Genomic DNA, 143,793 nt, shown 5'->3' with positions numbered 1-143,793 from the left:
GCAAAACTCTGCACTGATACATCTCCTCTGACACCTGCTCCAGCTGATCCTTCGCAATTTGACAGGGCTGGAGGGCTGAGGGCTAAAGAGGAGGTGGGCCAGGTCCTGAGAACAAGCGTAACATTTCATGTGTCTGATCTGGCTCTTGGCTTTTGTGAAGGCTGAAAATGAAAAAAATCAAATACTTGGGCACCCATTCTGTTATGTTTCCAAGGCTATGCAACCTATTCTCTGATGTTCATCTCCTACGTGAAGTTCATTTCACAGTACAGTATTGTTAGACAGTTTTTTATTTTGCCTTTTTAACATTTTACCTTACAAATCAATCCTTTCAGCTACCTATTCCTTATTCTTCTCGAACTTTTATCTGTGCAGGACAGCACTGCATCATTTATCCCTCTCTAGTCCTCTGGGGACTTCACTGAAATCCTCACCTTGAGAACATGAAAACATTAACTGCCTCTGGCTGGAGTGCACAGCCAAAAAGCCTTGGAGGTTGCAAGAGACCTGAGGCAACGTTCCAGATGTGTAACACATCTTTCTCAACTTACATGAAACATATTCACTTGCAAATACTGACAACACACAAACTCCTGATAATCTACGTGCCACACATCACAGACACACTTGCCACAGCATGACACCATCAGCTATCATAGCTTTTAGAGAGTCTTAGGGAAGAGCTTTCTCTCACAAGTCTAGCTTTGTAGCTTTGTCTCCAGAGCTTTTCCATGAACATTATTGTTTGAGGCTATGATTTATCTCAGTTATTGACTGGGAGGAGAACAATGTAATGGTCTGAACCTCACAGAATTTTTCAATTCCATGTACTGCCACTGCTTTTCTTTGTGGAGTGAAATAGTGTTAAGTCCATTTAGCCTTCGTAATTCATGACAAAATAAACAAACAGGCACTGGCTATGTTGTTCTTTCCTCCCCTTATAAATACATCATCCTGAAATGTGTTACCTGCTTAAAACCTAGCCAGTTTGCTCTTTGCTTTACAGATAAGATGAAGCATCTTTTCCCAGAGATGAATAATTGAGTCAGACCACATTACCTGCAGTCAGGTTGCAGGTGCCGCCCAGCTGCACATCTCCAGCCCCCTTCCCCTGCTGCTGAGGTTTGCCTTTCTGTGACCTGCTCCCAGGGAGGGCACAGAAAGCAGGAGGGGGAGGCTGGATGCACTGCTTCCACTCATAGAAAGCATAAACCTTGCACAGCAGTGGCTCCTTTGTGCCTCTCTGCCTGAAGAAGGATTCTGTGTTTGGCCTCCAGAACTGAGCATGGGCAGAGCTTTATTCCCCAGAAATGGTGTGAAATTTCCCCATGTTATAATTCAATTCTCACAAAGGGCTACTATCACAGCAACAAAATTTGCTGCTGTCCTTTCATTCTCTGTCAGTCCATCTGTGTTTACAGTCCATTCTGTAACTGCTGAACTTCAGTTTCCTCTGGTAAAAAATCAGTAAGAACAAAAATCAGGAAGGATTACACAGCAACAAACTAGTTTAAAAACCCACTCTGGTGGCATTTCTTAAAATCCATGCCAGATGGAAGATTTTCAGCTAAGAGTAAAACTTGGAAAAGTCCCACGTCTTCTGGCTGAACTATGAGAAACTAAGTTCCATTGCACTGACATGAAAGGCAGTTAGAGGCAGTTCATAAATTACTCTGCTGCTGCCATCATGAGTTACCAATTTGTAATTTTGTAGAGATTACACCAAAGCCATGGGCAACATCAACCTGTCCTGAGTTCTCAAACCCTCATTAAGACAGGACAGTGTCACTCCTAGTGGCACAGGTAAAGCTATAGTGCATATCCCCTCTTAAGGAAGCACGGTCAGAGCAACACCAGCCACACTCTGAAACCCAGAGCTCCCCTGTGCACAGAGCAGTGTGAGGTTTATGAGCTCACACATCATAAGACCCATCAATTCACATGATTGCAAAGTGGATTTTCACCTATTTTGCAAAGTGAATCAAAAAAAGCAGAAATTTTTAACACTTTAGTTAAGTTTGATTCAACCCCAATTTTGGTTTTTTGTTTTTTTGTTTTTTTTGAGTAGTTGGTGACTTGCCAAATGAGCAAACATGGAACAGCTCCACAAACACAGAGCAGCTCACTGGAATTCAGAGGGAGCTTGGAGAAACTGCAAAACCCAAAGCTACAAGGCCCAGCCCATCCATTCCTCCCTTTTTAGGCAGTATAGAGCCTTCCCATACTGAATTTTCCTCATGAAGGAAAGGAGAGAAGGGAGAGAGCTGGTGTCAGGTGAGGATTTCAGGGTCTGGCTCATCAGATTCCAGCAGAATGACCACCCTCGTAACCCAAAACAGCTGCTGTGTTTATAGTAAACATAAATGATAACTGGGTGGCCTTTGAAGCCACCATGTCCAGTCCTGGTAATTATGGACAAGTGGATACAGCAGTGATGATCCAGAGCATTTGTTTAACATTCAGACATAATTAAGGCCATTATCAAATTTCTGCCCCTTCAGCAAAAAGGGGGAATGGGGTCAATGGTCTGATACCACTGGCAGAAAAGCAAGGGAGGAGTTTCTTCCCAGGGTAACTCACACTGGATAAAATTCCTGAGCACCACCTGGTGCAGCAGAGGCCTTTGCTGGGACGGAGGCAGGTGATGATGGAAGGCCCCCTGGGCACACCAGAAAATGGATTCAACACCAGGGCCTCCCACAGAGCTGTCCCAGCCCCTGTCCCTTGAGTCCAGGAGACAGGGTAGTTCAAACACCAAATGCATGGCTTGGAATGTCACTTCTTGAGAGAGGGGAGGGGGCAGTGGCAGCATTACTAATTGCTAGGAGGGATTGCTTGCAATACCCCCCAGTGCCACCCCCATCCTGACCATGGTGATTGGTTTGTGAAGGATGCTTTCCTTTCCCAGACGCTCCAGCTCTATGGCAGAGGGAAATACCTAGTTTGCAAAGGGTTATCCCAAACACCAGAGCTGATGAAAAGGTGGGAACACAAGGCCTTTATGGTGGGAAATTGAAATGACCCATAGTGAGAATTATCAAACAAAATCTAACCAAGTATGACAGTGAGAAAGGCTGGAGGGATGGGGAATGAATTTTACCTTTTCAAAGTAGGAGACCTTGTGCTAGGATTCATGTAGCATGTTTATTCCCTAAAATAAAATCATATGATTATAGTGCATCCAAAAATTCCCCAGAAGCTTGCAGGAGCTGCAAATGCCCAAACTGTCACAACCACACTTCAGCCACACTTCAGTGAGATCAAAAGCACCATCCACAGATCCCTGGGCATCCCAAAGGCTTTTTCTATTGTGACCTCGCAGGATTTGCTTTCTTTCCCTCCTCAGAGGGAGGAGACCACAGGTTGGGAAGGGAACTGAGACATCAAAATGTGGCATGGAGGACCTGGAGTAACACCCCTGCAGAGCTGCTCTGCACAAACACAACTTGTTGCTGAGCAGTCTAGGTGTGGAACATCACCCATCTCCTCACTTGCAGGAGTCCCTGGCACAGACTATACTGCCAGCAGCACCTCTTGCTCCATCTGAGGGGATGTGGTTGCAGTAGGCCAGAGGGGCTGGAGGGATGGGGTAGCTCTTCCCTTGGGAGCTGCTCCTTAAGGTCAGGGCTGGGGCACAGTGCCAGAGCAGCACTGAGAATGCTCAGAGCTCTCTGCTCAGAGGATAAACAGAGGGTTGAAATCTCTAGGGTTGTTAATCTGTCACCTTTCCCCAGCACTGAATTAATTTTTTTAATGTGTTTTTAAAAGGAAAGTAAATAAAAAGAAAAAATAGAAGAGATGATAAATGGAGCCCTTTCTATTCCCTTCATCACTGGGCAATACCACCCAGATGTCTGGCAGGGACAAAATATTAAAAGGTTTTTTTTCCTTGCCATCCCCAAGAATCATCTGGATTCACAGAAGTTCTAATAATCAGTCTATCCCAGATTTACTCTCCTCTCCCTGCTGCTACAGAAGCTACAATGAAGTGACCCTGCTTTTTCCAATTCATAAAACTCTGGACTGCATGAACAGTGCTGCTCAAGTACAAACTGATTTAACACCAGGCTAAGCTAGTCCAAAAAAGATCCTGAGTTTCCATTGTGCTGCCTGGATTTTCTTACTAAGAAGCTGGAAGAACACATCACATAACCTGAATCAATTCTGTGCAAAGCTTGCAGCTGTTAAAACAGCAAACAGTTTCCCAGAGCGTGTCTGTCTGTGCTGCAGAAGGGAGTGTGTGAGGCTGCCGGCCGCACCGGGCACCGAATGGGCCTGGGACCCGCGGGACCCGGCCCAGCTCTGACCTGCTGGGTGACCTTGGCCCTGTTACTGCACCTCTCTGTGCCTCTGCTCCCTCTGCAGTGCTTTATCTGGCCTCCCTGTTTACCCTGTCAGCTCTGTGTGCTGGGTTTGTCTGCTGCAGCCTCATACACATGACACAGGCAGGGGCTGATACCACAATGTTAACACTTGCTAGCCAGGTTCTGCACAGCTCTTCATCATGGAGCAAGGGACTTCTTTCCACAGCAGTGAAACATGGTAAGAGCCAGTGCAGATTCTGCCATCACCCATAAACACAGGCTGAATGACACACAAATCCTGACAATTGTTATCATCTATCTCTAAGAATCACTGCTTCCACCTCAGGGAAGGCTTTCTCCTGAAACCCAGTGCCTTGCAGCCAGGTGCTGCTGGCCTTCTAGATGAAAGGTGCTTGAGGAAGCATATTGCCACAGGGAAATCTTACAGAGTTTCATTTCATTCATCTTCCTTGAAAATCTAACTGAAGTAAAGCAAGCACTTGGCAGCATGTAACAGGAGAGGAATATGCTCCAGAGACTGCTGGAGTACACACAGTCCTGGAGACACCAGTGGTCTTTGGAACACAGGTCATCTCAGCTGGATTGTCTGCTTTCTTCCCAACACAGCTGCCATTAAGGAGCAGAGATAGACACAACTTCAGCCCCTGCAAAGAGCACTTTTATGTGTGCACCATCTCTCCGACTGTCAGAGCCAAATGTTTACTTGAGGCTCGAGCCAATTACTACTGAAGACACACCAAGAAGAGCTGGTTCAGTGGGAGACATGCAAATGCATGCTGGGGCTCCCATGAGGGTGTGAAAGCTGCAGACCATGTGCTGCTCCTCTGAACACACCTGTAATTGCTTCTAGCCCAATATTTACCTTCCTGAAGAGAGCAGTGACCAACCACCCAACAGCACCTGGCGACTGCACAAAGCCCCAGTGGAGCTGCTTCCTCTGTTTTGTGTGAAGGAGGAAGTGGGAGCAGCTAATAATTTCTTCTCTGTAGCTGCACCACACAAGTAATCAAACAACTGTTGACAGCTGGGAAGGGAGGTGTTGGGGGAAGGGGGGACAGGGAAGGACCATGTGTTAACCTAACTGATAAGCTTTGCCCAGCCACAGCTCAGCCTGTCCTGAAGGTGGGGTGATGGGCATGTGGGTTTGTTCTTAGCAGTTCACCTGCTGCTGGCTTTCAGCACTTTTTATTCCGTTGTTTTGTTTACCTTACAGGCCCATTGTCATCACCTCGGCGCTGCCAGGGCGGGCCTCAGGTGCGAGCGGTCCACGAGCGCTCGAGGTGCAGCCACCACAGGATCCTGCTGGTTGTGAAAATTGCTTCCTTTGCTTATGGTGATAACATCAGGCAAACAAACTTGTGTGTGGACTATTGAGCTTGTCTTTCTCCTCGGGACTTGAATTGCGTGGAGCACTGAAAGCAGTACAAATACACCTAATGTCCAGTAATGAAGCTGGAGCAGACACGAGCAGGTCTGAGTACCACTTGATGACAGGTTCTGTTGTGGGATTATTGCATGAATGGAGGTGCTAAGCATGGTTATTGTTTTCAAGTAAGATTCAAAAAGACTGCTTCCCATCTTTTGAGCTCCCATTTTCAGATGTAAAAATCCTGCCCAATAAAGTCCAATATATTTGCATGGGATTTTTGGCCCACTGTCCCAATTACACACACAACACAGGCCCAGGGAAAGGCATCCTGCCTAACTCAATTTTGTAAATTTTCTGCAGATTGGGTGTGGATGGGTGTGTAATTGGGAAGAACCAATGGATGTGCCAGATTGTTACAAAAGTGCCCAAGAGGATAAAAAAAACAACCATTCAGGGGTCTGTGTCCAACTCACTTGGGTGTCTTTAAGAAGGCTTTCACTAAAATACAGCCCACCAGCCTTCAGTATTAAGGAATCACCTGCTTCCCTTGAATTTCCTCCCACTGTACTGGCAGAGCACAGCCACATCCCCCTGTTATTTATTCTGCTAGACAAAATCAGCCAAATTTTCTATATAAAATCCACAAAATAAAATCCATTTTCCTGAGCCTTTTAGGAGGTCTTCTCTGTACTTCCTCCAGGATCAATCTACCTCTTCTGATTATGAGTAAGCCAATACAAACACAGCACTAAAGATGGGATTTCCCAGATCTCCTAGATGGCATTGACAGAGAGACAGTGCATCACCAAGCACGGGCATTCAGCACTGCAGTCATAACCAGTATCTTTAATGGTATCTCCATCACCATTTGAGCTCTTCTGCCCCCAGGCACTTTCCCTATTCTCCTCACACAGCACAAGGGTGGCTGGCTCTCAGGCCTCCTGCTCGGAATCCTGCAGCAGCCTAGTCCACAGCTGCTCAGCCACCCAGGGATAGTGGTGTGCAGCTGCTGAGCCTCAGAGCCAGCCTCCAAGAGTCCTGACATGGATTTTAGTGGGATTTACTGCACTGAAATGCAGAAAATCTTGTTGCCTTTAGGATTAGCCCCTTCATTTGCACATACAGTAGTGCATGCTGCCTGGGTCCACTTCCTTGCACATGGTGCTCAGTCCTTCCATTACCACCAAAAGAACTGCTCACAGGACACCCACAATTTTAATTCCTTCTATCAGCAGTCATTGCAGCTGGGAAGCTTCTAACTGTTACAGGAGCAAGGACCATCAGGAATTTTATCACAGTCAACCTAACTTAGGTTAATTTATACTCATTATGAATGATCTCAGGTCATCAAATACAGATTAGTGATACTACAGTACAGGAGTTTTACAGTGCTCTTGGAACTAAAATGTAGTTATTTAATTAGAAATGTTCTAAGTTTCCATTACAAATGGTAAATAACAAGGTTGGAGCAAGGTGGCTGAGGAAAGGCTGCCTGGGCAGGAGCAGTGCAGCCCTCAGCCTCCATGGCCCCCAGAGCCTGCTCAGGGAGCACAGCTGCACTGCAGGGTAGCATCCCACAAGAATAACAGATAAACACACTCACTTCACAAGCCACTGGGCAGTATATTTCTTCTGATGGGAACCATCCATTATTCTTCCATCCTCCTCTCAGTGTCACACTAGTGAGCAGTTCTACAAAGCAAGTCAGGGACAGCTTTATTTACTCCCAGCCGCGCCGCACGGCCCCAGCTCCATCGGCATTGGTTCCACATGACCTCGGGTCTGCCATTACGGGCTAATGTCTGCAGCCCTCTGACCTCCGGAAGTGCTCGAGGAAGAGCTGCAGTAAATCAGAGCAGCACTTAGTTGTGGAGGAAGAAATTCCCTCCTTATCAATCTGCCAGTGGCAGAGGAAGGACTCTGGCTGGGCTGCTGAAGGGTGATGTGCTCTCAGCTGCTCAGAAAACTGCACAGACAGAAGCAGCCCTTGCCTTACACTCCATGCCACCATGGAGCGTGAGAGGATGAACCTGGCTGTGTTCTTCTCTCAGCCTGGGCTGGCAGGGGAATCCCAGCCACTCACATCACAGGGCAGGTCCTGTCTATGAACGCCTCTGCTTGGCAAGCACTGACTCCTCTGCTGCTTTCCCTTGGAGAATGCCTGCTCTCACACACTGACTCCATGGCAAAGTGAGGGCCAACCCAACACTAACCCTAACCCTGCACTAAGGTCTATAATCAATCCTTACCACTCAGCTTCTTGCCAGAGGACATGAGCAGTCTGTACAGCCTCAGCAAATTCATCATCATGGAGTTAACCCAAGGATGCTATTAAACACCCTGTGTGGCACAGCATGAGAAATTACAGGTGGAAGCAATAATTTAACCACAAAACACCACACTTGCAAATCATCATCAGTACAAGCAGTTCTTCCCGTGGGGGTGGAAACAATCAAATTTGCCACATCCTGTGCCGACAGGTGGAGCCCCAGAAGGACACAGAGCAGGGAGAGCATTAGGGAACGAAGCTCCAACCTCTGCTGGTCTTGCCATTAGAAGGGGATTTCAAAACTAGTAACAAGTAGCTATCAGAGAGGCCCAAAGAACATTGGGATGGGAGCAGATACTTCTCTGTTCTGGATGGGCCCTGAAGGGGAGAGGATGAAGATCTGCCAATGAAATGCATGACTTATCCCTTACAATCAAGGCAAGAGGACCTTGGAGAACAAAACAATCAACTTTCCTTCCCCATTTATCTCCTACACAGTTCTAGTCTTCTAGTCTTTCTCAGAGTGCCTGGCTCAGTCAGGTCACAGGAACTCCTTATCCCAAAGACAATCCTATACTTCATACAGTATTTTTCTTCAAATTTTCATTTTGCTGTCCAAGAAACGAAAAAGCAGCTGATCACCTTGATCCGGTCTGGAAAAGGCTTGAAGATCCAACATCCCATCTCCATCCTTCACCCCTAGAGCAAGAATACTACCCAACATAAAAAGCAAGGGAAGAAAAGGGAACAAAAGGATTTTTAATGTAATCAAACGTGTCATATGCCTAAAAAGTATTCTGCTATGTCATATGCATGCATACACAGATTGCTTTATATGTGATTTTTCCTTCTTGCCTGTCTCCAGAACAAACACTGCAATTTTACTCTCCCATAACTGTTTCTTGGCTCCTTCTACACATTCCAGCAGAGCAGCATCACAGATTCTCTATAGGAAGGAGTTACTCCCTCAGCTGACGTAGCTCACTGCCAGAGCAGCATTATCCTCTTTGGATGAGGACTGCTTCTCTGGGGAAAGGCAGGGTGTAACATCCAGCAAAAGGAGAGGCTCCACCCTTAGGATATAGGACATGCTATCAGAAAGAATACTTTATTTCTGGCTGGGTTGAAGATTCTCCAAGGGTGGGGAATCACCTCCTAATAACAACTCATTAGGTCACCTGGAGGGGTTTCATGGTTTATGTGCTTTGAGGTTTTTCTTTCTATTGCAAAAAGAAGTTTACAGTGGGGAGGTTTTTACTCAGCTGTAGCTACAGACAGGCCCAGACCAAAACCTCCTAATTACAGAATCCCAGATCTTGGAAATGCCCACACATGTATTCACACATCCAAGTTCAGACCAAATTTTCCACTACATAAGGAATTAAGCAGTAATTGGGGTTTTTTTAACATGTAAATATTAAAACCAAACAGCAACACAAACACAGAAAGCACAGAAGGAACAGCGTGTTTCCACACAACAATGCAGAAAAGATTTTTTAAAGAATCAGCAGCAGCCATTGGGATCCTGGGAGCCTGGATTCCTGAAAACAGCAAATGTGACACCCCTTTTTTCCTCACCTCAGTAACTATCTGCTTTCTGTTTACTTGGTATTTCAGAAGTACCAAGCCACAAGATCCTGTCCTATCAATTCTGTCCCATTTCATGTGACAGCTGTCCCTCTTCCACATGATGATAACGACTTTGAAATTCACTTGGCATTTCAGCTCCCTTCCTGCTTCTCTCAACAGCTACACAAATGATGTCAACACATACAGAACAATAGTGAATCATGGGCTGATAAGCACAAAGTGCACTGGAGCCTGTTTCCACAGGGTGATCCCCAAAAAGATTTTCATGCACACATTAAAAAATTTATAGAATCATCATATCTCATGGAAATAAGGGAGCCAGAATTTATTGCTCTGTTCATGTTGAAGGTCCCAGGTGTTGTTAAGCACTGATGCAGATGGATCTTGCAAAACAGAAAGCTAAGTTAGGTAGACCTGAGGTGTCTCAAGGACAAAAGTGAACGGTCCCACATGTGTGTCTCAGTTGTCACAGTCACCAGGGCTGTTACCTGCTGCTATGCCTGAAGGAAGGAGCAGGACCCCAGCCCAGGTCCCCACACCAAATACACGACGTGACATTTACACTACAAGCCAGAGTTTCTCAAAGGCACACAGCACCTAATTAATGCATATTGATAGCTTATCACAGTCCTATACTTTCCCTACAAATATAGCCTAAGATAAAACACAACATATGGTGTTCTTCAGAGGTTTCTTGTTTTGTAGCTACTTCATCTTTTCCAGTGCAAAAATTGACTCAAATATTTCTCTAACAAAAAACCAAAAAAAAAAAGCACAAATAGAAATCCAATGTTATTTTTTGTGGGGCAGGGGCATTTAATGTCATTTTCATATTATGGCAGCTAAAAATCCTGTGACTGCCACCTAAGATGCTACCTGAAATAAAATAAAAGTTGTGGCAAGTCTGTGGCCAAAGAAAAGTATCACCAAGGCAATAAACTCCTGACACACTGTCTTTAGCAGTGGAGATATCCTTGCCTTTCACTGCTTCAGCCTATTCCCAGAGTGCGTTTATAGAGCATTGTTTTAAAATCAGAATCATTCAATGACCAGATTTAAAGCACAAGTGGAAAAATCATGCCAAGGGTTCCTTCAGTCCTGCTGCATAAGCACTGCTTAAAGCTCGTCCCCTCTTTATTTTTTAACTTTTCCTTTTTTTAACAAGCAGTCTTCTGTCATGAACACACCTATCTGTCAGCCATTAACAGAGAATGGTGGACAGTTAACAGGGGTGCTTCAAACACCAGGGCCACATCAGCTCGTGCTTCAATTTTACAAGTCTCTAAAATAGGAATAAATGCAACTCAAGTGTGCAAGGAAACTTTAAATAAATATGAATAAACTGAATTTGAGAGCTTTGAAAATTTGATAGTGTCAGTGAAATCCTGCTACTATGAAGACAACCAGACTTTGCTCCTTCCATACTAAATCATTTTGAAACCTGTTTGCTGACTGTTTTTATAGTTACTGTAAAGTGAGAGAACTTCCAAATTCACACTGCCTCAAGTATTTTTCACCACAGAGAATCTTACTGCAATTAGCCTGGTTTGTAATGGAAAACAGATGAAAGGAGAAATTAAATCAAAACCTTGCCTCATATCTAAGGTGTTTTCATGCCACGCATCCCAAGAAGTTTTCCCAAAACCAACAACATTAAATTAAAAGCTCAAATATTTCTACCAGACCCAACAAATGCAGATTAAGCTGAAATTTAAATGGAAAGTGAAAAGATTTTTCCTTCTCCTCACCTGCCAAGTCTTCAAAGTTTAGGGCTCTGTGTTTCTCTTTCAACACTTACCAGCAGAAACACCTAGGGTTGAGTGGAGAGATTTCCTCCTCACACTGGCATTATTCATTATTTCTGAAGTGTCGACAAATGTCTTCAACACTACACAAGGCACACAAACAGGAGTCCCTGCTCCAATGAATTTACAGTCTGAGGTGTTATCTTTGTTCTGTTTTGGTGTATCACCACAAATTTCAACAGGGTACCAAGTGAGCCCAATCCACCTTCCACCAGCAGTTTTCCACTGCTTTTAACAGGAGCTGGAACAGCCCCAGTCAGACTAAGTTATAGAATTAGCTGTTGCAGGAGAGAGCAGAGTTCTTGTCATGTATGCAAACAGCAAAAAACCTGATTCTCAACAGTTTTGTTTGAAATTGAGTGTATATTTGAATGTTTTCACACATAATACATTTTGAGAACTTAAAGAGCTCCCTTTTCACTCTGTCTTTCAACCCCAGCAGTGCTACAGATCAAGCAGCAGCAGGCAATTTCTGAACCAAGGCAGGCTGGCAGCTACAGTAACAGCTCCAGCTGGTGGAAGTTGGTGAAAGTTTTGGTTTATTTTGTGCTGAGCTTTCTGCCAGGACATTTCACACACTGGAAGTGTGTATTTTCTCTGACATTTCTGAGAGCCTCCAAGTGTTCCTGCAAATAGCCCCACAAATTTATTTCACGTTCAAAATGGGGCAATTTCTGCTTATGCAAACCTTTGCATTGAGTTGTCATCCATGCCTTTTCTCCAGCTGTACCCTGTGGAAGAGAATGCAGTCACACAGCCCTGAGCACTAACACACAAGGCACATACACCTTTTACATCCTGAAGGCTGTACAAGGATAGCACCAGCTGGAGATGTTGCCCTTCTGGCTCATGCTCTAGCTGGGGCATGGATCCTTGTCAACATTCCTGTGTAAACCAGACTTGATTTTAAATATTGTCATAATTAATTATTGCAGTTCAAGCAGCATTTCAAACCAGAAGTGAAACACATTCCAGCTAAAGGCAGAAGGGACAATTACTGGGAAAAGACTGGGAAAAAAAGCATCTTAAACCCACACCCACCACATGTCCCAGTTACTACTGATTCACATCATGCCAAAGCTCAGCTCAGCACAGCTCACACCAGCCTGACCCCACCACCCCATAAACCATGCTGAGTTCAGACAAAGACAATGTGGAATGACTGACAAAACTTCACAGTTCACAGAGCATCTTCAAAATCACATGCCAGCACTGTCCCCACCCAAAGCTCTCTCCAGCCTACCTGGTGCTGTCTTCTGGTAGAGAGGGATCTGAAAGGGCTTTCCTGCTTCTCCCTTCCAAACAGGACATGGCCAGGAACTGCTGTGAACATCCAGGCAGGATGCCAAGTGTTCTTCTCCTTCTGTCCTCCAGCTTACAAGCACTTCTGGCAGTTGTCCTTGCTGACAACCAGTATTTTCCTGATTTGCTCAGATGTCCTCCTCCCTCTGAGATGAGAAGTCCAAGGGGTTTCCATCCTTTTCCTCTACTGCTTTGCCCACTCAGTCACTGTGGAAAGCAAAAATCAAGATCAAGAGACTTGTGTGCAACAGAACAGACAACTTGTTTGCCATAACATGTGAAAGTACACCACAAAAGTTTGCTCCAACAATTCTTACATTCAGCTCAAACAAATTCCTCTCCGATCCTTTTTAATGGCATTTTTTTCTTCTACTTCACTGATATTTCCAAAAGCTCCAAAACAAGCATAGGCATAAACAGCTTTCATCAGAAAGTATTCAGTCTGCTAATCTAGAAACACTGCTTGGGGATTTAATAAGGTAACTACTTGTCTACAGTGCATCAAAATATTTAATTTCCTGAACAAAGCTTTTTAATACTTATTAAAGTTTTAGCTTGTATTTAACTTCCTTCTTTTGAAAAGCTTTCTCAGTTTCTTCCTCTGAGGTAGCATCACCCCACTGATTACACACCTCATGAAGAGCTGGCAGGACCAGACACACTGCCCAGCTCTGTTCAGTGTATAATTCAGATCATCTCTTTCCAGCCTAAACTGCTCTGTTTGTTGTGGAACCACTCTGGGATACAAACCTGGTATCAGATTGGTTATTTGGATAAGAAGGGGTTTTTGCCACATCTATCAGATGGAAATGGAGCATTCCAAGATGCATTAGGTTTAGGCTGTTGTGAAAATGGGATGCACTGTGAAGGTCACATGCAAGCTTAATTTCTGAATGATTATAAAATTTTGGATACCCAGTCTGAAAGCACACATCCAAGTTTTATATAGAAGCTTCCTTCAGGTTGAAGAAAATAAGAACTCCCAGGGAATGAAAGACTAGCTGACTTTATAAACCCTGAAAAGTCTTTGGGGAGAAAAGACTTGCACCACACTTCTGACCTCTAGAAATAACCTCCTCTTGCTCCCTGTCTCCTGCCTTCCACTTGCCCATTTCCCATAAGGTCACTTCCAAACACAATTGATTTGAAAACTCAGATTATTCTGTTAAAATTGCTGACTGTGTACTTGGCACCCTGTGCCAGATTGGGACAATCCCCTCAGGTCCTTTTTCCAGCTAATTTATAGCAATTTTTGTTGAGACAAGGAGTTATGGTCTGTAAAAGCCTTGCTGTCAGCCTCTCACAACACCCCAGCACCCTGTCAGAGGAGGGACAGAGCCTGGGAAGAAAGTTTCAGCAGTGATCAGCTGGTTTCCAGATGGGTGGCCTTCTACACACTGTCCAACCCCATGGGTCCAATAAACCAGCCCTGATTTTGCACTTTAAAAAAACAAAGATACAAACCCTCCTCTACTCTCCAATAGGGTTTTATAAACATGGTCCCAGTCTCTGTGTCAAATTTATTAGGAAGAAATTCATTCTGCTGTCTCTCTCTTTGCATGCATGTGGCCAGCCCCTTTTGCTCCAGTTTCTCATTTTTACATGGGTGGAGAGATTTGCATCATGATTTACACCCTTCTGGGTTGTTTTCCCATCAGAAATAAAGAAGGGGCTAAACAAGTCAGAAAGTTGAGGAATTGGCCTCCAAGGTATAAAACCTCCACATGAGGCAATGTTTGTTCTCAGTCTGGCATAAATTCTCCTCTTGTCTGTCCTGTCCACCTTAGCAAACCAGAAGAGCACATGATTCAAGAGGTACAAGGCTGATCAGCAGTGCCAGGAGTGAGAAAATGGCCCAGTTCAGAGCAGGAGAGCCTCCTGCCCTGGAACAGCACTGCCACTGTACCAGTGTGTGACCGTGTTCACAAGGTTCTTGGATGAGGGAAGAGATGAGGATCTGACTCCATGTTTCAGAAGGCTGATTTATTATTTTATGGTATATATTACATTAAAACTATACTAAAAGAATAGAAGAAAAGGTTTCATCAGAAGGTTAGCTAAGCTAAGAATAGAAAAGAATGATAACAAAGATTTGTGGCTGGGACAGAGAGCCCGAGCCAGCTGACTGTGATTGGCCATTAATTACAAACAACTCTATGAGACAAATCACAGATGCACCTGTTCTATTCCACAGCAGCAGACAGTCATTGTTTACATTTTGTTCCTGAGGCCTCTTAGCTTCTCAGGAGGAAAAATCCTAAGGAAAGGATTTTTTCTGAAAGATGTCTGCAACACCAGTGCTGCTGCTCAGGGCCTGGGTCTGCCTCAGCATCAAATCACAGCTCACAGCAAACCACATCTCACACCAAACCACAGATAACACCAAACCACAGCTCACACCAACCACAGATAACACCAAACCACAGATAACACCAACCACAGATAACACCAAACCACAGATAACACCAACCACAGCTCACACCAACCACAGATAACACCAACCACAGATAACACCAACCACAGCTCACACCAACCACAGATAACACCAAACCACAGCTCACACCAACCACATCTCACACCAAACCACAGATAACACCAAACCACAGCTCACACCAACCACAGATAACACCAAACCACAGATAACACCAACCACAGATAACACCAACCACAGCTCACACCAAATCACAGCTCACACCAACCACAGGTAACACCAACCACAGCTCACACCAACCACAGATAACACCAACCACAGCTCACACCAAACCACAGCTCACACCAACCACAGCTCACACCAAACCTCAGCTCACACCAACCACAGCTCACACCAACCACAGCTCACACCAAACCTCAGCTCACACCAACCACAGATAACACCAACCACAGCTCACACCAACCACAGCTCACACCAACCACAGCTCACACCAACCACAGCTCACACCAACCACAGCTCACACCAAACCACAGCTCACACCAACCACAGATAACACCAAACCACAGCTCACACCAACCACAGCTCACACCAACCACAGCTCACACCAAACCACAGCTCACACCAAACCTGCACCTACAGATCTTCAGTTCCCTTCTAATACAGAAATCTGTACCACCCTCTAAACAGCTATTTATTCAGCTAACATATCTGTCTGTTTACATTAATTGTTGCATGCATAATTTTCCCTGTATTTAGCCAATTTCCCCTTTTACTTTCAGCTTATTACTCTTGCTGGCATCACTCACTTCAGCAGGGCAAAGATTTCTCACTTGGCATTACCCTGAAGAGAGCCAGAAATGGCTGTTGTCACTCTTTTTCCTGGTAGGTTTCTCAGAGCCAATATTCAGGCTTTGGACTTTCCTCATAAAGCTGCAACTTCAAAGCCAATTTTATTCTTCTCTAAACTCAGTCCCAGAAACATTAGCACTTCTACACAGGAACCATTAGGCTGTTCTCTCAACTGTCCCATCAAGATGATGACCCTGATTATAACATGCTCAGAGACTCCAAAAAGTGCAAAATAGAAAACATAATTGTAGGGGGAGACTGATTGTCTTCACAAAGAGTGAGTAAATGTCACATTTAATAAAGACGTCAAACTAAATTTTTAGGCATCATAAATGTCTGCTCACTAAAACTCCTAATTATGGATGGTCCTGGAACTTGAGTATGTAGGCTCTGTACTGAAATAATTAGTAGAAACTATGTAAAGGAACAGAATTAATTGTAAATACGTGAGAATGATAGCACTGATCCCTTAGAGCTCTCTGAAGGATTCCCTGTGTGTATGGGTAAGAATGAGTCAGCTGATACTGTGTAAATAAATTCTTTTTTAAAATATATTATTTAAAAAAAAAAAAAACCTTTTATGAAGGTCCCTTATGAAAGCTTCATAATGGTGTAAGAAGGAGACAATTGATAATCCCCATCATTTCTCTGATATATCTAATAGAAGAAAAATCCAGATTTGCTTGCTGTGACTTGCAACCCCTGAAGGCTATGACCAGCTTGCCATGGACTTCACCATGGCCAGGATTTCAGTCTCAGGTATGACTAAACCTTAAAGAAAAATATGTACCATAAACAATTACAGCATTTTTCATCAACACAAATCTCATCAACCTCAGCAGCACAGACAATCTTTGTTAGAACAATGAATTTTCAGTGGGAGCCTACAAAATTCATGGTGTAGGATCAGGGTTATTATTATTTTTTTAGAGATAAAGTTCTCTCACTACGTGCACTGAAAACCAGAGCTCCTTCACAAAGAAAGAATGCTTCACATCCACTATTAATAAGCTTTCACTGCTGAGGTTCAGGACAGCCACAAATAGTCAATATCAATCTTTCCTGTGAAGCTGTGCCCATCTGCAGCATTTGGCACAGATTTTAAAGTACAGTAGACTGGAGTTTTCCAGGGAGCAGCCATCATTCCTGTGCTCCCTCTAGAGTGACTACTGGAAGCCAAAAGCATTTAAGCAAAGCTAGATAAAATCAGCAGCGCCCAATGTGGGTTCCTTCTGGTTTCCTGCAAGTAAACAGACATGTTTACAAGGGGCTGTACATTCACATCAATCATAAGGTGACTTTGTTTACAGTACAGGAATTTCCTGCAGGCTTTTGCTGTCCTGGTTTCTTTCTCTTTGTATTTACTTTTGTTCAAATGCAATTTAAAAAAGCCATAGGTACTCCAGCTCAATTCAGAACATGACACACTGAAATCTGAAGCAGGCTATAATTCATGCCCAGATTTAGTTGTTCTTTTTCTTGTTTGTTTGTTTAAGCTAACACACGCCTCTGCATTAAAAGCCACTTTTCTCTACGCATCCAATTCATCTATACCTGGGAAAAGGCAGATTTAATTTATCACTCAATTAAGAACTACTTTTCTCATCAAACCTACAAAACAGCAGAAGGCCACCTTATATAGGGATCAGGTTTATAATTCAGGCATTTAGGAGACAGATTCCTCTGGAGGAATTAAAGTAAAAATGTTAGTGAATGCAACTGAAAGACTGGTATTAATAGCACCTGAGCCATCAGGATTAAGGACTTGTGCTGCCATGAATCAGAGTGAACTATTTCTCCACCGCTTCACTGAAGAAAAATTTATTTCAATGGGGATTGAATTTGAAGAAACACTACAGAATTTGGCTGCAAAGTTCAGAACTTGGACAGGGAACCATATTGGTTGTTGTGAGATACACAGACACTTCGATAAAAAGTCATGGACCCAAAGTTCACTCTGCTTAAGCTACTGGATCCAGATAGGAAAAGACCACAGCAGCCATCACTGCTACCATGAGGGCACAGATGCCACAGCTGCTCCAGCAGCACCTGAAGGGATGAGCTCACTCTGCCTGAGCTGTTTGCTCTCCATTCTGCTGCACGGCTCAGCCTCACTTTAGGTCACTCTGAGTTATTACCCCTGAGTGCAAGTGTGCACTAGGAGGTCAAACACAGGAGGGGCCAGGAGAGGACATTCCTTTAACACACAGGTTTTAGGAAGCAAAGCACATCTAACCCCCAAAGGCTACAACAGAGAGATGCACAAGAATATGAAGAGCAGAGGCAGAGATTGCCAAGGAAGGAGATTGGTGTTTATGAGTGGCAGGAGAGAGAAGTAGCCCCCGTGCCACTGAGAGGCTCAGTTGCACAAGTGGGAGCAGGGCCCACATGAGTACAAGACTTCTGGAATTTCTTTTCAGTAGTTTCCAATTCACAAGCCATGATTCAGTAAAAAATCAGCCTAGTACAGGCTCTCTTTGTTAGCATCTGTTAGCAAGAATGTCAGCTAATCAATATATTTTTATTGCCAGATACCTACAGGGCTGGAACAGACACTATTTCTGACATTATGTTCAGTGTTCTTCTTACACCTCATTTTCCTGGAAGCTGTTTTCTTTCACCTTGTGTGGCATCATCATTCATCTTCACTGATGCTTATCTACCTCCATAAATTTGCAGAAGGCCATCCAGGGAGCTGAGTCCCTCTGGACAGGCTACCAAACTGAGGCAGGTAACTGCCTCTTCCTCAGCACCTCATGCTTTCAGACTGTCACCTGCACTTGGGTTGGGCTTTGGCTCTTCATGGTGCTGGGGACCCTTGTAGTTGACTTGCAATGTCCCCACAGAGCAGTTTCCCTGCTGTAGGTGACAAGAGGGAACAGCCAGGACTTGGCAATACACAATAAAAAAATCTTCCCAAAGCTGTAATCCAATTTACAAGCAGCTCCTCGTACCACATTTGTGTGTCACAGGTGAATAGAGCCATGAGCTATATCTGTTAGCAGCTCCTGCTGCAACCAGACTTCTGCAGAACTATTTGGCACCCTGGAGAATACATTAGCAAGCCTGGAACTGCCTCCTGGAAACTTCCCAGCCTCTCTGTTTGCTTCTCCAGACAGACACCTCTTCTCCCATTCCAGATAGCTGCATTTTTCTCTCCCATACACTGGCAGAGCCCTGGGTTCCTCAGTGCTTTGTGCTTTTGAGGAATCCTGGCTCCCAGAGCAGAGATAAACTGGCACGTGGTGCTTTTCTGTTCCACAAGTGCTGTGTCCCAGGAGGATGAGCAGCATGAAGGGCAGGACACTGAACCATCTGGGGAGCTCTGTAATGGCTTCCTGCTGACCTCCTGGCAGGTCACTCACCTCTCAGGGTCCCATCCTGCACCTCAGCTTTGGAACTGTCTGAAACAGCTCCTCAAAGGCACAAGCTCCAAGCTTTATGCCTCTGCTCTGCTTTTCGTGTTTCCTTTGATATTATGGCCAAGTCACAGCCTTTGTGAAACTGTGTCCCAGCCTGGATGGAGGGCTTCTCCTTCAGCAAGGAAAACACAAAGTCTTGTGACACCACAGAGGCACAGAAGGACACAACACCAAAATTTTTCAAAGATGCCCATTGCCATCATAGAAGCTACAGAGGCAAGATCTGTCTGTTGTCACACTGGTGGAACCAAGCTCCCACCATACTGTGTCACTTTGCACTAATGCTCCTGACTCTACAAATAACAGTTATTGGTGTGTGGGCCATAGTCAGTAGAATAAGTACCAAGCATATAGGATATACCACCTCTAAGTGTCTGAAGGGAGTAAAATTAAGGTAAAATTCAACAACTCTCATTTCAAATGAAGTGCATTATCAAGCATCATTAAAAGGAAGGGGAACACAGACAACTGTGCCATGCACACTTTGGGAAATACATCAGTATCAATGGTATCTTGGAATAATATATTTAAGAGAATTATTTTAATTCTGAATACTGTCTTGCCTCAGGATCAGTTTCTATTTGTCCCAAGACATGTTGAAACAATAAAGAACATTTTCTCACCAAGCCCCTGCAAAAAATTTTCTCTTAAGGGTTTAAAAAATTGGCAAAAAGCCTTCTGCAAGAAAAGTGGAAATACTCCTTATTGCAAAATCATCACACTCCCTCAAAATGTGCACACAGATTTTGGCAACTTAAAAAACCTCACATTTAAAACATGGTCCTTTTCTGGTAAATACAATGACCACTCTGCCTTTAGTTTTAGAAAGGGACAACATCAAGCAAAACTTCCCAGCATAGTACAGAAATAGATGATTTCTGTAAATATACTGATGAAGCATGTGCTGTGTTTGACAGGTAGGTTGTGATATGTTTGCTTAGCTGCAGGACAAGACATTCTGGAACTTCTATGTGCTAATACAATCCAAAGGATCATCAGGTATTTTGAAAGTTTAGAAATAACCAGGATAACACAATGAACACCCAAGTGTTTGGCATTTGCCTTACATTAATAAGTCATCTGAATAAACCTGCATGTACATAAAACAGGTAAATGATCAAAATGAGGAGCTACTTTGCATCATGTCTGGCTGCAGCTATAAATTCTTTGAAGTAAACTGGCTGAAGTATAAGAAAAGAGGATTACTTCTTCTGTGACCTCTTTCGAGCAGCATCTGCCACACAGAATTTACCGAGGGAGAAGAAACACATCCCTAGCATCCCATGTCCTGATATTTTGGATGGAAACACTAGGTGGTAGCCTGAAATTCATCAGGCCTCAGAAGGAAAAATGTGAGTTACATCAAGTTCTTTTTTAAATTACTCTTGCTGTAGAGAAGACCATAGTGGCTGTTGAGCAATAGACAGAGGCTCTATGGAATAGCAATGGGGACAAGGACTTGCTGTGGGTCTCTTTGGCAGTGCTGTCACCATAGCTCAGAGCTAGCCAGCAATGGGAGGAGGAAACAAATGAATTTCAGTGTAACAAAGAAAAGACCCTGCAGTTCTTACCATCCTGGGGCAACCCTGCCACAGAGGGGGCTCACTGCAGGAAAAGAACAGCACAGTGACTCCCTTTGCACCATGTACTCAAACCTACACAGGAAATACAGACAAAGCCTTGGAAGTTTGCAGGCTCCCAGAGGCACCCTGCATGTCAAGAGGAGGGGTTTCATCTGTCCTATGGACAGGTACAATGTGCACTAGGAACAGGAGTAACAAGGAGGAAAACTTACTGAACTGAAAGCAATGAAGTCACCGAGGAATGGCTTCCTTGTCCTTGCACCAGTGTGAGGATAAACAAAGTCTCTTCCTCTCTTTATTCACAAGTACCACAGCGAGCCTGGGTTACTTATTTCATCAGAAAAAGCACAATCTATGCCATGAAGATAAATGAGCTACAACTGGAGGTGTTTTTCATGTTTAAAGCACAGTGGGCAGCAGTAGACACCTCAGTACTTGGTATTTCTCTTCCCTGTAAGAAAAAGGTTTCTACAACTTTATAAGAAAAGCAGAGGAATCCTCAGCATTCCAATCTCCCTGTCACTGTTCAGGGTGAATATTTGTGTTACAAATCCTGCAGACCTGGATTTCCTTACCCAGGCTGGGTGCTCACACCTGGCAGCAGCTCTGTATTTGCTGCCATAAAGATTGCTTGGCAAACATCAGAGATACAGCAGCAAACTCAGCTATCATTCTAAGGAATACAATAAATTCTAATGTAAAAATTAGTTAAGTGCTCTTCCCTTCCCCATTTTGCTACTGATTAAAAGTTGTAATGAACTTCACAGACCTCCCAGCCCTCCCCATCTAATGAAACCATTTGTCTGATGCACTGGGGATGTGGCATAACCATTTACACTGTCCTGCAGCATCAATTTAGAAAAGTGTTTCAGCAAATGATTAAGGTCCTCTGAGTACAACACCAAAGGTAAGCAAATGCCCAAGGACACTGCTGGCCTGGCTGTACCAGTGAATGCAGATTTTTAGCTGTCAGGCTTGGGGTGAGCATCTTGCTGGTGCACCCTGGTCTCAGGGCATGGGCAGCAGACAGAAAGCAGCACTAGGGCAAAGCAGTGCTGATGAGCATTAAAGAATAGCATTAAAGCTAGGAAGGAAACACTTGAAGATTCAAATCACAGGATGAAATGTAGGTAGCAAAAGACATCACAGCTAACAGGAAATGTTTTAAAGCCTCCTCAGTATCAAGACAATTGGATCAGACCCACTATGGTCCCTTCCAACTCAAATAATTCTGTGATTCTGAGAAAGTGAGAAAAGAAAGTGCTGGTGGCTTGCTCACCTTCTCTCAGGTCTGTGATCCCTGAGCTCAGAAGGAAAACTGGAGTGGAGCAGGGAACAACCAGCCCAGGCTGCTCCTAACCCTCCCATCCAGCTGTCCTGCTGCACACAGACAAGCTGATGTGGCACAAGGGCCCAGTGGAGCACACTTTGGAGGCAGTGTGTGTTGGACTCCTGGGGGCAGAAGATGATCACTTGTGCTGTGCTGCCAACCACTCCTGGGATCCCCTCCAGAGCTCTGCTTGCCCTGTGGAACTGAGAAACTGATGGCTCTGGGCACCCCACACAATTCTCTGTGTGTTTTGGGGTGCTTTGCCCTAGGAGGGCACTCACCTGTAAATACACTCCTCCAGGAGGCAAACAGAACAGGAAAATGGATCTCCACTAGAAAGCAAAAAACCTCCTGATAATAAGCTGTGACTGAAGTGAAATTCTCTTTATGCAAAGCCATGTGATATCCAAAACCAACCCAACTGTCCTTCATTTTGATCTTTACCAGGAATTATTAGCACCCCTCCAGGAGAAAATCCACCTCCTGTATTCTGTTTCCAGCTGGCTCCAATTCACTCGTGTTCTAAATGTCCCACTGGATTCTTCTAACATTTTATAAGGTGTCAGCTTAAATTCCTGTAATTCGTGGCCCCAACTATGGCTATTAGCATACAGTATGAAAAACAATATTTGGGAACAGGAGAGCCAAACTGTGAAAGTGCAGTCTCTAAATATGGCTGCAGCTTCAGAAAGGAGTTTGCAAATGTCCAGAGATTGGGCTGCTCTCATGAAAACCAGGTCACTGAGACATCAGATCTCCTGATCTGATCACATGGGTTGGAGCTTGAAAGAAGCAGGGAGAAAGGGAATGTGTGGAGCTATAAAGCCTCCATTTGCAACAACTGCCAGTGTACATTTTATCTTGAATATGTCTCCAACAGGAGAAAATAAAAATAAATAATCCCCTGTGTCTGCTTGGCTCAGGACATAAGAAAAAGTGGCAAAATTTCTCTCTATTAATGCAGACTATTGTGTTTTTTGTCCCAAGAAAATGGAGGATTCCCTGCTATGTAAATGCTTGTTTCTGAAAGCAATTGGTCAGCTAAAAGATGGAGGACTGACTGAAGAATTATTTGTGCCTCTTTTCTGCTGGGTGCAGCCGAGGCCCAGTTGGCTGGTAACTCTTAACAAATGGGTTTTTGAACAGCTCTAGTCCCTCTGGAAGGGGATTTTCTACAAGAACAGGCAGTGATAGAACAAGAGGGAATGGCTCTAAACTGAGAGGGCATGTGTAGATTAGATATTAGAAAGAAATTCTTCCTCAGGAGCATGATGAGGCACTGGCACAGGCTGCCCAGAAGTTGTGGCTGTCTCATCCCTGGAAATGGTCAAAGTTAAGTAGGATGGGGCTTGGAGCAACCTGGTCCAGTGAAAGGTGTCCCTGCCCACGGCAGGAGCATTAGAACCAGGTCATCTTCCAGGCCCAGTCCAACCCAAGCCCTTCCATGACTCTGTGATAATTAATCAGGAAACCTTGTCTCAATTAGTATCTCTCCAAATTGGAGGGGAGTGAGAATAGAGAGGAAGTTTAAGTCTTGGAGAAGATCCAGGTATTATACACTCAACAGAGTGAGAACTAGATAAAGCTAATAATGAAGTAATCATTAATAACAAATCTGTCGTACCCTAAGCAACAACATATCATCTGCTAGCAGCCTCAGCTAAAATGCTGTATGTACAAGCCCCTTCTGCATGTCAGATTTTGATTTCTTCTTTCAGCCACATTCAAATACAGTGGTCCCTGAAACAACCTTATCCCAAAGGAAACCACAACTTTAAAGTGCAAGCTATGAATATTGCCGTGGCTACAATGATTCTCAGCAGCATTTGGCATTACAGCCAAGGTCATTTATTCACCACTAAAGGATCATTAGTGACCTACAAGAGCAAGTCTATTACAAACATGTAGGTCTTAAATGAGCTAACAGCACATACCGTCTCCAGCCTTTTAGGGTAAGTGTGAAGATGCCTCTTAGATCAGATCCTCAAGATAGCCTGGGGATACTGATGCATTCAGGTCTGAAATTCATGCCAAAACAACCCCAAATAAAAATGCTGTGAAAAAAATCCAGTGTCAGTATGTCTAGTTGGGAAACTAGAGTGCCAAAACCAATTATTTTGCTGGGAACACAGCTTTCAGAAACTGCAGGTCTATTTAGGGGTGTATGTGGGACACTGTACAGAAACACTCTTATTACCAAACAGTAGAGAATTACTAAATGTTTCAAGTAGGATGAACTTAAACTTATCTCCATTTTTTGTTGTTGCTGGGAGTAACATGATTCAGTGACATTAATGGACACATTTCCCATGAGTGTCCTGGATTGCACCTTTGTACTCCAGTGTATGGCTATTGATGAGCATTATTGTTTGTGCAGCTCTTCCCATCTGGGTACAAAATCTGCACTTGCTATATTTGGGAGCTGAGTAGAAAGCCAGTGGCCATCTCCCCTCCTTGCCCTCACAGGATGTCCCTTTATAGCCAAGCAATCACCAAGTACTAGGCTTTACCTTTAACCAGTCACTCATCTCGACTCAAATGTTTGTAAAGTTTGTCATTAGCCCATTTTCCTCTGTTTCCCACCACCAGTATTTGAGCTCCCAATAAACTGAACCAAGGAGACATTCAAACATGACAGATCATCTCAGGATACTTTATATTTAGAAATCAGCCTCAGGCTACAACAGTTCCTGAGATTCCCACCTCCCTTCAGACCCAAGTTTATAATGTATGCCCTATGAATCTAATTTCAAATTATCACTGCATAGTCCCCAAAAGCCACAGAGAAGAATGAGGCTTTCACTGAGCCAAAACCCCCACAAATGTCAGGAAAACATGGCCCTAACCATATGTAAAATCAGAGTTGGAAAGTCGTTCTCACAAATACTTTGGTCTTCTCCCCACCCCATACATTTTATAATTAGTTGCTTGCTTTTATTTAACAAAATACTTTTCTCACACACTGCCTTCAAGGTTACCCTACTCTGGTCCAACGTGAGCTGGCAGAAGATAAACACGAGCTGCTTACAAGATAAATCTAGAGAGGAACACAGTCCATAGTAAAATCCTCCACTGCATCTGTTCCCTTCACATGAACAACTGCTGCAATCTGGTATTTGTGTTCCAAGATATTTCCGTGTTTCACCCAGCAGTGGGAAGCGATCAGGGGAGGGCGCTGCACAGGGCTCACCAGCTGAGCCTGCGTGTGTGGGACGATCAGCTGTCAGGCTGAATCCACAGCGATTCTGTTACCTGTTGCCCCTGTGCAACACAGTAATCAATATTAAGGGATTACACTCTAAGAACATGAGTGGGGTTCAGTTTTCTCTAAGTGACCCAAGCACATGCTCAACGTGTTTGTATGAGGAGATCAAGTGAAAGATCCATTAGACAATAAAGCAGCACAAGCCCACGTTCCTGTGGGCTGAAATCAAGGGCACATTTTCAAGCACTGAGTAGGCTAAAGAAACTTGATGCCATCTGAAACACCCCTCAGCCAGTGTGTGCTGGCTGGATAGAAAATTCTTATTATCTTCTTATCCTGCTTTGTTCCTTGCTAGGTTTTTGTGGTCTCAATAATAAAACAGCAAAGTAACATCCCAGTCAGAAAAACTAAAGTGCCACCCCATGTTTTCTTTATGAAGTGCTTCATGTATTTGCCTCCAGTAGCTTTTTCATAGAAGCTAAGGATATTCATGGGGAGAGGCACAGCGAAACCAATCTGTGTCTGGAAAAGTTGATATGCTCCTTACTTGTTGTAACCTGAAGCCATTGCCTTCTTTTTTCTCCCTTTTTTTTTTTTTTTTTTTTTTTTTTTTTTTTAAATTACTGGTACATATTTGAGACCTGAGCCAAAATGATATAAGAAGGAATCCTGCTGTGGCTTTGCTGATTACTTGAACGGGTCCTTTGATGGCAATAAACACCCGTGCTGATAGCAGAGTATAAGACAATTTCAAATCAGGCCATAAAGCAGGAAAAACAGATGACTGCTGAAAAAAAAATCCTAATGTAGGTGCATGTGGTGATCTACTACTGCTGTGTAACCCCAGGCGCTCTGGTAGCTCCTTCTTGTCAAGGAGGTTGCAGTGCTTTAAAAACTTTCATGAGCCAAACACTGCAACATCCCATGGAAACAGGGAGGTGTCCTTCACTCTGCAATCTGGCAGAGAGCTGATGTCTGCTCCCACCCCTGGGGACTCTGATCCCAGCAGGACCACACAATGCTCCTCCAGGAAGCCACTGACAGCACTGGGACTTCTAACTTCTTCCCTAACCAGGAATACAGTCCTTCCTCCAAGATGAAGGAAGGAAATGGACAAAGTTAGGTTGATAGGCTAATCTGATGGCAGATGCTGTGCTGAATTTCCACATTAGACAGTGATAACAACAATAATTCTCTATTGAATGCACAAAAAGATTAATAATGCATTTCTTTTAGTAAATATTTAAAGCATAGTCACATAGTGTCATACTGAGCACTCAGTTTTATGATTTTGTCTCCAAACCCATGACATGAATATTAAGATATCACAACTTGTTGGGTCATTGTTTCTTTTAAATTTGCCCCTATTTCTGAGCCTTCAGTCTTGTTTTCCAGCTATTACTTTTTTCCTATGACAAGGAGGTTAGAAACTGCCTTGGTTTTCGAAGGCTGAGATTCCCCATTAATTAAATGCATGGCTGTAGGAAATACACCAAATATCACATAACTTGGCATTCTTACCATGCTTCATGTTCAAAGCACATAGCAAATTCAGTTAATGGGTCCTGCCAGCACTGCTGTATTTGGAGTTAGTGCAAAATGATTGCTCTGAGCAGGACTTGGGACCCTGACAAGGCTCTTTGGAGGATCAGGCCCTGAGCAAGATTTCTCAGGGTCATTGGAGAACTCATAACTGGGATTACAGTTTTGGATTCCTCCTGTCCTGAAAGCACACTTCTCTTATTTAAGATTTTAGCACTCAAACAGAGCCTCATCCACTCCTGAGCATCTGTTTATACAGTCTAGGTAATTTTTGCTTAGTTTGTTACTGACACACACCTCTAGCCAATCCCACAGTAATAAAGCAGTACACAACCTCAATAAAAACAATGCACAAAAAAGGTTTTTAAATTGAAATACCACACACCTCTGTAATATCTGGGAAGTAACAAAGTACAAAATGGCAGATCTGGTTTCCACACCTGCCTTTCTTTCCCATCCACTCACCCAAAATTTTAACAGAAGTGTTTATCTGGAGAGAGAAAAATTAGAAGCTAATAGGTAAGAGATGCACACAGGGGATTCAGAGGGTCCTGATCTAGGAACAGGGAAGGTCTCATTCTACCTGGAGAGCCCTTTTTCCTTTCACTGCTAAATCCCACTCTTGGACATCCCTTCTGGAAGGCTTTCTGAGGTTGGTGGTGTTTGCACTGCTTTGAAATGCAAGTCTCCCTGCTTTGTTTGTTTTTGAAATGGCTTGAAAGGGAGGAGCAGACGTCCTTGGCTACTAAAGCTGAGCTTTCCCAAAACACAAGCTGCTGCTCTTTGTTTGCTTCTCGTTAATTAGCTGTGTGTCTAATTAGTGACAGGTTCCCTTTGGCTTTCCTGAAACCGAAGCCGCTCCATGTCAGTAGAGGTCCATCAGGGGACTTGTCAGTGACCGAATGGTTTCCAGCTGCTCTGGGCTCTCCTCAGGAGCACGGTGCACACACACTGCCACTTACCCTGAGGGACTGCTGATAGCCCTGACAAAGGAGATACCAGTCGCTTTATCAGCACTGAACCCCTGATTTCAGGCAGGTCTAATCTGTAATATCCTAATCCACATCGCACCCTAATTCACATCACATCCTAATTCACCGTGGAGACAGTTTCACAGCAGGATAGGAAACAGGGGCTCATTTTCTAACCCTCTGCTGTAATCCACTTTCCCTTCCCAGCGTTTTGCTCTGACACTTTGGTCAAGATTCACCTCAGTTACTGCAGTCCAATAACACTAAGTTCACGCAAGGGTGAAAACTACTTTTCAGCTGCATAGTGCATCACTCAGCTTTCAGGGCACTCACCATAGGATACTGTTATTGCAGTTTGTTTATTTAAACTGAGGTGAGCTTGGCCTATTACCAGCTTTAAATGCACCTTTTTGGGGACTCAATGAAAAATCCCTTCAGTTGTACATGCTGGTGTGAGAAAAGGGGAGGACACAGACTTGCACCATCCCAGGGGAGCGCTGAGACTGTTTCTCCCCCACAAACACACTTCCTGCTCTTCTCTGCTCACTTCCCCCCTACGGGTTTCCATCAGCAGATCCCTAAAGAGAGAGGAGTTTATTTAATTCCCCACTGATGTCAGATCCTGTTGGTGCCAGAATGATTGATGGCCAAGCACCATGACTGACGGGAAGATGCGCTTTCAATTAGCGCTGGGTGGGCCCCTTCCCTCTCCTGCTCTCTCTCCCCAAAGTCCCTCTGGGGCAGTGCCCTCATTGCAGGGCTTCTCTTTGTACCAGAATTCTGTATTCCCTACCTCTCTTATATCAACAGCACCATTTTAAAAAACATGGCTTATTTTAAACTGGGCAAAGCTGAACGTGAAGTTGTCTTGGGCATTAAACAACCCCCAAACCCATCAACCCCAGGACACCAGAGAAGACATTTCTCCCCAAAGCCACAGAGTTCATAGCGTTTTATTCAAAATCTCTCTGAAACCCAAGGTCTGTGAAATACAGCACATGATAGCTCCAGGGAATCATGGAGCCAGGAGAAAAAGCATAAACTTTACATGGTTTTGACTCCTATTTTGCAATAACCACTCTAAGAATGAACTACATACAAAAACTGGGATTACTTCAATGAAACACTGGCAAATGCAAGAGAGGTGAGAATTCATCCTATTCACTTTCTTCTTTCTGCAGAACTTAATATCTTAGCTCTTGCTCTCATTCTTGGTTAACAAATCCAACCCCTGGCACGGCCATTTGTGCAAATACGATGGCATAAGAACATCAAAAGAGCATTTTCTTTTCACTTTTTCAGAGGTGATTTATTTGTGTTTCTTTCCAGGTTGCACAAGAAATAATACAGCTTCTTAGAAATATTTTCCTGCACCAAGATTTTCCCTGAAGAACAAACAGTACAATCTAAACACTGACTGCAGCTCAGAAGACTGAAACCATGTTCCTGTGTCAGAGTTTTAGCAATAGCCAGATGTTGATGAACAGCAGGTGCCAACAGAAAACATCAGCTCTGAGCTCACAGGCTCTTCACCAGCCAAGTCCAAAGCATGCAGCAAGGTTATTATTTCACTTCTCAGAGTAAAGGTGAACTAGTCAGTAACAATGGTGTGGAGATGAGAGAAATCAGGGCACTAATGAAGAACTACAGTGTTCTTGGACAATCAACTCCAGAAACAAAAGCACCAGGCTTTTGAAGATGAAGAGATATGTAGAGAGACTTTGCTGGTGATGTACTGGAGATATGAACATCTAAGACCTCCTCTACTGATCAAATAAAGCTGTTCTGAGGAATTTATATAACATTAAATCATGGCCAGATAAACTTATCTTAACCTAAATCCCCTGTAATTGGTTCTGTGTGCCCCATCCCTCCATCTGCAAACAGGGTTTGATAGTTTCCAGTAGATCTACACATTACAGAGCTCACTGCTCCCAGCCCACTGGCTTTATATATTTCCAGAAGCACTGCTGTCTTCTGGAGTTTACAAAGCATCATGAATTCAATTCTGGAAACACACATCTAGAGCTTGCCTAGAATATACAGGTAATCGACAAATTTGAGACAAACACTTCTGTACTGGCTGGTACAAAGATTCCTTACTTACACAAACTAAACAGTGTGCCAGTATCAATAGCAATTAAGTACAGTAACAAAATCATCATTTCCAGCAATGAACCAAATCTTCCTTGTTTTAGACAGGCAACATAACTCAAAGTCAGTAACATTATGCTGGTACTGCTTGAGGAAAAACACTCCAAAAGACTGGAAAGAAATAGCTTCTACTAGAGATCCTTTCCTACATTTCCACATGGAAAAAGCACCCCCAAAGTATGTCTCTACTGCAGCCTTACAGCTTCTGTTGCTTTTCTAGTTCAAGTTAAAATTCCACAGTCCACAGAAATGCATGAAAAAGAAATCAAGCACCTGACACACTTTGTTTAGGATTTAAGTGACCTGTATAAGCAGATGTGTGAGACTTTCCTGTATGACTCATTGCTCATCCTTGGTCAACTACAATTAGGAAAACAACAGGGGGAATGAAAATGGGACATAAAACCATGAAGGAACAAAAGCTGAGTCATCAGTCAGCCTAACCCCAACCTCAGTCACAGCATGTGAACCTGGAATAAGTCTGCTAAAATTGGTGCTATTCTTCCAGACTTACATACAGAGATTAGGAGGTAGTTCTGACCATATCAGAAGATATGCAGTATCACCACTAGTTTACTGCAGCTGGTGCACTGCAACACATCCTCTGGCAGGAGGATGCTATAAACAGTTGAAGCCTGACATTCAGAACTGGTTTGGACTCCAAAGGTTGAACTGCTTCCTATGGGTTGCAGAGTGAGGGATGGCAGGGTTCTCTACACACTGCCTGCTAAGCAGTCTGAAATGAACAGGGAATCTGCCTTCAGTCTCCACTGTTCATCTGCTGGGAAAAGAATTTCCAGGAAAAAAAGAAAATCTATTTCTTCTTCCCTTTCTATCAACTTCCCCTGCAATTACACATGGCTTAACTGTAGTGTAAAGGAGGGAGCAGGGAACAGGGAAATAGGGTTGTCTTTGGAGAAGCAACTTAACTGTGTGCAATGTGGAGCCAGATCATACATTAAAAAGGCCATACTACAAGGAGTTCAGCAGGCCATGAGGGAAAAAAGAATTTGAGTTGTAATAAAAACAAGGAAAAATGAATGTCTTTTTAGATATCCCATGCTTTCAAAACCAGGGCACAAAGCCTACAATGAATGCCATTAGTGCCAGCCACGGCAGCACGTCCAGCTTCAAAGCTGCCCCTGTGACACTACATGTGTTTTTTCATCTGTGTCAGTAGAAATGAGCAGTAAACAGTTCTAGCAGAGCTGTGTTTTGGTCAGATTTGGGATAGAGTTAGAAAAAGCTAAGTGCAGACTAAGTAGGGAGTGCTCACAGAGCGCCAGTACTAACTCCTAAATAGCTTGTCTCTTGATCTAACAGAAATTCACACTGGGAAATGCTGTACCCTGATCCAGAGATGTGTTCTCTGTGAAACACCTCCAAGATCGCCTGTAACACGAAGCAAAGGCAGAAAGATCCGATCCAGCCACTGACCCTGCCAACAACATTTGTTTCAGCCGCGGCAGCAGAGATGAGCAGGGCACAGCTCTTCTGTGTGTATGAGCCCCGTGGGCAGGAAATGGGGTTCAGAGAATCCTTCTGTAAAGCAGTCTCTTGACCCATTCCCCCAGTCTAGCCGGCTGGAATGAGCAACCGAGTGGATGTTCCGGCGGGGGACATTTCTATCCAAATGTCGCAGAAATCTGCCCCAGAGCAGGACATCCCTTTTCCTCGCCCGCTGCCCGGTGCTGGGCAGAACCAGCGCATGCCAAGAACCGTCTCCAGGGTACTGGTGCCCTCTGCCGACCAGCGGGAGGAGGAAGAGCCTGCTGGGACAGCGAGGGGGAAAAGGCCTCAAACACAACGCACAGACCACACTTTGCTGTAAGAAGCTCCTCCCCTTTCCCCAGTCTGACTGGGTACCCCACGCAGCAATACGTCTGCCAAGGGATGACACGGTCCCTGTAAATCACGTGCATGAGATGACTGGGGTTCATTCTGAACCTCAGCCCTCCAGCCAGCGAAGGTATTAAAAAAATCACCAGCATCTGCAGGAACAGCCCCCTGAGCACACACTGAAGTGCATCAGCCACTGCAGTCCTGCACCACAATGGGGCAGGGGAAGGCAGTGTGGCCCAGGAGCCCTTTGTTTGTTCTGAGTGAAAGAGGGGATTATCTGAGCGGGGCTAGACAAGTGCCCTGAAGATTCAAGCGATGTCCAGAGACAGCTAAAAACAAGCTGTACTGCAGCCACTCTGATGGCAAAGATAAAGGGGCTGATGGCTTAAAGAAAAGGGCTCATTGCACAGGAGAAATGGAGGGTAAATTGGTCTTTTTATTTCCTGCTCATGTCAGCTGGTGATGAATTAGGAAGAGAAGAACAACCCTGACAAAGAGCTCCAATCAGCAGGCTGAGAATTTGGGAGGTTCAGGTCTGCAGGGACCCCATGGCTGCCTTGGCACACGTGCCCAGCTGTCTGTGGGCTTGGAGTTTGACTGCAGGGAGGGTGAAGAGGCCAGAGCTGCCTGGGGATTGCTGCTGTGACTGGCAGAACAGCTTCCCTCCCCAGGCTGATCCAGGGGCTGAGGAGAGAGGAAGAGGAGCTCTTTGCTGAAGTGTTCCAGCTTCTTGTGGCAGGGCCAGCCACAAGAACACTGCCCTCTTAGCACAGCTTCAGGAGGGGCAGCACACAGCTTTCACACCCCACCAGCTCTGAAGAACAAGCAACCCTTCAGCTGGCAACCTGGCAACCCTTCAGCTCCAGCCTGTCCCTGTACCCAACAGCTCAGGAGCAGATGGAGCAGGCTCAGAGCACCTGCACTAGAGGGTTGTACAAAGCCCCAAAGGCACTTTACTGTCTGCCACACAGAAAAGGGTGAATCAGCCCTTCCAGATCGATCTGCCACCCTCCAGCTTATGACAGATTCAGCCCTTGGCCACCCACAGCAATTTTATATCCACTTTGTTTGTTAGGGTGTCACTGGGCTGAAGAAGCCTTTACCATGACCTGTCTTGAAGCCAGCCAACCTCAGCAGGAGCCCTGCTTCCTCACCTGCCTCAGTGCATGTAAGTGTGCATCCCACACTTAGGGTGCCAAAGTGTGCCACACTGGCCTTGGCATCTGCTCTGCAGGCCCAGGAGGCAGCACTGAAAGACACCACAGCTTTCAGGCTGTGGGAACAACCCTCTCAGGTCTCCATTAGAGAAGGTGATGACAGTTGCACTTATACAGGTGACCAGGTTTCACCCATGAGAGACAGGCAGAAGGATGCTTTAATGAAGGGCACACCAAAGAAATGAACCTTCTCTGGGATAACCACTGCCCTCCTGGTCCTTGCCACCCACAGTGAGCTAAGGGTGTTCCTTGAGGATGAGGAACCAGTTCTGGTGGCAAAAGCTGGCTCAGAGCAAGAGCCAGAACTTGGAATAAACTGTTCTTTAAAGCCTGTTTTCCCTTTGGTGGCACTGCAGCACCTCCCCTTCCCAGGTGCCCTCTCCTGGACTGAATCTCAATTAACTCACAGCCTCAGGCTATAAATCAAGTCAATAAAAGGGGCTGTAAAATAAACATGAACAGATCTTCCCCTTTCCATTCAAATGTAGTGAAGTGGCAAAGCCTTTTTCCAAGCAGAGCTTAGACACCCTCTACTTCACTGGCTTCACAAGAGGGAATCCAATGTGCTCATACATTAATAGAGGTGACCTGGTCACTGGGATGCAGGCAGTGCTAGGAAGTGCCCCATGGCTTGGAGGTCAGCCTCAGGTCGCTTATTCAGAATTTCCATGGGGTGGACAGTTCTAATTTACAGCTCACAAGAGTTGGAAAATATTTTAGAGAGGGAGGTTAAATAAGCAATGTTGTTGGGGTTTATTAAAAGGCCTGGCCTACCAGAACATAAAAGTATACATTTCATCCAGCAGACCTACCTGACACCTCAAATAAGGAAGAAAAGTAGATCTTCAGCACTGGAGCCAAAATCTGCTCTGAGGGATGCCCAGGAGGTCAGTAAAGTTGGCTGCATGACACTGTAAACACAAAGGACTAAATTCTGCTGTCAAAGCAGCAGCCATGAGAAGTGAGACCTTCTCTAATAATTTGCACGGGAAGGGATCAGAGGGTATATAAACTATTGTTATTTGTAGTGCTCCAGTGTCTAAAGCTTCCAATTGAAAGCAGGGCCACAGCATGCCAGGTGCTGTAAGCCAAAGTGAGAGAAACACCCTGCTTGGAAGTGGTGGAGTCCCTGCAGGCATGAGGGGGCAAGAAGATAAAGCAAGGAGAACACAGCTCTGGCCTGGTTCTCCTGATCACCCAGGGCCCTGTATACCCTCCCTGGGCAATACAGCAGGATAACTCTTTCAAAGGCTGTTGGGAACAGTCTTTTAAAGTAAGATGACCCAATTTAGGGAAAGTTCTGCCTTTCAACCAACTCTCCACACTGTCCAGCAGCACAGCAGCCTCACTCATCTGGTCTACAGAAAAGAAACCAGCTTTATTACTCCAAATCATTGCCAGTTCCCTCCATGCTCCAGAGCCTACATCAAACATTTTTATAGCCTTAAAAGCCATATGGAACCTTGAAATACATTATCCACCTTCCTGGGTCAAAAACAGCAAAGTAACAGTAACTCCCCAAATCTATGCACTACCACACCCTTTGGAAATCATCCATCTCCCTCGTAGCTCACAATCCAGCCCCAGGGAGTGTCTAACTCATAACGAGACTGTTTGCTTGGAGCTAAATCCTCTGCATATTATCGTTAAGAAATGGATGAGGCAACTGTAGCCTGTTTTCATTAGCAGAGGGTCCAAAGCCTGTTCAGAACTGAGCTGCTCCCTGCATTAGGGAGTGAGTTACCATATGTGCACACACCCAGAGTGGAATGAGAAGGGTTAAAATCCTCACGTCTATCCTTTTGTGGCCACTCTTTCTGTTATTGTTGGTTCCAAAAGAAGTGCTCATTCAAAGAAGCAGGTGAGACATCTTTAGAGTCAGGAGATGGATCAGAGGATACAGAAAAAAAGAGTTCAAGAGAGGAAGAAAAAGCTGAAGGGGACTGAAATCTTCATTCAGGTCTTTGTCCCTCCTCTATAAATGGGCAACTATGACAATGCTCCTGTAGTTTGTCCAGTTAATTATAGAACAATACGAGGACCCCGGCTGTGATGGATTGGTGATTTACAAGATAGGAGTGTGAGAGCAGAGAATGGCAATTACACCAGTGCTTCCACCCTGCCTAAATGACAGTGTTTGACTAAGGAACTGCCTGCCTTCCCCTGGTGATAAGAGCCAATGCCTCACAGGCCAGGTAAACAACAGAGTTGGGCTTCACTCAGGCTGGATGGGATGCCCTTATCCTTCCCCCCACCCATCCTGGAGAGGCACCTAGGGAGAAGGTGCAGCACTGGCAACTGCTCACCCTCCCTGCAGGGACTGGATGCCCAGGACCAAGATAAGAATCACTGAAGTAAGGCCACAGGAGGGGACAATGGCCGGGCTTGGGCCACAAAGCCATCCATCACTGGGAAACAAAGCTGTTGTCAGCAGGGGTGGCTGCATCCTCCAGGCATGTCAGCTGCCGAGTGAGGTGGATGACAGGCACGTCAAGGACTGAGGAGGCCTCCAGGGAGATGCCAGGAGGAGAAGAAAGACCATACAGTGACTGTCACTACTCTGCACCAGTGCCAGGAAAGGCCACACTGCTTCACTGATTCCTTCCAGGTGAAGAAAGCATAAATCTCTTGGTATCAGGTTTGATTTTTCTTAACTGGAGTATTTCTATAGTAGCTGAGGATGCAGCACTTTTCCTTGGCAAAAGGGAGTACTGTAACTGCACAATAAAGGCCCTTCGTATTTTCTGACCAAAAAATCCAGGCTCAGAGTATTCAGGGATTTTTTCCTCTTTTTGAATGGTGTGAACCTTTCCCTACATACAAGAATCCCCACCTGCCTCCAGCTTTGATACAAGTTTGCTCCAGTTACCCCATCATAAAACAGAGGAACATTGGACAGCACTGATGGCTGCACAGAGGGGTTGCAAGGGAAGGGAGCTGTAAGGTGGTGTACAAATCTCCTTCACACTTCACACATATCCCACACCACTACTTAGGGCTTGCCTGAGGAACAGTTTATCTGATAAACCCCTTCAATGATTACTCTTATTTCAGACTAACAAAGCAGCTCACTTTGACTTCCTAACCCACTCATGTCTAATTGCCCCATGTGGACAAGCCCTTGCACAATAGCTTGGCACATCTGTAGTTCCACCAAATGATCCAACTTGAAGGAACAAGGAAATTTCCAGCAGGTCTGGCTTCCACATGAAAGTGACACAAGAAGAGTCTTTCCGAGTTCAGTACTGGCCAGAAGACAAGAATGAAACACATGTTTCTGATCATTTCAGAAGCTCCAAAAGAAGTCTGGTTCAAAGAATGGGCAAGAGTTTGAAGGGGAATAGGGGAAACACATGTCCTGTTTGAATTGTAAGGTCTCATTTTATTATGAAGCCATCTTAGCCACTCTTAACACATGCACGTGAAGTGTCAACCCAGGGCAATATGCAGAGTAGTTCATGATGCACATATTGGAGGTTAAGACATCTCAGAGTTTGGAAACTGCTGAATTCAGCAATGTGTTTGGAGCTCATTGTAAATAAAGATTAAAATGGAAATGAGAGTCTGAACCTGGACTCACAAGTACCAGGGCTTAGAGCAGGGTATATCTCGAATTATAGGCTGGTCTCTCTCCTTCCTTTCTCCCTGTTGCAGCTCCTGGGACTTGCCTTCTCTGTGTCATGTTCGGTGACTTTTTGCTTATTTTTCTGCCGTCGGGAGAGATGCCACAAACCTGGAGCTGGGCCCTTCCACCCATTAATCAAAAGCTACAAGTGCTCTGCAGGGAGACAAAACCTCTGTGTGTTTTCTCTGATATTTCTGGAGCAAGGCATGGAGGGCAGGGGGGCTGGGCCAAGGACCCCTAGTTAGATTAACATTTTATTCAGAGACCTATTAATCAAAGTCAGAAGTGGCGTGAAGCAGCACCAAGGGAGAAAAATAGCTGGACAATCAAGGCCCTTTCAAAAAAAAAAAAAAAAATCCCAACCAACCAACCAACCAACCAACCAACAAAAAAAAAACCCTCAGCTTGTCCTGATTTGCTGCAACTCACTCACAGAACTAGGTGGGGAAGGGGGGATTTGGAGCCTCTATCCAAACAGGACTGGACCATGCAGGTAAATTCTGGCTTTTTTCACTTTAAGCAAACAACTCTCTGTATCCTGCCCTCAGCACCAGTCAAAAAGGTCCCTATCTTTCTTTCTCCAGAGCATAACGCACTTTCATGCAAGCTTATACTTTTTAATTATTATTTTTGGAAGACTGCACAATTACACTCCTTTTTCTTACAAGGAAAGACAGGCACAGTTAACAGGAACAGGCCTGGCCAGCGTTCTGCAGGGCCTTTTGGGGAGGAGATAAATGACCCTAACAGCACAACGTGGACAGGAGTCAGGCCTGTATGTGCTGGGAGCCTGAACAACCCCCTGTTTGTTCCCTCTGGCACCAGCACTAACTCACCATGAGACGAAGCACAGGGACACAGGTGGTGTGAGCCTGAAAACACAGAGATGCACTGGGCACAGGGCAAAAGGGGGACTTTGTTTTAAGACAGAGATCAGCCAGGGAAGATTTCAACCCTCAACTCTACAGTTTGCCTCAAGAACACAGCCACTGAAGCTCTGCATGTCTCAGTAAGAGTCCAGTCCCTCCCTGACTTCTGTCTCCTCAGGCTGTTGGAGGATGGTACCTCAAGGACCTCTGAAATCTCAAGGCACAGAAGGGAATTGAGCCCCATGATCCCAAAGGGTGATGGCATTAAGAACATTATTCTGTAGGGGCTCAGCCAGTAGAACCACATAAATTAAATAGTCCTCAGAGGAAAACCTTGTGCTTTCCTCTGCAAGTGGGGCAAGCCTTGTGGAAGACAGAAGGTAAGGACTAAGCTGGATGTAACATTATGACCAGTCATATCAAGCAGTTTGTGGGAAACTACAGATGCTGCCTTATACAAAGACAACTTTGCCACAAGGAAGAGGAGATGGGGAAAACTATGAATGCATTCTCTGCCCAGAAAAAAACAAGGCATCTCCAGCAGCTTTGGGTTGGTTTTCTCCCATGGCAAGTTCCTGGCAGCTGATGACAGCAAGGAAATTTAGGGAACTTGATCCCTTCTCTCTTCCTCAGGCTTCTGCCCCCTCCAATCCCAAAACACAAGTATATGGAGGAAGAAACAGATTTTTCCTGTACAGATACACAAGACGCCAGGCAAAGAGAGGCTTGTGGAATGCACAGTCCAATGGATTTAGTTTCCCAGAAAGACTGGCCTGGCCTTAGCAGAGGGTTAATTAACTCTGGCAGCTCAGGGCTGGAAAACGTCCACTTCGTGCACTGGAGTGCCTGGCCACGGGTGAAGAGAGGGCCAGGCAAACCAGAGGGGCAAAGGTCCATCTGCAGACACGAATAAAAAGCTTGGCTGGGCTTGTGCCTGGGTCCTGAGGGAGGAACACAAGAAAGATTTAGCAAATTGCTATAGCCAGTGCAGGGTCTTGTGGGTGCAAGGGGAGAACAACAAAACCACAAAAGAGCTAGAAAAACACAGCCATGCCAGGCGTAGGTGGAGATGCATTACCATAGGAGGCAGGCGTGCACCCTGCCCTCCCTCTCCAGGCATCACAAGTGTCTTTGTGCCTCAGCCTCCAGTAGAAATGGCTGAGGGCCTGCTGGGGCTTAGAGACACATTCCTCAGTGGGTGCTGGGGTTCACAAGTAGGGAAGCCAAGTGCATCACTGCGGCATAACAAAGAAATGAAGTTACTCTAAGGCCATGCAGACCTGATGAAAGCAGAATTTGGCTTCCCTTGCACACTGAAAAAGGACACTGTCCCATATCTCTGTGCACGCTTGAGTGAAGTGTGTTCAAGACAGGAGACCTCTGTTCCCATTGCCAGTTTTGCACATTGCCAGACTGCAGGATACATTTCATGGTCAACAAGAGCAAAGTCAGAGAGATCTTTTCCCAGTAGAGCAGCTCCCAGCTGCATCACACATGAAAAAAAGCCCTTGTTCCCCATTATTCCTCAAGCACCTAGGATCTGAGTACTTTGAGAAGGCTCCTGGCAGCGTTTTACAGACTTCTGTGAGGTGGCAGCAGCTGCCCATGTAAGCCCAGGGTCTGGAGACAGACACTGCTTCCCAGCCCCTGATGTCAACCAGTAACACCAACTCTTCCATCCTCTGACTTACTGAAACCTAGAGGGAGCTTGGCAGTTAGCTTACCCATGAAGAACAGGAGAGCATGGTGCCTCTTCTCCAGTGTGCCAGTTACTGAGAAGGAAGCAAGGAAGAGCTACGTGCAGAAAATGCACCTTGGGCTGCACATCCTTCCCTCTCACTTCTGGGGAAGGTGGTGCAAAATGCAGGGGTGTTAGTCCCAGCTTTGCTGCTGTTGTGTTCTGGGAGAGCAGGCTCTCTTCCCCAGCTTCAGTTTCTCCATCTTTGCAATAGGTGCAACAACTGGTATCCAGCTTGGCAAAGCCCTCCAAGATCCATTGATGAGAAGGACCTATGAGACAGCTGGTATTGTTTTACTGATTATGTTCCTCACACTTCTTAAAACAGCAGGTTCATCACAAGGTAGTAAAAAGGAGGAACAGTGCCTGGAACTATTTTAGTGTCCCACCATCCAAAAGATAAAAGACCAAATTCTTTATGCTGTGTTAGGATAGAACAAGAAGCAAGTTGGGAGCTTACCTTTCTGCCTGGGAAAGCCACTGTGTAGCAAAAGGAGGGTGAGAAATTAACACAGAATTTCTATGATTCCTTGGCTCGCCACTCAAGATGAGTATCACAGCCATAAATATTTGAGGGAAATACTACACCTAAACAAAGGAAAGTAAGGTTCAAATGGAATTGTTTGCAAAGAATAGGGAAGAAAAAGAGAAGGAAAACAGGCCAGGAGGTATTGGACAAGCCAAGGAAAACATTTTGAGAACACCATGCCACTTAGTGCAGTCAAATGTATTTCAAAAGCAAAGAAATAGTTTTTCAGAAGTTACTGCACAGCCCAGCTGTAGCAGGAGGCATTCTGTTGCCCCTGCTTTGAACCAGACATATCCTCTCCTTCTGCCCAGCATTTTTCACTCAGAAATTTCAAAGCACTTACAGATGTTCAAACTTAGCATACTTCCGAGATTAACTTTCTAGATTAAGTTTCTTGATAACTCTACTCCATAAAATAGACTTCAGCTTTTTCCTTCTGCTCACAAAGGTCCTGCAAATGCTGCTTTGCTATGAAGTATTAATGGCAGCTCCCAAGTTCTACTGTTTTCCTCTCCATTGCAAGTGCAGCAGCTCAAATATGTTTTATGTACAACTTGGCATAGACTGACTTGGGTACAGTGCATCCAACAAAAGAGCCTTCCTGTCCTGTGCTCTGCAATAGGGCTGGAGTAGAAAGGTAGGAGGGCAGGGCAAGAGGAGAGAAATGAGTGCCAAGGCAGGCAAGGGAGTCCTGGCATTCCTCTCTGAGCCTGTAACCAGAGCCTCCCTCCTCTGTTATTCTTGCCACTCATTTTCAATCTGTAGGAATTGCTGAGGAGACAACTAGGCCAGCTCAGTAGGCACTGATTCAGCGTTTGTAAATACTCAGTAATCAGCCCAGATCAAGCTCTTGTTGCTGGGAAACTGCCCATCAGGTCCTCTCCTTTATTCTGCTCACCCCTGGTCTTTTCTTGGTTGTGTGCACAGACTTCATCCTGAGGCTGTTTGCTGTCAGCTCTGCAGTGAGGTTCTTCCTTAGCTGAGTGAGGAAACCTTTTCCAGGCAGCTGACAGCAGCAAATGAACAGCCAGCAGGGAATGCTTCCATACACCTGCCAGGGACCTCTTCATCTTTGCAGAGCTCAGGTCAGACCTTCCTGGCTCAGGAAATCCAAGGGGACACTGCCAGGTGGAGAGCAGCCATTTCATCCCATATGAGGATCACGGGGGAATCCACTCGTGGCCCAGGCATTCTGGGGAATTGCTCTGGAGAAGACAGCACCCCATGGCATACAGCACCTCCCCTCAGCAGCAGGCCATGAGGTCACTGGGCACTGCACTACCAAGGGCCACTTACCCCAGACTGAGCCTCTGGCTGTGCAGATACAAAGCTGGTGGAAATCATTCTGTGAACTATTTATGTATATATGAAACCCCCCTTGGCACAGCCAAGGAACAGTTGGTGTATGCATTTATTTTTAAGACACAGATTAAAAAATATATAAATCAGTGGACTTGTTTAGCTGCCTGTTTTCCAGTTAACAAATACTGAGGCTCCAATTTTTAGATTAGAGTTATTTTTCACTTAGAGAGTCAAGTGTGTTACTAGTAGGCAGGCAGTGAGTGTGAAGATGAATGCACCAGTTGTATGCTCTGGGTTTCAGCTGAATTGCTTCCAAGATAGATTTTTTTTTCCTCTAAGATGGGAAACATCCGAGATAATTTCCCATCCCACATGGATTTCACAATTTCCCATCCCTGGGAACACAGAGTACCTAGTACATGGGGCCCTACAGACATCTACAGATAAAGGCAAGGCAAGGTAGGAATGCTGGAAACTCACAGACAAATGGGGATTGAAATTACATGCTAATTTTTCCACAGCTAATTAATCACTGGAACAAGTTTAGGGAATACAGTGCCCAACCTTCATCCCAATTTTCTTTCATTTTGACAGGACTCAGATGCTTTCTGTGGTTTTAGAAATACTTGCTTTACTGTACATAACTAATATTACACTACCAAGACATGCATAATCCAGTGCTCTTGCCCCAGAGCTGGGCCTCCCTGCACTGGATCTTCTGAAAGAGATTCCTCTTGGCAGTTTGTGTGCACAGCCCTGCACATGCTCCAAAGGCTGAACCCTGAGCTGTACTGAAGTCAATGGCACAATAGAGCAGGGCCAGGATTTCACTCCTCTCCCTTCAGGTTTCACATGCTTTCAGCAGATGCATCCCCAAATTATTTTTTTCCTGCACATCTGGAACACAAAGTAGGGCACTGGATTATTGCAACACAGAGCAACTTACCCACAGCTGACTTCTTCCAGAGAGTGAACACCACAGAGGTCTGCACTTACCGAGGAGCTTCCTTTCAGATATACACACAGGAAAATACATCTCATTATATATTTTCAAATTACTCTCTCCATCTCTACCTGATGCAAGTATATCTCTTTATTCCTCTCAACACAGGAACAGAAACCAATACAATATTCTTTTTTTCTTCTCAAATCCAGCAATGGACAGAATACAAAACACTGCTGATGTGCAGTAGGAAACTGCATGGGAATTTGCACACTGAAATTCACACGCAGCACTTGGAGAGTTTCCCTTCATTTAGGCAGCACAGAAATGACAATGCTGCTTCTTGTGCTCTTTGAAGTCTCGGGAAAAAAGGAAAAGAAGCAAAGGGATCATTAAAATGCCGTTCTTGATGGATAGTGGCAAGAGGGGATGACAGGAGAGGAAGTAATCAAGAACACCAAGGTCTTGCTTTCAAAGCCTCCTGCACTGGATGATCAAATTAATAAGTTTGGTGGTTTTGCTGCAGCTCAGCTATCAGAGAGCCAAACATGGGAAAGCAGCAATCTGTATTTTATGTACAGCTTGGGAAATGCTGACAGCAGTGGGAAGGGTGTGGAAGAGCAGGTACAGACAGAATAGGCAGCAGCTCCCAGCAGAGCTGAGGACAAGGCAAGAAGGACAAGAGCAATTTGGCTGGAAATGAGCAGCCAGCCCAGGCAAGAGGATTTGGGCTGGACCCGGAGAGAAGTGTCTGAAGGCAGAACACAAAACTGCACAGGGAACTTGCCCTTCACTTCGTAGGTGTTAATGGGTACAAATCCCCTGCAGCACATGGGGATTTATGGAATCTAAATATAAAGCCCAAGTCCCACTGACTCTCATTTTGTCTCAGTCCCCACAGAACAAAGACTCCATGATTAACTTCCCTTCTCTCTCCCTGCAGGAATCAGGGCAGCTGAGCCAATATGAAGATTCACCTGTGAGAGGTACAAAACAGCCCAGAGAAAAGCCTTCATTTCACCAGCAGGTTCATTCAGAGAGATCAGGACACAGCACATAAGGGGGCCATTGTTTCTGGAATAAAATCTCCATTTGAGCTCTCTTCTTTGGCCATGATCAATGGGAGGGAATTAAAGTCTCATCCTGGGAAAAAAACCGGATTGCTAACATTGTGTTGAAAGATCAGGTAATGGAGATACAGAGCAAGTGTGGGCACCCACATAATCCTTTGGTGAGCTTGAGAATGCTGGAGGTAAAAGCTCCCCAAACACAGGCACATCCCTTATCATACCCTATGAGACACAACCAAGTCAAGGGCTGGGAGTCCTAACAGGAGCTGCTGGTATTTCACAGTCCTTTGATCCAGATTTCAGCTCCCCACAGCTCCTGCCAGTGCAAGGGCACTTAAATTCCATGGCTGCTTACACAGCTGCCTGTTCAAGCCTCTGCATTTTCTGTCCCACAGATGCACAGAGCCAACCCCAACAATTTTGAGTCCTCTGTCCTACACAGCCCTGGGGCATTCTGAGAGCACCTACCTCCCAGCCATCCTCCTGACCCAACGTGAAGATTCACCTGTGAGAGGTACAAACAGCCCTGGCACCTTCCCATCTCCAACAGGCATATCAGTGAAAACCCACTGTTCTCACCACTCAGTGACCATGGCAAGAGCTTTTCCTACCATCTGCCAAAGGATGGATTGCCACCCTCCAAAACTCATCAGACTAAACACACACAGAGAGCCAGCCCTATTTACATCATGGCCACAACATCATAATGACCACCTCCTCTCCCTCTCTGTTTCAGGCTGATACTTTGAAACAACAACAAGAAAAGAAGCTTTTTACTTAGTAGGTACTAAGTAAACTAAGTTACTACCCAGAAGAAAAAATAGTAGTTACTGGTTCAAGAAGCAAAGTCTGCTGCTTGGGCAGCTAAGTCTGGAGCATCCCTGTCAGCCTCTGGCTCACATCACACTTGCCCTCACCCTCTCCCAGGCCCAAATCTCAAGTGTATTTACTATTCAAAGCAAACAGGAGTTTAACAGCGATTTGCTGCCCTCTCCTGAGCGAGCCCCAGTGCCTGTCAGTGCTGCAGTGGCTCTGCAGACAGACAGACAGACAGACTTTCCTTCAGCTGCTCCCATGCAGAAGGAATGGCAGTGCTGTGAACCAGAGAGCTGTGACAGGGCAGGGTAGGAGTGATCATCAGCTGTGACAGACCAGGACATCAGATCAGCTACACAGCCTGAACCTTTTGGTATCCACAGAGGGCATTCCTGGCATTTTGGTTTTGTAACTCTCAGGTTAATTTTTCTCTGTGGAAATACATAGAAATACCTCCCAGCATATTCTATTCTCAATAGTCACAAACAATTCAGAGCAGAAGCAGACCATAAGATATATAAAGAAATAGAAAAAAAATTACTTGTAGATTTAATTTCTAGGGTAATTTGATGAGGTTTTTTTTTTTTTACTAAACCCACTTAAATCTTTTATATCCTCCAGTAGTGCTCCATCCTGTCCTTCCAGGGAGCATGGAACTTTACCTAGACATACAGTATGTACACACACACAATCTCAGAATAAAACACTGTAACCTGCTGCTTTCAATGCACTTCCCCATGATAACTAATCTTTTGCAGAAACCTGTTAAATTAAATTGTGCTCTCCATTAAAGCCCTCCAAATAAGCCCTATGAACCTGATGGAGCCTTTGTTTTCATATGCAAATATAGACATAAAACAAGTAAAAGTCACTTCTAAACATTTCTCAAATCTTTGTTTTGCCATGTACCCTAGGACAGAGAAGATGTCCCATGATGTGGAATCAACACTGTTTTCTTGGAACTCTCTCTGGGCTGCCCTTCATGCTTCAATCCTGAAGGGAAATGAGAGGTTTAGAGAAGGCCAGGCAGCCTCATATTCATGAGCAAGAAAAATGCCTCTTACCATTTGTAAACAATGCAACAAATGCCAGATCAGGCTGCCACCAAGGCATCCACCGAAAGTTCTCACTCAGGCACACACCCAGCACCCAGCCCTGACTGCACGAGAGGGATGTGCCACCTCCACACTATCTCCAAGCACTGCCTAATCTGCAAGTGCTGCATGGAAGTGCCTGTCCCAGTGACCAAGCCCTGCAGAGGGTGATAACGAGCTGTTGCCTGTGTGTACAGATGTGATATTTTCACTGCACGCCTGAGGGTGCAGAACCCATGAAAGTGTAAATAAAAGAACAGGGGCAGGTTCCCAAGGGTCACATGGACCCAGGCAATCTGTAAACAAGGGCCTGCAGCAGTCTTGAAGCAAAACAGAACCGCTATCACCATATGGTACAGGGACTGTGGGGTTATGGGTTAAAATTCTCTGGGCTCCAAAATCAGCTTGCTTTGCTTTCAAGCCTTCTTTTTCTCTATAAAACATGCAGAAGTCACAATAAAAATAACCGAGAAACAAGGAAGAACAAAGCAGTGTGCCTTCCTCAATATCATCTACCAACCATTTGGTCCTTCACTTAGGAAATGCTGACCTGCTTTTTAGACACCTCAGCTTTGGAGCTCTGCATCATGGAGGCTGCAAACACCTTGGTCTGGTCTCCCAGGTTTCTTTAACATGGTAACTTTCAGAGAAAGGAGCTGCTTGGAAGCATCTGAACCTTTGGCAAAGCATTAGACTGTCCAGCAGGCCTGGCAGCCCAACCCTGCATGGCATGGGCTTGGATTGGCCTCGATACCAGAAAATTATTTGCAAAGCAGTTTAATAGCTTGCACTTATTATGTTTGCCATATTTCACCCCTGCTTCCCTTTCAAAGCATCTGTGCATTCTTGGACAGTGTCCCTTCAGAATGAAAGCCAGTTCTCCTATCAACGACATCCCAGCAGATCCTCCACTGGGTAGCAGAGCAAGAAAGCATCTGTGACATGCAGATTCCTGAGCCAGGAGAAGGCAAGGTATGCAGGCTCTGGATTTATGGATTAGACATGCTGCCATGGCACACAAATCACTCTGCACTCAGTGCAATTCATTATCACAGTGCCATGGCTGGTCAAATTTTTCACAGGTGCAAATAATGCCAAAAAGGCTTTTAAACTTCCATGTGCCAAGACTTAGTGATGCAGAGTCAGGAGCGCTCCTGCCTGCTTAGGGAAGCAAACCCAAAGTCAGCAGTTGTTCTGTCTCTCTGGACACACTGAGCCATGAAGGATTTTCAGCACCCCATGGCAGTGTCAATAGACTAAGCTGTCAAGGGCTGGGACTGTGCCTGCTCCCAGTTCAGTCTCTCCCAGCAACTGAACCTGTTGAACTGCCCACATGCACCAGCAGCACCTTCTAACCCAGGCAAATTAAGCTAAAAACCTGCAGGCACCAAACGCAGCAGGTGTTGCAGTGAGAAGCCCCAGGTGCCCGGGTCGGCGGTGCCGATGGAGCTGAGGCGGGAAGATGGAGGCCTCTGGGTCCCCTCACGGGGCCTCATGGAGCACCAATCTGGAGCTCTCCACAGAAGAGGCTCCTTGGTGGACCTGTGTCCCTCCTTGGAGGTTGTGGTCATAGTGATATTGCAGGGGATACTGGTGCAAGAGGTGCAGTCTCCAGAAGAAAAAATAAATGTGAGTTGGACCCCCATTTCCTTGGGTGCCTTGCTGCCACATCCAGTCAGGCCAATGCCACAGGGGCACTGGAGGGACACGGGGCACAGCAAGGAAATGGCAGAAGGAGACACCCAGGGCAGAGCCCCACGTTACTCACCTCAGTCAGGCTGGCCCCGGCACACACAGCATGGGGAACGTCCTTCTGAGCCATCGACTCCACCCGCGCGCTGCCCGTGAGGGGCCCCACAGGCCTCCATCTTCCCGCCTCAGCTCCATCGCACCGCCTACCCGAGCACCTGCGGCTTTTCACTGCAACTCCTGGCGCGTTTGGGGCTAGCGCGGCCCCCTGGGCTGAGCTGAGCCGAGGTGGAGCAGCCTGAGGCAGAGAAATCCGGCAGAACTCCCTTCTTCTCCTCAGGAGGCGCCGGAATGCCCGGACCGGCTCCTTCCGCTCCTTCGCCCGTCACGGGCTCCCTCAGCGGCCTGGGGCAGCGGCCAGCGGGCCGCCAGGGGGTGCTCGGCGGCCGCGGGGCAGCGCCCCCTGGCGGTGCTCGGTCACTGCCCCGGGTGCCTCCCTGCCCCGTGTCTCCCCACTGTCCCTGTTCGGTCACTGCCCTCCCTGGCCCGTGTCCTGTCACTGCTCTGTTACTGCCCTCACCTGTCCCAAGTCCCATCCCCTTCCCCCGCCTGTTCGGTCACTGCCCCAGCCTGCCCCATCCCCTGCCACCGGCTGTCCTGTCCCCACCGCTGCCAGCAGCCCCTGGGCAGAGCTGTTCTCGTGGCCGAGCTGCATTCAGTGTGAGCTGAGCGAGGAATGGACCCCCATGACTTGGGTTTGGGGGTGAAGGGCACAGGTCGTTCACCTGCTGGTCACCCCAGAGCCCGCTGCCCCCACAAACACCCTCCACATTCCAGCTGCATCACAAAACAAGCAGCCACAAAGCGGCTTTGGAAGAAACTCCCTGCTTCTCCTGGCCCATGGTAGAAGCCAGCAGCTGCCAAAGTTTAACTCTACGGTGCACTCCAGTAATTTCTCCACCTGCCCTCAGGATTTGTTTTGCTTGGCCCAAAGTCTGAGGGTTAGGAACAGTCTCAGGGAGCACAACAGCATGCAAGATACCCAGTGCTGAATAGAAAAATAAGCTCTTTACATCGTCGTGCATAATTTTATTTAAATTTTGCTTTATTTCAAAAATAATTAAGGGACACCATAAACAGCAGTAGGCACATCAGTGGGGTTTGTAGTCTGAGCCTCTCAAGACCAGATCTCTTGTGCCAAGCACCATAAAGGCACAGTCAAACAATTCTTGTCTTCGGGATGAATTTCTCATAAAGATTCAGGGCCCCAGTTTCACTCAATTAAGTCAGTATTAAAACTAAAGTAGACTGAAAGGAATGCAGATAAGGTAAAGTGAGTGGGCTTCTAGACATGCCCTCCCTCCCCCAGAAGAACACTGAAAAAGATGCATCAAGCAAGAAGACATTTCCTTTCCCCTTTCCTTGGGAAACCAAGGCAGGAGAAGACTAAATCCCTAGTCAAAAGCTCTTAATGCTGTCTGTGGTAGCAGAAGGAAATTATTTCTCCATTTTCCTAGCTCAGTACTCAAACAGTTTGCTGTCCACCTCTGTCCCCACCTGACCCAGCACAATCAGAAGCATCCTGGGAAATATGGCTGGAATGCTGTAGGAGGGGAGAGATCGAGCACTGGAGCCCCTATGACCTGTTTGAGTCAGTTCTGCTCACTGTAGTTTATGATTTCCTTAGTCTAACAAACCACTTCCAGCTCAGACAAGCAGCCAAGATCATGCTAAAGAATTTAAAGCATTGAAAAAACACAAGATTGATCCTTTAAGAACACAGAAAATGTCTGATCAGTTCAAGTCCTGCTTCAGATTGCAGTCAGGATTAGATGCTGTACTAAATTGTCCCCTCTGGGTGTCACAAACCACAGGACTTTGGCACAGCGTCCCCCAAAGGAAGGAGGGTCTTCTGTCTCGTGATGTTAATCATTGTTGGAGGGGTTTGTTGAAGAAGATACCCAAGGGTCTCACTGGTGGCCGAGTTCTTGGGTGGTGCTCCGGACTTCAGCGGTCATTCTCCGGAATTTCCGCAGGTAGACGATGATGAGGATAACCAAGATGGTCTGGAGGATAAGGAGGATGAAGAGGGAGAGCTGAGAGAGCAGAGCCAGGCTGCAGTACCAGTGCTGGCACGTGGAGACGATCTCATCCTCGGTCAGGTAGGCGATGATGCGGCCCTGCAGGTGCTCTGGGGAGCTGCACCTCACATCCCTGTACAGGCTGCGGTTCTGCTGCCACTGCAGCCAGGAGCGCAGGTAGAGGATGTCACAGGTGCATTCCCAAGGGTTGCCCTGCAGGTAGACTGCCTGGAGGCTCCTCAGGTTGTCAAAGAGCCCGTTGGGAATAGAGGTGAGCCTGTTGGAAGCGAGGTGGATGATTTCAGCCGAGGGACGGAAGGCAGTGGGCAGGTTTTCTACAGTCAGGTTTTTCAGTGAGCAGTCAGTGATCCTGGTGGTGCACCTGCATGGCACCGGGCATGTGGGTGTCACGAGTGGGAGGAAGCCAAGGAGGGACAAGAGAATTCCACTGTTCATTTTCACCTGCAAACACTTCCCTGGTGAGATTGGATGAGGTGGAGACCAGACACCACGCACTTTAGGGCTGACACCACAGCCAAGGTCTTCTGTTGTTTTGTTCTGAGGATAAGCTTCTAAAGTTGGGTGAATTTGGTGTCCTCCACTGGAGGCACGAGAGCTCTGAAAAGAACAGAGTTAAAAGAGAGAAAATTCCGGTCTCTCAGTATAGGTGAAGGAATTTTCATGGTCTTCCAACCCTGGATTTGAGGAAGGATATGAATACATGGTACTGGAAGGCTTAGCTGCAGCCATCAAATACATTTTCACTAGTCCTCAGAAGTGTAGAAGAGCTGCTTATGTTTTCACCATTACTGAAGGTGAATTTTATCAGGGTAGCCAAGAAAATTTCTATCAAGGAATCAAAAACTAGGATATGAACTTCCTCATGCCTTATCATAGCTCTGGATTACATCTGTAAGCAAAGCTTTGTTCATGCCAACTGCAAGAGGAGATTCAGAAATAAATCTACTGTTACCATGAGTAAAAAAAATAGCCTTTCCAGCCTTGAAAAGAAGTGATAAACAGTCTTTGGCTGCAGTGAAGGTGCTGACCGCTGGGGATGGAGGCCAGTGGAGTTTTTCATGCTAGACACTGCCCCAGCAGGTGAATAATCACCTGTGCTCAGAGACATGGGTCAACGAGCTTTTTATATGTTACAGTCTCATGCACTGCTGAACAGGAGCTGCTGTAACTTCTCCAGGAGAACAACTACACATACCTGCAACAAGGCAGCATTTTTCTGTGCTTGACAAATTGTAATAGTCAATCAATTAAATAAAATTTTTTAAAAGAGTAGAAGGTAGCATTATTGACTTACCAGAGTAGTTCAATCCTTGCTTTCTTGCTGTCTTTACAGCACCAGAGAAAGGTCTTGAGGCAGCCCAGCCAGTGCAGTGTGTGTGCAGAGCTCTGCTCCCGGATAATCCCCTTGCAGCTGGCTGGCAAGATAAGACTCAGCCTCATCCCAGGGACACCTCCCACATGGGGCCTTCCTGCAAGCCTGCTGCATGTCACCGGAAGCTGAGGCTTCATTGAGCAAGTCTTCCAAGAAAGGGGAGCTGACACTGCTCACAAGAACACATTGCTGGGTGGTAACTGTGATTCTGGGCCTCAACAGCCCAGGAACTCAAAATACACTTCAGACTGGAGGTGATGTTACTGCTTTGTACCATACTCCCTCAGCACTTTGGTTTCTCATCTCATCAGGAAAACTTGGCAGAGTGGTGACACCTAGAACTTTCTGGGTGCACACCCTCAGGTTTCCCTTGAAACAGGGACACAAATCCAGTTCTTATTAGTGAAAGATCTGCTGATAGACATGGTCTGCCAGTCCATCCATCTTTCCAGAGAAAGACTCTTCAGACTCTTGCATCCTCTCATGATTGTTATAGGGGTAAAATATAACTCTTGGCATTTCACTGTCAACATCAAAATAAAACTAATTGGATTTACAGGAAAGCCAACAGACTGGGAAAGGCAGTGCTCTGAGGAGCTACTCTTCAGGCAGCCAAGTGAGCCCAAAGCCCCTGACAAGTGCAGTTACTGAGAAAGACTGAGCACATGCTTTATTTAGAAGTTGCATTACACAAATACTTCAACAGGTAAGTCCAAGGACCAAAACTGCATTCAGGCAGAATCACATCTTCTCATGGCCATTGCATCTTCACAGACACTTCTCTGCCATCAGCCTGACCAGGCACACACTGCACTCCTTAGCCTAAGGCCACCAGAATCACATTATGGAACTGTTGCCCCATTGAACTGAATTCTGTTACATTGTGCTTTGGACATCCTAGAGACCAGAAATTATGAATGCCCTGAATGTCAAGAGAATTGAGGGTGCAAAAAAATTGCAGAATGTGGCCCTAACAAAGGGAAATCTTTTATGCTCTGAAGAAAACAATAAAACTTTAAATTTCTACAAAATTGGAGCAGATAATTCCAGTTGTTTCACTGTGGTGGCCAGGCAGAGTGGGGAAGATATCTTAGGCTAACAAACGAACCCAGTTTTTCCTGCAGAGTCTGCTTTCCACTTGGGAGCAGCTCAACTACAGCAGGGTAAGTTTGTTCAGCAAACTTACCTCACCTCATGTGTTCAGTGCTGTGTTTATTCACAGGCAGGTGTTCAGGCCAGGTGTGCCATGGAGCTGACCTGTGGCTCTGCCTGCAGCATGGACTTGGCAATGCTCTCCTGGCTACTTACAAACTGGATTTCCTGGGACTGGATCTTGCCCAGCTGACCATTGATGATTTAGATACCAATCCTAGGGAAGCTTGGATATAGAAGAACTTTCAAGATCATCCTGCTAGCTTCTGCAATAAACAGGCCAGAAATCCCATGCAGGAAACCTGCCTGAAACCTGCTCTGACTGAATTAGATAAAAGGAGAAACAGGGTCAGTTTTGCTCCCTCCTGCTCATAATGTATCACCAGTGCTGCTCAAGGGGGCTGAAAATGAAACAGAAAGAGGTTGGATTTTTGAATGTATTTATTTCACTGATCAATTCAGGTAGTAAACATTAATAATAATAACAATAATCATTTAATAAAATGGATATGTTTAAAAGGTTTCATTTTCTTTGTTCACAATGACAAAATGTTCAAACAGAAATTTACAAAAAAAAATATATCATTATAATAACCCAACAGATGGACAGGAAACATAGAGCCTAGGAATGGAGCAGGGGGTGAGGAAGGTGCATGGCAGGAGCAAGCCAGCATTGAAGCATAGCAGAGTTTGTGAGGAAGAGCAGGGAATGCCATTGCAGAGCACGAGTGGGAGCCCCTCCTGTGAGGGGAGGCATGCAAGGAGGCAGCAAGGACTGCACAGGCAGGACCAGCACAGCAGTGGCACACAAGGAGTTCATGCCATGGATCCATCCTGTCAGGCACAGGGGCCAAGATGTACCAACAGCCCCAGCTGCAGCCTGGATAGCTGTGGGTGGGACACCATCCCTGCAGCCACTCACTCAGCAGGGCAAAGCTTGGCAGAGGCATGGGAATGTGCCAGGGGTGCAGGGATTGTATGTGAGGCTGTGCAGGTTGCATGAGGGAAGGTGTTAAATTGCTTTTCTATCCACACTCCTCACTGCCAGAGCCACATAAGCCCCTTGTGTTCAGGGGTCTCTTCTCCACTTACTGTGAGAATTGATGCCACAGTACAACATACTCCTTAAATAAACAGATTCCACCTTCTGGGCCAGAATCTGAACCCCTGATGTCCCCAAAAATCAGTCTCTAATCCCTTTCCAAGCAGTCCCTAAATTCTGGCACTCAGGCCAAGGAACATCCTACAGAGACATGATTTCAGATACCATCACCCCTCTGTGGAAGCCATCTCTGGTGCCTCACTCCTGTGTGGTTTTTCCCAAATGCAACTTGAACCATATTTGCCAGCTGGTAGCCAAAGGCTTCAGCTCTCTGTAGAGGACAGGTTTGTGACCCTTGACCTGATGTAGGAAACACTGAGCTGAGCTGGTGGAGACTTCCCTAGGTGGAGGGATGGGCAGATCCAGCCTCAGCAGCCCTGCCTGTGACAGTGAGCCCTGTGCTTTCACCAGCACACAGCACCTCTGTGCACAGCCCAGCATCAAAGCTGTCAGCTGCTCCATGGCCATGCTAAAGGGAAAAGCTCTCCTTTATCTTCTAGGAATGAATCTGTTTGAAAGAGGAAAATCTCCAGGTGGACAGGGCTCATTTGCAACAGAACATCCTCCTCACCAAGATTTTGTAAGAAAGGAGGGGACAGGTTACTTCAAGATGTTTTCTTTTATGTCAGCACAGACAAAGCTGAGAACTCAGCTGTCCATCTTTTTGGAAAACCTGGAGGAAGCTCCTGTTTCAGGCTACTCCACTGCCCAAGTAAGGACATCATGCAAAGAAAGGCTGTACTTCCTCTCAGGTGCCTGAGTCCTTCTTGTTACTGAAGTCAAGCTGAATCCTTCTGCCCTCCTGGGATGGCACTGCCACTAATGAACCCAAAATAAGGGAGCATGAAAAAAAAAAACCCTGAACATTGTTGAACCCTGCTCTTGCCCAGCACACACAGTTCTGTGAAAGGGCTTCCATCCTTATTTTCTCCTTCCACATGGTGCCTTCCCCTGCCCCTGCAGCCCATGCACTGGCTAAGCAGAGTCTCTGTACAGTGAATAACTGGAACCAGCCAACCTACTCACCACCTGGACAAACCCTGACAGGGCTCTGAAGTCCCAGGGAGGATTCAGAAAAATGCAGTACCCAGTAACAGAACCTAGGGCCTGCTATTTCTGGCCAACACTGCTTCCTACCCAGGGAGATCTACTGGGGAGATCCAGAGATGGAGGAACAGATACAAAAGGGGAAAGGGGGCAGAGGAGTCAGGCAAGGAGCAAAGGGGCCCAGCCCATGGCTGCACTCCCTGGAGTCAGAGGGAAGCACCAAGTGTCTCTCCCTCCAACAGCCCTGACTCCTGTGAGCGTGGCAGTGCTGCTGGCAAGCCCTGCCCTGTCAGGCACATCACACTCCAGGGCTCTGCTCTGGCTGCACTCAAGTTAAAAATACTGCAGGAAGCAAGAACAGGACAGGAGCTGCTGCCCAAAGAGAGCTTTTATCTGTGCCCAGCAGACCCACCAGCCTTCCCAGCACTAGGGCAGGAAGAGCCAAGGAATAAGGAGGAGGAGAAGGGTTGAGTGCCCAGGGGAAAGGCAGGGGAGCAAGAGCCAAGCCTGCTGGGCTGTGCTCAGACCCACTCAGTGACAGTCCTGCACCTGCCAGGCTGACCCAACACCTGCCCACACAGACTGCCTGCAGATCTCTGTACAAGCCTACAACAACTGTCCCTTCCCCCAGGAGAAGCTTGGAGCCAGCAATGTGCTCATGGGACTGCAAAGCCTGGGGGTAGGGGACAGGTCTGCATTTTGGGTTGGATTTCAGCCCTAGGGCTTCTACCCCCTCCAAAGCAGTCTTGGCAAGTGCTCTGGATGCTACAGAGCTTTCCAGAGCAGACACTGAAGACACACTGCAAGTGATGACCAGAGCTAAACCTTGAAGCACCCTCACCCAGCTACTGCAGGGCCTTAGGGTTCCTCTGCCAATGCCTCCAGCCTGCTGTGGGAGGAAACCATGGCAGGCAAAGTGCTCACTCCCATCACCTCCTTGCAGGCAATAGTCAACAACTCAACTTCTCTGCCAGAAAGATGTAACTGAGAACAGTTTTCTTGTAACCAGCCTTGAGGCACTCAGTCTCTTGCTGTTCAGTGCAAACATCCTGGAGTTTTCTTGATAGGAAGAACAAAACCAACCAACTAAACAAAAAATCCATAAAAACCTGGACAGGATACCAGGCAATCATCAGTACTCCTGAGCAGGTCAGTGCACAGAGGAACCCCCAGCCCCAGTTCTCTGTGCCAGCACTGTCCCCAGGCTGAGAAGCAGCACAGGTCAAACTCACAGGAGGGTATGGCTGCCTTTACAATGCTTGTGCTGGCCCCAGACAAGGGGACAGGGACAGGGACACAGCACCTCAGTTGGGAGTAAACACCTACGTGCAGTGACACTGATACTTTAAGTTTGTACACCAGAGAAACCAGGACTTTAAATACCAGAGCATTCCCAAACAAGAGATTAGTACATAGGAAAGGGGAATTTTTTCTTTTCTTATTTTTTGGGATGCCTTAGAGACGTCCCAGGCTAGTTTCTTTAAAAAAAAAAAAAAAAAAAAAAAAAAAAAGAAAAAAAGGAAAAAAAAAAAAAAGAAACAAAACAATAATTATTAAAAAAGAAATACACATCAGTAAACTGTTAAGGGAACAGCCTCCTCCACAATCCAGCTGGTCTAAAAGCCAGCACTGCTGCTAATAAATTAGAGGGTGCGGGTGCAGCTCTTGCTCACAAGTCTCTTTACAACAGGAAACCTTTTCTAAATGTTCACAGCTCTTGCCAGGTCTCAGATGGTCGCTGGGGGATCCCCTCTGCCCTCCAGGTACCTGCCTCTCACTGATCCTGCATCTGCTGCTGCATCTTCTGCAGCATCTCTTGCATCCGCCGTAACTGCAGGAGACAGGAGAGAGAGTGAGAAAGGGAGCAGAGGATCCACACCTGGCACCCTTGGAGCTGGCAAGGGGATCCCTCAGGGAGTGTTAATTCCTGCCTGAGCACAGAGGCACCATGTCTGGGTGGAAGGGAGCTGTGTTTCCCTGACAGAGGAAGCCACAGCTTTTAACCCTGTCCTCCCCCCCAGGAGCCCACAGGGGGATGCAGGAGTGGGAGCCTCAGGACCACCTCTATGGGGCAACCCTGCAGAAACTCCTGAGCTTCCAGCTCCAGCATCCAGGAGGCACAGGCACAAATGGTACTCACCTCCTCATCCTTCATCTTAATCAGCTTCTCTGTCTCTGTGTCTGGTGTTGGGAGAGGCAGGATAGGAATGGGGCTTTCTATCCTGTTGTCCTGAGTCAGCTTGCTAGAGAGATGGAGAGAGGGGGGAAGAGCAGTCACTCATGGTCCAGGATGGCGGGCTTTGGTGTCACCACACAATGACTGTCACTCCCCAAGGTAGAGCCAGCAGCCATGCAGCATCACACACCCAACCAAGTGGAGGGGCTGTAGGACAATCCAGACCAGACCTGTGGAATGCACTTGGGTGGAGAATGAGACCTCCTGTTCAGCAGGTGGGAGACATGAGACAGGCCCAGCACAGCAGCTGCTCTAAGGGCTGGGGTGCTCATGACTGCAGGCAGGGGACACAGGAAGGAGAGGTTTTTCTTTCAAAAGACTGGAGCTCTCAGTACATGAGGAGGGAATGGTAGTAACCAAAGAAGCCTGGGCTGAAATTGGAACTTCACTATGTCATTTGCACGTGTTCACCACTTGGAGTCACCATTGGCTCATTGTTGATATAATTCCAGCCTTGGAGCTTAGGATCTCCTACTAAAACAGCTCCCTAGAACTGGCCCTGTGCTGGTTTTATGAAACTTGTCCACTGGCAAGGAACTAATCAGTACCAAACTGAAGCTTTCTCTAGGCATAGCAACCACTTTTTCACTGTGCTCTTCTTTTAATAGACACACAGCCTAACTAAATAGCAGCTGTGACACTGTTCACCCAGCTCTAGCATTTAACATAGTTATTTTGGGACTCCATATACTTGCTGCTGAGAAAAACAGGCTTGTCTGCTATGCAAAAGTACAGGGATACACTGTGTGTCAGGAGAATGTGCCAACCTGCACGTTGGCACACACTCAGGACTGCTCCTTGCTGAAGCACAGCCATTCTGCTCTGCAACGTGGCACACAGAGCTGCCCAGCCAGGGCTGGCAGGAAGTGAAGGGGATGGCTCACAACAGAGGAGCCAAGACCTACTTCAACACAAATTTTTTCACCAGTATATCAGTTATGGAAGAGAGAAGGAAAAGTAGAGGTCTCAAATGAGAAGCCTGTGAGTGTTCTCTCTTCTGTTTTCTGATCATTCTGACTAAAACCACAGAGCATCAATGCAAAGGGAAGACAATGCTGAGAAATCTTTGAAGATGTGTTGTGTTACTAACTGGCTGGGCCCTGTTGTCTGAGAAACAGCAGCATCCCAAGGGTCATGCTATTATTTAGACATAACTACAGACCACAGAATGCATTCCTGTTCAGCAATGCACACAGCTATCCCTCACCAGAGAGATGGTTTATCCCATTTTATTTCGCTGGATGTATTTCATCCATTGCTAGAAACAACTCTTCAAAAGAATCTCCAGGCCTATTTCTTTATATCTGCATGAGGATTCCTCAGACAGGAATGTGAATTCTCAGAAGCATTCCTGCCTTGGGTCCAGGCTGTGGGAAACATGCTTGGATTTGCTATTTTAGTTCCCAGCGCCATTCCTGGAGGCTGCAGCCCAGCAAGTCCCCAGTAGATCCACAGCCTCCACCAATGTGCTGTTGTGAGAGCAACCCCAGCTCCACAGAGGGTGGCAGACCCCTCCCGCCAGAGGTGGGGACCCACCTGGTCATTTGCTGGATGCACTGAGCTCGGTAGTTCTCGTAGTGGACATCACAGGTGACATCCTTGAGGTCGTGCATGTGGGTCCGGATCAGCATGTTCCGCAGCTTCACGAAGTCGCAGTGAGCCTGGTTCTCCACTGGGGAACCAACAACGGGAGAGTGCTTGGACATCACATCCCACCAGGCCTCTCCAGGGAGCCCCTTCTCAGCTCCTGGACACACAGACTGCACCAAAACCCCACCCCAGGGCTCCTTCCTCATCCTCCCTCACCACTGCCCTGGCACAGACCTCAATGGTGCCCTGCACTTCTCAACACTGAGGCCAGGCTGCTGAATGCCCCACGTTCCCAGGACCTTTTCTGTGTAAAAGGATGAATTAAGCACATACAGCAGAGCCCTGAGACAGGATCCCATGTAATGGGAGGTCACTGTTATAACCACAGTGAGCACAGCTACTGCTAGAGGTAAATTGCTTGTCTGATCAGAATTTAGGACTTATCAAAAGGCCCCTGTAGACAAAATCAGCCCCTGAGGGTCAAAGCCAAGAGCAGGCAATGGAGAGGTGAAAGAGCTGCTGTTGCCATGGGGAGCCTGGCTCCAGACAGCACTGTGGGAAGCACTGTGCTGCTGTGATGATCTCCATTTGCCTCTCTGCAGGGCTGGGGAAAACCAGCTGTATCAGGCACAGGGGTTCACAAACATGATCCCATTGCCAAATGCCAGCATCCTAACAGGCACAGCCCACTCTGGAGCCATTGAGGGAACAGGGCCAACAGCTGAGCAGCTCAAGCAGCCAGCACCAGCCCATGAGTGCAAACACAAGCTTTTGGGATCTAAAGCTGCAAGGTCTTAAAGCAACAAACCAGCAAGGGCAAATCAGCAAAAGCCATTCCAGAGTTACTCTGCCTAAGGGCTTTATGGAATTTCTCTCTTTAGAAGGAAAGAAAGTGGGAGACAAACACTGTGCATCAGCACAGCCTCCAGCCCAGCAATTCCAGCACTTACAGGAGCAGCAACAGAGGAGGCAGAGCATAAGGGTTTCTGATTGTTTGGCTGAGGGCAACAGCTTCTCCCCAGAAAATAAACAGGCAATGCCCAGCCTGCCCTGCTTAATGAGAAGCCATGTCTTAGTGCACATTAAAGCTTAGGCATTCATCCATTCACACTGGAGCCTCTCTTCCTCAGTCTGCAGTGGGAGGGTTACTGATACACTCCCAGCAACACAAACCTCCTGAGCCAGTCCCAGTGCCTCTGTCTCTACCCTACCTTGTGCCAAAGGTGGCACAGACAGTCCCAGCTCTCCCCTGCCATGCCTGTCTGTCCTTGTCCCATCCCTGCCTGTCCCTCCTCCCAGTGCTCCCAGCTCCAAGCTTACCTTCCACAATGCCCCAGGGGTAGAGCCGTCCCCGGACCCGCTGGCCCTTGGCCTCCACCACGGTGTTGCTGCCGATGACGGCGAAGGGAGCGCTCTCCTGGAACAGAGGCACCGTGAGCCCGCTCAGCCCATGGATCCCTGCTCCAGGGGCCAAGCTCAGGCACAGCACAACAGCAGGAGGAAGGTGCTGGTAGGAAAGGACATCCACATGTGCCACAGAGCAGGGTGCCACAACCCAGCTGCAGAGAAAAGCCTAAAGCACTGGGATCTACAGGCAGCCTGGTTCCCAGCCTGAGCTCAGCTGTCCTGAGGGAAGCTGTGTCTCTGCAGGTGCCTGCATCCCTTCATTAAGGGGAAGCTCTACAAGGAAGCCAGAGCAAAGAGGCTGGGACACCAAGCAAGTATGCCAAGAGCAGGAATGTACAGACTGTGCTCCTCTCTGCTCAGAAGGGAGTCAAAGCCCATTGCCTGCCTCTGACAGGAGAAACAAGGCCATACTGCATGCACACACAGGCTTGGGAGGCAGTGAGGAGTGGGCTGCTGGGGCCTCCAGATACGCCTCTATGACCAGGTTGTGCCCCCCAATGCAACTAATGTGTCACAGTGCAGTGGTGCCTAATCACTCACAAATCTCTCCTCCTTGCTGATGGCATCACCCACAAACAGGGGCTCAGAACTGCTGTACCCAGCTTTCATCTTAAACACACACGCTGGGGCAGATGGAGGAAAGACTGACACTGCCTGGAGGGAGAGCAGAAGGGCTGTGAGTTCATGCCACATTTGGCTTCATGGCACCAGCAAGGACATCAGCACCTTCTCCAGGCCATCTGCCACATGAGCCAAGGCTGTTCCCTGGGCAGCAGCAGCACAGGCCTTCAGCACAAGCAGGACAGCTCTGGCTCCTTCTGGACTCCTTCCTCCACATATCCATGAGCCTGATTCCCCAGACCCTGCTGAGCTGATTCCTTACCTTCAGCTCTCTGTCTTGCTGCTTGAACTCCTCATCTTCATCAGAGTCACACTCAGGAAATTGATACACTTTAATGCCAAATTTGTCAATCTCTTCCCGGATCTATGTCCATGCAAGACAAAAGGATATAAAACTGAGCAATACAGAAATGCTGGGTTTATTCTATTTGTGCTACCATGGTTTGCTATAGCCTACAGATGGCAAAAGGATTTGATGTTTCTTCTACAGTCAGCCTCTCTGCTGAGAGCAGAGCATGGCTGCAGTTGTATGTGCAGATACTGTGTATTTGTGTGTGTATATACACACACAAACATGCTGTACAGACACACAAATACATATATGTCTATCTGCCCTCCCTCCTCAGCTCATCCCTGCCCCTACTTCAGGTATAACCCTGGACAGAAGGAGCATCTCACCCTCTCCTTCAGCTTCCGGATCTCGGAGGGGATCAGGCAGTCAGCTTTGGCAATCAGGGGCACAATGTTCACCTTCTCATGCAGAGCCTTCATGAACTCAACATCCACAGGCCTCAGCCTGCAGCAGGGATGAGGGACACTGTTAGCAAGGACACACTGGGCAGTTCCCCCTCCAGCCTCTGTCACCCCCCCAGCACAAAGGGAAAAGGACAGTGCTGTCACAGGAGCCTGCAGCAGCACTGGGACAGCCCTCAGCTAGGGCTGTACCTCCAGGAAAGCTCTCTGAGCTGCTGAGTGTCTCCTACAGACACTGGCTGGGTATTTGCTCCCTTGCAGGCCAAATACTGCCCAGGTCACAGCCTGGGGTCTCCCTCCAGCTGTCCTGTACCACAGGCAGCCAACACAGCCCCTTCAGCTGCTCCAGGCTAGGCTGACACATGAGCCAGCAAGGGGCAGGAACTTAAGGCAGCTTAAAACTCCCTTTCCTACACATCAGTCCAGCTTAGCTAGATAGGAACATACAAGTCTGCATGGCATTATTTCTCCTGATTTTCAAATCAGGCTGTAAGGCCTGAGGGAGATCTGCTCTGTCTGTTCACAGGCTGTCTGTCCTGCCAGTGAGGGGAAGGGAGTGCTGTGATGCTTAGCAGAGGGAGAACATCCAGACAGCTCCTCTCCTGTGCAAACAGCCCTGCCAGTGTACAGGCTGCTACAGGGCAATCCTGGGGCACAAGGGTCTTCCCTTATGAGTCACCCTGAGACACTGAGTCACCCCCCAGGCCTGGAGTGTGGGCTCTCACCCGTGCCCAAAGGGAGAGATGAAGTAGAGGCAGCAATGCACTCGGTTGTCCTGGATGTTCTTCCGGTTCAGGCCACTCTCATCACGGAAATACTGCTCAAACTGCTGGTCAATGTAGTCAGTGATGGGCTTCCAGCTGGGAAGGGCAATTCAATCAAAACAAAATCATCAGTAGTGTCTCCTGTCTCCTAATGACTGTGAGGTCAAGGACTAAAAGGAAGGCAGCAGTGCCCTGCTCACCACTCAGTGTTGTTAACAGCATCTCCAAAGCCTGGTGTGTCCACTATGGTCAGCTTCAGCTTGACACCCTTCTCCTCAATGTCCACTGTGTGCTTGATGATCTCCACTGTCTGGTTGATCCTCTCTTTGAACAGGAGCATGTGAATTAAAGCCAGACAGTAATGCTGGGGGTCCCCACTACACCCATGACAAGCCAGCTCCTTTTTACCACTGAAAACAGGGAGTAACACAGGTTTCAAAAACCCCAGATCATGTTCTATGGAGCCCCAGGAGGGTGGTACTGCAGGGGCCAGCAGCAGGCAGACAGACTCCAAGAAGATCCACAAACCTCTGAAGTGCCTGTAGCTCAGCTGTTCTGAACATTTTGTCCAGTCATTGGGGAAGGGGAATCCCTACCATACTCCAGCATCCAAGAACAAAAGACAAATCTCAATATCTCATCCCAAACATCTCATCCCCAATAGCTCATCCCAAACAGCTGCTCTGCAGCTTCATCTTCCCTTCAAAGGGAAGGGCCCTACAGCCAAATTGAGTTTTTGCTCAATTCTGTGTGCCTTAGCAGACACAAAAGAGAGCAGAGCCAAACAAGAGGGCTGAGATCCAGCCAAGCTTATAGTTGCTGCTGGAGCAAGGAACCAAAGTGCTAGTCCTTAGGACAGTCCCATTCACCCTGCTTTGCCCCCAACTTACCCTCTGCATTGAGGAGCTTTCTGTCTTTGTAGAGGTCTGTCAGGAACAGGCTATTCACCAGCGTGGATTTGCCCAGGCCCGACTCTCCTAATTGACAGAGCACAAAGGGGAGGAGGAATAAGCAAGCAACATGACCCACTAATTGACTTACAAATGAAACTTTGAACAGGGCTTTGAATCCTGAGCCAGAGGAAGCAAGAGAGACAAGCTGTCAGGAGCTGTTTATTGGCACTACATTTTTTCCAGGAGTGGAAAGACTTTTGCTGCAAGATGTCTCAATCCATGTAAAAATGTGATCTCCCAGCTCCCTGTTCTTTCTTTCCCTCCTTCCCTGTTCAGCCCTGCCTTCACCACCCAGAGCAATCACTGCTGGAGGAAAAGCTTGCTCGAGGGGGTTATGAGGGGTCAAGAGGGGCCTGTTCCTGCTGGGGGAACTCCACAGGCTGGGGAGCAAAGCAAGGCCTGAGACAAGGACCAGAACAGAGTGAGGGGAGGATCAGGTGCTATGGGAGCACCCAAGGGAAGTGAGGAGAGCTGGTTCCCTCCACATCCCCACTGTGTGGCCCAGCCACCCCATCCACGGGCAGTCTCACCTGCAACCATCAGGGTGAAGTCAAATCCCTTCTTCACGGATTTGCGGTGCACCTGGTTGGGCAGGGTGGCAAAGCCCACGTACTGCTTCTCATGGTCCTGTGGGGCACAGGTGGATGGCAGCAGGTCAGAGTGTGCCACCCCTTCTGCCTGAGCCTCACATAGTGAAGGGAGTGGGACTCAAAAAGCCCCTGGGGCAGAGCCAAGGGCTGGAGGAGAGGCGGGTCCCTGTCCTGGCAGCAGTGCAGGGCAAGGCACACACCTCCTCTGGGCTTAGGGACTTGGCCCTTCCCACAGGTGGGCACAAAGGGACATGTCCCAGCCACAGCCCTGCTTGGCTGCTCTCCCAGCAGCTTCCCAGCACAGAGAGCACAAGGGAAAAAGCACATCACATCCCACCATTCCCAGCAGAGAGCACATCCCACCATTCCCAGCAGAGAGCACATCCAGGCTGCTGACAGACAGCCTTCCTAACTCTGCTTCAGCTGCACAGTCACAGGCTCCCTTCACAACAGGGTCACCAAATGCCACCTCTCCCCAGGTCATTTCCACATCCCTCCCTCCAGAGGCACATGTGCTACATGATGGAGAGCTCTGTAATTAGCACCCTGGAGCTTGCACAGTCCTGAGCCGTGTCTAGAGGAAGGTACAGTGGCTCAGCTTCTGCTTGACCTGAGAGGGGATTATTTCTTGCTGTGTCACAGCCACTCCTGGCTGAATAAGAGGAAATCCTGAGTAATCTCTTGTGTTATTTCTGAAGAGACCAAAGTTCAAGGAGCATGGGAAGTGGAAGGATGTGAAAATATTGATAATAGAACTAGGATGATTTTGGTGAGGGTATGACTTTTAGTATTACTGGAGTGTTACCTACCACCCAACCACCCCCAAGAAAGAGCCCCTTGTCACTGAGTGCTCCCTCACAGCACAAATCCACAGGCATCTCACAAGCATAGCATACTCTGTACAAGCACACTAAGCCATTCACAAATGCCTGAGCTAGATAGACTCTGCATTTCACTGAATATAATGATACCACTGGGATTCACACCACAGACACATCCACGGAGCCAGGAGTTCCTCAAAACTGGCCCTAGCTCCTATTCCATGGATGCTTTCAAGCACATGACTGCCCTCACCCATTCTCCAGGCACAGCAGGGAGCACCTCTGTTCCCAAGTTTAACTATCTCCATTCCTGAGCCACACTCTCAAAGAAATACAAAATATGATCCATATTTTGTGCTAAGCTTAGGGCAATGCTGACTTGCACCTATTTCCACACTGCAGGTGGGCAATGTCACTCCTAGGCAGCTCTCTACAGCTGCATGTCCCCCTGTGTGAGAATCTCTGGGCATCCTCAATCTGACAGACTGCAAAGTTCCACTGGGGACACTGAGAAGGGAAGACAGAGTCTCCTCCTCCCAATTTATGGCTGCTCTGGAGCTGCCCACTGAGATGGAACAGATGTGGCTGACGGCCATGGTGGCCCAAGGACTCTGTCCTTTAGCACTGTCACTGCCTTCTGGCAATTGAGGCTTGGTTTGGATCTGAAACTTGGTCATTTTAGCCCTGAGTGATTGTGGGTTCTGATCTCCCTCACCTCCCATAGCTGAAGCAATGTTGTTTCATCACCCCACTGTCCAGAAAGGCAGGAAAGGACAGAGAGAAAACTAAACTAGAGCTGTAATGGCTGATCTAAGAGGCAGTGACATCCCCAGCACTGCAGTGGGACCCCGGGTGATGAGTGATGGCAGCTCTGATAAGCTGCATGCAGCAGAGAAATGCCTGCCTGGGGGACACCACAAACTGTCATCCAGAGGACTCAGCAAAGGGCAATGAGGTGTGCAAAGCAGAGTGAGAAACGTGATAATGGCAGGGTCACAAAAACAAGGAAGAAGATTCTGCTTCCAGCTCTGTCTCAGCACCAGAGCTGTCTCCCAGCTGCTTCACTCCCTGGTCAAACACATCCATGAGCACAGCCAAAGTGGACATGGAACAGCCAGCTCCTCCAGTAAAAGGTCCAGGGTTTCCCAGCAAGCACCACAAATATATAACATACTTCCCTTTTGTGCTTCTCCTGCCCTGATCTTTACCAGACTTTGGAAAGACAATGATCACCTGCTCTCTCCAGTGACTTGACATGTGAAATAGTACTGGTAATGTGCTGATGAAACTGCGGCTGAGGCTTGGGGTGTGTTTCTCTTGTTTTGCTTGGTTTTAAACCTAGATGACTAAGGGCTGACAATGGAGACACTGGGGAGCTGCACCCTAGTGCAACTCCACTTCTGCCAGGTGTAACTGGCTGAACCTGATCTCTCATTTCTGTTCAGCCCATGGATTTGCTGTACCCTTGGTTGCCTCCCCATAGCTCTGTGGAATTATGATATTCAAAATCAGCAAATCCCAGCTGGTGCAGGGACCCTGCCCTTTACCCATGACTCATGCAGTCATTTCCCCTACTGAAGGGAAGGTCAGTGCTGAGTGCAATACCAACAGAAGAGCTTCCCTCACTATGGGAGGCAGCCAGACCTGTGAGGGAAAAAACCCTGTCCCCAGCCATGGACACACTGCAGGGCCCTGTCAAGGGTGAAGGCAAGAGACCCAAAGTGAGTTGTGAGGAGGGATCCCCTTCTTGTAACAGCCCTCCCTCAGGAACAGCAGCATGGTCTCTGCACCAGCCTTGTGGTTCTGCAGGGTGTCCATGGCTGGTCAGATGGCTGTACCTCCACCTCTGCCAGCATGGCAGCATCAATATGGCACTTAAGGAGCCCAAGTAGCCTCCTGAGCCTGGTGTCTGCCTTGCTCAAAGCTCTACACCACTCACCACCTCCAGGTACTACCTGCAGAGCAAGCCTGCATGGGGTGGAGAGGCTGGGAGGGCTACTAACAGAGACAGGGGGCTTTCTGGGTTATGAAAAGCTAAAATCCATTGATTAGATGAGAGGCTTGGACAGAGGGAGTTCCTAAATGCATCACAGCCTTGTGCTCTTGACCCTCACAAGCGAGGTCCCATCAAGCTGACAAGAGCCAGGACAGCTGGTTCCTGCACTGCGCTTCCCTTGCCACCTCCAGCTGTCAGGAAAGGGCCTCGGCCAGCCAAGCCAGCAGCACTCTGGCACAAGGAGCCCCTCTCCCACTGCCTGCTCCATGCTGCTGCCTTTGTTCCCACAGCCACGTGCCGGGGAACGTGCCTCACACACCACCACAGAGGCCACAAAGAGCTGTGGCCAATCTTCGGGACCCTGTCACAAACCAAAGCACTCCAGGCCAAGAAAAACACACCCATACTCTCCCTTGGCACCCGCTTGCTGATTCACCAGACATTACAGGAATGTCACATCCTCACATCCTCTAACACCCAGCTGAGGTGGCCAGGGCTCCCCTGGCAGCCAGTGCTCTCCCTGGGAGTTCAAGCCAAGCAACAAAGCCCTGTGTGGCCTCAAGCCCCGTTCATGTTGGGGGCATAGAAACACTCAGGATGTGTTGCACAGAGGAGAAGCTATCCTGGTACTGAGGTGTCCACAGGGCTGTCTGCACCTCCCAGGCAGAGTACGGCCTCCATCACTGCTGTCCTTCCCTCACCTCTCTGCTGGATGCGCTGTTTAAACCAACCCAGATCTCACGTGACTTCATTCAGCCTGGGGATAAAAGGGGCCTTGCTGGGTATATTCAAAAGGGCTAAAATTAAACAATATGGGACCACAGCAAATTTGAAGAATAATCCGTGTCAAGGTCTGGAGCAAGCCCCAAAAATGACGGAGCTGTGCTAAGACCCTGGTGCCTCTGCCTCTTCAGGGCGAAGGGGCCCTGTCGGTGTCACAGCCTTCAGCACAAGCCATCCAGCTCCCTCCGAGCCAGCCCTTCCTGCAGCCTGTCCCCTCCGGCCAGGCACGGCCGCCACATCCGCGTCTGCACGGACCAGCACAGCCCAGCCCTGCAGGAGAGGCAGAACATTTGCTTCCTTTCATTGCAGAAAGCTGCATAAATTCATAACACAAACAGCCCCCGAGGCATCTGCCACGGACATCTGCTCCTCGGGCCTGGGGCTGAGCACAGGAGAATCGGCAAAACCATTCGGCCACCAGCATTTGCTGAAGAGAAGGAAAGCGGCCAGCAAAGCACAGCATTAACACTGTTAATTAACACAAATCGGAGTGCGTGTGGGCACACATAGCGCTGCTGCCCTGAGCCCCCCCTCCCCCCCCCATGCACGCACACGCCATTCAGGCAGGGAATCACTGCATCAATAACCGCACAAAAGCGCCGCGCATCTCCCCCCTGCCCTCGGTGCTGCTCCCCTCCTTTCCGTGCCCCTCGTCCCCCCCTTACCGGCGGCTTCCCGCTCCTCTGCTCCTCAGAGGTCTCATCTTGTGCTGCGCGCGTCTTCTCGGGCACCATCCTCCCCCCTCCTGTCCCCGCTGCTCCCCGGATCGCGCAGTGCTATAAATACATCCCTGTACCTTCAGCTTGCCCGGGTGGCTTCGCTGTGCCTGCGTCCGGGGAGACAGCAGCCGCTCCACTAACCGCTCCTGAATAATGATCGAATCCATAACCGCGGCTGGCAGGACGGACGGACAGCCACGGCGGGCCAAGGGAAAAAACCCCAACCCATGTGTTCCTTCCCAGCCTTCGCTAAATCCATGCGGCAGCCCCCCCCGCCTACGCGTGCACACACACGCAGGGCTGGCTCGGCTCGCCTCGGTGCCGAGGCGAGGAGGAGAGCCGAGGAGAGGCGAGGAAAGGCGAGGAGGCTCCCAGGCAGCTGCCCGGGATTTCCTGCCTCCGCCTGTGCCGCGGGAGGAGCCTGCCAGCGAGGACAGGACAAAGGCCACCGCGGCCGCAGGCCAGAGGCGACGTCTCTGCCCCGCCAGTGTCCCGCGGAGAGGCTGCGCACGTACCGGATGCTGTCCCTGCCATCAGCCTGACTCCCCGTGACAGATGGGCCTATTCAGATGCAGGATTTCTTACATACCCTGCCTGATGCAGCCCAGACAAAGGTTTGCTGGAGGAAACCTGCTCTCAGCAAAAAACTGCTGCTTCTGGTTGTGTGGGTGAGGGCCTCAAGGGTCCACAAAGCCCCCAAAAAGCAGGGTTCAAATACAACCCCCAGATCGCAGTCCTGCTTGACGTGGCTCTGTCCCCACGTGGTGCAGGCTCATCTCTGAATCCAACTGGAATAGCAGCAGATGCATTCTGGATCTTACACAACCATTCAAGCTCTGAAGACGTTTCAGAATAAGGAAGTATCTGTGTGTTCATTAAGCAGATGAACCCAACCCAACAACAGCCCAGCACACCAAAAAGTTAATCAAATCTCACATCTGGGTTCTGAACCTTTCTATAAAATATACCTTCCAGCTTTTCTAGAAGAAACTGAACAGGAATTTATATTAAACAGACAAAAGTTCCTAATTTCATATAATCACACCATTCTGGAAAGCAGGGGGTTAGTACCACAAGCTGTATAATGAAGTGACAATACCACAGCATGTATAATGAAGTGACAGAGATGACAGCACTGGTGGTGCTGGAGGAACCTGTCCCTTGCCTCACAGGTTCTTGAGCAGCTTTCTGCTCACCAGTGGGAAGGACACAGGCTGCAGCCATAATCCTGCCTTGCTCTCAGCCAGAGCTCCTGCTGCTTCTCTGGGACCTGCAGGACTCCAGCAGTGACTCCACTGAGTGCCAGACCAGCAAGGCCTGCCCTGGTCACCTTGGGCCACAGTCCAGGGCCTCCACCATGTACCCCCAGTCTGGCTGACACCAGGGTCTGTTATAAGGTACTGAGTCACTATAAGGTCCAGTGGCCTGAAGTCTGGAAACAGCTGTGAGTGTGCAAATGAAAGAAGAGGGGAATCCCCCCAGTGTTTTATCTACACTACCATCCTATAAGCTGATGGAGGGTGATGTCAGAAGTCAAAGGTACAAGGTCCTAGAGGCTGATAAAAACAAATGGAGGAGAACTGGGAAACACTCCCAGAGCAGGAAAATCCCTGCCATACAGCTGTCATACCATATGCATGAAACCCTTCTCCAAACCACCCTACTCTGCCATCAGCATCCTTAATTACACCCACTGAGTTTTGTTCCCAGTTGTTTCTGTGGGTGGCAGTCAAGCAGAAGGCCTGGACTGAGATCCAGGTGTGGCAGGAATTGCCACTGCTCAGAACACTTCCCTGTTTGGCAGCTCTGTCCTCCCTCTGCTGCATTGCTCCATTCCCCAGGGAGCTGACAGCCCTGCATTGGTCTCCCTGCTCAGTGGTAGGTCAGGCCATGCTCATGACACCTCTTCTTCCTCCTAGATTCACCTAATCCACGTTTTCCAGGACTGGGGCACTCTCCCACCAGGGTCTGGAATGGGCACATGACTGAGAAGTGACAGCACCATGCTGCCTGCACTGGGCAGCTAGAGCAATGGCTTGCGGCACACCCAAGGTGCATCCAAACCTTCTTAAGATAACAGGAGGTTTCACCAGTCCTTCCACACCATAAACCACAATAGCTGCAAGCAAACCCTTTTCAACTCCCATGAATTCCCATGGCTTGGAAAACTGTTGTCTGAGTACCACAGGCCACATGGCCACCAACCACAAGCATCTTCCAAAGGCACATGGAGACATGCTGTGTCCCCAGCAGCCCACTGCACCAAATCAGAACATTCTTTTGGGCTGGCATCACAGATGAAGTCGACAACGATTTGGTTGCAACAAAACCACAGTGTTGTTCATGGCCCCAGGAGCTGTGCTGACAGTGCAGGGAGGAACAAGGAACGACTGTCTCCTGAGTGCCTTGAGCTCTCACACATCACACATGCTCTCAGGACTGGCAGCCAGGGAGGAATTCCAGTCAGAAGGCCATGCCTGGCAACTCAGAGAACAGCTCAGGAAAAGAAACAGTAGAGTAGGTCTTGGCTACAGAGATCATCTTAAGACTGAGTGGCCAGTGCTATAGCTTCCAAAGTGCTGAAGGACATTCAACTGCTCTCAGCCTCTCCTGTCCCTCCTAGAGACAGGAGAGATGCTCATCTGGCATCCTCAGAGTCACCAAACCATAAATGACAGACTCCTTTGTGTCCCTCAGATGTGCTTCGTGACACACCCAAAGCTGTTGGCTCAGGCTGATCTGTGTCCAAACTTCCCAAAGACAGCCAAGCCAATCTTGTTTTGCCCCTGTCCTTTCTGATCACAATCCTTTTTCCAAACAGCCCCTAGAAATGCCCAGTGTAATTCCTGGTCTGCTCCTCCAACAAGAAATCTGATGTACACCATCCTTAAAAGAAGAAACACAGAGCACATCTCGTGAAGCATGCAGCTGAGCTCAGCAGGGAAAAACTTGGCATTTCCAAGACCTAGAGCAAATCCAAAGTGTTTTCTTCCACTGGCACCTCTGAGCTCCTCTCCAGGCAGCAGCTCAGGAGTCAAACTGGCTGCAGGGTCCAGGTTTCTGAGTGTCAGAGCAGACAACCCCAACCTGACCGGCCCCAACCTGCCAAACAGTCAGCAAAGGCAACACAGACTTGGGGTGCACCAAGTCCTTCCCACCTCACAGACCAGTTCTTTGTGAAACTGTGACAGCAGGGATGTCCTCCCTCCACCTGCAGGGGAGCTGTTTCCAGGCAGAGGTGCTGGGGCTTAGGGACTGCAGTGCTCAGGCTCCATCCTTGGAGCATGTCATGGGAGGAAAACTCTTCAGTCTGATCCAGACAGATGCTCTAGAGCAGGCAACAGGGTCCCACCAGGGATGCACCCAGCCAGCCTGGCCTGCATGGAAGAGTGGTGAAACTGCTTATCCATGGCTTGGCAGGGTCACACAGTCACGTAATAACAGCATTTATGTTTCTTCCTCTGAAACATCTAAGCTATTTTCAGTATTCCCCACAGAAGGGAAATTTTCTTTCTGGCTGTTTTCTAGGACGAAGGGAAGGGCAGTTCCAGAGAAGCTGTTTGCTCAAGCTGAACAGGAGCAGCAGCAGGCAGCAAACCCACTCCCAGCTTGGACCAGGGCAATGGAGGATGAGGAACAGCCAATATCCTCCATGCAGGTGCATAGCTGGGAGCCTCCAGGGCTCAGTTACCACCTCCTTCTCCTGCTGCCTCCTCTCCTACTATAATGAGCATCAGCGCTGACTTCAGACAGATGAATCTCACGGGTATTGCAAGGTCTGAACTCTGCTGCTTCATCACCAGCTGAGCTGCACACTCACCCTGAGGCTCCTGCTGACCTGATCCAAGGGAAAAAAGCCTTGCTGATCTAAACTCTAATGAATAATTTAACTTCAAACTTGCAAGCAAGGCTCCATCTAAGTGGCTTCTGGGAGCATCAGAGCCCTGACTCTTTAGCCAGGTTTCATGCTGTGATGATCAGGAAAAAGCAAGATACCAGATAAGAAATGCAGAAATCCCAAAGCACAGGATTAATCCTCTGCAATGTTCAGTGCCACAAGCATAATCTGCACAGCAGCCAGATCTCATGTTTTCTTTTACCTATCCCACAGGTCAAACTTTTAATTTCCGCTCAAGGATCACTGCTGCTTTGGCACATAATCCCTCCAGAAATGTATCAAATTCTATTTCAAAGGTATTTATGCTCCCTGCTTCCTCTTGAAGTGCCTCGTGCTTCCCAAGCAGCACTGTGTGACTCATGCCATGCCTCCACTTCCAGCTCTTAGAAAGGAGCCACGACCGTAATTCGCCTCCTGCTTGTTTAAACTCGTGACTTGCTCTGGAGCGAGTTCACAGAGCTTCTCACACCCAGCTCCTCATTTGGGATAATCTGCACGATATAACAAACTGGGCAGACGCGGAGCTGGCTGGATGTCAGCCCCTCGGTGCTGCCCGGGTCTCTCCCCGCAGCCCCTCGGTCTGTGCCCGGGTCTCTCCCCGCAGCCCCTCGGTCTGTGCCCGGGTCTCTCCCCGCAGCCCCTCGGTCTGTGCCCGCTCCTGTCGCGGGAGGAGCCGGGGCACGCCAGGGCCGGGTCCGAGCGGGGACAGCCCCGGCGGCTTCCCTGGCCAGGGCCACACGGGAATCAACGTACAGGGCAAACCTGCCACCCTCGCTGCTTCCTCCCATTTCGAACATTCTCCTTAGCACAGGACAGAGGGCTCCAAATTTAGCCTGCTAAGACAGAAGGAGAAGCCGGGTGGTGCAAGAAAGTCTGTGGCAGTCTCGGCGCTACTGCTGCTCATCTCTCCTCCGATTCACCCTCCAGCTCTGCAGCACAGATCCGACTTAGATGCCCGGCCTCTCATCTCAAAGCTACAGCTGGGAAAACCAGGGAGAGGCAGAGCAGAGCCCTGTCAGCCCTGGGAAGCCAGGAACAGTGTTTGGGAGACAAACAGGTACACATCCCTCTGGGGCACAGAAGCTGGCTGGGCTGAGAGTGGTTTGGTCAAGAGGATGGAAAAGAATGGTGATTCCTCCTCTGCAATGGAAAGGCACTGCTTCTTCCAGCTCTCAGGTTCTCCATCCAAATGACAAGAACATCAGTTTTGGAAGTTCTTGGTGCATGTTAACATTCATGAATAGGAAAAGGTTGGGACAGGATGCTACAGAAGGTGCAGTTTAAGTTACAGGTAGTGGTCCCAATCCTGCGATCCTTACTCACCGAGTAGTCCCTTTGCAATAGAGACGACTGCTCACGTGAGTAAGGGATGCAGGATCAGGCCTGTCTACCAAAGAGGCTGAATCCTGAACCAGAGAGGACCATTGTGAGACACCTACACCTGGTCCAGCAGGAGCTAATCCAAGGGCATCACAGGGGAAGACAGTCCAGGCTGGGGCACCACACCTGCAAACAGCACACTCAAGCAGAAATTCTCCTGATTCATTCCCAGTTCACCCATCTCATGGATACTCCCACATCTGCAAGGAGATCTTTCTTAACCCTGCTGTCCTCCCAGCAGGCTCCCAAAAACCTTATTGGGAGAATGAAAGCCAACTGTCTTGGGAGAATTCCCAACCTCTATCTTCCACCTACAATTAACATAACTTTAGCAGTAGCTGATGCCCACAAGAGAGGAGAATAAGCCCACTCAGCTCGCCAAATAATTTTTAATTCCATTAATTATGGGGGGAAAGGCAGCTCTCTATAGCAACTTTCAGTTCTGGGAGGCACCCAAGGAGACAAAAGCTGGCCTCAGACTGTGTGAGCAATAACCCCAAAAAGCTGTGCAGAACAAGGAGGTAGAGGCACCTTCTCCTTCCTAGGGGGTCTCCTGATGAAGGACTCAGAGACCCAGGCTCCAGCCACACACCCTCCCTCCCTGCTGACTGCACACTCAGTACCATGAAGCAGAGTCCTAGTGCACCTAGAGACAGCAGAGGCACACAGGGACCTTCACCTTCCTTCCCACCCTCACCCCTGGGCTTGCAACCCCAGCCCAGTTGACAGAGATGAGCCTGCCGAGAGGGAGCCATGCACTCACCCTCCTCCCTTTGCACAGCTCTGCCTTGCTCCACCTCCACACAACACAGCTGTACCTGGCTGCCAAGTGCTGTCCCTCAGAGCCCAGCACAGCCCAGTGTTCCTGGAGAAAGCAGCTGTGTGCCTTCCAGTCTGCCCCAGCTCTCTGGGATGTGTGCTGGGCCATCTGCTATCCCACAGGGGTCCCCCAGGAGCTGTTTCCAGCCCCACCATAAAAACAGTCTGCAAACGTCACTGCCCACATCAGCCTGCCCAGGGCTGGGCCCTGTGTCAGGACTAGCATCTGTCTTTGCAGATGGATAATTAGATTCCCTTTCCATTTCCTTTTCCCTCCTGATGGTTTCTCTGGCTGGCAGTTCCCCCACAGCCCTGCACAATCCAGCAGCATTAGTCAGAAGGAAATTTTGCTCCCTTCCTCCCCAGGATGTTGTTCTTGGTTCAATATGAACAGCAGAATGAACTGCATGATGATTTGAGTGCTTCACTGCAGTAGCATTTGTCCTTTTCAGCCTGGTAAACACAGCCTTCCCTCCCATAGCTGCACCCTGCCCCTTTTCCCCAGGTGACACAGAAATCACAGTGTGAATTCAATGAGTGTGATGCTGTTGGCAACTGGAAGCAATTAGCTAATCAGCAGGAATATGCAATCAGCTGGGCTGGGGTTGCAGCACACTCCATTTATGAGCAGTGGTACCAAACACTCCTTTTGGGCAGGGCCTAAAGAAGCGTACCTGGTTCTCAGCCATGGTGTGAGATGCTCTCAGAAAAAGATCATAACACCCTCCTGCAGGAAACCTGAGGAAGAGATGGAGCAATGTTGAAATTGGGGTAATTTAACACAGAGCTGTATCTCAGAGCTCCCAGAGGAGGAGAGGACTGTGTGCCCAGAGGAAGCATCCAAAGAGATCCTCACTGAGCATACAAGATTGCCTGTCCTCCCCTGCCACTAAGAAGTGGCTTTCTGGGAAGCAGTACTGATACCTCAAGCCCTAATGGTTGCACAAGCATCCCCAGGACCTGCAGAGATGCACAGACACATGAGTTCCACCTGACAGAGAGAACTTAATCCTGCTGGGATCCACAGCTTTCCCAGTTTCCCCCTCACAGGAGATGTACAGACTGAAGCTTTCAGAGACAATCTGTCAATTCTGTCCTCTTGTACCCTGTGACATCCTGTGTTCTCTCTCCATGGGCAATGCCCTGAATCCATGCAGAGCATGGAGCTTACAGCCCTCCAGTGCAAACCATCAAGACTTCCAGCAGCTCCACATCACTGCCTGGGCTTGGTAGCTTCTGTTCTGCATGTGGCTGTAAAAAGCAAACTGCTGCCTGTTCCATGCAAGGAGCTTTGAAATGCCTTTCAGAAGATTGCAGGAGCTTGCAGCTGCCTCCCTCCCCTGCGATCCCTGCCAGCCCACTGCTGGCTGCCCCCCAAGAGCTGCATGCAGCGTTACCCAGCTGTGCCAGGCTCGCCGGACACGAGGCTGAGGCACTGCAGCCATGGCACAGTGGGTAACTATCAGTGCCTCTTGCACCATTTCAGCCTGGCTGGGCTTGCCAGGGCCTGGCACACACCGGTGCCCACACTGGATCATGGCAGCAGTGAGGGATGGTGTTCCCAATGGGCATCACAGCCCTGGCTGCCCAAGGAGGTCCCAGCACAGCTGTGGCACCACCCAGGCAGATCCAGAGTCTGGCACTTTGCTGCATGAATGAAGAAGAAAAGGTAAGGGCAGCAAGGCAGCTGGGGACCAGGATTTGCCTGTGGTTTTGCAGCCATCCAGCATTGACATTGGCTCCTTGTACCCTGCCATCGCAGACACTGAGGCTGTGCCTGGGGGGCAGCTGTCAGAATAATCAAAAACAGAGTCAAGAAATGCTTTCCAACACCTTTCTCTCCCCTTCTCAATCACCTACTTGCTCCAGCAAACACCAAGCCTGGTTACACCTTTGCTGCACAACTCACTGCTTCCCTGTGTCCTGCAGTGTGACTGGAGAGTCACATTCTATGTGATGATGGGAGAAAACTTCAAGTCATTGAACATCTAAATCAAACTGTGCTGTCAAAGGGAATTTAAATAAGTTTTTTCCAAGCTTAAGAGTAATAGGCAGTAACTGCTGAATGTTGCTTCTCCTTATCAGGGAGATGTTGGCCAGTAGGACAAAAATAAGACTAGTTAGTCTGAGTTTGTAGTGAAACAGAGCAAAGAATTTTAGATGAAGAATTATCTGGCTCAGAGTCTCAGCAGGAATTGTGTCAGATACTAAAGGGCTCCCCATGCCCTTCCATAACACAGGTGTGAATTGCAAAGTCTGGAGCCCACAGGCAGGATGGACCACACAGATCATTTACCAAGACTGCTGGACACTGACAGGTCCTGGTGGCTCTACAGTACCCAGATGAACACCCTGCCTGAGGCTGCTGCAGGACACAGCACAGTTTGCCAGGCTGGGGGGTCAGCTCAGCAATCTTGGTGCTCTTGTGACAGGGGGGCAGTAACAGGCACCCCAGCAGAGCCAGGAGCCCAGCACAGCAGCCTTGTGTGCTTCAGTCCAGCCCCAGAGTTCATTAGCAGTTTTGCAGCAGTGAGAGACTCCTGCTAACCACTGAGATGGAGCCATCTGTTTCCATTTATGTGCTGGCTCACAGGAGCAGCTCCACAGCAAAGGATTCCAGAGAGGGTCTGCTCTCCTGGGCACACAGGGAGTGAACAGCCAGCCAGTTGGGACAGAGGCTGAATTCACCCTCCTCAATGACCTAATACCTCCCTTCTGCAAAATGAACACCTGGGAGGCACTGCAGCCCTCCTCCTCTGATTTTGTGACCAAGCTCCATCGTTAATCCACCCACAAGCCACTGCCCTGAAGGCACAGAGGACTTGCTCCCAAGTGCTCCCACACCAAATTACTGCTCTGCATGGCACCACAGCAGAGGAGGGGTTGATAAAGCTGTTCCCACATCTCTTGGCCTGCCCTCTTAAAGCCAGAAGGAATCTGCCACTGATAAGCCAGGATCTCTAAATTAACAGCTACCAGGCCGTTTTTTTTCTGTATCAGGGTACTGCAGAAATGTTATGCCAAGAAATCTTTACCCAGACACCTTTTCCATGCCTTCATTTTTATATACATAATGCTTGGGCAAACCATGTACCCAGGCCCACAAAAGAGCAAAATGTGCAAGTGGTGCCTGTGCAACACAAAAGCACAGAGTGGGGATGAAAATGGCAGCAGGAACCACGGGAGAGTCTAGGCAGCTTCCTAGAGAATGGGAAGACTCTATGCAGCTTCCAAAAAAGGCAGCAGGAACAAAGGGATGAAAACTGGGGACACCCTGTGTGGAGAGGGCTACAGAAGTATTAGTCCTGTCTGGCAGCTGAACTTTGGGAGGACTTTGCCACCTTGCTTTACCAGTCACACCTGCTTGGGAGGGAAAACACTCTTCTTGCTCAACAGGAGGCTTCATACTATAAATCAGATTGCTTAATTCTTGACAGTTTGTGTTCAGAAACTCCCCTTTTCCTGTGCTTGCTACTTCCTCTCTGAGCACACTTTTTTCAGAGCCAGAAGAAACATTATGCTCCTCTCAGCCTGCCCATGGGCCCTGCAATTCCCTTCAGAGATTCCTTCTGTTTGGAGGATCTGGTGCCTGTGGTGGACTCACAAAAACAGCAGAGAGCAGCAGAACATATCTTAAATTCTCCTTTCCTTCACAATAAAATCTTCCTAGTCTTGACTGGAGAGAGCAGAACTGAATGTTCCTGGAGAACATTGCTCTTAGGTGAGAAAGGATGGAATATCAGGAATATCAGGACATAGCATGAACAAAACACAGCAACACCCTGTGATACTGCAGTAGCAGCAACTGCCTGGACAAAACTGCCACAAAACCAAAATTCTGAAACATCCTACACAGCTCCATAGAGAGATCCTTCCCAACATGATCTTGTCTCACTGCCCCAATCCCATCACCAACTTCTCTGCCCCATTGTGGTTTTGATTATCTCAGCTCCAACCATGCCCCTCTGCAGAGGGCAGTTCTGGATCACCTGGCAGACACCACCATGCTCAGTCCCACAACAATGGCACTGATGCTGCAGACAGAGGTGGGAGAGCAGCCAGACCTCAGGTCCATTCCCAATAGCTGGAAATGAGCATTCTCTAAAGTGTATCCTCCTGTACCTCATGTGTCTGGTCTAACAGCCCAAGCACAGGAGCTTCCCTTGCTTCTCCAGTCTGCCTTTGCTTTGCTGTCACATATTGTCAAGCTGTCCCACTCAGCCCTGCTCTGCTGAAATCCTCCCAGGAGACATTTCTCCTCAGAGCTCCAGATAGAGTGACATTGCCATCCTGGTCCATTACAGCCCTGTCCCAGTCACCCTGAGGCTGCTCTTGGGGATTTGATACATTGCAGAGAGCACACACAGCTCCAGGCCACAGAGCACAGGGCAGCTGAAGCTGAGAGCCCAGGGGAGCCCTGCCTCCTGCAGCTCCCAGCCCACCGGGCAGAGCAGTGCTCAGGCAAGCAGGATCTGCTGCCAAGACCTCCCCCAGTGAAGGAAGAGCCAATGACCCTGCCCTGCATCAGGGGAGGCCCTGAGCAGCACAGCAGGGCTGGGCACAGAGCCCTGAGTTACCATCCCAGCTCCAGAGCTGACAAACCTCCCAGCAGAGCAGTGCCTGGTACAAAACCTCTTCTGTTCCTGGCACACGAGCCTGCTCCAGGCTGCTGCCAGGACACATCTTTATTGTGCCCTCCTGACTTCAACAGCAGGCAAGGCTTGGGGATAATGGTGCCTTTCTGGGATGCTGCTGGGGCTCACACACAGAGGCTGCAGATGCAGGGGGCTGCCAAGGTCCTGAGCCCTGCAGGCAGCCAGCACTGGCACTGTGTCACCACTGACAGCAGCACAAACCTCTCCTGGGGCTCCTCGGACCCAAACTCCTCCTCAAAGACATGGCAGAGCTCCACTGTAACCCAGCCAGCACAGTCACCTTCAGTGTCATGGGCACAGCTGTGGGATGCTGAGCAGAGAAGAAAAAAGGGGCATTTTTAACACAAAATACCTGTTTGTCTATACACTTTGGGACTGTTTCATCACATACAGGCATGGAGACAATGCTGGGGCAGGAAGGAGGAAAGTCTGCAAACTTTTGTCCCCACTGTGACATGGTCACAACAGGATTCATTTTCAGTCTCTGCTCCCAGTGCAACAGGGAAGAGGGGCACGAAGGCTGGGGAAAGTCTCTTGCTAGATCCCATGAATGGTTAAACTCTCCCTATTTAGCAGTGGTGGGAGGGAAATTTATCTCCAAGCAAGAGTCTTGATGCCACCTGGGACAAGGCCAAGAGAAAAGCAAATTCTTCCAGTCAATTTATTTCCTTCCAATACTGCCTACCCAGCTACAGGGAGTTTCTGCAGCCACACAGCCGCAGAGACATGAGAAAAGACTGCTTTTATTTTCCCAGCCATAGCCTACCACAGCCCAGCTTCTCTTCAGCTTGAGCTGGAGCCAGAAGACAACTGAGCTCAAGGGGAAGTGGCTGGACACCCCCACACAGCTTGTGAGACAGGACTTGGAAGCTGTCCTTACTGAAAAACATGGACATTTATGAAGTCCAGAGCTGCACCTGGCAGACCAGCTCCTGCATCCAGGACAGAGCTGGGTTTGGGGGACTCCAGCAGAGTCCAAGGACTCCAGGCTCCAGCTGTGCAACAGAAAATCTTGGCCACCTCAAAACAGCAGACACCAAGTCAGTAGGAAGGGCCTTTTTCCATGTCAGGAAGAATTATCTGGTAGTTTCTGCAAGTAGCATCTATGGTCTCATGTGCTCCTCATCACTATCTGGACCAGCAGCTGGTACCCCAGCTGGCTCCCACCCCATGCTCCAGATCCTCAAATCTCCCAGATTTCTCACTGACATCTTGGGTCCTAAAAAGCAAAACCTCCAGGAGGGCTCTCATCTCCATTTCTGCTGATCCACAGGGGCCTCAAATTCAAAGAACCCAGCAGGGACTCTTCCATCCATGCACCTTTCCCCACAGCACATGGCCACACTTAGAGTGTTTTCCAGCTGGGCCCAGCTCAGCACCCTGCAGGACAGGGCTGGACTCTCACCAGGAACTAACTGCTCTGATATGTGACATGTCCAGCTGTGTCTTTCAGACTCTGCTTCTCCTTCCTACTTCCCCCCATTCTAGCATGGAGAAACATGAGAACAGAAAGATAAAAATCCCCACAGCCATCACAGTTACCACCCCCTCACACAGCTGCACAGCACTGGGCAGGAGGCACAGGGCTCTCCTGGAGCCTCAGCTCCTTGCCTGCATCATTCAAACCATAAGCTCTGGCTGGGCCTCCAAACACTGCTCCAGCTCAGAGCTGGAGACAGATGAGGTCACCTCCAGTCTGAAATCACTTCCGTTCTCAAACTGCTCCCAGGACTGTGCCACAGATTAAAAAGAGTGGGATGGGTGGGGAGGGAAACCCAAACCAATGGAGCATGTTCCCCATTAAGAGCTCAACACTTAATTTATCTCTGCCTCCCAGTCGACTGCCACCCGAACCCTCCACCCTCCCTCCTTCCCCTGCAAGAACAAATCTGGCAGAAGCTGCTTTGAATTAACAGCAGGGCATGGCACAAGCTGCACAGGACTACACTCAACCCCCAAATCCCCAAATCCAAACCCAAGCAGAGCAGTGGGGAAGAATCACAGCTTGGTGTTGTCAGATGAGCCCAGCCACACTGCTCTGCCTTGTGCCAGCTCCAACTGCAGCAGCCCAACTCCATCTCCCCACACACAGGGCTGGAAATGGTTTGTACTGGCAATGCAGCACTGAGCACCAGCCCCACAACCCTGTGGTTTCTCCAGCACAGCCCCATTCTTCACTGTACAAGTGGCCACACTGGCCAAGGTGGGAGCAGGATTCTCCCACCTGGATCAGACAGCACAAATGCCTAAGGAAGCAGACTGAGAAAGGAAAATGAAAATTAAGGTCACCAGCATGGGGGAATCATAAGGAAAAGAGCCCTGCAGTGGTCACACTTGGCCAGGAGAAAGCAGACTGACAGTTCAGTGGCATTCCTTTAAAAACACATTGACCACAGATGAATCAGAGTGTCATTGCTGGAAGCTCTAACCTGACTGCAGCACCCAGCAGTGCCTCAGGCAGTAACAGCCACCACACATCACTGTCATATACACAGTCAGGGGTTTTTCCTCTCACCCCAGACTTTGCTCACCACAGGAAGGCACCCAGGTTTTGTGGGTCTCTTCCAGAACTCCCAGTCTCATTGCAATGGCAGCCATTGGATGGGGCCGTTTTGTCAGCAAATACAGCTGCTGTGATCCATACCCTGTTTGGAATCCAATGCAGCTCACACATGCACATGGCCTTGGCCTCACTGGTGACACAGCAGCCCCTGGCACAACCCCACAGGGTGGGAAGAGTTATTGAAATGCAGTGGGTAGAGGAACAAGGGGCAGAACATGCTTGAGTGCAGCTATCCATCACATGCTGCAGCATTTTAGACTTCCTTCAAGCAGATGGAAGATGGGTTGTGTGTGCTGCCAATCTTGTGAGAGTTTCTTTGGATCACACAACAACCTTGGGGCTGAACAGCAGGAGAAGTACAGCATGACTGCATCTCCCAAGGAGCACTTGCTTCCTCAGCCTCTTTCCACAGGCAAACAACCAGCCAAAACTGCAATGAAAGTGAGACCCTCTTTCCTTGTGGGCTTCAGACCTCCTAGAAGGAGTGGACATCTGAGAAAGGAATCTCTCTCAACCCCTGGCACAGACCTGGGCTGTTCAGGTAGCTCCTCTTCAGCATAGACCAGGAATAAATACACTGCAGGACAAAGAGGTCTCAGCAGAGGAAGCAGCAGGCTGTTCCCACCTGGCTGCACTCCCACCAGCTTCTTTCTGCCAGTTCTGGCTTCCCACCTGTAACTCGGTAAGATGCCAGCAGAAGTCATCAACACAGGGAAGTGACTGTCCAACAGACAGGCTGCCTTGGTGGGGAGGTGAGGAACCCCAGAGCTTCCACACAGCAGTGCCTGTGAGTTCCCAGTGGGAGAGCTCCAACAGCAATGAGTGGAGCAGGGAGTGCTTCACACCCTGAGAAACACCAACCACGACATGGAAGGAACAGGTCTGAAGTTGAACATTTGGGCAAAGGGGAATCCTGAGGTTCAAGTGCCTCTGGGAAGCTTTAGTTGTGGTGTGATTGACTCACAGGGGAGCAGAGCCACTCCTTCATCAAAGTATGCTGTGTCTCCCTAAAAATCATGGCCTCCAGACAGAAATGCCTCTAGACAGAGCTGTTATTTCCTGGGTTCAGTTCCATCACCTCTGAGCATAGAGAATTTCACTACAAACACCCACACCTGCCCTGCTGTCTGCTGAGCCCTTAAGGATCCAGTGCTGGTGAGCACTAAAGAAGAGTCATGCTCTTCATCCTGCACCCAGACACCCTGGAGAGCTCCAAACCATGTTCCTGTCGCCTGCAAAGACACCAACACTGCAAAAGATAAGAAAAGATCTGCAAGAGCAAAGCCTGTGTGAGTTTTCCGTGCTGTGAGGAGTCTGGGTAAAGCAGAGACAGGCACATGGGAGCACAAGGCCTCAGGGCAGTGCAGTGCCTGGCTCCTCAGCCCAGAGAGCAGAGTGCAGCCAGCTCCACACTCCCAGGGAGCACATCCCTGTCAGGGTGCAGAGCTGGAGCACAGGGGCCATCCCAGCCACACAAAACAACTGCCAGGCACACAGAGCAGTCAGGAAGCAGCACAGCCACTGAGATAAACAGTGACTGTCCACTAGCCAGCTCCTGCCAGGGAGACACAGGAGGGGTTTAGGGAGAAGTCTGAAGGAAAATAAAGAGGACAACTTTCAAAAGAAGGTGGGATGAGCTTAAGAGATTAATCTGCAATGGAACATCTCTGCTGAACAGATCCCTAAAATAGAAGCAGCTTTGTAAAAGTTTCAGTTCCAATACAGAAACCAAAATGTTAAATGGGTCTGTCACTCCTGAGCACAGCCATGATCCTTTCACAGAGCTACAACTCTCACTGATTTTTTTGAGGCAAAGATGAAAGGGCCATTCAGAGCAGCCTGGAACATACCTCTTGCAGTAGTTTCCTTCAGCAAGCCCTTTCCTGGACCTAATCCATGGACCACAGCACATGAAAGGCAGCTGTAAGCCTGGCACCAGGTGTGTAAATGCCGAGGCAGCAGCAGCCTCCTCATGGGAGATGGTGAGAGCTCTTGCTACACAGCAGCTTAGATCAGAGAGGGATGGAGGGGGAACAGCAGTGACAAGGCTGCTCACCAGAGCCAAATTTATAAAAATCCAGGAGGTATCTAGCTCCTCAGTTTCAAAGGAGTTAGGCACTTTCATCTGTGTTAAAAGAAGGCTGTCCCTTGGTTCCTATTATTGCAAATTGCCTAAAAAAATTGCCTTTTAAATAACTGCATTGTACAATGGCCTTTGTGGGAATGCTCATGTTTCAGCCCATTGCCTTTCATCTCCACACCACCGACCCAGACCAGAGGAATGTGTCAGCTCCTTGGTTAATCCAGAATGTGCCAACAATTTCAGAGGCACTGCAAGCAGGATCACTTCATTTGTGGCAGGAACAGCTCACATTCCTGGACTGGCACAGTGGGAAACTGCAAGGCTGTGGCCCAGGAGAGGCACCACAGACACCATTGCCATGCAAACACTCACTAACTGCCATCTTGCCACAAGGCCCCATTGAGCTTCATACTGGAACAAGAAGATCAGAGCTGCTGTGATCTTACCAAAAAAGGCACTGGGTTTATAACCTAACTCTGCAATTTTGCCAAATCTCACCACTGATAATTCAGTATAAAATACTGCAGCCAGAGCAGGCAACCCAATTTGACCAGGACAGAAGTGGAATACGAGTGTAGTCCTGACAAGGTCTCAGGGATGGTATTTTCTACTGAATTCAAGACTGCCATTTTGCCCCTTTCCTCACAAAAAATTACAGCCTTAGGAACAAACCTTATCACCCAGCTGGACTGCAGGAGACAGACACTAAAGTCATACATCTTGCAGAGGATTATTAAAAGACAGACATTCAAAAGTGCATTCTCTACACCACCTAAAATCCTTTCGACCTTAAGATAACAATTTATTCCCTTAAAAACTGAGAGAGAAAGCAATCACAAAAGGTTAGTGTCCCATGCTGAATAACTACTGTCCTTGCATCAGGACCACAGCCCAACCACTGAACAAACAGAGTTCTCCATAACATCTGTTCTTTGCTGATAACATCCCTGTGACACTGGCCTTTGCTGCTATTTCAGTCTTGATTTCCACTGTATCCAGTCAGAGTCATCAATGTACTCTCTACTTGCCCTGTAGAAAAACCATTATCAGCAGCTCAATAATAGAGTCCTGATTGTAAGGAACAGGTAATGGTGGAATCCTCCCTCCTGAGAATTTTTCTGTAGAATTGCTGATTTCATGAATCTCTTTCTGGGCTCATCTGAAAATAATGGTGAAGTACATGAGATGTAAGATGAGAGATGCTAACATAGCAGACACTGGAATAGCAGAGTTCATGAAGATGTCACCTTTGAGATGATTACATTGGATTTCTAGAAGTCAGAATGAAACCAGATTAAAAAGATATTAGAGAAGACAGAAAGTCATTTGACTGCAAAAGCTGTGGCTGTTGGACACACAAGGGGTAGCAACACAGTGTTAGAAAGAACTTGGAAGCAATGGAGTGGAAAAAATTGCATTTGCTGGGCTGTGCTTTCCTACAAGGCAACCCAAAGGAAATGGAAACAGCCATGTAGGTAAGGCAGAGCAGCAAGGCAGGGTGGGGAATGCTCTGCTCAGTCCATGGGTTAGCAGAGAGCCAGCACCCCCTGCAATGTCAGCTCAAGTGACAGCCACAACAGGCCAAGAGTAATTTGTCACTCGCAGCCCTTTGACGAGAACTGGGTGCAAAATCAAATTAGACACCCACGAATGGCTCTTAGGACGTGCAGCACAGCGTGAAGTCAAACCTTTATGGGTTTCAGGAATCCAAGGATAACTATCTTCAAGCAAAGCTAGAACCACCATCACATGCAAAGTAAGGAGGGGTTCTCCTGGGCTTCTAGCCTGGGCTCTGACTTGCCAGGCCAAACAATGATCTCTCGGGATGCATTTTCTGGGATTTATTTTCTCAGATTTATTCTCTGTGTGGGTTCTCATCCCACTGCCCCTTGCAGGCTTTCCAGGCTCATTTATAAACCATTGCCTTGAAAATACAAAGCAAGACCTGCTTCCTTTTCTGAAGAAAACACATGCTGGCCTATTACTGCAGGATGCCAGCCAAGAGGTGGGTGGACACCCTAATTATTTTATTTTTTGAAAAATAATGAAGAAAAATAGTTATTTCTCATGAAGGAAAATCCCTAATCAGCTAAGGGACAAACTCTAGGTACCCAGCACACATGGATTCACTGGAGCCACAAGAAAGCTCAGCCCTCGAGCACACACAGGGTATCTGAGGAAAGGAGAGCAGTGGTCTCATCCAGACATTTCCTGGATGTCCACTGCCATTAATGTCATGATAAATGGGATCTGAGTCCTCCACAATGCCCAATATGTGCTGTGAGCTCTAACTTGCAGCACCAAACACACCCAAGTGCAAGATGCAGCACAGGAACAGCTGATGGGAAGGAGCATCCACACACTTTGCAGGGAAACAGAAGATGGCTCACTAAGCTTTCAAACTAACAAGCCCCATGACATCCCTCATTAGCAACCCCATGCACACACTGCACTGCTGCCACATGAGGGGCAGCTCCAATTACACCATCACTTGTTTACTAAGAGAACAATTCTGCTATTGCCTGACACCTGCCCATGACAGTGCCACCAGGGAGGAGCAGGGAGATGTTCAGAGGACACTGGGCATTCAAAGGAGGCAGCAAAACGCCTGGCACTGGCTGGAACGTGTGAGCAGCTGCTGAGGAGCAGCCCCAGCACCTCAAACAGAAAGGCTTTCACTGACATTAATGAGAGATGGTGCAAATAATGCCATCATGCAAGTGCATTTGGGGACTGGCAGCTGAACCAGAGCCAGCACTGAGGAACAGGAACACTGGGCTCCATCCAGTTGCTTCTGGTTTACTCAAATTGCTCTGAGATCCAGTGCTGTGAACCTGGTGTGAGCCAAGCAGGGTGGGGCAGGGCAGATGAGGCTTATCCAGGTGACAGGAGGACACACTCCTGCTGCACAGTGATGGGGATCAGGGTCCCAAGCAGGTCCATGTGGCACTGATGGGGGGTATGCAGCAAACAGGCCTCGAACTCACTGACCTCCCTGGGCCTGCCCTGAGCCTCTGAAGTGTCAGCCCCAGGGCTGTTGGCAAACCAGGGCTCATCCAGAGGGTCCCAGCTGCTCAGTGACCCTGGAGTGCTCCCCAAGCATGTGCCTGGATTAACTGCTCAGTAAAAGTACAGACTTCTGCTAAATTACTGTCCTCCCCAATACCCACTTCCCTCATAAATACATGTGCTGCCAAGGCCTCCTTTCAAGGGGAGGGGAGCTCTTTAAAACAGCTGAATAGCCCAGGTATAAACCTTGGGATGGGACACAAGCAGTTTCTCTTCTGCTTGCTACAGCTCCAGTGCATTGCTCCAGCTGCATCACAGAAACCATCTCTGAGAGTCAGGACTGCAAGGACAATGGCCAGGAGACAAGAGATCAGCCCTGACAGCATCTCTCACTGTCCCAATGACACATTCCTGCTCATCTTGGCCCTGTGCAATCATGGCAAGGCTTTGCTGCAGACCAGCTGCATCTCTTGAATGAACTCCTGCTGCCTTGATTCAGCCCACTGCCTACAAAACAGGGCAAATATCAGCTTCTGATGCTTGTTCCATTACTGTCTGATCCCAGCTGGCACCAAACTCCCTAAGCAGCAGGAACCCCTGAGAATCTATAGAATCTTAAAGGCCATAAATCTCCCTGACATTTTTTTACAGCAGGCCTTGGGCAGAGGGAAATTACTGTTGGTCCAGATGGGCATTTCCAGGACTTCATATCACTGGCAGAGACTCAGGAGAACTTCAAACCAAAGAGAAAGCACAGCCAAGGGGATTGTACACAGGGCAGGTAGATGCCTTTGTGATTCAATTTCACCTGAATATATAATTAATGTAGTATGTAATTTATTTGAAAATAAAAGTGGATGTAAGACTGCAGGATCTAAAGAGACTACTTGTGTGTACATATCACAGCGAGAATGAGCTCAGTGCATCAGGAAGGATTAAAATAGTTCCCACGCTGAGGAAACAGTGAGGAGACATTACAAAAAGCTGAAAGCAAAGTGACTTGCCTGGGAAGTAACCTTAAAAATAATTGCAATACAAACTATAGCAAGTAAAAGGCCTGGCTTGTGCTCTCATGTGTGTTCACACAGCTTCATGCACCAGAGGTCTGGTAATCACTGGAGCCACATCTGCACTGCCACAGGCTTTGCCTACAGAAAGCAGAGGGAAGATGTTAAACCCTTGGAGCCTCTTTTCCCACAAGCTGAGTGGATCTCTTTCCCCTCCCTGCTTCTGCACTGAAAACGTCCAGAGGTCAGTGGGACGGGCTCTCTCCTCATGGCCGCTCTCCAGGAGCTAGCACTCATGATCCCGGGGTTTATTTGCTCAGCCTGCACTCTCAGCTCCAGTTTCCCTGCCAGGAGTCATTCTGAGAGAATGGCACCAAGTGCCTCGGGTGGGGTCAGGCAGAGATGGGCCATCCCAGCCCCATACACACCCGGACACGTTGGATAACGAGCTGAAGACAAACAGGGCACTCCCCAAGATCCCCGGAAGAGCAAAGGGCTGAGCCTCACAAAGTCCAGGTCTCCTCTCCTTGGCACCGAGGGCTCTCACAGCACAGGCAGGGCCAGGCAGCCGCTGCCCCTCCCTCCCCAGCAGGAGTCAGGGCAGGGTGAGCACGGCTGTTCTGCCATCAGCCCAGAAACAGCCCGGACTGAAGAGCTGAGTGAACAACTGGAGTTAACTCTGGTAAGGGCTTCCCACCTCTGACTGACTTAAAACCACACTGGCTCACACCCCACAGAGCCCCAGCCTTGCATGAACCACAGCCCAAGATTCCCCAGTGTTACATTTCCAAGCATTAACTCTGAGCCTCCCTCAGCCCTGGCTGCCGTGGCACAGCACCAGGCTGGGGCAGGCCAAGGGCTCCACAGCTGTATCCAGAGAGGTCTCTGCCATCCTGAGCATCCCTGCACTGTCCTGCCCAGCACAGCTACACCCCTCTTCCAGAACTCAACTTCTCTTATTTCAGGACTGGACAGTTGTACTCAAGCCAGAAACTAAACAATTCTCCTCCCCCTCTTGGCGTTACACCCTTGCAGATGCTTGTGCAGGGTTTCACTTCCTCTTCAGCTCTTGGCCAACACTTAGCCAAGCTTTGCTCATTAGCAAAACAGTCCCTGCATCTTCTCAGCACACTCTGCCTTCCAGCCACCCCCAGCACTTGGCTGCTGTGATGCTGCTGGGTACCAGCCTTGCAGCAGGGAGTGAGGACTGAGGGAAGGGAGAGCAGTCTAGAGCTGAATGTTAGCAGGTCATAACAGATTTCAATTAATGCACTGGAAATACAAAAGAGAAGGAATAAAGAATATCACCCTATTCAGTCCTAAAACAAAGACAGCTCTTACTTAAGTCAGAAGCAGCAGATCTGTTCCCCTTCCTGCAGCCCAGCCCCTGTGGTCAGCACTGTACATCCCAGTCTTCCCTCTCAGCGTGCAGTGCTGCCTTCCCCTGTTCATGCTGAAGAGTGTTTCTGGAAAGCCAAGTCATGGATGAACAGCAGCACACATACATACTGATGAGGAGCATATGTTCTGGCATCTGATCCCACCACCACACACAAATCCAGCTCCTGAACACTTTTGTGGGAACAAGATGACTGCAAACCTCTTCACAGCTCCAGGGACAAATCTCTGGGAGAAAGGAATGTGTAACAGCAGACAAGCATTTTTTCCTGTGCTTCAAGGCTAACCACACTGTAGACATGCACACACACACACAAAATCCAGCCCTTATGGGAATTATTCCAGTATGGTATGAAACTTCTTGCATACACTTCACAAACATATGAAGTCACACAAGTATTAGAGGTGCCCCACATTTCTCTTATGAGTAAAGCATTTCACTGTGTGGTTTCACTGTAACAGGGAAGGCTGTGCCTTGGGCAAGAAGGGGACAAACACTTAGTGTTGGTCAGGAAAGAAAACTCTACAGGTAAGCAAAGAATGTACCCTCCAGTTCATGCTCTGTTATCCAAGAAAAAAGGCAACACAGAGGCCACTTGAACTGGAAGAGGAACAAGAATAGGAGGGGAATCCTCTCAGCTTAGCCAAGAGGTATCTCAGCAAGAGGTACCTGAAGTACTAAGGATGGAGCTGAGCTCCCCAGGCTTGGTTCCAGCACACATGAGCAGTAACTGCAGCATGGTTACAGGAGCCACCACTGTGGGGTGTCCCAAAACAGCTGGAGAAACCCCTTGGACTGAACATTTAAAACTAATTTGGCAAAGCTCTTGAGATACACAGCAGGCACCCAGCCTGGCCTGGCACAGCAACCAACCAGCTGGCTGAGATGGAATCTCCTCTGCATTTCCAAGATGTCCATTTCTCTGGGTATTTAATGAACAGCACCTTAGACTGAAACTGAAACTGGGCAATATGGGTTCTAGAAGACACTGAACTCCACCAGTTGTTTCCCTCTCTTGACTTGCCATTCCTCAACTTTTCCAGGTCACAACACAAGCCCCTTACATTCACTGCTAGAACCATCAAATGAAGAACAGCATGACTATGAAGCCAGTAACATTTTTTGAGAGCATAACTGGTTGTAAGAGATTCCTTGACTTTGGAGACTAAAAGCATCCAGGGACTGTGCTTCTCCTTTGTTCAAATGGCAGCAACATTTCCCCCTCTGCAATTGCAAGCTTTTGAAAGCCTCAGCAGTCTGGAATCCAGCAGCTGAACAAGTGTCACCAGCATCTCTTGGGGTTAAATGGAGGTTGTTCCTACTCCCTCAATATCAGCAAGGACCAAGCCCTAACTCTGTTGAACTTACACATTTGGTTAATGTGCCTGGAGCACTGGAACAGCCCTGTACAACTTTCACAAGTGCAGCAGAATTTTGGAGTTGAGCACAAGTAGCTGAGCGGGGAAATTGAAGTGACAAAAATCCTGTGCAGGAAGCATTTACTTCTCCTTTCCATAAACTGCAGATTGGTACTTGCTGATCCTCTCCCCTGCCCTGCACTCACAACTGTTTCATCCATTTGGAGCATAAATAATTGAAGAGAGACAGCAGCAGGAGACAGAATCTGTGCCCAGCTCTCCAGCGGTTCTGTTTCACCACAAAGTCCATGCACTCACCTCTTTTTACAGCCCTTTTCCAAGTAGCCAAGCAGACAAAGAATGGGAAAAAAAAAAGTCCAAGTGCCCAGGATGAACTTCCCTTCCCAGCCCAGCCCAGCCCATCTGTGACACAGGGCCTCCTGCAGCCAGGCTGTTTGGACAGATGCACAGCAGAAGGACAGACAGGGCTGAACCTCCTGACCTGCTGCAGTCCCACCCGCTCCCAGCACTGTTCTAAGCCCTGAGACTCTGCCCAGCTCTGAGGGCAAGGCACCAATACTGTCTTTTGAAATGGGCCAAAAATAATGAATGAAACACACAAGGCTTTTCACAGAGAAGTAAAAGCTTCCACTCCTATGTTGCGTCTGGCCAAGATACACTGGGACATCAGAAAAACAAGCAGGGATGTGCTGCTTTAAGAGTGTTTCTAGTATTTACCTCCAGATTCTGTGACTAATTTGCTACTCCCTTTCTGGCAGGCGCATCTTGGTAGCCAGGATGCATGACCAGGGTTGGAAAACACAGAGGTTGGAAGAGACATTAATGTGGGGAGTCAAAGAGAAACAGCCTCACCCAGGGCAAGCTATGACACAGTGAGAGACTATCCAGCTGTGGTGAAATATCCCATTAGACAGACAGCTGCAAACATAATTTTGCTTTCTCCAAGGGGGAAAAAAAAAAAGCCACCTCACCACAACCACCCTGAATTGACACAGAGCAGGAACACAGATCCATACTGCTGCTCCCAATGACTCAAAGAATCACAATTATAAAATAATTGGTTTAATTCTGAGAAAATTAAAGAGTCAGTGGTAGTCTGTTCTCCTTCCAGATTCCATATTTTCTGCACAAGCAACAACGCTCCTCTAGCCACAAGATACAAGAACTGTTATTGCAAGAAAAACATTTAGGTGAAAGATGGAAATGCTACAAAGGAACAGTGCAGGTACAAGTCCTCCAAGCTACTCCAGCAGAGACTTTGGGGAGATCCTGTAAAGACTTAGCTCTGCTTATGGTTTTTGTTGTACAGTTCCTGTACAAGAGAACCTACCACTCTGATGATACTTCTCATCACATGTTTCACCAAACTCAGTTAATCAATTCTCCCCCATAGGTATCTACATAGAAACTGAGGTCACATTAGGTCATATTCAACCAGCTCAAGGCAAGCATAAGGAATCACCACTTTTCCCTCCTCTTAATCTGTTCTTGGTCACAACTCAGCCTGCACTGAGTTGTCCTGAGTTGATGGGCAGTATCTACAACTACCCTGAGTGTCTCAGCTCTACACAGAGTTCAGTCCTTCAGGAGAAACACTTACCTGTAGCCCATCTGGGCCTATTTCTCCATAAGCTCAGTAGAGGAAAGGAGAAGGCAGTTCAGTACAAATTAGCAGGGAACTGGGGGATTTCCACCAGCCAGTGTTCTCTGGTAGGCAAGGCTGGGGTTGAAAGTTGACCTTAAAAATGATGCTCTGTGTTGGCACAGTTGCTATTTTAGATAGAAGACATCTCAGCTGTTGCAATATCTGCTGTTACAGGAATGATAGAAATCTCTGCTCCATTTTTATAAGAAAAAACCAAAGGAGTCTGAATGTAAATTTTTAACATATAAACCCCAGATTCTCAAAAACTGAAACATAAGAGCAATGAATTCAGTTTTCAATGACTCAAACTGAAACCACTCCTCCAATCAAAGTACTTTTTGCACAGCATCTTCTCCATACACAGACCCCCATATATATGTTACTGACAAGCAGACCACTTAAAAATAAGTTCAAGTAAAAAAAAAAAAGATTAAACTGAATGCAAAAGGCACAGCCCTGTAATTTCAAACCCACTGAAAGAACTGGATCCACCAGATAGTCTCTGCTCCCACACCCAAACAACTTTGCAAGTTGATGGGGTGGGGAGAGATCAACTTGGGAAGGAGAGGTTCCCATCCTCCTGATTTAAAAAGAAACAATGACTTCAAAGAACATGAGAGACATGAAACTGAATGGGCAGGAGCCAGCTTCAGAGACACAGCAAGGTAACACCCCAAACACACACACAGAGCCATCAACACGAGCTAGGGGGCATGTTCTGCACGAGTGTGCCAGGAGACTCCAGTTTAACCAGGTACTCCCAAGGTTTCACCTTTACTCCTCCCACAGCAACACCTCTGGCTTTGGCAGAGCACCCATCTGCTGTACTTGCCCTGTCAAACTCTTGACAAATTGCTGGGTTTCCCTACATGGGGCCTACTCCTCTGCACATGTGACATTAGTCATTTCTTCATTTCCTACCCAGCTTCACCATGAGAATCTCTCTTTGTGATCCAGTGGTAAATAAATTGCTAGGAAAGAAACCATCCCTCTCCAAGAGGTGCTGAACTGAGGTATAATAAAACTGAGGAGCTTGGTGTCACCAGGCAACCTGCCATAGATCTCCACACCAGCCCAAGCTCTTAAACCACAACCCTTCCCCTGGGAAGGCTGGATGCTTTGCACACAGAGACCAGGATGCAACCTCCACCAACTTCAGTAATTAAGAGGTCATTCCTTGGAAATCAGAGAGCTGGAGAATCTCCCGTTATTTTTTCCTGATGAATGGCAGTAATTAGGAGCCCACAGTACCCTGCAAATCAGAGTACCCTGAATGCAGACAATGCATCAGCCCTGACCATGCTGTGAGGGAGGATGAACACATGTTCTCTGACAGCACATTGTTCCATTCCATGGACTTTGTAAGTCATGAATATTATTAAGACTTTACCAAAGGCAACCCTACTTATATACAATCTATTGTACTGCCCTCTAAGAAGCTCCCTTCATTTCCCAAATATTCATTAAAAACCAGCTTTTATAATAATTTTTTTAAAAATCAATTCAGACAAGAACTACAGCCTCAGTAAATCCTTTCAATTGTTATCTGCTGTCAGATGCAAAAAGATTGAGAGCAGGCAGAAGAATCCTGCTCTTAAAAATGTTAAATAAAAATCATTTATACTTTTGTGTATTCAGTCTAATTTTAACAGATTGCTTTGTGTTCACAGCTTGGTTTCCCCTTTCCATCCACAAGTAACAGGCCTGGCCCAAATCCATAATGAACTGTGCTCTGTCATGCAGGAGCCACTCTACACTCAGCGTAAGACACGCGGTTACACACACACACACACACACACACACACACACACACACACACACACTCACTCACTCCTCCTCCACACTGCAGGAAAGCTCTCCTCTGCCCAGCTGGAACTGCACTGGCCTGCACACACGGGCTCTTTGGGGTACAGACTCCAGCCCACTTCTGCCTATGCAGTGTGACAAGAGCCTTCAGGAGTTATGATAATATCTACAACAGACTCCTCTGATCTCTACCTTGCTTCTTGCCCTAGGGAATGCACAGAAAGGAGCCTTGTACAGAACCCGCTTCCCTCTTCATTTAAAAACATGAACTGTAGAACAGCAGGGTTTGGGGGGGATGTCACAAAGCTTCTCCCCACTTCACAGCTTACACTAGATATTCCACGGTGTCAGAACACATTCTGGATTGCTTTCATCCAGAAATATAACAAGAATTAACTGCAATATTCATAAATAACTACAAAATACTAGCAAAATTTAAACTACCTTGGGAAAAATGCTTCTGGCGATCCCATTATCCTATTACTCGTAGATTTACTTTGTTCTTCTCATCACTGCAGTTAGCAGCTCACAAAATGCACAGTGCCAAGTCTGCATTATATAGGGAAACACCATTTCTTGCCATGGCCAGGTAAATACCCAAGCTGCTACAAAGCTAGTTTGCTTTTTTTGTGGCCCAAAAAGGTTGTGCAGTACTAGGGTCTTAGCAGGCAAGGTGTTTGCTTCATACAGAATTGGAGCCTCAGAGAAAGACTGGACTCAAAGGCAACTGTAAACCAGGCTGGGAGTGGGTGAGATTCTTCCCATGCACTGCTCTGCTGTGTTAACCACCATCTCCATCCCCACCCATGTGAGACAGAAAGGCTCTTTCCTTTACAGCAGACTTCCCTATACCGTGATGATGGGTACTGAGGAACACACAGGACCCTGATAACCCCTCACCTAAGCATTCAAGCTCTGCAGAGGAAGATTCCTCTTCTTTTCAAACATCCTAAATCTTTCCAAATACCAAATAGACAACAAAAAACCTGTCGATGTCATCTGATTGCATCACTCCTCCTCACTCTCCAGGACTCAAAGGCATGTCTCCAAATAGCTATTAGCTTTGCAAAGCAAAACAGATGTTTCCTAACACCCAAATCCTGGCCGCCTGCGAGGTGCCGATCGGCTGCAGCACCAAGGAGCGGCAGGAGCGGGGCTGTGTCTGCGCATCTGTGCTGCGGAGGGGAGAGGGATGCGAGACGTGCTCCCAATACCCAAACGCCTCTGCCAGCCCCGCGCCGCCTTTCTCCATCCGAACCCGCTCGACACACCCAAAGGCAGCGACAAAAAAGAAAGCCAAGCCAAAACCCGGGGGGATGCGGCAGGCAAAGCGCCTATTTCCCGGATGAATGCGGCCAAGCGGCCGCCGTGCCCAGGTAGCAGCCGCATCCCCGCGGAGAGCCGAGCTCACCTACCTGCTTCTCCTCTGCGGGGCGGCGCGGCCAGGGCGGGATGCCCGCGGGGGGAACCGGCAGCGGGGAGAGAAAAGGAGACACAGTGAGGCGAGGGGGACGCGCCGGGCCGCGGGGCGGAGCGGCCGCGCGTCCCCGCCGCCTCACCTGGGTTCACCAGCTTGCTCTTGTACCGCATGGCCGTGCTCATGGTGCCTGCCCGGAGCGACAGCCGTGCCCGTGTGTGCGAGCCCGGCTGGGGGACTGAGCGAGTGCGAGCGCCGGGGCCGCCCCGCGCCGCCGCTGAGGGGCCGGGGCCGCCCGGGGCCGCCAATCCCGGGAGCCGAGCCCGCCCCGGGCCCGCCCCCGCCGGTGACAGCCGGGCTGGGGGCTGCCGGAGCCGGGCAGGGCAGGGGACCCGCCGGTGACAGCCGGGCCGGGGGCTGCCGGAGCCGGGCAGGGCAGGGGACACGCCGGCCGAGCACCGGAGCGATCCCCCCCCCTCCAGCCCCGCCCCGAGCCAGCGGCTGGCGAACACAGCCCCGGGCCCGGCTGATGGGCAGGAATAACCCCGGCAGCCACCCTACACACCCCTGAAGGTTTAAACACTATAAAAGGCAGCACTCCCTGCTCTCGAACAGAAACACAGCACCGAGAAGGACGAATACAGTATTACAAAAAACCAAAACCCAAACACAAATGGAGTAAATAGGAAATGTGTTTCCAGATTTAGCATCTCAAAATACAGTGGGAAGTCCTGAATCATACTGCAACCATGCTGTGTGAAGTAGGAATGTGTGCTCTGTTTCCATTAAAATTTTTAAAGAGGTTATATGAAAAGTTATTTTAGGTAAAAGCTGTCAGCATAACCCTTTAAGACAAGGCAAGAGAGAACTTAAATGAAAAGCAGCAGTTGCACATGACATGAGAACAAGTCATAGAAAACTCAACAGCAGAGAAGAAAGGAGAATGGGATGTGAAGACTAAGGACACCCAGATCCTTCCCCTGACTTCCACGGCTGCAGGGAGGGGTCATGTCTTCACCATTTCAAGGACAGGCAAATGATCAGACCTGAAACTCTTCAGAATACAGGACAGGATAAGCTTGGCAGAGTGATGGCTGCATAACTGAAGGGCACTGCCCTGCCTGGGAACAAATGTGACACTGATGCCACAATACCAACTGTTCAAATCCTTGTAGTCATCACAGCATTTATCTTGGCATTTCTTCCACCTTCTCATTCAAAACATCCCTCATAACAAAACAAGGAGACACTTCCAAGGCCTGGCAATCTGAGGCACATAAATTTTAAACCCACATTAGCTCACCCTGAGCTCACTTTTAGCCATTGATTCAAAGCATCAGAAAAAAATGAATCAGGTAATTGTCAGCAAATTTCCTTGGTTTTATATGCTAGAAAGCCTGACACCATCAGAGACTCTGCCCCACAATTAAAGGCACCAACAAGCCAATCAGCCTTTCTTGAGTTGTTTTATAGTCTGCCACAGTGTTTTAAAACTAATGAAGACTGAAAGAACTGCAGTGAAATGCTCTTTGATCCTGCTGAACAGTCATTTAAAAATTTACATGTGGGCACTTTGTCCCAGTGCTGGAAAATGTCGGTCTGGAGAAGGCCAGGATGAAATTCAGAGCAAGGGACTTGTCCTGCAAGGTCCTGGGACTGCCAACACCTATGGGAGCTGAAATGCAAAGTCAGAAAGCTCCAGCCAGTGTCCTCTGTCCAGAGAGCTCCACAGTACAAAGACTTGGCTTAACAACTGTATATTCCCCCAGTAAGCTGTTAAGTATTTTAACAAAACCAAGTTCAAATGTAACTGAAAACTAACATCAGTCAAGATCAAAGAAGTGGTAGAAAGCATAAAAAAATAAAACTACATTGAAAGGAAAATACTCACATATGGAATCAGCAGCTCTACAAGCCCTTCTTGGACAATTATTAAAATAGATCTCAAACTTTGAGCCAAAATGCTCCATCTGGAATGCACAAACCCAAAGAAAGTACAGACTATCAATCAGCACTCAGTATCAAGTAAAAACCTTTTCACTGAGGCTTCCTACACAAGACCTGTGACGGTGACTTTAGGTGCCTTGCTTTAAAGAGAGAGAAAAAACTCCTCTGTTTTTAATAAAATTAAAGACTAGACGCTCTTGAGAGTCTACTTCCCCATTGTCCTAGGTGGCTTTGAAAGGCAAAGCTTTCATGCCACCTTTGCTCAGAGAGCTAATCTAGCTTGTACCTAAGGTCTCCAACTGAAGTCTGGGTTTCTCAGGAGGGGTGTGGCTGTCCTGACTCTCACAAGCACAAACAGACAGCACATAATTAAGAGGGTTGCAAAATATGATGCAAAATCCTGGAAGAAAAACAAGAAATGTGCAAATAACAGCAAACAAATTATGAGAAAAAGTTTGCCATTAAATCTCTCACCTTGGCCCTCTGGACAGGCAGGGTTAAATTCAAATCTTCATAAAAATGGCAGAAAATTTGTGTGAATGCAAATCTGTCAGTACATTTCTTCTTTCAACTTCGTTACAGCAGCCACTGAAGTAACAAGGTAATGTCCATTTTATGCAGTTCAACTCCAAGCAAGCCAAATATGCATCCCAGTAATGCCAATCATTCGTGAATGCTATCCTGATTAAACACTCATTGCTAGACAGCAAAATTAGGGGTAATCATTACATGAAAGACACCCCAATTTAGTACAGAAGACAAAGTGTCTCAATGCCATATTTGGAAAGTAGTTTACACTTGTGCATATATAAAACACACAAGACTACAAAAGCATGCAGAATAGAGCTATAACTCAGCAATGACATAAAAGAAATAACAACATTCATGAACTTATAAAGCAAGGTGTGTGATCAGATTTTCCAAGATATTCATCCACCCAAAGACATCAGTAGGTGCTTAATGGACTTTGGAAAAAAATAGATGTGAAGCTTTGCTACCTAACTTATAGGTAAAACACTTTTAAAGTTGTTTTGAAATGAAATCAATGCAGTTTGCAGGTATACAAACTTTAGAAAACACCTTCATATCCCAGGGTAAACATCGCAACACCTTTGAATATGTATGCACTGTGCACAACACCATTACAGCATTTCATATGTTAGCTTGAAAAGGCAAAATAAAACAAGAAAAACCACCCCAAAAAGAAAATCAACGTTTTCCACATTCATACAATTTATTACAAAACTTCAAAGTAGTGCTATGGTATATATAAAAAAACAGGACATGCCATTGCTCAGCTGACAGATAGAAATGCCTGTGACAAATTTTTGCCATCAATTCTTGAGACCTGAAGCCAAACCTCAGAGGCATCCACACAAGGTGTTGGTGTGTGGAGTATTTAGGTGTGTTAAGGCACGGCGTTTAGAAAAGTCAGCTTTTTCCAACCACTGGTGACTCATCAGCGTTTCTGACATTTTCTCATACATCACACAAATGCAAATCACCAGAGATGAAGCTTCAAAAGCAACAAAAGCACAGAGGAAGTTCTGAAAAACCGATACGATACATAATAACCTAAAATGGCAGGTGAAAGTTATAATACTGTGCAAACACAGGTACAGTTACTGTAAACAGGCCACAAAGTCTTAGTATTAACCACAAAACTGTTCAGAACAACCTAGCAGATAAATGATTAATTCTTTAAACCCACCACAATGACTAGTCCAAACAGTGTACTCTTGGCAGTTTCTGAATAAAAAGGTACAGGAAGGATAATAAAACCACATTGGTAAGTATGAGGACAGTGTTATGAAAGGAATCAAAAAAGATACACTATAAGTTGAATAACAATGATTATATAAAACAAGCAGGTTTACAACACAATCTTCAGACTTTGTGTTTTAATGCAGGTCTTGGTCTGTGGCATCCAGCTTTAGCATTTGAGCGTTACCACGGGCAAAGAAAAGAGAGCACCCATCCACTTAGAGAACCGTATGCTGCTGGGAACAAAAGTGGAAAACAGAGCATTAGAAAGGACACACTCTCAGCACTGTCAGAGCACTGGGGGCTGTCAGACCCCTCTGAGCAAAGCAGCATAATCCAGGGAATGGGGAGTTGCAGTTCCTGCAGCACAGGCACCTACATTGCAACCAGATCAGCTGAGCAGTTTGGTCCCAAATATTTATCACAAATGTCCAATAAGAGCTTCTAAATGAGAACTTATTTTTAGCTACATAACTTCCTAGGCACCCACACCCCCCCTCAGCCTGCAAGAACACAAGGAGAGCGTCACAGCTCCTCTCAACAGTCCTGCACACAGCACATCAACCTTGGCCTGCTCTCTGAAGCATTATTGCTGCTGAGGGAAACAAACCACTCAGCTAAACAGGGCAGGCAGCAAGCTCAACATCATGCACCAACACTGCTAAGGTAAAGCAGGAAAGCTGATATTTCTTTCAAGCATTCATATAGCAGTGTCCCCGAGGCCAAAAAAAAAAAAAGGGGGGGATACTGGTCTGTAATTTCAAAAATAACTATCAGTTTTGGATATTTCTCCAGTTACTTGCCAATCAAAAAGGCTGCTACAAAGAAAGTTGGATCCTGCTTAAAAAGTTGTGTCAGATTTGGAACTCAGGGGATACACCTCAAATTCTCCAGTCCCAAAAATATACTCTTTCCTGACAGAAGAAGTTAGATTAAACTAAGTGCTCATCTGGATGGAGAAAACAGAAATATCCTATTGTGTTTCTTTGCCAATTTACTTGTGAAATACACTGTAACACCCATCCAGACCACAGTGGGGATACAGAGCCATGTGCTTTGCTCTTTGCCCTTCCCACTGTGGGAGTTCTGTTCAATACACAATTCCTTCTCATTTTAAGGAGCCCATCACTTCTAATAACAACTAAACAAGCAAGGTAGCAATAAAGCTTTAAAGCCAGAGTCCATAAATTGCTGAGCAAATTCAATACTCAAATTCAAACTCAACCTGTTGTGCTACACTGCTACTTTGAGTTTGAAAGAGAAACTTGGTTTCTGCCACTGCCTGCCCAACTCTAATCTGTTACAGAACATACCTCAAGGAGAAACTGTAACTCATGTTTCAGACTCACAAAAAGACTGGAATTTCCAATAAACACAAAGCTTTGGGTTCTAAGCACAGCTGTGCATTGATGTTAGCAGCATTAGCTACACAATACCTACATTTTACAAGCTCCTAGAACACACTTGGGCAAAGTATGCTTGTAATTTTAACATGGATTAATTTCACTGCTCTTTCTTCCTCATCTCCTTGTAAGGCAATATTTTATGATACAATTAGGTTGATACTATTCTTGACAAGCTTGACCTCCAGCTTTACTAGACCAACCTTACAGCCTCCCATGCTCATTTCACCAACACCCAGAGTTAACAAATAACAAATGCCTCCATCTGCAACGTGAGTTCACACCACCATTGAACTAAGAGAATATTTCTCCAGTGGGCCATTAAAACAAAACTCTCTCAGTAAGCAGCATAACTAGCATGTACTACATACACAGGCACCCTGATCCAGTGGTCACACAGCTCAGAGTCCTGTGTTTATGAAGATTTTGAACAGCTTTTAAAGGAAATGGGTTTGTCCCCTCAGCTCTTCCAAGACCACCACTACAACACAGGGTGACTTGGCACCTCTGTGCTCACTTCTGAACTCCAAATGAGAGAAATTTGCTTGATAAGCAGCTATATTTTCTCACTCACTTCAATTGTTTTTCTTCAAATATCACCCATTTTATGATAACTACTGCCCTTTGAGTGTCCCATCATCAGCAAGAACTTTGAGAAATGGCATCTTTCCAAAAGGCAGGGGAGGACTGGATGACACCAGTGCTCTGCTGTAGGTTTTGACTCATTTTGTCACCACACCCCAAACATTTTGGTTTTCTGGTGTTTCAGTCACCCTCTGTTGACTTCACTGCTTCAAGTTTGTTCCCTTTCCTTTGCTACTCTGTAGCAAGACCTCAGACTTCCCCACAGGAAACATCATCAGCCAAGTTAACAGTAAATTACAAAATTGGCCTTTAAACTGATTACCAGTGCTCATCAGTGTAATATGTCAGTAGGGGTGATAACCACAGAGTCACATCTAAGTATCCAAGCTTCAAAACTATCAGAAATGTTCCTCTGTTTCTTTAGGGAAAAGTGGCACTGACACATTTTCAGGTTCCTCATGTTACCTTACAATTTCCAACAGAAGTCTATTCTCTAGAGGTGAAAAACCTTGTGCCAGCCCATCAATGCAGGGCTTGCTGACTTCTGCACAGTCAGAGGAGCTGAGGAGAGCTGGACACTGACAGCACTCTCCTGCTCTAGTTTCTAACCAGAGAAACATCCACTGGCAGTGCCAGGCAGTTGTTACAAATACTACAAATTTGCCCAAGCTTCACGTTCTCTGGGCTCTCAATTTCAGCTGCCAAAAAAACTACAACATCATCTCTACTTCCTCAAATGACATTTCTCATCAGATCAATTCAGCATTCAGCAGCACCATTTTAGAAGGCTGGTTGCTATGACAGTGCTTTTGTGTTCTTCTGTTAAATGATGTCAATTCATTGGGAGAAAGAAGGAGCTGTTTGGTGTCTTTAGCACTGTTCTTATCAAGAACCAGAACAGTGTTAATGTGCTCAGGAGGCTTTAAAATGCTTGTGGAAATCACAAGCTATACTAATAGAATTTTCAACATCCTACAGATATTTTAAGTGCAAGATGCTTGGGTTTCTTTTTTGTCTGAACATATTTTCCTAACTATAACTACATTTCCAGATGGCTGTATTAGCATTCCACAGCCTGGCTTCTGTTACTGATTTGTCCCAGTATGATCTTGAAACTGAGTGAAGACAGACAAATCAGATTTGTAAGAATAACAAGAGGAAAACAGATTGCAAAGAGATACACTTTGAGAAGCAGAGGAGGAAAGGGAAGAAACATCCACCAATAACCATTACACTTGGTATAATTATTCCTGCTTTTCATAATAATTGCTCATCTGAGATGGACAAGTTCAGAAACTTGTAAATATGCTATGGGAGTTACTGCAGGCATATTCCAAAAGCATTTCATATTTGAGCACCCAAATAAAACTAAATGTGTTTTAGGTTTTGCTACCTTATTTCACCTTCCATCTTTCTCTTCAATCCTTCATGTGAACTGTCAAATTTTAGAACCAATGAGCTCCTACACTTTATAGCAGTGTCTTGTGTTTTGCAAGAAAAAACAAATCCGAGAAAGATCAGCAAGGGCAGAATATCAAAAGTCAGGGTAAAAAAATTGTTACTGCTTATTCTAAGAATATTCTGGTGTCTAGCTGTGCTGTCATTGAATGCTCCACCTGCAGTAGTTGCACACAGAAGTTATTAAATGTTGAAAGGAAAGAGACAAAAGTGTAGGTCAACACACACACCTTTGTCAGGGCTACACTCAAAAGATCTTCATCACCACAATCTGTTCTCACAGGCTTTTGTCAGAAACTGCAGTTGGAAACAGGAATGACAAGTGTGCCAAAATCATCTTCCTTTCCTACCTCTAACCCAGTCTCCACTCATCTTCATTCCCTTTCAGGATTCTACTTCTCCACAGCAAGAAATCTGTCTGCCCTCTTTGGAAACTTCGAATGTATTCCCTGCATCTAAATTTTGCCTTTGTCACTCCCTTTATTCTCTTATTCCAGCCTTGAAAGTAAAGGAAACTGTTTGAAGTGAATTCTCCCTTTGCTTTTTCCATAAAACCTTTAAAGATGGCCCTACCCAAAAGGGATCAGGCAAACCAGATCTTCCAGTCATCCCATCTGTGTAGCACTTTCTGGTAACACAGACTTCCCAGTCTTTTTGGCAACAATTTGGGTTTAGCACTTTTTTAATCATTATGCAATGCTCCTCCTAGAAAACCCCAAAGCAGTCAGCAATCTCCTCCCCACTCCAAAATACACCTGAAATCAGAAGTGGGCATTTCACATATTTGATATTAACACATTTCATTACCCTATTGTTTATTCTCCAGCTCTTACCTATAAAGGTCTTCATACCATACCACACCCCACTTTTCCCAAAATACCTGAAAACTCTGCTTTATGTAGGGGAAAGTATTTTAAGAGACTTTTGAGGAAAACACAAAAATTAGGTATGTATCCAAAATAAAAAGAATGAAAAATTTAAATTTTTACATAAACTCTCTGTTTATAAAGTCACATATTTTTCTCAGCACAAAGTAAGGGTGCAAAAGAGCAATGGGAGGAGAGACTGTGCTTTCAGTAGGACAGGTGATCCTTTAAAGTTCCTGGAAAACTAGAACCTGAGAGATGTTCAAGATAAACTGTGATAGAATAAAAAGATTAATACCAACTGCATTTAAATTTGTTGGCAGTTTGGCTCTGTTAACCACTGTGTTAATTACAAGTTTCCTGGTTTCTCTAGAAATAGTGATTTCAATAAAAAACAGCAAATAAATCTGATGGGAATGGTGGAGGTTGAACTCATCACACCTCCTAAGTTGCAAAGTCAGTTCACATGCATGAGAGAAACTCCCCCAAGGCTAAGCTCTGGATGAGGATTCCCTTCCACATGCAGCCAGGATCACACAGCAACACCCTGCTTTAGGGGGACTGCCTCTCCAGTGCTGACTGCACACTGGCCAAAAAATTACTCTAAAAAAAAAATCAATCTATCACTCTCTCTCTCAAGGGTAACAAAATCAGAAGTTCCAAAGTCTTCCCTAAAAGCAATCTGTCAAACAATGATTTCCACAGCAGCTGCAGAAATGTAGCTTAGCAAATTACAAAGCAGCAGCAGGACCTCCATGTATGAGGATCTCATTCAAATCCTTCTCAGAATCATCCATACTCAAGTATTTCAGCCCAATTAACTTCACCTCAAGATTTAGTTCAAATCACAACAAGATCATGGGAACACTTAAATCTGCAAAGTCTGCTTAACAAACAGAGTGGTGCAAGCTGCACTCCAGATTAGCAGAGTGAGGTATCTACAGGAGAACATTTCCCTAGGACAGACATGAGCATGCTCAGAACTCTGTTTACTTAAGTAGCCATGGCTGTAGATTCAGCCTGGGACAAACCATGCTCCAGTTCCTTTTTATAAAGGCCATTTCCAGTATTGCCAGAAGCAGTGAAACACAGGGGATCTGGGGCCATTTCTGGCTAACCATTAATGGCAACACTACATCCCATCAGCCCTCAGATCCTGATTGCACAGCAAAGGCAGCATCTGGGAGCTGAGCAAAGAACTCTGAATATATTTGTACCCCTTGCCATCCTTTGCCCTGCCAACAGCAGCTGTGGACAAGGGTAGATTTATGGTGAGTTTTTCTTATCGAGTATGAGTTTGAAGGTGCCGTGTGATTAAACATGATTTCTAAATCCTACACGGAACTGAGTTCCTTAGCAAAAAACAGTAACAATAATTTACACTAAAAAGCTTTCCTACACTAAATAACCATTTCTACAAGTGGTAAGAATTTGGCCACATGGCAAGAAAGTCAAAGTGAAAACTTTGAACCTTCAATTCAGTCTATAGTATTTAACACTATTGAACAGGCTGCAAAATGACCAGCTCCTGGCTGGACAATGAGAGCTTTCTGTCAGACACTGCTTTCATGTACACCATGTGGTCAGCCACAGAATTATCCTCAGTGTTTAGATTTCCAGCTCTGGGAAAACATATCTTAGTATGGAAGTTGGAAGACATGATGTGAAGACTCCTCCATCTGCAACATTTGGAGCTGTGACTGTAAGAAACCTGAGACTGAATTACTAAATTCCCCTTAAGTACTTCACTCAGAGATATCAGTGCCCATACCAGTAAAACCATCAACTTAACTGAGAATCCAGGGAATAAGTTTATTTTTTAATGATTTTTTTCTTTTTTTTTATGTAAACAGGAAGACTGAAGGTTCAAATAAAGGCAACAAAAAAATCTCCTTATTTTAGGCTTGGAATGTTGGCAGCTGACACAAGGTCATAAGGGATAATATAATCCATTTTATTCAAGCTTTACATTCCACAAGACCAGCAATCACAACTAGAGTATTAAACTGAAGTATTAAGCAACAAGGCTTCTCATATCCTTCCATTTTTTGTTCTTGCATTTAAAAGAAAAATTCTACCAGAAGAAAGAATGAGTATGTGCTACAGGAATTTTTTTTCTTCACTCACTCTGATCTCTCCTAATACATCAGACATATCAAGGGAGTCTGTATTCAGTACACCTGACCAAAATTCTGTCTGAATCTTTGAGAAAACTGTTAAAAACTCAGCAGCCTACATACCCCAAAACACTCTATCTTTTGTTTACATATCAAACTAACTTTCTGACCAGCTTGGGCTAACAGAAGCAAAGCCTGATGATCCAAAAGTCAGGCACTGAAGAGAAGGATTTACAAGTCTTACAAACAGCTGGAAGATAACACTGGCAAATATATTTTCTAGTCTACTCATGACATCACTTTTTCCTATTAAGTACAGTAAATGCAAGGACAAATTAACAATAATCATTGCCAAAATCTTATGTGAGAGGTGAAAAGAAGTCAGAAAAGCAATACCTGATACATCCAGATGTTAAGCACCTTAGTCATCACCAGGCTTCATCCTCATCTGGGCTTGCATCTGGGCAATCATCTCCTGCATGCGGCGCAGCTGGAAGAGAAACACAGCCAAGTGTTCACAACAATTGCATGGGAAGAAAATCCAAGAATCCAAAAATCCAAGAACCCAAAAATCCAAGAAACCTTAAAACTTTTTTTCCATGATAGAACACAGATCCTATTTTTTTCTTCACAAACTGGAAATGTTCAATAATTCACATAACTGAATATTTTGGTTTTCTCCGTCTCTTATTCTAGAGTTCAGCACATGTAACTTTCACAACAGATTTATAAGAATAGTTATAAGGAAAATAAAGCAATAGAATCCAGATCTTTGGAAGCCAGCTATGCTTGCAGACTGTGAATCAACATTTAACCCACAATAAGGAAAGCGTGTCCTTTAGGTGTGCACAGAGCTACACCTGAGTGCAGGAGCTTTGTTCTGATACAGGTGCTCAAAGTGTAAGATCATGGGGAACACTTATCCTGTGACTATCAGAGAACTCTGTTAATTTTTAGCAGCAGTACCAGCCAAACATGAAAACAAGATTTAAAAACTATTTCAAAAGAGAAATAGAAAGTTGTTTATAAAATTTGGAACACCAGACTAAACATATTAAGCAGCAATATTTTTTACATCTAAACAATTATTTTTCCTGGAAAAAACTGTTTGCTTAAGGCATTTTCTTATAACACTTAAAAGTTAGCTTCCATTTCATAAAAGGCCACTTATATATAATGCTTTGCTGGTTGTTTTTTCAAAAAAAGAAAAAATATTAATCAAAACAAATGTCCCTAAGACAGAAGAAAGAACACTAATATGGATTTTCAAAGTACATATGCAAATGCCTCTAATTTGCTTTACAAATGACTGGGTACTTCCTTCCAAATGCAGGTGGGGAAGCTCCACATACAGAACTACAAGAGCCCCATTTTATAAGGTGGGAAGGAAATGGGCTACTATTTCCATGCACATTGTATAACCCATGAGTCCACCTCAAACCAGAGATCATGTAAAAATCTGAGGCTTGTATAGCAATTTCTCTTTTTTTTTCATTTATGTAGAGATGTGCTTTCATTTATTTTCAGGGGGAAAACTAACTGAAAAACCACTCTGTCTAAACAATTACACTCTGTTTTCATCCAGTCTACCACATTAACCTTTGTGATACTTGTTACTCCACCAGGTTCAATGCAAAAGAACCTGAGACAAATGCTTGAATATATGCATGTGGTGTTGAGCTGTTGTTTTGTTTTGTTTAAAAAATCCAACAAACTGAAAGAAACATCACAGAACAAGAAAAACTAACTGCAAGTGCCTATATCACTTTTTCTGGCCTGCTCTCAGATACAGATTTAGGAAAAAGTAAGAAAGAGAAGATTAACCAAAGAGTAAAAAAGATTGCAGCACAGCCAGCAGTACCAGAGCTGCCTAAAACTCACTGGCTTGTGGACTTATCCTCTTGCTGCAGCAGCACAGGGCTCAGAGAGGCTAATTCATGTTCCTGTGACTGCTGCAGAGATGCCTTCTGACAAAAGGAGATTCACACAGGAACAGCATGAAATGCAGCTAAGTCTGTGAGGATTATTATAAACCCATCTACATCTTTCTGCTAAGTACTTGAAACAAAAAACTTCTGATCAAGAAGATGGCAAAACGTTGCAGGAAGGAGGAAGAAAAAGCACAAAGTTCCCAAAATCAGTGCTGGATTGATTTCATGATACAAGAAAGAAGAAAAGCTTCAAAGATCAACTTGTAAATATGTAAGACACCTGGTCTGTTGAACTGCCTCCCTGCAGATTTACCATCAGAATAAAACTAGCTTTTTGTAAGCTCTCCTACTTGAGCTTTCCCAAGAGCACTCCAAGCTGAGCCATGAAACATTCCCAAAATAGAAACCATTCAGTAATCACAGGGGGAGATACTGCTGCACACATATTATGGTGATTGCTCAAATGCAGAATTCTGCTAATAGCCAACATTATATTTTAAGACTTAAATATAGCACTGAGAATTGCATTTTCTTAACTTTAACTGATAAAAAAATGCCCATAGCACAGAATAAAGCAGATGCTGCATATGACACAAATATAAGGTAGCACAGAAGCCCCAGGAAACCTACTCTGCTCTAACATTAAGAGTAAAAGATTTTCCTTTTCTATCCTCACATGGTGTTTTTGAGACCTACTGGTGAAGTCTCAGTCTTTTCCACTAGGCAAGGAATGGCAAGTTTCTGAAGTTATTTTAGAAAAATCCAGTAGAAAACCTTTCAGGCACAAGGCCTGTGAAAAAAACGAGGCACATTGTTGTCAAATTAAGAAAAGGGAACCAAGCTCTATTGTGCTCAAGGAGCAACCATGCCAGTCTCTTCAGCAATTCCTCTTTGAGTAGAGGACAGGACACAAGAGCTGTTCCTCCATGTTACAGTACAAACAAAACCAGCTCATGTTCACCTTTCTGGACCTACTGAATAGATAGAAAAACCTCTGCTCTTAATAAAGGAGAATATAAAAGAATCACACCAAAGACTGAAATTGATGTCATGTCAACATCTTCATTCCCTTTGCTGTTGGGGACTGCAAGCATCAAGGGCAGAAAATGACTTTGATCTTGCTCAGCAGAGTCCTCTCACTTGCAAGGGCAGCATTGATATATTTGTGCTCATCCCCTAAAGAACAGATGCTAAAACATGACAGCACAGGGCCAATGCACATCATAAGTGGAAGGAAGCTAGGAAACAATGTTTGGAAATCTGTTAAAACAAATAATTCCTGTAAATTCTCAGATAACAAAAGGGAAAAGAATAAACATAACCTTGGTATAAATGCCCCTTAGTTTACTTATGTCAGGTCTACAATTTAGTTCAAACAATCATGTAACTACTGCAGCAAACCAGAAAGGAAACAAACATTTAAAATGAGAGCTAAGGTTACAGAGTTAAAAGTGAACCATACATCTGTTTATTAGAATCCACACCCTAAACAGAAACCACAGACACAGCTCTGCTCTACCTACAGAATTGCATCTCAATACAGACACTACTCCTGTTTAAACAACATGAACAACTTCTCAACCAACATGCAGGTATCACAGGAGCAGAAATATTAAGAAATTAACAGTATTTACTTCCCACTGATATGTTTCCCCTCTACCAAGTCTGATTATTTCTGCCCATGCCTTTCTTATGTAAGGCATAAGTGAAGATGCTGCAAGAACAGGGAAGATGGAAAACTGCACAGTGGATTTTCTAGTGTATGTTCCTGTAAGAGTTCTTTTGATTAAAAATACTTCCATACTTCCAATACCAAAGAACACAAGTAATTTTGTTAACTGAAGACAGGAAAAAATATTCCTGAAAATTTGGAAATGGGGTTACCATGAAGATAAATGTCTTCCATAGGACACGTTCACAAAGAGCAGAAATCACTCACAGCCATTGAGCTGTGCATGCACTGCTCCTTCAAAAAACAGCTAAAAACAACCAAAAAAGCAATTGCTCAAAGAAGAAGAAAAAACCCCAAGGTTTTGCACTCTAATTCCTCAGAGATTCCCATTGCAAATTGGAGTTTTCTTCTGAGGAAGTTCTCCAGGACTAAAACTGCACACTTCACAGGGCAAGGCTGAAGCATTCTGCCCCCTGCACTGGGCAGTAACATCCCACAAAATAAATTAAACTTTAGACCTGTTTTAATTTCCCTCAGGTCTGCAGGTCTTCATCAGCAGTCATGCTGTCTCTTCCCATGGAAGTTTGTCCCTTAGCTCTCCAGACAATGCTTTCCCCAAGCCCAGCAGGGGCAGGCAGGTACCTGCACACACCTGTCCCATCCTCATCCCCACAGGGTCACTGCTGCCCCCCAGCCTGGCAGCCCCACTGCTGTTCCCCCTCCTGACTCCCACACTGATCCAGGGCTTTTTATCCCATTTGCCAAAGGGTTACACACATTCAAAAAGTGGAAAAACAGAGAGAAAAACAAGTTCAACATTTTGTTCATTCTACCATACAGAGCCCACTGCTGACCAACTCCACTGAAAACAGAAGTGTGGAAAGATTTGCCCAAAGTCTCAGGGTAGCTCACTGGAGAAACCCAGAGGAGTTTAGTCCTTGCTGTTTTCATGTAATCACAGCCCTGACATTTTTCTGGAAGTACTACCTGTCAAAAACTTCAAAGATTTTTATTAACAAGATGTCTACAGAGTAGGAAAAATATGACACAAAACTACAAACTAAGTTTGTGCCCACTTACACTATAACATCAAAATAATCTGTTCTGCATCATATTTACTGTAAGGAACAAGAATATCTTTATGCCTATTTTCATTTTCCAGCTCTAAAAAAACAGGTCATCACTTGCAAATGAGCAAAAGCACAACCAGACTAAGCAATAAATCCAAAATGACAGATTAGCAATCAGAAATTGGCTGAACTGGGGACCACATCCTTTGGCATAATAAAAGACCATTTAGCAAAAGTGATGCCTTGATAAAGATGATCCTGGCACTGGTTCAAGCATTCATTCCTTCCAAGGTTATATAAACCTCACCAAACTGTAAATAGAACATCAAGCACCGTTACTGATGGGAATGCAGAACAGGAGGGGAAATGGATATTTATTTTCTCTGTGAAGGCCATGGAATGCAAACCCATTTCCTCTGTGCCTCTTTCCTCCACAGATTTTTCCCAGTCTGAACCTTAGGGATGATTTGGAGATGAAGGGACTTCATACCAGCTTATCTACAGAAGATTCAGCAAAGCCTCTTGATCTCTTTGGAACAATAGAATGCAGAAGTTAAAAATGTATTTGTTTTTTCAAGTTCTAACCTAATCCCCTGCAACTTCAGCAGCAATTATTCAGAGATGATTAGCCCCAGAGGAAACTTACAAACACTGCCCCCTGAGAAATTCAAAATTCCATCCCTTTAAGCCATGTTATATAAAAGACACATTACATATTTATATACTGGTCTATTTTGACCACTCTGTGTCAATGCATAAATAGAAAAAAAAAAAAGGTATATTTTATATATATATATAGTGCCTGTCATATCAACAGTTTCCAGGGAAAATATTTATAGGAGACTTTCTTCAGACACAGGTCTTAAAACAAATAGTTCTACAAGGATACCCAAAATTCTACTTAACTACTAGGCATGGGCAATTTACACAGTTCAAATAACAGGAGAAACAGTTATGACTTAAATTCTTTATGTCTACTTGTCTGCTTGGAATCATTAAGGGAAAATAGAAAAACAAACAATCTTTTCAAAAAATGCTCTTGACTTTTTGAAGCATTCAGTGCTGCTGGCTATCAGCTGATGGGCTCCTGCTGCTTTGCACATGCCCCAGGAAATGGAGGCAGTTAATTTGTGTACAGAACACTTGCAGAAGTTCCACTCTTGTATGTGCACAGTCATCAAGTGTGCTTGTGCAGCTGAAATGCAGTTATATAGTGATAAATATGCAGCTCACTCAATTTCCAGTAATTCATATTATTAACTACTAATTATGGTGATAATCAGCTGCTTCTGTATTTCCTTATAGGAAATTTTTTTCCTATTTATAGCAGCATGCCAGGGTTAGCCAATAGCTAACCAGGGTCAGCTATTTTTAAATATGGATGCTATAAGGGAAAAAGGAAATGCATAGACCAAATTAAATTTCAAAAATTTCCATGTATGGAAACCAATTTTCCACCTCAGAAACACACAAAACTGTTTGTAGTTTTTTATTTTTTATTCCAAATTGCTGCACATGTGCAATGATCTTTCCTGCAGTTATCAATGTGAATCCAAGCTGAATTGAATAAAAGAAGGATAAAGAGAAAAAACCCCACTATCTTGCAATTGGCAGTAAGTTTTCACACTGCAAGCAGTATAAGCACTGGCAGCATACTGCTAGAATTTAAATACCAGCCTAAAAATTTCTGAGTCTCTACAACTTCAGCATTAAGATACTAAGTTAAAAGGCCTAGCAATAACTTGGAAACAGAGTGAGAAATCAGAGTTTGAAAACACTGATTTCATAAACTGACAGGCACAACAAAAATACTATGATATAAGTCAAGGTTAAGATGAAAAAGCAAATGTATTAATTATATTATGGGATTTTTTAATCTCAAGAGCCTACTTCTACTCCATAGCCACAAGACATAAGAACAAATTTACTGATAATGTGCTTGCAGTAAGCACCTGCACATCTGAAATGACATGAGACTGTCAGTCTATCCCACCACAGCACCCAGCATGTGTAGCTGACAAATATAAATTGATTTCAATACTTAAAATAGCAAATATCCTTATGGAAAATCAGCAGCCAAACAGGAAATGATAAACATTCTGTCTACAACCAGGAGTGCACACACTCCCTCCCATCCACAGTGCAAGTGACTACAAACAAAACACTGCAAGGGCCACTTGTATGGTCAGGTTCTGCCTGTCATTTTACACAACTCCAATCCTACCTGCCACAGGCAGCAGCTGATGCAGAAATTGGAACCTAGCATGGCTTTTTAAAGAACCAGTTTTAGAAAGCTCCTCTTACCTCAGCCTCTTTCTGCTGGAGGATTCTATCCTTGTCCACCACTTCCTCTTCAACAGGCCTATTGAAGAAAAGAATGCATTGACAGCATAAAATACAGAAGTAAAAATCTCCAAGAACAGATTCAAGACTCATATTTCAATTAATATAACATCAAAGTCTACATTCTTCCATGTAGAAGAAGGGCAAATTAGGACATTTTAAAAATCATGCTGCCCTTTTGTAAAAGGCCATCTTTACCTCTCCTGCTATTCACTCCCCATTTCTTAAATTTTCTTTACTGCTATATGGATTTTTTTTTTTTGTAATTTACTTTAATGAAGAGATTTCCTTCACTATCCATCCATGGTACAAAAATCAATCACTAAAAAGCTGTGTAGGCTATTTCATTTCTTCTTTAACATCAAAATGCTTTGCTGGATACTTGAAGAACAAGTGAAATGTGGACAAAAGCAAGTTACTATCCAAAAAGATGCTGCAAAGGCAGTTGTAGACTTTTTGCATTAAGTTGCCAAGGATAGCCTTGCCAAGAATTAAAAAAGATATAAGAAACTCCATAAAACACACAAATTATCAGAAAACATTGTTTGGTCTAAACTTCTCTCTTTAGCTACACATGAAGGAGCAAGAGAAGCAATACATCCCTAAGCAGACAGACTGGGGCCTATTTAAATTTGCCCACTAGCATTCATTTTCTTCAAGCAGACATCATTACATAAAACCTATCTTGCTTGCAGGCACCTTCTTCCTGCACATTCCAATTAAAAGAATAGAGCAAAAGGGATTTAAGCTGCTTATAAGCACAGCACTTCGCTATATATTATTCCTCTTCAAGAAGAGCATTTCATACAAATTTCAGAATTCCACAGACTAAAATCTCATCAGAAATAATTGTTTACAGGTGGGACTGGTTAGGAGGAAGAGCAGATTCCCTGTCAGTGGGCAGTGAGAGCAGCAGAACCCAGGGCAGCCCACACTTACTTGCCAGTGCGTTTTAGCCTCTCGGAACGGAAATTCTCATAGTGCAAGTCTTGGGTCACCTCCTGCAGGTCCTGCATGTGAGTCCTAGAACATGCAAAGGGCTGTTGAACACTCAGCAAAGCAAAGAAAAACACTCTTTTATCTTCTGCTTCTGTTTTATCTAACTAATGTATTTACCAGAAAATTAAATCCTTACAGACCAAGCCAGCCAGAACTCTGCTTCCAAGTTAATTGATCTTTAACTCATTCCTAAGTGCCCCACCAATATCATTCAAAGACCCAAAAGATGCTGTCCTCCTCTTGGTCATTAATTATTTCAGATGAGTTGTTTATACCAGTTTTTGCAGTGTTAAGAACTTGCAAAGACAGTAATTCAGAAAGATACTTTAATTCCAAAAGTATTTTATTACTCTTAAGTGCTGTCAAATATCATTTGTAACCGGGAACTAGGTGGAGCTGCTTGGCTCATACAGCTGCTGAGATTGCTTAACAATTTCCAATTGCCAAGACAAAAAAAAGGAAAACCCACTTGCTCCCAGTGCCCAGCAGAGGGCAATCCCTGCCCAGTGCAGACACAATTTGGAATGACACAAAGGAATTCATTTCCAACAATAGCAAAACATCGTTTTTTAAAAAAACCACTTCAAACCATTTACGCAGGCAGAATATCCGTATCGGCTAAAATCATAACGGGGTGGGGTGTCATACTTAACAAAGGATTTACCCTACTGCCAAGAAAATTGCACTTTGCTTTTGGAATATTCTACACTTTGAAGAGTATTTTAAAAGCCTCTCTGCCCCACCAACTGCACTATAACAAAATTTCAGTTGGTACATTCAGCCATCAGATAAGTTTACATAAGGCATAAAATCATCACATATATCTGGAAACATAAAATATAGAAAATACTTTCTGAATTGAGAGATCAGAGGGTACAGCAGAAAAACAAGCTGCAGGGGACTAGAATGTAACTCTATGCTGGCATCAGGGCTAGTTTTAAATGAAGGAATGAACATTGCCATAGGTTTGTGGCCATTGTGCAGTGACGTCAGCACAGGAGATGGGATCACTTCACCATTACTCACACCAGCATTGTGCGCAGCTTGAGGAAATCGTTGTGCTCTGGATTTTCAACCTCAACAACTCCCCAGGGGTACAGGCGGCCTCGGATTTTTTTCCCCTTCACCTCAATAAGTTGATTGGATCCAATAACAGCGAAGGGAATGCTAGCCTAGTTAAGACAGAAAAAACAAGTTACTGTTTTGATTTTTGGCTGGTTAGTTGTTGTATTTTGCTTTGTCTTTCTTTTAAAGAAAACACAATGATTCAAGTAACAGGCAAGAGAGGGGGAAAAGAAATGCTGACAAACACTCTCTACTAAAACCCTCTCACTTTAAAAAACCAACAAATCCCATTTTAGGCAATGTAACCTCTCCTTAGGAGCACCTGTAGCTGTGTTAGGACTGATTTGTTTTAACAGAGGCCCAGAAGGAAATGACGCCTCACTTTAGGAACACTCAACTGTTGTTCAAGTACAGTTTGGGCATAATGTGTCATCTGACATAACATCATGCATGGAGAACAGCCAACAGAAACATACTTCAGATGCAGAGTGAAGTAGCTAGAAAGAGAATTTCAGACACATTCTTCAAACACCTTTGCAAGCACAAAGAGGAAATTACTTCAGTAAAACCTTGATTATCTGCTTTAACACAAGGCAAGTTGTTAATTAGTACAGCAACTATAACACCCACAATCTCTCTCCCTGCTCACATGTTAAAACGTTTGAGTCAGAAAACAGACTGCAAATACTAGTTCAAGGTGAACAGTGGTTTACACTTAAAAGAGGAAAGAAGAGAAAGTCATGACACACTACACTTGGAATTCTGATGAAGCAGAGACTGGAATAAAAGGGATTATAATTCAGAGTCAACACACAAAGAAAACTGAGATTTTCAACACATTGTGAAAGGAATAAAGTACCTTTAGGCATGTTGTAGATTGAAGAACTACAGCAGCAAAATGATAAACTAGGAGTGAAACTTGCCTTTAAAACTCTAGTTTGTTCTTTAAACTCCTCATCTTCATCAGAATCTGCATCAGGGAGCTGATAAATCCGAATGCCATGTTCAGAAATCTCATCCAGAACCTGAAAGTTTGCAAAAAAGAAAGAATAATACTCTTAATTAATGGAAGAGGTATTCAAATATTGAATAGAGTTTAAAATATATGAACTTGATTAACTAGTCTATCACAAATATTCACCTGAGTCAGTGTTTAAATGGCAAAATAGCATAGGCTTGAAGATTTTTTAAAAGGCACAAAAGATAAATGTGTTTTTGGAAAACACAGCAAGTAAATAATTTAAAAATGCCAGAAGTTTTACAAGGCAAATACAGAAACAAAGTGAGGTTAATATGAAAAAAAGTGAAGTAACAAGAAGGAATTCATTAGTGACAGAATCAAAACCATTCACCCTGTGTCAAAGTATATTTTTGTGCATTTCATACATTCAAAAACTGTAGAGGACAGTGCCTAGTGCCTCTTGAATCAGAAAAGATAAAAGTGATTATCCACTTAAACTGGAGAAAGTCATTAAAAATCCACTAAGAAAAAGATCCTGTTCTTAAACAGTTTTCTTTGTCACTAATGTGTGAGGGTAACATAAAAAATACAGTATCTGTATTCCTGGGCACATTCTTTTCCTAATGAAATCACTGCAGGGGTGAGCAGCCAGCATTAACTCCAGGCCTTTGGCAGTTTCAAAAGGTGGCACAAGTCAATTCCTGTTTCAAAACCAAAGAGAATGTTTCTGCTGCCACACTACTGAATATACTTAAATCAGCTCTTGTCACTGCAGCAAATGCACTGACAAGTTACTCTCAGTAAAGGAAGTGTGGTGGTATAAGGAGAGCATGAAGAATGCTGAGATTCCACAATGACTCCCTCCAAAGGGATCCTGGATGTTTCAGCAGAATAGGGGAACTGTGCAAACTTCCTAGAGCAGTGACTGTAACCCCACAAACATCACCTGGACCAAGCAGCTGCCCTGCTCAATGAACTCTCAGCACAGACAAAGTGTGGGCAAATTCAGGGAGAGTTTTGAAGTAATGGTAAAAATATTCAGAAGAGCCTCTGTAAGGACTTGTGAGGCCATTAGTGTGTATACAACTGGAAATTAACTTGGTAGCATGAAAACAAGCAGACTTTAAATAGAGAGGTCTTAATGAGCCTTCTCTGAGTATTGCTGGGTTCCTCCATCCTCGGTCATGATGGCAACTGACAGCTACAGTATAAATGAAAATTGTCCAACCAGAACTTGGTTATTTAACAGGTGTTTAAAAGAAAACAATTCTCCAGACCATTGGCAGAGGAAAGTCCATGTATGAGCCACAGCTGTTCCCTGACATTGTTTTCCTGCCAGGTATATAAACATCCCCCACACTCACACACACGTGTGTACCAAGCACCATGAGCCCCCACCCACACAGAGAGCAACATTTTATAGAGAGAAAAGAAATTTGGGAGTAAGTGTTGCCAAAAAGTAAATAAGACATTCACAAAATGACATTTAAATAAATGGATTTTGTTGCTATTTTGCAAAATGAAAGAGACCTGAACTGACACCAAATGCCAGTAAAAGATGCACAGCTGGGATGGGTGGGGCAGCACTGCAGTTTGATGCCTTTAAGTAGTTGCATAAAACAAGAAAGCACATTTAACCTGGCTGAGATCTTTTGAGATAAAATGCAAGTGGAACAATAACGGGAAAGCCAACAGCAAGGGGTGCTAGAATAATATATTACAGCTGTTAAACCTAGTGTTTTCCTGAAAGGAAAAAGAATTGCAATAAAAACAAACTGTATTTTATGCTCCTAACAATGAAACAGCATTTTGCTTCTTCAAATCTGAATTTTATTGGCCTCAGAGGATTCTGTGTTCCTAAAGATTAGCCTTCCCATGGGAAATTAAAAAAAAAGTCAAAATATTAGTTCCCCTCTCATGAAGTCATTCTTTTGAGCATGTTTCCTTAGCACCCTTGCATGGCACAGCTTGTGAAACTGTCGTGCATTTCTTCCCACTCAAAAGTTTGAAAAAATAACTTTGAATTCCAGAAAGCCCAAACAGGAATTACTCCAAGCTGGGTTTCCTTTGCAAGCACCACAAGCTAATCTTGCTGCTTAATCCATAGCGGCAAAACAAAAACATTTTACTTCAGATTGATGGCCAAATGGCAGAAACATCTAAAAAAAGTAAGACTTCAAGCTGCGTCAGCAAAGCAGGACTTTGATTCCTACTCTTGATTAGAGACTCTGTTGGCCAAGATGCTTTGAGTTAGAACAATATACAGTAGCTTTGATTTTCAAAGCTTTGGAAGCACATTATACATTTGACTTAATATAAACTCAGTTTGCAGAGTGACCTTTGCCAGCAGTATAAAAATAATGAAACTTGTTTACCTGCTCCCTAACCACTCCCTTAGACTACAGATGCCCTTCTTCTTGTTGTACTTAGCAGTGCATAAATGTGGTGTCCATATGTCTAAGTCCAGACTGTTTTAAAGATCAGTTAGTTAAAAGTTAGTTAAATTCCCAGTGAATTGTATTTTTAAATAATTATTGTTCCATTCAAATGCCTCCTTCAAATCTTTCAACATCATTCTGCTCCCAAATGCTGAACCAAAAAGTAAGCAACTGTGAATACTGAGCCTGAAGTACACTGCTGAAAGGGTGAATTATGGGGGCTTTACAAAAAGTGGCAGCTCCACAAACAGTGTGAGATAAAAATCATTTACAAAGTCAGTACAGTAACAGAAAAGGAAAAGCAATAAAACCTGCACAATCAACCACATTTTTGCTTTATGATTTCCCTATGAGTTCCTTCAATTTGAAAGCAGTGCACCTGTCATTACCGTATAGTATTTGTGGAGGAACAAAATTAAAGTTCAAGAGCTGGGACAGAATTTCTTCCAGCAAGATCCAAAGATCTTCTTGTCTCAATGAACAGACTTTTTAAAATTTCCTTCCTCCTTTCACCAGGTTCACCATAAAGCTGCTCATTTCTGTACAAGTATCTCCTTCTCTTTTCAGTGGATCTTTGCCTGCATTGCAGACAAGGTTCATACAGTCACACTGTCCTCACTTTTAACCTTCTCAAGAACTAAGGGGCTCTCTGGCCACTGCTCTCAGACATCTCCACTTCTTTCAGGATTGTCTGAACCCTTGTTGCAAACAGTGTTGCTACTGGGTGCACAGCTTTGCTAAGATACATGAAGCCAAGAACAGCCACATTCTTAGCAAGTGTAACCGGTAAAGCACATCAGCCTTCAGTGAAGCCTTCCCACCTCACACTTCCCCAAGATTACGTCCTTGGCCAATATCATTTACCCCTCTTCAATTAGAAATTACTTTATATTTGTCTTTAAATTGTATGGATTGCTCTGTTCTCATGATCAAGTGTTAGACCTACTCTTCTCTTCAGCCTCTCCCTCTCCTTCAGTGTCAGGGTGTCAGCCTTGGCAATCACAGGGACAATGTTGACCTTTCCATGAAGAGCCTTCATGAACTCCACATCTAATGGCTTCAGTCTGCCAACAAGCAGGGAAAAAAAAAAAGATTTAAAATAGGCATGGAGTTTTGTGTTGTTTGCTTTATAACAGACCAAATGTATTTAAAATTATTTATTTCAAGTGTCCATATAAACAGTATTTTCATAATAAATTAAGCCATTGAACTTAATGTCTTTGCTTATCAACTTGATTGTGCAAAGTTTAAGTTGTAATTAAAACTGTCTCTATATAATGAATGTTATGGATGTTAAAAGCATTTATGTTTCTGAGTGATAAACAATGCAGTACTGACTGCCTTGAAACAATATTAAATGCAAAATGGGACACAGTAAAGGAGAGCACTAATCTCCATGGACTGTTTTAATTGCACTAACTGACAGGTTGGGGACTCAATTAACATTACTGCTAAGTTACCAGCTCAAGTAATGAACAGACTTATGATCTGCTATGGAGGTACAACACCCTAAAGTACAAAAGCTCAAGGTTTTCCTTACCCATGGCCAAAAGGAGAGATGAAGTAGAAGCAGCAGTGGACTCTGTTGTCGATGATGTGGCGCCTGTTCAGCCCACTCTCATCATGGAGGTACCGCTCAAACTGGTTGTCAATGTAGTGGATAATTGTTTTGAAGCTGTGGTATGGGAGGGAGAAGAAAGACAGGCATCTTACATCAGCTTTAAATAATAAGGAAAGAATCAAAACACTACTATTACAGAAAATTCAACTTCCTAACATTTTATCCAGTAAAAATATTTTTTACTGAGGAAAAATATTTTGATAATGCAAAAGGGTGTTTTCATAACAACCACCAAGTGTCAACTTACGCCTAGAGCCAATTTCAAGTGTTACTCTGTTCACTGGATAAAAAGTTCCAGTGCCAGTTCAGTAAAAAGCACTTGGTGCTGAGACAACACAGGAACAGAAGACTGAGGATTTTTCTGCTTTTTTTTCTGGGGGGTAGGGGCTGAAGATTTGTTTTTAAACTGGTTGATGAATGACATATCCCGGATATCCTCTTGATTTACAACCCTGACCCTAGAGCCAGGTTTCTATAGTTACCTCTGAAAATTTTGGTATTCTGTTAGAATTAAGTACAAATACATTTGCAAGTCATGCACTCAAGCATCACATGATTTATTAAGTTATTTTTGTTGCCTTACAGAATTCTTTTCTACTGGCAAAGGAAAAAACTACGAAGTTCAAGACAATTTAAAATATTCCCTACAAAGAAGTAAATGAGCACAAAATCTGATCACAGATTAATCAGACCCAGAGGGCAGTGACCAGAGAGAAAAGAAAGCAACACATAACTAAGAAGATCATTTTAAGCTATTCCAGAGCATGCAGACACCTGCAAACACCATTCATAAAAAAGGACACTTCATATCAGGTACTCCAGGGGAAGGGAAGGAAACAGCTGACGTAGATAAGGTGAGGCAGATGATTGTGTATCATGAACATGTCTTAAACTACTTGAGAACAAACTAAGCAGAAAGCTTGAGAAATAGGAACACCCATATTTCTGTTGCTGAGAAAACACAAACTCGATGAGATACATTTAAGGAGGAAACAGAACAGATAAAAGAAAATTAATAATTTGGAAAATGAACACAGAATGCTGGCAAACACTGCAATAGGCAGCAATGTTTTACCCAGGGCTGGATGGCTGCAAAGGAGATAATAAAAGAAAGTAAAAGGAATTATGGAAGAGATCCTGGAGGGAATTTGATTCTCCAAAGCTAAGTAAGCTTTTGAATTGAGAAGGAATAAATCCACAGTAGAATATATACACACACATTTACATCATTGCAAGATTTAGCTATTCTAAGTCTTATTACAGAAGACAAGAAAGCAAAAGATGGAATTCATTGGGTTTTGACCTTCGTGCCACTCATTAGGAAACAGCATCTTAAAACCTAAATGTGCTGAAACACTTCAATATGGCTTTTGTTCCTGTTAATCTTCATTACCTCTCTTAGCTGGTAAAAGGTAATGAGACTGAAGACATACAAATACTAGGACAGAAACCAAACACTAACAATGGGAGAGAACTGTCACACATTTCCCTGGCAATGCCATTAGTTGACGTGCAGTTTTCTAGGTCTAATTTTCCCTGTAAATACGGTGTCAGTGTCCTGTAGCTCCTGACTTCCGGGAAACACCTGGCTCACACCACACTGTGTGATATAGCACATCCTGTATTCTGACAGCAAACAGCACAAACGCTGCATTTAAACCCACTGGGGAAAATGAACAATATTATCAAGCTGCCAAAACCTATAAAATATAGCCTTAGTCAGTTAAAAAAAAAAAAAAAAAGCAAAATAAGAAAGAAAAAAATTTAGCAGCAGCCGAAGAGCTGTGAGCAGCTATCAAAGAATGACCTGTGACACTGCAAGCAAGATGAAATAGAGTGTGATCAGCAATATCTAACAAGTTCACTTGTAGTCTGTTTTTGTCAACCACTTTTTTGAGGCCAGATATCAAAGTAAATCTAAGCCTCAAGCAATTTTTTTCCTCTCTTGATTAGATCCCCTCTGTTCTGATGGAAGATCTTATTTTAAGGACATGCTTCTCTCATGATCCCAATGTACTTATGCATGGAAAGACTTTGAATGTGTCAAACCTCCCACCACAGAGAATTTTGCTGTTCTCCAAACACACTCCTAAAGTGATGCCATGAGCAATCCTGGCTGTGGGTCTGATTCTAGAGCACAGAACTCCAGGCTGCACTAAAGCTTCACACAGAATCATTAAAAAATCATCATGGTTAACTGTGCTTCACCTCCAACTTACCTTTCATACTGTTTTAAGTACAGTAGCATCCAGAAAACAAGAATTACACTACTTCAGAAAGTGTGTTGTACTAAATCTATAACAAAGCATTTCCCAATTCAACACTGTTGTTTTTCCAATCCTATCCAATAGACCTCCTGGACACACTCCTACTAGCACAGAATCCTAATCAGTACTTCTACTTTGACATAAAATACATAAAAATTTACCTCAGCTCCCATCCCCGAAAGTCAAACTCTAAAATTTAGCCCTTTCATCAACGCACAGAGACTAAAAGCCATTAGGGAACCTACTCAGGAGAAAGATATTTGAAACTCTCCCAGCAATTGCCATCTTCCTAGAGACACTGTGCCACTTTATCTGTGTTCAAAAACAGCCTTAGTAAAATCTGTCACCTCGAAAAACAAGTAGTCTGCACAAATTACAGCCTTCCCAAAAAAAGAGCTTTATAAATCTTGGATCACGATCAGCACTATCTACTGGTGAACCATGATTGCAGTAAATGCTCCTGAACACAAACATAAGTTCAAGAACATGAACTTGCTCCTTCCTCTGAACTAGCAAGGAAGGAAGGTGGTTGCTCTGGGTCAGTCTTCACTACAGCTCAAAACAAAGAGTCTGCCCATCCAACTCCCCAAGACATCCTGTAAAGATTAAGAGACTTTGTCAAAATGACACTTGCTGTGGCTGAAAGGCTTTTCATGTGACATAAGTGGACTAAAGAGATACAAAATAAAAAGATGCAGTTAATGGTAAGATGTAAGTACTATTTGTTCCTGTAGTGTATTTGATGTTTCAGGTTTTTCACATAAAATTACATCTAACCTGTTCTACTCAGATCTGAATCACCACAGAATGATTCTATTCAGAAAACCTCCAAAAAGAAAGGGGAAAATCTGAACACGTAGGTCTCTAAGAAACATCTGAGCAGAATAAACAAAGGGCATTAGAACACAATCAACAGGAAGAGCTCTCTCTAACACAATGCACAGGCTGCAGAGCCCCAGCTCCAGCGGAAGGAAGCTCTAGTCAACAGAGCACAAAATAAGCAAGAGCATGATGCAGCCCAGAAAGATGCCTTTGTGTTATACCAAAAGTTCCATTTTTTTCAACTTACTAGAGTAGGAAAAGTGGGAGGAAAATAAAAATCTCACTAGAGCTTCACTTTCAGACTTTCATTTAGTGCATTACAGAACTTCACTGCCTTCACTTTTGCTGTGTTCCTACATCTACACCATAGAAAGAAGAGAAAAACCATCTGATAATAAGAACACTGCAGATACATCGTTCTGTCACTGAAAGATTGCAAAACATTCTATTAGCATTATATATGTTTATTTATCTGCTATTTATCTATTCCCTGGTCTTTAAGTGAAGGATCCAAATTTCTCTGCATTTCTCTGCTCAGTGATCCTTGTTTGCCTTGGGATTACCACCACCACAAATAAAGCGTCAACAGAATTAACAGCTAAATAAAATAAATATTGTTGGCACTTATTGTTGTTAAAAGACAACCATGTGAAAATTCAAAGTTTTAATCCACTGAAACTAGAAGCATCCCAGTAAGAATATCTAATCCTTATTTGAAAAAATTCATCAGCTTTCCACAGTTAAAGAGAATTGCCTGAATGTGATTATTTGGAAATTACATTTAAGAATTTAGTTTGTCACAAATTGCCCCATTCCTCTCTAGCTGCTTTACAGATTTCTTTCTTCATAATCATTATGCTAAAGCAATTATGTATATTTTCCAGTGTATCTACTGACAATTATTTCATTCATTAAAGATTGTTGTTGATATTTAGGCCAGAGAGAGCCAAGTGGCAATTTCATCATAAAAAACAACCAGTTCTACCCAAGTTGCTGGTAGCACATATAGAGCACAGGGAACGAAAAGAACTGTCTTAAAAACATGGAAACTGGATGGGTCAGAGACACAGAAAGTAAAAGACAAAAAGTTTCCCCCCACCAGAATTTTGTTTGATTGGAATGGCCATAGAGACAAAAAGCTGACTGCAGTGCTCAGAGAAACTTTTTGAAGGAGAGGCTCTTAACTTTGAGGCAGAATTATAGACACACCCTACAAAACTTTTAAAAACATCAGAAGTGGTTAGAAAGTTGAAATTGGAAGTTGTAGAAAGTACCAGACACACTAGAATAGTGTTTGTGTAAGACACACACTTTATTAACAAAGCAGGATTTCCACACATACCAGTCCTGGCTGTTAATGGCATCTCCATATCCTGGTGTGTCAACTACAGTTAAACGCAGCTTCACCCCTCGCTCCTCTATCTCTACTGTGGAAGCTTCGATTTGAACTGTCCTCTCTATTTTCTCTAAAATAAAGGAACATTTGGATTGTTATTTGCCTATCAATTCCTGCAGAGACCCCCACAGGAGGAACTGTAAGCTCAAGTGTGTTGTAACCTGCATGACACAAAATATTTTATCAAAATAGACAAAGCAGTAAGCAGAATTTAACACCACGTTTTTGTAAGTAAACAATAAACTAAAACATGGGTTTACTTATGACAATGTGAAAAAATAAAATAATAATACTCAGAAGCTCAATAGATTCTTTGCCAAAAGGTTATTTACACCTCTAACCAGGATTTAAGGCACTACAGACAAAAAACAGTGAGAAGAAATGGAGATTAGAATAAAACCACACTTAGGTATATTGATACCTAAAAGGTTTGGGAGGTGTTCTTTTTAATAGCAGCTGATAAAGAAACAAAAGCTGTCTTTGAAAGGAAATCTAAATAAGAAAATGACAGCTCAACAAAACATAATTTAGAAAATTTAAATACAGCGTGACAAAGTGATGTAATGGGTAAAGAATGAAGCAATATTAACTGAAAGAACAAGAAATTTTATAGGGTGGAGTGTGCTGGAGGAACTGCAAAACCACATTTACCTGCAGCTCCAGGAATGTAACGTTCTGGATAAAGATCAGTCAGGAACAGACTGTTAATTAAAGTGGATTTTCCTAAGCCAGACTCACCTACAAACAAAATAATCCAGGTTATTAAGCATATACACTTTTAACTCCAAGATTTTTAAAGCACCTTGTCTTTCTCCAAGCTCACATTACGGAGGAAAAATAATTTGTTCATCAGGATCCACCCTAGCTTTTGATATAAAAACATCAAAGGTTCAGCTAAGCACTTTGAAAACACCGGAAAAACAAGCCTCCAGTGTTTTCATAAATGTAACATGAAAATTGTAAGTTTACTGTAACAGATGTCACAATAAAGCTGAAAGGTCATACAGCACTTGGACTATAGATCTAGAGATAGCTCAGTTACTTGAGAGAAATTACAGCTTTTTTCATTTAAACTTACAAAATCAGAGCTGTAACTCTCCTGCTGAAAATTTCTGAGAGGTTGAAGGCTTTCCTAAGCTACAAATTGAACCTGGAACACTGCTGGGAAGACAAATGAGTAAAGCAATTCCAAACTAATCGTCGAGTTTTGCACCCTTACACTTAGGCACATATAGGTTCCATTAAACTGAAAATCATCAAGCAAATTATTCAAAATTCAGCTGAGAAGTTTCATAATTCTGTAACTTCAAATGATACAAATTTTGTCCTACATCTAAGTAACAAAGTTAAATGTGTAAATTTAACTACTAAATCTGAGTTGCAAAAAAGTGCTTGTTTCCTAACTCATGGAATCAAAGAAGCCATCATTTAGACCAACTGGCCATATTATTTGAGATGAAAAAATTATTTGTATTTCTCATCACAAACTACATGACACAAGAACTCTACAATTATCACAAATTACCTGTTTATCTCACAAACACTGCTGAATGCTGTCACCAGGTAATCCCAAATGGTACTACAGAGCACATTTTCATTTTTCACTGACTGCTACAAAAGGGTAACTGTGGACTCCTTTTGCACATGCAAACCATTAAACTGATTTAATGTAAACATAATTCAACATCACTAGGAAGAGCTTTGTGCCTACAGGACTCTCCATCAAAGGGACTCAGAGGTGCTCATTGACAGAAAGGTAAATTACAGGTTTATCTCTGACACCAGAGTGAGTCAGTACAGAACAGCAGAAAGCACAACAGCAGCATCACCATTTCAACAGCAAGACACTCACTGGTTGCATTCATGCCTTCAGTGGGGAAACAAGAGAAAGATTAAACAACCACCCCTGTCATCTGACAATGAATCAGGAATGCCAAAATGTCCTGTTGGCTCCAAGTCATCATCTTCAATCACTATAAATACTCCCTCCTACTAAACATGACAAAACAGTAACAGATGCAATTAGAAAGTGTATAGAGGTTCAAAGCTTTTTCTACTGCTAACAGTCAATTGCTAAGCAGGAAGATGCACACATCTACGTGAAAGAAATGTCGTTGTATAACAGTCAAAAATACTTAAAGAGCTCACTTACCAACCACCATGAGTGTGAATTCAAAGCCCTTCTTCACAGATTTCCTGTGAACCTGGTTGGGCAGATTAGCAAATCCCACATAGCCTGCCGAGTCGGAAAACTGACAAGAAAACAAAAGTTGAATACAAATGAGATCCCCTTCCCCCTAAAAAGCTGAAAAAGAGTTTACTTGATTCTACACAATAAAGTGCAGGGGTATATAAAGCACAAGGAGAATAGAGAATGAAACCATTTTTGCTGCAATAGCAAAGCAGACCTTAAAAAGGCTCATTTACCAAGCAGGCTGATATAAATAGAAATCAGATAAATACCTTGAGCTACACAAACAAAGCCTCTCCTTGGATAAAATAAAAATCTGCAAGCTTGCAGGATACACTATTATTAATCTTAAGAAATAAATAGAGCTCAAAATAAAAAATACTGGTCAAATTTGGTGTCTGCTGCTACTAGCTTCTATAAAAATAATCCATATGCTTACAGGTAAAAAACAAGAACATTGTACTAATGGGGGATTACTGAGATACATCTCTGTGTGATTGTATCATTTGCTGCTTAATCTTTTGCTCCTTCAAAAATCTTTGACTTCTAACACAAAAGCAGGAAAAAGAAACATGCCTGAAAAACTTATCAAAGAGATTTGGGCTATGAACAGGGCAGTCTGCTGCAACATCTGTTACCCATTGACTGAAAACCTCATAGGAGCCTAAATAAGAACTGCAGCCACTTGATTTAGGGCCCTGTGGGCTATCTGGAACCAAATGTCTTCTTCACAGATGAGTTTATGATGAGAACAGGTTTTCTACAATGCCATACACTTCCAGTGGTGTGGGGGGAGACAAGGGAAATCACTTGAAAGGTAATTACTTATTTGCTACCAATCCTTTTAAACCCCATCCAGGTGGGTAAAAACATCAGGAATGAAGGTTTGTCACATGAAATTTCCTTAGGTGAAGGTACCATTTTAACTTTGTAAGCAGAGACTGAATGTCTGGTGAACACCAGAAAGTCCATCACTAGGATCTCATACAATCTCTGTTTCAACTAAGCAGCTCCTTCTAAAAAACACATCTGAAGCAATAAGGTATAATTTATTCACAATTTTAGCACTCCAGTAAAACTACAAATGTTTTCACAAGTTCAATAGATTCTAGATAAAATATTAGCTATGCAGCCATCTCTTTACCTTTACTTTTTCACCGGACTGAGACATGTTTCTTCACTTCAAGTTTCACTCACTGGAAGAAAAAAAAGCCATAGTGCATGTTAGCTGACTTGAAGATTACATTACTTTTAATTTTGAACTGATCACATTTTATTCTAGTAAAATGACATGTCACATACTCAAGGATTACCAGAACAAACAAACCATAATCAAAATGTCTTCCTTCTGAAATAAGTCACAGGAGTACTTAATTTAAATACTTAAAAATTTCAAAACAGAAAAATTCCTTTAAAATGCAAAATATTACTATTTAGTATCATAACAAACTTTCACCCATCCTGTCTTTGTAGAAGGATGGTTCACAGATAGGCGAATGTAATGCAAATGTTGTCCAAACATTACATTTGAGAATTATTACCACATCCAAAAATCCTCATGAGAACAGGACACCTACATGATTCCCAGGTAAGGGTCAGAACACAACATTATTTTCAGTGACATCAAAGTGCTGTTGCTGAACAGGACACTACACTTGGCTAACCCATGCTGGACTCAAAACTTCATGCCAGGGTGAAGGACTATCAAAAGAGATTTGTTCCTTAGTTTCAGACACCCAGAACAGCTGGACTTTGGCAAGCCCTTATCTCTTCACTCAAGGATGTTAGCTGTGCTATAGATTAGTTATCAGGGCAAGAGCAAAGCCCTTTCATTTAGAGCAGCCCCAGAGCAGGGACAGGAAATGCAGAAGCGGCAGGAGCACTTCACAGCTTGCTTTGTTGACAATGCAGCTCTTGGCCTGGAAAAGTAGGGAAGTGACCTATGCAGGCACCTGTGTGTTCAGACCTTCCTGTTGGGTAGCAGGAGTCATTTCAGCAGGATGCAGTCCAGTTTCTGACACTGGCACTTTGACAGTCAAATCCTGGCACAGTCCAAGCTCTGGACTGAAGGAAAAGTTGAAGTTAGCATAATTGCTGCTTGGAGTTCTAAAGAAAACAGATCTTCTGCTCCCATGGTACTTCATTTGCCCTGCAGCAGGCATTTCAAATCCTGGCAGATGTGCAGGTACCACCTACCCTGTAAGCAAGGAAAGTTGTTTTTTTTTCCTCCTCCAACTTTTCCCCCATATCCAGCTCATTTGCTTTTACTAATGAAAGCCCAATGCATTCATAGCCTGGAAAATAGGGAGGTTCTCATTCTAATCATCTGTCAGCCTCTAATTGTGTATTCCTTCAAAACATTCTGGAAAGCATCCACTAAGAATGGTTTTGAAAACCAGAACTTCTTTTCCTTTGACCAGTAGGCAAAGGCTCATTCCAGCCTCCAGCCAACCATTGTCACATATCCTTAAAGACACTCACAGTCCCACTGACAGAAGTAACTCTGTTGACATCTTGTTTCTAAGTTTGGAAACCTCTGTTGTCACCTTGTCAATAAAATTAGTAACATAGTTCCAGAGTTTAGAATAGCTCATAGTGACTGAGTGCCAATGCAGATATACCTGACCCATTTCTCACAGTAATGCCAGAGGAGAATCACCCAGCCCCAGTGCCCATAGATAAAGGAGACAGGGGCATGATTCAGGTTTCAATATGTATGGCAAATTCCCTACTTCTGATTTAAGCTGACAGTAGAGTCCCATCCATTGCAGCATTACTCAAGTTACGTGATTAAAAAGCAGAAGAGTCAAAATGGCCATCAACTGATTATGACACGCTCAGCCTCAAAGTTAGTCTGTTATCTCATAAAGAACATTTTTTTCATAAAATCATCTGTTCCACAAGTACAGCTTACAAAACCTGTTTCTTACAAGGCAAACCACATTACCTCGTGTCTTACTCTGACTGAAAGTTGCTGTAGGCAAAGCAGCAGCCCAGCTGCTCTGATCACATCATGTCTGCAGCTCACACTTCCAGGTAGTAACTTCCCAATGCCTTTTGTTAGAACAGAAATGTGCTAGCCAAAAGTTACCTCAACAACAACAAAAAACCACACAGAAACACCTGCTGGCTGTTCCACAACACCTAAGGTGTCAGGGTTCCTTTGGGAGCTCAGTTGCTCAGCCTTGACATTTTGTAATTCCTAATACTGCCCTCATGAGGTTTCCTCGAAAATCATTCCACCAAATCGAAAATCATTTCACCTCCCTGGTGACCATGTGCTGCCTTCCCAAAGCTCTACCATACAGTACAAATCAAAAGCTCAGAATGAACAAAATGCCACATGTTAAATCCTCTTTCAGCACCAAACAAGCACAGCACTCCCAGCACTGCTCACCAGTGAGAGCTTGGCACTGCACCAGTCCCTGCTGTGCATCAGTGAGCACAGAAACCCACAGCTCTGTCTGCACTCAGCTGACTCAAACACCAAAACAAGGTGAAGCTGAGTCTCTGGCAACACTTTGGGGAGTTCACACACCTGAAAATTGTAGCATCTAATTTCTTATCAATTGTCCAGAACAAAATGCATAAAAAACTCCACAACTGAGGCAAACCAGAGCAAGAACTGTATCTGCTCCACTTTCTTTAGATTTTCAAAGTACTCTTTCAATCAGTATGAGATAAGCAAAACAGCACATTAAAAACAGTTCAAGGAGAAAGGAATAGATAAGATACATTTGCAACAAATTACAAAAAGCAGTGAAACTTTATCTGTAAATAATGCTGGGCTCTACTTAGCAGGCCTAGCAGTAAAAAAGGGACACTGTGCTACAGCACAGGAATGTCCAAATCTGGTTTTGAACAGTGGGTAACACAACAAAGTTTCATTTTGGATTCCAACAAATTCCTATCCTGAACAATTTGATGCTGGCAATGCAAAGGAGCAAAGTGCCACTGAGTTGAGCTGCAGCTGGACGTGCCATCCCACTGTCCCTGCTAAGAGCAGCATTCCGGGGAGAGGGAAAGAGAGGGGAAGGAAAATGGGTCATTTCCTTTGTTCCTGTCAGGATGCAAGAAGTAAACTGTGAGGAACAGGCAGACTGGGAGCTTCTCAATAGGAGCCAGCACAAAGAAAGTGCTACAAACATGTACAAAGGCATGGCCATATAAGGATATCAGACAACATTTTCAAATAATCACTTCTGAGTGACCTCACAGCCATCTCAACCAGCAGAACAGCCCTCCTGATTTCTCAAATGAAGTTTCTTTCTTCCATCAGAGATTATATAACTCAGATACTTTTTTGGCAGTATTTAATAGCCACAGACAGGAGTAAAGACTTAAACAGGTTTCCCAGTGCTGGAAATGGTCTCAACAGCATCAGCATTCTGAAGTCACTTTTCAGATTTAAAGCAGACAGAAACGCCAAGATATGTCAGTAAAACAGCAGTATTTATGGTTTCTCACTAAAACAACTACAAAACCCAAGGAAGATATGTCAGATCTGAGTCACATCAATAATAACAGCAAAAATGGCATGATTGTGTGAATCACTGAGTTCTAACAAATGTATCCAGAACAGCCTGTTCTGTGTGCCATGTTTGTTCCCGGCACGTCCTCACCTCCACTGTGGGAAACCTCCTCCAGATGAACAATCCCAGATGGTTCCATTTTCCCTCATTAGAAATAGGTATTATCAATTGAAGGAATGCTCTTTTACACACTAACAATTCTGCTTTACTCTTAGTCAGGAAAATGACTGCATCACTTCCACCAAACATGGAATTTACAGAAAATGCAACAACCCAGCTGTGACTTTTCCAGACAGACCACGCTATGGCTTGGAACTGATGTTCAGAGCTCATAAGTTCTGCAGACTTCCTTCTGGTATTGTGTTTAAACCAAGGAAACTGTACAGGGATTACTACTGGGAATGCATCAAAATCTGGAACATGCCTGTGACTCAACAGCATGCACAGCACATATGCACAGCAAAAGGAGCAAGGACTAAACAGGAGTTCAACCGCCTGCATAAGCACTATTCTTAAAAGGTGAAGAAAAAGCAACACACGAACCTAAAGCTCTAATCTTAAATATTTTATTTAAAGCTCCATTTCAACGCTAACACATGACTCTAAACAACCTCCTTTCACACTGTTTTACCAATGAAAACAGATGCTTGAAATGCACAAAGGAGGCAGTGATACCGTTCTTGTGAATGATCAGTTTTAGGGATGATGTTGTTTCTATGCAAGCAGCGTTTGACAGTATTTTTGCCGAGTTACTGTGTCAAAAAGCACTGTTAAACTGTGAGAAACAGGGCCTTTTAAAATTAAAAAGATAAACATATTAGCCACGATCACTCATCAGGAAATAGGCAGCTCTGCCTCACACCCACAGAGCTGAAGTATAATTGTGTACATACTGCCAACGCACAGCAAACTGACAAATTTGTATTTAAATCATTTCCAAGTCATGCTTAAGCCTCACGATACCATGAAGTCTCTGACCTGCAGGTGAACAATGATTAAAGACAAACAGAATTACAGCACGGGTTGGGTTTGTTGCCAAAGCAGGCACGGGTCGCTCTGCGCATCCCCCGGCTCCGGGCAGCCCTCGGTGGGCGCCGCAAGTTTAAAAGCATCCGAGGAATGCCTGAGCGGAGACAGCACTTCCTGCCCCATCCTCTCCTCGCATCTCGGCTCCCCCAGCCCCGCGGCCCTGTCCGCACCTCACATTAATCCCTCCTTGCTTTAAAAACAAATCAAGGTGTGCGCGGAACGGCCCCACCGCGGCGTCCCGGGGCTCCTGCCCCGGATACACTTCTCCCGTCCCACACACCGGCTGCACAACCCCCGCAAACGGCGGCGGGAGGCAGGGTCAGGGCTGTGCCTGCACGGGGAGCCCCTGCAGCGCTGAGGGGGCGGAGGCGCCGCCGCCGGGGCCGGGGCCAGGGCCCCTTCCCGCCGCTCACCTGAGGCCGCGGCCGCTCCCGCCGCCAGGCCGCGATCCGCCGCTCCGCCCCGCAGCCCTCCCGCATCCCAGCGGCCACCGCGGCGGAGCGCCCGCCTACCCCGCGCCACTCTATGGTGCACGCCCGGCCGGAGCCGGCAGCGAGAGGCGGCTCCGGGAGCAGCGAGAGGAGGGACAGAGCGGCCCCCGCCCGCCCCGCCGGGGGCGGCCATGGCAGCCCGCGGGCCGGGCCGCCGCCGAGCCGTGTTCCGAAGTGAACATCTACAAGGAATGGTTTGGTTTCTGTTTTCCACCCAAACATCGTTGAGTTTTGGGATTGCTCCACTTACAGCCGGTTTAGCGATGCTCCTCAATGGTAAACATGGCTGGTGTGATAACCGGGGGAAATCGAGCTTAAACTTTGTGCTATTGACTGTAATGCAGCATGTAACACCAGCCTGGTTGGTTTGCAGGTGCTCATTCACACATGAAGCAAATTCCTCTCTCGAACATTCTACAAAAAATCCTGATATTTGCTTTACTTACACTGTTCTCTCCCTCACGGCTTTCCCTCTGGTCCTGTGAGAGCCCCGGTCGCTGTCACCGCTGAAGGGCCCAGTGGGATCCTCCTGCAAGTTCTCGGAGCTGCCAGGGACTCCAGCAGGCAAACCTGGAGTGCAAATGACGCCTACAGTTAGGTTACAGACACAGATCTCACGGGGAAACAGTGTTACATAGCCCAAACTCCAAATGCAACACTGTCAAAACTAAAACACGTATTAGCAGGAGTACCGGAAAGGCTTTTTCCAACATTCCAGCTACAAGAACTGTGTTCAGGAAAGCTGCTGGACATCTATCCACACATTTTTAGAGGGCAGCTTGTGTGTGTGACCTTGCAGCAAACCTTTTGACTTAGAATTCTGAATACCAAGAAACACATTTCTGTTATGTCTGTATTCCCACCATTAAGCAAACAAGGCTGCAGCTCACAACAGGAGAATGTGGGAGTGAAACACATGCTGCTGAAGGCAGATTGGCATTATTTGCAACTCACATTGTGCTCCTATTATCAACTGAGCATTGATGGGATCCGAGTAAGAACAAGATAAAAGCCAGTGAAAGCACAAGCAAGTTCAATTTCCTAGAACAAAATGTAATGTTATAACTGAAAGTTCTGATTCACACTTCCTTCCTGGAAGAGTTAAAAGATGCCATTTCAGTCTTCCTTAGAAATTAAGGTTTTATTTTAAATTATTCCATGGATTTCCACATAGGTGTTTTGTACAATCACCAGAGGACCAACTGTGACAGTTCTTCTTTCACTAAATTAGAACACTGTGGTGGACACAAGATTTTGCACCAATGCACTGCTATCACAAACAACTGCTTAGTATTTGAAGAAATTGTAAGATGTTGGCACAGACAATGCCAAACTACAGACTGCCATCAACACAGGGACAGGTGGGAGTTAGTGCTCCCATGACTGTCACTCCTTTCCTTTGGTAGGATTTAGTGGAAGGGGTGAAAGAGTCTCCAGAATTTTCAAAATCTTTGCTATTGAGGCAATAATTTTCCCAAGTCATGGCTGAATCAGATCACTGACCAACTGTCACACAAAGCGTTCAGGGAAGCCACAACCCTTCCAAAGAAGTCCCATTCAGCCAGAAAGGGATGTAAGGAAGGGCACTTGGGGTAAGGGCAGAGGCCAGTCCTGGCAGTGTCCTGCCTCTGCAGTGCCCAGGAGCAGATGCTTAGGAAAAGATAACAGCAGCACTGTGCCTGTGCATCCTCCCAGATTCCTGCAATCTGCAGCTCAGCTGCTTCCTGAGCCAGAAGTTTTATCTTGATGGTTCTCTCTTCCATGAATTTTTCTTCTTGCTTTTTGAACCCATCCCAGCTTCTGGCATTAAAGAGCATCCTGTGACAATGAGTGTTACAGTGCATTAGTCACTTGATGAAAATGTACTTTTGTTACCTTTGAAACCTGTTATGAGACTCGTTATGAAAGTGCAGTTCCCAGGAATGCCAGGCAACAGAACTGGAATTGTTTGGGGTGTGTGACTGAGAAATGCTGCACTGCAGACCCTATAGCAAATGCAGCCCCCCAAACACATGCTGCATGTTTTTAATTTCTCACACCAATATCAGCAGAGGTGCAAACAGAAGAAGTGCTTGTACTGAGGAACAGTGGTTAAATAGTCTAGAAATGTTCATGCTGTGAACAGCACTCTGACTGTGAATCACTCATTCCCAGAATTATTATTTTTGAAAGAATTTTGTTTCGTTTTTCCCTTGGAAGTTCCAATGCTTTTGCTTAAAGTTCCTGATACATCAGGGTTTACATTATCAAAAGGACAAAAGTTCTTCCTTGAATTCAAATCTTAACTTTGTGTAGAGTCACATCTTAGTAAGTCAGAAATACTTCATACATTCAGCAAAAGACATTATGTGTCTTTTGTTCCTGTTCTTACCAGAGAAAATGGTGATACTGATTATAATAAAATAATATTTTATTAAATATTGAATAAATACAGCCATAAACTGAAACCTAAATTGAGTTTTAATAGATAAACCAATTCCACATTCCTTGGCATTACTTTTCTTAAGATATGCTGCATAAAACAGTTTTTATTTTTCAGTTGTGAGATCCATTTAAATATTGATTCAAAGTATTTGTGTATGCTTTGCTAAGTTACAGTACATGGCTCCAGATCCAAACCTTTTAGAAGTAAATCCACTGCACACTGTGGGTGGCATCCTCTTTTAAAGAATTAGAAAAGAAAAAAATACTTTGAATGTAGCTAGTGGGAATGTCAGATGAAGTAATTTAGATATTCCCTGGGTTTATTTGTAAAATTTGGGTGTGCTGAAAGACAGAAATTTAAGGGTGAAGTTCCCATTGATTTGATCAAAATACTCTTTCGTGTAGGGCTTTATGTATGGAGCCACCAATGGGAAGAACCACTCCAACATCTCAAATTTCCTCATTTTTGCAGACATGCTGCATCAGGAATCAGAGATGTCAGGTCCATGGAAACCTGGTGTCACTGATGAGCCCTTCTGAGACCCACAGCTCAGAGCTGGAGCCTGGGCAGGGTAGGAACAGGAAGCCACTATCTGTGCATGCACCAGGATTTACAGACACAAGCTGCTTTACAAGAAAATCTGCAACAGATAAGTATTTTCCCTAGCTGCAAAAAACACCCAAGCCTCATTTTCAGTGACATACTACAGGAAATGAAGATTATATTTGATTTATAGTAGTCTCAGAGGAACAGAATTGTTTCTTTTGCATTTACCAGCACATACAAGCCCTCCATTTCAAGATACTACTTATGGCAATGAAGAAACAATAAGAAAAGCCTTCAAATATTCTCCAGTATAAGAGACATTTTGCATCTTTCTACCAATATCAATCAACTTTTACTGGAACAAAGTTCCCTTTTAAGAAGGAAGTCAGGACTGTCCAAGCAGATGTGTGTTATTCCTGAAAGCAGAGCTTGGCTGAGATGTGCAGCAGCTGCACTGCTAAGGAGAGGTCCCAAACTTCCCACATCTTCCAGCACTGCACATTTCTTGAGACATGAGATAAATGTAGTATATTTCCCATCACTAACCCTGAATAGTTTTCAGTAATTCATGGTCATGTGTTTACTAATTACTTTCAACATCTGCAATGTATATTTAAAACAATGGCATTTGTCCTGGCTGACGCTGCTCTTTACAAACTGACATCTCATCTGATTTCCCAAGAATTACATGGGAAAGAGATCTGCCAGGATCCTGGTACACCACAATCTGTGGAAGGAGGCTGACTCTGGAAAAGGACAAAATTAAACTGTAGTTGTCCTGAAGGAAACGTGATGTAGAATGGACCATTAGGCATGAAACAATGTGTATTTCCTATAGCTTCCCCCCATCCTGCCTATCCAAGCTTTAATATGTTCTCAAGATCTGTCCATAGCATTAAAGAGAAGTATTTAAAGTGACACAGCCTAAGCACATATTCAGTGTGATCTTCTGATGAGTGGGACGATCAAACTCATTTACTGACATTCTAAACTTTGGGAAAGGGCCTTCATTGCTCATATTTACTGCTCTGGAACACAAGTAACACGGGGTTATGGCTGTCTAGTGACACCACAGTGCTCTCTGCAGAGCTAAATCCAGAAAACAAGGTGCTGAAGGGTTGGGTGCACAGGGGCTCACCAGTGCAGCCCAGCTGGTCCTGACTGTGGTGACTGGAAATGTTCTCTGCAGGGCATGTTTAACAAAGAGACATGAAGATCAATTTCAACACTGGGAAGATTCAGATGCTGCTCCAGAAGTTTATGTGCAAAGAAATTCAAGAGGGGGATGTTGAATTTAGTTCTAATGATGATTTACCACTATTGTTTTCCTCATTCAGTGAGGAAAGCACCTGTAACACTGTCTCAGCATTCCCACCATGTGTAGTCCTGGCTGCAGCCAGGCAGAGTGTGTGTGTAAAGAGAAGAGACTGACACAGGGCTAGGGCCACTGTGTCTGGAAAGGGATCTGCAGCAGCAAATATATGAAGGCTGGAAGCATATTTATAACTTCTTTCAGTGTTTTTCCAGCTACATATATCCATTTCCTTCCTTTCTTTTACATGACTCTAGTCACATCGCCACTGAGAGGGAGCCGTCCATTTCTCAATCCTGAGGGGCAGCAGCAACACTTGAATGAAAAAAAGTGTTGGATTCTACATCATTAGCAGCAGTTACTGAGAACACTACCTGTTCTTGCAAAATTCTGGTTTGGTTCTCTTTTTGCTCAAAAGAGGATCTAAGAGAAGAAGTGAGAATTTTGTGTTAACCACTTCAGCTTGTTTCCAAAAGAAATTAAACAAATCCAGTGGTGAAATTGAGCACCTTCATTTTGTAATAACTTGCTCATTTGACAAGAACTCATTTCCTATGTGCCAGTCTTCTGATGTGTCACACTGAAGACACATTGGCACTGCTGACACACAAGAACTTCCTGGAACCCTATCCTAGTACGGAATCTCTTCTATTGGGAAAAGAATTGCATTTTAAAGGAAAATTCAGAAAGAAATAATCTTCTCTGAGAAACCTCAGGCTTTCTAAATAAAGAACAACCTTTGCCTAACCCCTCTGTGTTTGTAAATCTCCCTGCCTTTATTTCAGCACTAATTAGAATACAAAATATGGCACAAAATCTATCTCTAATAGGATTCCTAATTCTTCACCTTTGCTTATGTCTGATCCAAAAGTTATGGTAAGCTGTCTCAAGATCATTGAGCTTTTAATTAATCTTTTGACTCATACTCCATCTTATTCACACAAACAATACAAGGTTTGTGCATAAGATTGATCCCAAATGTCATTTTCCCCTGTCTTCCAGATCCTTAATATTTTAGGGATTAGAAAGAGCACTTAGGTAAGGGACACTCCACAAATTATAAACCAAGTGTGCTCTGCACGCTACATTTCAGGTCCCCCAAGGCAAATCTATCCAAACATTGCTGGTGGGAGGCCTTGGGGCTGAGCAGAGCCCTGGCAAGGCTGGAGGGCTGGGCACAGCATGTCTGTGCCATGGACAGGGCTCATGCACCAGGACAAGCAGTGCTGGTGAGAGCCTGGATCCCCATTAGCAGCTCTCCCATAACTCTGTGCCTGGTGTTTGTCCTGATTGTCAGGAAAGGAGCAAAAACACAATCACCTCTAATCCCAGAGCCCCTCTTGCTATAGTATGGCTCCTGTGCAATTGTTCTCAGCTTGAATACCACTTCCTCCCATTTTCACAGGCTGTAAAGCCCCCCTATATATCCCCTTAGAATCATTTCATTCATACAGAGCTGAAGCAGAAATAGATGTAATGACAAGAATAATAATTTGTTAAAGAGCTGCTTTGCTGTGAGAACATCATGCCTTGGAGTTTAAAGGAATCCAGACTTTTCCAGCAAGGGTTTAACTTACAAAGAGGGATTTTCTTTACTTAACACCCCAAATAAAACATCATGCTGATTTGTACTTCCTTTGAAGAAAGTAGAAGCTTTTCGTTTCTGGGAGTTTAATTTCCAGTGTTTTGACGTTACCACCATCAGAAACCACAACATGCTGAATTGATGGTGTCCTCAGGGCCCCCAGCAGCTGTGTCAGTCAGGGTAGCAGTAAGTTCAAGTAAGCAAACCTGAGAGCACCTTGCACCAGTGATCTCATTAGAGGTAGTGTGTGCAACAAACTTTTAGGATCAAGGAATAAAGTAATTAAAAATGGAGGTTGTTGCCAGTAACCAGGATAAAAGTTAATATCTGGGGTAATGAAAAGAAACAGAGAAAAGTGAAATACCAGGAATGGAAATGCCTCTAAGCAGAAAGGTTCTGTTGCCCTGTGATTATGAAGCATGTATTTCCCCAGAGAAATAATTGCCTTGGATTAAGTGATTTGTAGGAATCTGTTGCTGGGTTACAGGTAGCAAAAGAAGGTGGGGTGAGGCTTGCAGAGGTAAAACAAGCCATGGGCTGGTTTCCCTTCTCAGCCCAAAGACCCAGGCAGCTGCACTGGCCCCATGAGTGCCTCCCAGCCAGCACAGGAGCACACACAGCCCATGTATCGAAGGAAACTCAGAGTTCCGTGCTCCCAGGCAAGTGGCAAGGGTGGGGCTTTCCTGTGCTTATGGGCTAAGATAACTGGCATTTCTCCCCCCTTTCTTAATTGTTCTTCTGTGCTGTTTTCTATATAATCATTATTATCATCGTAAATACAGATGTTATTCAGTTTCAGCCTGTGATCTGGATTTCTACCTGTTCACCTCTGAGACATCTCTGTTTCTGTGGACGGGTTTTTTGTGCATTCTCCTCCTCCTGACACCAGGGACTCTTCTGAGTGATTGTAAGCAGCCCCAGTTTGACAAACTGCACAGCCCCAGTCACACATTCCTTCTGAACTTGCACACTGGAATTTGCAGTTTTGAATAATTGAAGTAAACTGTATGTATTTTATATACAACTGGAAGAGGAGATAAATCCTCTGAGCTCTGTTTACCAGGCAGTCTTTGTTAGGAAGACATTTTCCATGCTAGAATTGTTTACAGCTCCTCAGGCAGAGATAATCAAAAGGCTGCAGCCATCATGTGTCAGCATGTCCAACTCCATGATGGTCCACAAGATCCTGATATTTTTGTATCTTGTGGCTATTTGCGTATTTTGTGGCTAAACTTCATCTTCTCGTTATTAAAAAAAGGAAGTGAAAGCCTTATTCAGTGTGCTGTGACCTTGTTGTCATCCTCCTGCTACTGCACTGGGGTTCTCTGCTGAAGTCACCTGTCAGGATGTGTGCAGGACATTGCTGCTTCTTACTTCAGCAGTCACATCCTCAGCTGTCAATCCATGTGATTCCTTTAACCTTTGCTTAATCTTTCTTCTGCTGCTGCTTCCTCACATGTGCACTTTTCCATTCATGCTGCATTCATATCAGTCTTGAGATTTAGATCACAAACATCTGCATGCCACAAGACATGCTGTGCATTTTTGTACAACAGAGAAAACCGCTTATCCAGGGGCAGGAAATGTGTTCTTTTCAACTCTGTGGTCTCCTCTGCACTGGAAGGACACTTTGGGCTAACTGAGAGTAAATCTAGTCAAACCAATTCAAAAATCACTGTGAATATAACTTTCAATTTTGTCTAAAACATTTAAACCTATTGCAATCAAAAAGCCTTTCTCAAGACACCCAGTGCAAAGCCACTGAGGCACAGCTCCTTGTGAGTTCTGTGAGGCAGCTGATGAGTTCTGTTCTCCTTCTCCAGCTGCTGTAACTGCAGCATTCACACCACAAACACTCCCTGCATCTGCCAGCCTTGGGGGGCTGAGACCTGCTGCTACTGAGACCTGCAGGGGCTGAACCAAGACTACTGAACAATCCAGGACACCAGTGGTCCATGAAGAGACTGTAGCAATTACATTGCCCAGCCTGATGATAAAACCTCTTGCACCAGTGGTTTAGACACGGGCATTTAACTCCTTAACCTACCATAAAGATTAAAATGTTCTGGAACAATTAAAACAATAAAGTCGAGTTTGAAATCTTTGTGAAAGCATGTTTAAATTGTATACCTTACTCTTGGCTCCAGAATCAGAGCAAACAGTTTCATGCCTGGTGTGAGCTAAGAGCAGTTATTTTTCCTGGACCTATCTAAAAATCTGTCTACTGGTACTGACAGGTGACATGCAGATCCCATATCCAAGGCTCTTTTATTTTCTGGGTGGTTTCTAAGCGATTGACGCTGGTATTTTTTAACATTTTCCTGACCCAGTGTGCAGGAGAGAGCTGTGCCTGTCCATCAGTGCTTAGTCTTCCGAAAAATGATCAATTAGACTCCGATAACCAGGACTTTCACACTGCTGGGTGCCTGTATTGGCAAGACCTCTCTGAAGGTCTGGCTGCGGACTTTATCAGTAAATAGGAAATTCACAGATAACGGCACTAAAAGGAATTTGAGCAGCCGAAATCCGAGACGAGATGCCTCCCGCCCCACGCCTAACTGGGACCGGGCAGCGTCCCTGTGAGCTCCTCCCGGAGCAGGGAGCCGGGGAGAGCAGAGCCAAGTTTCCCGGCTCCGGTGGGGACCCCCGAGCGGGAGGGAGGGCCGGACACCCGCCCCCGGCCCCGGCCCGCGGCGGGCGGTGCTGCTGCCGGGCAGGGCCGGGCCGGGCCGGGCGGGCCGGGGGCGGAGGGCGGGCGCCCCGCGGCTCCTCAAATAGCCCTGCCCGCGGCCGCGGCGCTCAGAGCCGGCTCGGAGCCGCCCGGGGCAGCGGAGCAGACCCGCCGCGCCTTCCTTCCTGTGGAGCCCGTGGGACAGCGCCGGCAGCAGCATGACTTCGGCGGCGGTGGAGATTTTGGGGCTGGGACTGGGCATCCTGGGCTGGGTGGGGGTGATCGTGGCCTGCGGGTTGCCCATGTGGCAGGTGTCGGCCTTCATCGGCGGGAACATCGTGGTGGCGCAGACCATCTGGGAAGGGCTGTGGATGAGCTGCGCGGTGCAGAGCACGGGGCAGATGCAGTGCAAGGTGTACGATTCCATCCTGGCGCTGCCGCCCGAGGTGCAGGCGGGCCGGGCGCTCACCGTCATCGTGGCGCTGCTGGGGCTGGTGGCGCTGCTGGTGACCGTGGTGGGCGCGCAGTGCACCAACTGCATCCGACCCGGCAAGATGAAGTCCCGCATCGTGATCGCCGGCGGGGCCGTCTACATCCTCTGCGGGGTCCTGGTCCTCATCCCGCTCTGCTGGTTCGCCAACATCGTCATCAGCGACTTCTACGACCCCAGCGTGCCGTCGTCCAAGAAGCGGGAGATGGGGGCCGCGCTCTACATCGGCTGGGCGGCCACGGCCCTGCTGCTCTTCGGGGGCTGCCTCATCTGCTGCTGCTCCTGCTCCCAGCGCGACGAGACCTCCTTCCCCGTCAAGTACTCGGCGCCGCGGCGGCCCACGTCTAACGGCGAGTACGACAAGAAGAATTACGTCTGAGCGGGGCTGGCCCGCTCCGCGGCCCCGCGGGGCACGGACAGACGGCTGCGGCCCGGGAGCGTCTGCGGGGAGCTCCAGCGCTCCCCTGCCTGGAGGCTTTTCTTAGCGGGGACCCCCGTGAAGCGGCGGCCCTAGGCAGGGCAGCGCCCCGCTGCCCTCCAGCCCGGCTCCCCGGCGGGTCCGGCCGCTCCGCTGCGGGCAGCGCCGCGCTCGGCGCCGCCGGCTCCCGGTACTGACCGACCGCGCTGCCGGCCGAGCAAAGCCCTCCGCGAACCAGCGTCGGGAACCGAGGAGCCCCGGCGAGTCACGGCGGCGTTTGCCGGGACGCTCCGTCCGGGCTTCGCCGCCGGCCCCGGCCGTTCCCCGGTGTTACCGGGACACTTGTGAGTACTCTGCCCCCGTTGTGGCTGCCGGTGCCTCGAGGCACCGCCTGCTGCCGGGACCGGGCGTCGGGTGCGCGCCAGAGCCGAGGAGCAGCTTCGCATCTCCGTCATCTCTCCCCAAAGGCTGCGTCCGGCAGGTCCCGCTCGGACTGATAACGGGGGGTTTGATCTATTCGGGCAATTAAAATAGGGATCCTGTCCAAAGCCTGACACTAACCTCGGTCCTTAATCCCACAGGCAGTAACTCTCTGGAGAAAGTTATTTAACTTTCTTCAGTTGTTTTAGTCCTTCAGTGAAGCGTATTGGTCTGTGTGTATTTGAAACCTCGAAAGAGATTTCAGGTAGTTGCTGTCCTTTAGTGGAGTACAAATCAGATTGTAGGTTGTCTCTTGAGGTTCTTCATCTCTTCTTCAGCTTATGCTCTGTTTTTACTTGAAAATGAACTCATTGCCAGAATTATTCAAGGACTAGACTAAGAAATCTAGGAGATAACTGTATGTCCTGGCTCCAGCAGGGCCTCTGCTCCTCTCATCTGCACTACAGGAGATTTGAAACATAAAAATCACCCCAGATACTGATGGCTGGGGGGAATGATGTCTTTGTGGCCTTCCTGCCAAGCTCTGCTTGCTGCCAGTTTTGAAATGTGTGTTCAGTTGGACGTGAGCTTGGTTGGCTCCCCACCATGGTTTTGTTAACACGTGCTTTCCTTCATTTACCAAATCAAGCAAAAAATTGCTGGAAGAATTTTACCAAAAATATCCCGAGTGTGATTTACACCAGGTGATCAGTTGTGAAGTCATGACTCTCACAGCTCTCAGCTCCTCTGCATTGCCCTAGTAACACTCTGCAGACTGGAAGGAAGATGGTTTGGGCAACATAACTCTAATTTTCCTCAGGTCAACACCTCCTGAACTTCATCAAAGTCTGAAATATTAGTTTACACTTTTTCATTTTACACTGCAGAGACAAACTTTGTTAAGGGAGGGGCTGAAGGGGATGGTTTGATACTCCTCCAATCTAATTATTTGTAAATCCACACAGGATTATGCTACTGACTGTGGCAGCATCTACATTGCCATAAGGAGATTTCTGCCAAGAGTTAGGGAGGAAATGTGCTGTTTATACTCCTCAGAGATCAACCCTACAACCTCATAGGTCCTCACAATCATGTAGCAATGCAGTGCACAGCTGACCTGAGCACTAACTCTTACAGCTTTCTGGTAACACCAAACTCATTGACAAACCATAACTGTGGGTCTGACAGATTCACATTGACCCTGTTCTTGCCTTGCTTAGCAAACTTAAAATCCTTGAGGTATCAGCAATTCATAAACTGGAATGAGAGACTAAAGTCTTGCTCCTGCAAATTTTGATGTTGAATATTGAGCACTTTTTTGAAGATAAGTCCTTTTGTTTTTTAAACACATAAATAGCAGGGTCTGAGCTCATCAGAGAATACAAAAGCAGAGCAATATGTCTACAAGTACTTCTGCTCTATAGAGGTGCAGCTCTAATACTGCCTCCATTTTAATAAAATATGTAATTTTGTTTTTATTATGTGATATGTAGTTTTGGTACAAGAGTGAAACATTCTATATTTCATCATTTGCAACTTTTTGAAAACAGTGTAACCTTGTAAACTGTAAATGTATTTAAAGGTATATATTTTGCAAGAAATCTACCAAAGTTGGCTTGTTATATGGTTTGGTGCCTTTATTTCATGACTACTTTGTTTCAAATTGTAACATCCAACTGTATTTGTCACTCAGCTCTCTGGTGCCTAGCAAATGAGCCCACAGATATTAGCCCAAATCCTGCACCTTGCCCTCTTTTGTCTCAAGTTAAAGAACTAAACCCCACTGACAAAAATGTCTGCATGTCTCTGAACAGCAGAGCCTTCAGAAGTGCCGCAGAATTTGGGGTCTGACCAAAAGATGAAATGTTCCTGGAGAATCCATCACTAGCATTTCAAATCAAAACTGGTGTCTTTGGGAGAGGGAGGAGAAACCAATGCCTTAGAAGGGAATTTTACCAAGCCAAATTTCTTGTATCGAGGCAGGGCTGGATCCTCTTATAACCAAAATCTGAAAAACTTACACAGAAAGATCTCTTGGAAGAAGCCGGTGCTAACTGTGCATGTGCTACTAAACACAGCATCATCCTACCAAAACTGTAACTTGTGCCTGAGATCAGAGGGGTAGCACCCAACAATACTTGCAGGAAGTGGAGCCCATTTTAAAAAATATTTTTATATTTAATTTCATCCTTCAATATCCTTAGTTGTTGCTGTGCTTTAAAAGATAACCTGAGAGAATGCTGTTACTGATGTCACTGGCTTCAGGGTAAAAGTCTAAGTCAGTTTCTGCTATTTTGTTTTCTAAGAACAAAGATCTAGTCCTGAATTTAAAACCTTGGAAGTGCTCAGGATCAGGCCTGAACCTCATCCCAATGAAAAGATAAATCTATAGCACTTGTTTACTATTTTTATTTTGTATTTATGATTTCACATAAAAATAAAAACATGTAAACCAATCCCTGAACAGAGTCACTGTGTTTTGTGAAAGCCACTGGGTTGTTTGGCTCAGGAAGGTGGGGTGTGATATTGGTGCCCAGAGGGAATTTACCTGGGCTGGCTTTGGGGAGGAGAGCTGGGTCACCTCTGTGGAAGAAGCAAGGGCTGCTCCCTTGCAGAGCAGCACCTCAGCTCTCCACTGAAGCCTCAGACAAAAGAGAGCAAGGAGCAGCAGCTGGTCTTGTGATGTGAGCACATTAGGAAGTGGAGTGCGAGTCCCAGCTATTTTGGGAACAACTCTTTTAAAGCTTTCAATTTTTACACATTTAAACTAAAAGGAAAAAATCCTTCTGCTTGGATCAGCCCCAACCTGACCTGATACCCTAATTGTTTCTGCCAAGCATTTCTTTTTTTTTTCAAAAGTGCATTCAAGCTGGGGAAAAACATTTTCACAGATGCAGCAGAACAGAACCTAAAAAAAAAAAGACCCAAAACTAATAAAGACTGGTAAAGTAAACTATATAGACTAATTGCTAGTGGAGAAATTTACCTAAGTTATTTGACTGCCAGGGA

General features: G+C 45.7%; 4 protein-coding genes and 1 long non-coding RNA gene across 9 annotated transcripts; 2 read left to right on the top strand and 3 right to left on the bottom strand.

Moving 5' to 3' along the window:
- Positions 1–47,965: 47,965 nt before the first annotated feature.
- GP1BB (glycoprotein Ib platelet subunit beta) lies at positions 47,966–51,789 on the bottom strand. Its single transcript, XM_063173416.1, has 2 exons — positions 50,278–51,789; positions 47,966–49,580 (listed from the first exon to the last, which is right to left on the bottom strand). The coding sequence occupies exon 2, from the start codon at positions 49,416–49,418 to the stop codon at positions 48,852–48,854; it is 567 nt and encodes a 188-aa protein (XP_063029486.1). The 5' UTR covers positions 49,419–49,580; positions 50,278–51,789; the 3' UTR covers positions 47,966–48,851.
- A 141-nt stretch (positions 51,790–51,930) lies between these two features.
- SEPTIN5 (septin 5) lies at positions 51,931–94,149 on the bottom strand. 4 transcript variants are annotated; one of them, XM_063173412.1, is made up of 12 exons: positions 94,092–94,149; positions 93,948–93,958; positions 62,511–62,607; positions 61,918–62,004; positions 61,228–61,351; positions 60,989–61,123; positions 60,189–60,306; positions 59,773–59,874; positions 58,803–58,899; positions 57,429–57,564; positions 55,797–55,899; positions 51,931–55,487 (listed from the first exon to the last, which is right to left on the bottom strand). In XM_063173412.1, the coding sequence occupies exons 1-12, from the start codon at positions 94,132–94,134 to the stop codon at positions 55,431–55,433; spliced, it is 1,110 nt and encodes a 369-aa protein (XP_063029482.1). In that variant the 5' UTR covers positions 94,135–94,149; the 3' UTR covers positions 51,931–55,430. The 4 variants fall into 4 exon arrangements, with proteins under 4 accessions (XP_063029482.1, XP_063029483.1, XP_063029480.1 ...); XM_063173413.1 differs by lacking the exon at positions 94,092–94,149 and adding an exon at positions 73,661–73,724 and having other exon boundaries at positions 93,948–93,968; XM_063173410.1 differs by lacking the exons at positions 93,948–93,958; positions 94,092–94,149 and adding an exon at positions 66,967–67,148.
- A 2,961-nt stretch (positions 94,150–97,110) lies between these two features.
- Positions 97,111–130,919, bottom strand: LOC134427513 (septin-2). 2 transcript variants are annotated; one of them, XM_063173415.1, is made up of 13 exons: positions 130,840–130,919; positions 126,010–126,061; positions 124,827–124,926; positions 123,326–123,412; positions 122,621–122,744; positions 118,109–118,243; positions 117,515–117,632; positions 114,093–114,194; positions 113,131–113,276; positions 112,045–112,128; positions 111,067–111,124; positions 104,486–104,579; positions 97,111–97,896 (listed from the first exon to the last, which is right to left on the bottom strand). In XM_063173415.1, the coding sequence occupies exons 2-12, from the start codon at positions 126,034–126,036 to the stop codon at positions 104,511–104,513; spliced, it is 1,050 nt and encodes a 349-aa protein (XP_063029485.1). In that variant the 5' UTR covers positions 126,037–126,061; positions 130,840–130,919; the 3' UTR covers positions 97,111–97,896; positions 104,486–104,510. The 2 variants fall into 2 exon arrangements, with proteins under 2 accessions (XP_063029485.1, XP_063029484.1); XM_063173414.1 differs by having other exon boundaries at positions 97,111–97,893.
- Positions 130,920–131,048: 129 nt separating this feature from the next.
- LOC134427516 (uncharacterized) lies at positions 131,049–134,806 on the top strand. The gene is made up of 2 exons (XR_010030195.1): positions 131,049–131,193; positions 133,814–134,806. It is a non-coding gene; the product is annotated as an uncharacterized LOC134427516 (long non-coding RNA).
- A 4,793-nt stretch (positions 134,807–139,599) lies between these two features.
- CLDN5 (claudin 5) lies at positions 139,600–143,240 on the top strand. The gene has a single exon (XM_063173019.1). It carries the CDS (start codon positions 139,675–139,677, stop codon positions 140,323–140,325), a length of 651 nt encoding a protein of 216 aa, XP_063029089.1. The 5' UTR covers positions 139,600–139,674; the 3' UTR covers positions 140,326–143,240.
- Positions 143,241–143,793: the final 553 nt, after the last annotated feature.

This window comes from Melospiza melodia, chromosome 20 (genome assembly GCF_035770615.1).
Source record: "Melospiza melodia melodia isolate bMelMel2 chromosome 20, bMelMel2.pri, whole genome shotgun sequence".
Classification (NCBI taxonomy): domain Eukaryota; kingdom Metazoa; phylum Chordata; class Aves; order Passeriformes; family Passerellidae; genus Melospiza; species Melospiza melodia.
This window is presented reverse-complemented; position numbering and strand designations above follow the sequence as displayed.

Bases quoted from the DNA above. Each gene is read 5' to 3' on its own strand.
- LOC134427513 (XM_063173415.1), bottom strand. From the start codon at position 126,036: ATGTCTCAGTCCGGTGAAAAAGTAAAG. The intron at 123,413-124,826 runs GTAAGTGAGCTC...TTTTGTTTGTAG, and splicing joins ATTCACACTCATGGTGGTTG to GTGAGTCTGGCTTAGGAAAA. The intron at 104,580-111,066 runs GTAAGAGGAGCT...TTTCTCTTCCAG, and splicing joins TCCAGCAGAAAGAGGCTGAG to CTGCGCCGCATGCAGGAGAT.
- CLDN5 (XM_063173019.1), top strand. From the start codon at position 139,675: ATGACTTCGGCGGCGGTGGAGATTTTGGGGCTGGGACTGGGCATCCTG.
- GP1BB (XM_063173416.1), bottom strand. From the start codon at position 49,418: ATGAACAGTGGAATTCTCTTGTCCCTCCTTGGCTTCCTCCCACTCGTG.
- SEPTIN5 (XM_063173410.1), bottom strand. From the start codon at position 67,056: ATGGATTCGATCATTATTCAGGAGCGGTTAGTGGAGCGGCTGCTGTCT. The intron at 60,307-60,988 runs GTGAGAGCCCAC...TCCCTGCTGCAG, and splicing joins ATCTCTCCCTTTGGGCACGG to GCTGAGGCCTGTGGATGTTG. The intron at 55,900-57,428 runs GTGGGTCCCCAC...CCATCTCTCTAG, and splicing joins TGCATCCAGCAAATGACCAG to CAAGCTGACTCAGGACAACA.